The sequence below is a fragment of the Sminthopsis crassicaudata genome, chromosome 1 (assembly GCF_048593235.1).
Source record: "Sminthopsis crassicaudata isolate SCR6 chromosome 1, ASM4859323v1, whole genome shotgun sequence".
Taxonomy (NCBI): Eukaryota; Metazoa; Chordata; class Mammalia; order Dasyuromorphia; family Dasyuridae; genus Sminthopsis; species Sminthopsis crassicaudata.
Genome location: NC_133617.1, coordinates 300,985,315 through 301,129,493, shown reverse-complemented (window position 1 = coordinate 301,129,493; position 144,179 = coordinate 300,985,315). Strand labels below are relative to the sequence as shown.

Here is a 144,179-nt window from a genome sequence, read left to right as displayed (position 1 = left end):
AAGTGCTAGCTAGAATAATGAGGCAAAAAAAAAAGAAAGAAATTGGAGGAATACAACGATCCAAGGATTTGTGATGAAAAAATGCTATCCACATCCAGAGAAAGAACTGATGGATTATGAATGCAGATTGAAGCATACTTTCACTTTATTTTTTATGGCTTTTTTTGTCTGTTTCTTCTTTTACAACATGACTAATATGGAAATATGTTTTATATGATTAAGTGTGGATAACCCACATCAAATTATTTACTGTCTCAAGGAGGAAAGGAAAGAATTCGGAGCTCAATTTTTTTAAATTTTTTTTTGCTGAAGCAATTGAGGTTAAGTGATTTGCCCAGAGTCATACAGCTAAGACATGTTACGTGTCTGAGGCCAGATTTAAACTCAGGTCCTCCTGAATTCAGGGCTGGTTCTCTATCCACTGCACTGCCTAGCTGCCTGAAGCTCAAAATTTTGAAAAATGAATGTTAAAAATTGATTTTATATATAATTGGGAAAATTATTTTTAAATGATGCAGATGAAACTTAAAAGTGTGTTGTGCATATTTTTTCTCTCAAGAGAGCCAGAAATTAAACATTTGACAGTATATCCTTGGCTACAAGTGACTAAGATTCTACAAGGAAAAGCTTCCCATTAAAGTGTAACTTTATTTTCCAATATCTCTGTGGAGAGCTCCCTGTTTTCCCCCTTTCTAATCCTTTAATTAATCTTTCTTTCTTTAAGTTGATGTACTATGCATTTAGAAGTAAGGAATCAGCCCTAAACATTGATAGAAAATATTGTGAATCTGTTTTTCCAAAATTCCTGGAAATCTACCAAGAGAGAAAGAAGCTCATCTCTGACACGAGAGGTGTCCATAGTACTCAGAAAGACTGAGATCATAGTCCTCAGCAAGCAGTTTGGTTTTTTCCCTTTGGAGTACTTGACAACATGCTAGTGTCTCTCTAGAATCCCCTGTCCATCATCTGCCACTATGAATAGAAACAATTAAGAGTAGGGTTGACTGAGTAAATCAATCAAATCACTCCATCTCATTTAAAATGAGTGATAAGATACTCAAATACATCAAAGATGTGAGAACAAGTCTTAATCTACCAACCAGTGAAGTGCAAAAATTGAGTGCAAGTCCTAGAATGAACAGGAGTGACTTTGACAGGAAAAGTGTTCAGACTGGCAGAGGGCACAGTCATGGCCTGCAGATCAACTATAAAATAGAATACTAGTTTAGAACCCAGGTTATTTAAGCCCCTGCTGGAAGAAATAGATAATTGAGGGAGCAAAGAGGAGAGTAGGGGCAGAAAGAAAGCATTTTTGCTTCAGCCTTGATCTCCAACCCTGCACCAATGGCCAAAGAAAACCCTTGAGGATTTTGGACTTCCCATCTTCCCGTGAATATTCTACCATCTTTTCCTGGGACAGAAATAGCAGATAGGCAGTGTCTGCATCAAGAGTCAAGGATAGCCTGGGTACAGATTTATAGTTCTACAAAGCTATACATTATACACTATATACTATACACTATACACTATACTATACATTATACACTCTATATACTATACACCACATCTGCAACAGAATTTTGGTATCTATCCTTGCTTTATATTTATAATGTCTTAACAACCAACAGTATGAATCTTATGAACAATATGTCCTATCTGAAAAGTCCTCAAGTTCAGACTACAATTTCTATGTTACAAATTATTTCCTCATTTTCTAATTTCTGTAAGTTGAAGTTTTATTTTGGGGTTCCGTTAAAATAAGAAAAGCCATCATGACTATTTCCTTGAGGCCCAATTCCTTTCTTCTATTTCTTAGGCAGAATTTTTCTGTGGCAAGCATCTACTCTCTGCCCAAATTAGTTCAAGGTTGTTTTTTTTGGGGGGGGAGGGAAGAGGAGGAGCAAGATATCTAAAAGGAGGAAATTTGACCTAATTATCTAACCAGATGTTTCAATATTAAAAATATGCATTTGGAATTTTAATTAAAGCAATTTGTTAGAATTTCTTTAAAAAATATTTAGTAAGTGTCAAAACACTAAACTTGCAAACTTCACACATGGCTAGGTGCTAATTAAGAAATTTCATTATTTTAGTTAATATTTATAATAATTCCAAATATCTGGAAAGCCTGAGGAATTGGCATTTTTAGTGGGTATTGAATGTGTGTTCAGACATAACATGTACAGTATATGATGAATTACTCTCCTCTATCTGAATGATAGGTTTTCTTTTAATTCAACCTGATTCTTTGATCCTAGGAATAAAAAGCAAGATTACCAGAAACCTGCAGAGAATTCATCTTCCTACCATGTAGGCAATGTATATGTGGTGGTTGGGGGTGGATATCAAAGGAGAATTTTGTTTCCTCTGCTGTTTCAAAAACTACATTATTGTTCTCTCCAAAATCATAAAGAAAACTAGATAACTTAATTCTTTTTTTTTTCATTTTTGCAATAAAAAGCTTTAAAAAATAAAAAGGAATCTTGGAAATGGAGTGGGAATCACTGCTGAATCAAGTAGAGGGTCTGCTGCATGATACAACTCCAGTCTTTTACTAGGATTGTGAAAGAAGGGACTAGAGAGGGATACCTCCTTGACAAACTGACTCTGAAGATTTGCACTGCCAGAGACTGATTATTTTGTGAGTTAGTTACATCCTCTGCTGGCACAGCAGAGAATTTTAATGAGTTCAAATCCCTTGGGACCTGACCACCAGATTCTCAGAGACCATTAGATACCCACAACCTCCAGAAGCTAGATGTCCTGGGGATGTGTGCCTGAAGATTAGGAACTACCAAGAAGCCAAAGCCATATGCATAATTCTGGGTCTGGCTCACCATTCACCACTTTAATATCACACTAGGCACAAGTGTTGAGCATGAGTTCTATTTAGCTCTGGGAACCAATATTCACCATCCCAGAAATCTATCCTGAACTTTCTGTTGAAGGGGAGGAGGAAGAAGAAGGAAAGTCCACTTGACTCTAAAATGGGGAAGGAGAAGGGGAAGGGAAAAAAGAAGGGAAGGGAAGGGAAGGGAAGGGAAGGGAAGGGAAGGGAAGGGAAGGGAAGGGAAGGGGAAAGAAGAGAAAGGAAAGGAAGGGAAGAAAAAGAGGAGAGGGGAGGAACAGGGGGAGAGGGAAGGGGAAAAGGAAAGGGAAGGGGGAAAAGAAGGGGAGAAAAAGGAGAGGGAAGAGAAAGGAAAAGAAAAGGAAAGGAAAGAGAAGGGAGAAGGGAAAGGGGAATGTAAAGGAGAAAGGGAGGGAAGAAAGAAGGGAAAAGGAAGGGAAGGAAAAGGAAAGGGAGAAAAGGGAAGGGAAAGGAAGGGGAGGAAAGTGAGAGGGAAGGGGAAAGAGGTGAATTATCTATAAAATAAAACTTGGACTCTGCGGATAACAATAAGTTTCCTCCCAGCTCAATGATTCTATGAATGGAAATTATGTGCATGGCAATCCTAATGTACCATAGCTTTACAAAGTAAATAGCTTCCCTAACTACCCAAGATTTACTCAGTTCAGTGCATTTGGTGGTACAAGAAAACTGATGATCATCTGAGCCTGTGGAGAACAGGAATAAAACCACAGTATAATAAACATTGTCTCATACTTTACAATGTTACCTTTTAGTGATGATATATTTGATACATGATCTAACCAAATGTATCTCATAATATATTCAATCAGAAAGTTTGTATGAAAAAAGATCTGGAGGTTTCAGTGGATTGATTGTAATCACAATATCAGTCAGCAATGTGATGCTTCTTGTTCAGTTATTTTTAGTTGTGTCTGATTCTCCATTTTCTTGGCAAAGATACTGGAGTAATTTGTCATTTCCTTCTCTAGATCACTATACAGATGAGGAAACTGGAGCATACACTAAGTGACTTGCCCAGGGTCACACAGCTAATAAGAATCTGTGACCAGATTTTAATTCAGGAAGGTGAATCTTCTTGACTCCAGGCCTGAAACTCTATCCATTGAGTCACCTAGCACTATGATAACAAAACAAAACAAAACAAAAGCTAAAGAAATTGTGGACTATTACCTTAAGAGCAGCAGAGTATCTAGAATGAGGGAGGTGACAGACCCACTGGACTTTGTTCTAGCCAAATTACATCTAAAATATTGGGTTCAATTCTGGATGCCACATTTTATGAGAGATTGACAATGAGAAGTTGTGTCCCGATAAAGACAACCAGAATCATATTAGAATTCAAAACAATGCAGTGCAAGGATCAGTTGAAAAAAGAACCGTATGAATGTTTATTTGTCTGTAGAAGAGACTTAAGGCAATAAAAACAATCTTCAAATATTTGGAGAATAGTCAAAATTCAATCAATAAACAAAATATTTATTAAACAAATATTTATTAATATTTATTGGCACTCTACTAAGTGTTGGAGTTAAAAATGAAGACAAAAACATGATCTCTAAGTATCCTCTAGACACTCACATTTAATGAGGAAGACAATATGAAAATAACCCTCTATTGTAGACACACTGTGGAAATCACTATATATAATCTAAGAGGAAGATAATTTGAGAAATTCTAGCCTGGGAGATTGGGAAAGACCTCCTACAGAAAGTAGAATTCCAGATTTGAAGAAGACCAACCAAGACAACTAAGAAGCCAAGATGAGAAGGAAGAGTTTTCCAGTCAAGGGAGATTTATAAGGTATTAGATTTACTCTTACAAAGCAAAAATAAGAAAAATGAGTGATAATATCATGGAAGTATTCTCTGGATCAATATAAGGGGAAAAAATTCTTAACAATTAGAGCTGTCCTAAAATGGAATGGACTGCCTTGGGAACAATGAACTCCCCATAAACAGAAGTTTTCTAGCAGTGACTGGTTGCCTGCTTGTCAGAGAGGTTATAAACAGGATTCATGCTTTAGTTGGGAGTTGAACAAATAAAGCCAGGAGTCTCTTCCAATTCTGTAATTGTATCATTCTACAATTCAGTGAGAGCATCTATTGAGTCTTGAATCCCCATGGAATATTGGCAAAATTAAAACACTTTTCTGCCCATGTAGAGGCCAGCTTGACAGGGAGAGAAGAGCAAACAGTCTTTGACAAAAAGCTCTCAGAAATAGTGATCTTAGAGCTCTGTGACTTCTTGTTTCTCCTGTGTGAGTAACAATGACAGGCAAAAAGGGATTTGAGCATACTGGAATTTTAAGAGGTAAAAAAGAAAAATAAGGTAGAGCCTTATGGAGCAACTTAAAAATGGATTTCTGTGACCTGTTTTTTGTTTTTGTTTTTGTTTTTTTATATTTTTCCTAACATTTGTATCAATACTCATTTATAGAAAAGAAAATAGGATAGCCCCAGGTATGAGGTATGATAAATTTGGATAGACCCCCCCCTAGAAAAAGTACAGAAGTCAAGTGGGGCTCAACAGAGCCCCAACTTGCATATTTTCCCACACAAAAATATGTAATTTTCCGTAAACTTATATTTATGAGGAAATTTACAACATCCATTTTGGGCATGTATTAGTTCTTCAACTATTTCCTACTGAAAATATTTTTTTTTTGCATGACTATAAATGGGTAGCAAGCAACAAAGAAGGATCCAAAATGTTGGTGGTTTTGTTTTTTTGTTTTTTTTTCCCCGGGGAATCCAAGAGCTTTATCGTAATCAATGACCACCTTACTCTCTTTTCTCTTCACAAGGCACAAAAGCAGACCTTTTAAGGTCACACATTTTGCCAAGAAATTTTTTTTTAAAAAGTCCTCACTTAGAGAACAAAATTATATCTATCTTCAGTATATGTCAGAAAGATCTGACAACAATCTTTTCTTGCTTTGTCTGCTTGTGATTCATTGGATCCCCATGATATGGGGAGCGGGGAGGGGAGAAATCACAGAAAGAGGAACTAGGAGATCTAGTTTCAAATCCTAGATTTACCTTTTAAGTATTTGTGTGATATGAACAAATCGCTGATTCTCAGGCCCTATTTTCCTCATGTATTAAAGGAGAGGGCTGAATTGTTTTCCCATCCAGCTTAGTCTCAAAAGAAACTTCCCTCATCATAACAGATTATACTTTAAAAAAATAATATTATTTAATTTAAGCAAGTTAATACATATAACAGAAAGACCAAATATGGATTATTTTTGTCTCCTGAACATCCTCGTTATAATGAATGTTTCTGTGTGGTCTAAAAACTGGAGAGATGTTAAAGAATTCAGTTTTTACTACATTAGCACATTATATCAGTGAATTATCACTTGGAAATTAGGGAAAGTCTTGCCCTAAGAGGGATGATGTATGAAGAGTAAGGGAAAGAAAGGAAGACTAGGACAGCAACAAGCATTGGCAGAATGGGGGAAAGTTTGTAAAATGGGAGTATAATCTAAGTGTCAGTGTAGGCTCCTAAACTCAAATCTTGAATGGTCAGATTGGATTATACCTTGGGCATTCTTTAAAGAAATTAATCTCTTTGGCTAATGCCTTCATCTCAAATCCCTCTCTGAGAAAAAATGATCATAATCCACCTAATTTTGACTTATCCCTAGGAGTATTTATCTCTATTTCCACAAACAACTAAGATTTTCAAGGTTTGGGTTTTTTTTTTTTTAAATATAGGCAATTTCTTTAGGATAGTAACAAGCACAGCAAAAATTACTTGAAAGCATATGTAGGATATAGCAGGGGATAACATACTAAATCACCTTGAGAAATGTAATAATGATCAGTAATAAGTCATCAGTCTCCATTAAAACTACTGTCCATCCTACCTCCCCCACGCATTCATTCTCAGTCTCCAAATCTCAAACTCAAAGAGGGAGTCCAACACACACAGGCCAGGTATATTGGAATCACTACCATGCTATTCATTCTTTGTTTTCTTCCTTCTTCCTCCCAGTGATCATTTCTCCCTAGAACTCCTTTCTCAGTGTTTACCAACTTGTGCTTTCAGCTCACAACACTCTGGAAAAGCTAGTTTGTTTATTTTTCTACAAGTAACCTTTCTGTTTCTGTATATTCTTAAGCAGCTGTTGCTCTCTCTTTCTAAAAAGGTAGAAAGAAGTTGGAGAAAGGGTAGGAAAATCAGACACATCTTCTCCATGAACTAAAGAAGAACTGGAGTGAGGGTGGGGAATAGTATACACTCTGAGCTTTGTGTAATAAAAATGAAGAGGGAGGGAAGATTAAATATTATCAGTCTGACCACCACTCACACCTACAAGGCTTTGCCCATTCATGAGATGAGTCACTCCATATACATCTATCTAAGCATTGTCCTGGAGCATCATTTCTAATTACAGTCAGTCTTTGAACAATAGATTATAATGTAGAAAAATGAGCTCCAGGGTGAGCTCCTGAGACATTTTGCTGTACCATTGATAGTGTCTCTCTCTATCCAAAGTGTAAAAATGCTCATTGTCACCTGGAGATGAGGGTGCCTTTGTGAGGACAGTGATGATGTTTCTGTACTGGTAGTGCAAACAGCCCTTTTAGCACTACATTTGAGAATTTGTTGGGTCACAAACAGTCATATGCTTTGGATTTTATTTTATAAGGGGAAAACGAGGATGCTAATAGAGGTAGAGAGTCATAGCTGAGGCACCCAGAGAGAAACCATTACAGAATTATAGACTGTGGTTTCCAAAAGGGACCTGAAAAGGGGAAGGAAGCACATGATTCCAGAAGTGGCAGTAGTGTCATGCAATTAAAATATGGGTGAATTAATAAGGAATTCTTGGGTTAAATCAGAAAGAAGGGAGGCAGCAGAAGTGGATCAGCTGTGGTAGATAGTTTCTGGAAAAGTTAAGGAATTCTGGGATGAAGTATTTTAGATATAAGAGTTACTGTTGTTCAAGTCCCTGGTCCAAATGGAAGAGTTCTGGGACCACATAGAAACTAGAGAAAGGGGAGGAATGGAGCCTTATTGTGAAGGAGCAATCCTTGATCTTGCCCTTCACAAAATACTGAGAATCCAGTGTACTCACAGGTCTAAAAAGTGGGGTAGGAATCAACTCTCTAGAAAGAGAGAGAGCTAGATTCTCTATTGATACCACCTCCTTTCCTTTTCCAAGGAAGTTAGGAGAGCAATAAGAAGGGCCTTGGGGAAGCTAGTTGATAGAGTGCTGATCTTGGAGTCAAAAAGTCTCATCTTCCTGATATGTAATCTGGCCTCAGACACTTATTGGGTGTGTGACTCTGAGCAAGTCATTTTACTGTTTGCCTCAGTTTCTTCATTTGTAAAATGAGCTGGAGAAGGAAATGACAAAGCACTCCAATATCTTTGCCAACAAAACCCTACATTGGATCACAGAGAGTTAGACAATACTGAAAAAAATGACTAAATAAAAAGATGGGCCTTCTATGTAATCTAGTGTTTAAGGTCTAAAAGATTTTATCAGTCCCACATGAGGGTAGGGTCCCACCAAAGAAGAGAGGAGAATTCTCTTGATTATTTTATAGACTTATGTGTGTCATTTTTGTTTTGTTTTTTTTTCTTATGTTAAATAAAGTCATTCTGTATTTTATGTATTGTTAGATTTGACTATTGAGTGCTTAGAAGGGAGTCAAGGATCCTTTTACTATTTTTCTTGAGACCTAGATATGAACCAAGAGAAACTCTGGGTAGAGGCAAATTCATTAAATTCTGATGTTCTTGGGTTGAGGGATGAGTCAAAAGACAATTTATAAGAGATCTCTAAAACTGAACCCATAGTCTTTGATTCCATTCCATGGGTTATACTTCATTTTTACTGAAAGGACTACAGGTACTTAAAGGCTTATATTTGTTTTAATAGCAATCAGTAACCTGAGTCAAATCTAATGGTCTAAGAATCTATCATGAATAAATTCTGTGATCTCAGATCTTCTTTTTGAGAAAGGACATGGATATTTCCCTGGAACTCACAGAATTATCCACAGGATGAATATTGTCTATTATTTTTTTTTATATTCCTATTACTACTATTACTTTCCTTTTTTAGCTTGGGCCTCATTAAGTTCTTCCTGGACCATATACATCCTGAGTCTGCTAAACAAGATAAGATGGGGGAGGCTCTCTTAGTCCTCTGTTGCCCACAAAGGAGGAAAAGAAAGAAGCATTATCTCATTTAATCTTCATAACAATTCTTCATGGTCAGTATTTCTATTATCCCAACTTTATAGTTGAGGAAACTGAGGCAAGCAGAGGTTAAATGACTCACTCAGGATCATAACTTAAGTGTCTTAAGTCAGATTTGAAGTCAGGTCTTCCTCACCTTCCTAGTGAGCTGCCTCTCAAAGGTAGTACACTTTGAGTAGGACTCAAGGGCAGTCAAAATTATCAATCAGGTGAGAATACTTTTCAGAAAGCCCAGCCTCCCAGTTCTGCATTTTTTTCCCCTTTCTCTTCTCTCTCACCTTTATCTACCTCTTCTCCTTTTCTATCAAAATCTGCTTTTAGAAAAGAAAGGATCATTCATATTAAAATGTAAACAAGGATTTATAGATTAAGGTGTTAACTCAAAGAATGAAGCTCCTATCTGTCATTTCAGTTATCACTGAAAAGACAGGAAAGATATTTGGAAAGGGAATAGAATATTGGATCCCATTAATATCATATCATAGACCCTGGAGCTCATTCATCATATTAGGATCTGTTGTTCAAAGACTGACCAAAGTTAGAAAAATATTACTGGTACTGAAGAGTAACAATGGTAAGTTCTAAAGAGCATCGAGACTATAGTGTGATGAAATTTTGTTAGCACTGAAACATTTCTCATTACACTTAATCTTCAGGAATTTCCTCTACCTTTTAATTGGCTCGAAAATTTTCAGCTCTTTTATCTTTTCCCCTCAGTACATTGCCTAGCTTTATAACCAGACTTTTTTTTTCTCCTTTAACAGACTCAAGGTGTACAATTTTGCATCTAAAAAGATCACAGAATCCCAAGTTCAGTTTTTAAGGAAGTGGTTCTTATAAGCCATCTGGACAACTACTCCTTAGGTCTATTCAAAATGACGCTTGGTGGATCATCTCCAGGAAACAAAGAAAACAAGAGAAAAGAAATCTTGATTCTGTTTATATAATTATCCCTCAGGCATTGACCTGGAAAATAAGATTCCAGCACTTGGAGGTTCTTGATAGCATTTCTGCTTTCCTGTACTTCATGCCTTTTGAATTATAACCATCTGTTTTATAAGCAACTAGAATCCTGGGTCCTGACTCCATCTACATTAATAACCTAGGAACTCAGAACTTTTCATTTCAAATACTTTAAGTAGCATATGCTTATTTTTACAATGCTCCTGAAAAGTGGGTTATAGTAGTATTTCTGTGCAAGAAGGAGAAAATTGTGGCAGCCAGGACAAGAGGTATCTAGAGCTGTGAAGATAAATGTATAATTTCTATGAGAAAACTCAGTCTACATTGCAGATGTTTTATAGTTTTTTCATTTGTAATATCTTCATTGTTTGGATCCATATGTATGTATGGGTGTATATGTGCGTGCGTGTGTGGGGGGGTATCTGTGTACATGTAGGGCAAAGTGAGAAAAGCATTAAATTTGCAATAGGTGGAGCTGTATTTGCATAGCAGCTCTGATTTCACTTTACCTGGATTATTTTTGTCATCACTTAATCTCACCTGGGATGGAATTTCCTGACCTACAAAATTCAGGAGTTGAAAAAGAGATCAAATAAAAAGGGAAAGGATCCATGTAATACAAATATATATATATATATATATATATATATATATATATATATATATATATATATATAAACTTTTTGTCATTGCAAAGAACTGGAAGATGGTAGTCATTAATGGGAGGATGACTAGACAAATTGTGGTATATAAATGTAATAGAATACTATTATATCATAAGAAACTGTCAAAACAACAATTTCAGAGAAATCTTGGAAGATTTATATGAATTAATGCAAAGTGAAATGAACAGAACCAGAACAATTAATACAATGACAACAATATTGTAAAAATGAATAACTTTGAAGGCTTAAAAACTCTCATCAGTGAAATTCCAAGGGACTAGCAATGTTTCTGACTTTTTTACAGAAGAATAATGGATTTCAAGTACAAAATGAGTCACATATTTTTGGACATGGCCAATATGGGAATTTGTTTTACATATTTGTTATAAGAATTTTCTTTTTCTTTCCTTTTTCAGCCAAAGAGAGGAAATGGCAAGTAGAGAAAATACCTTTTTGTTCATTGAAAAAGATAAAACTTCAATATAAATTTAAAAAATAAAATGGAGTGGAGAGAAAGTAGCTAAACTTTAAGAACCTTTATAGCTCTGGATCTGTGATTCTAAAGACTAAAATAAAAGTCCACTAGAAAGGGAAGGAAGGGAAAGGAAAGGGGAGGAAAGGAGAAGGGGGGAAAATGGAAGGGAAGGGAAGGAAAGGGAAAGGGAAGAGAAGGAAAGGAAATAAATAGAAAAAAGAAAAGAGAAAGAGGAAGAGGAAGGGGAATGGGAAATGAAAATAGAAAGGAAAATGGAAAGGGGAAGGGGAAGAAGAAAGAAGGGGAAGAAAAATGGAAGAAAGGAGAAGGGGAAGGGAAGAGAAAGGGAGGGAAGAAAAAGAAAAAGGGAAGGGAAGAGAAAAGAAGGGAAGGGAAAGGAAGAAGAAAGGGAAGGAAAGGGGAGAGAAAATGTATTAAGCACTTAATATGCTAAGAATCATCATATCATAGATTTAAAGCTTGAAAGAACCTCAAAAGTCATCTATTTCCACCTTCTCAGGAATTTGGTTATATTTCAGGTATATATGTATATTCTATATTCCCTGAGAATCTACTGTGTAATCTATTTTTCTCACTCTGACATAGAAAGGCTGCAATGCAAGTGCTATACCTGCTTTCAGTTACCAACATCAGAAATGGTCCTACTCATATCTGATGCTGTTGCTACTAATGGTGGCCATGGTGGTGATGGTGAGAATTTGCATTCCCTTTAGAAAGAGACTATGATACATCTTGTTCCAAGAAGCAAATCTTTATGTTTATTTTAAAACATTATTGGTTCAAAAATACCCCAAAGATTGGTTAGTATTTGAAAAGACACCATATTTGATATTTAGCTTGATTTACTTTTGTATTTATGGTCAATAAGTCTGAATCGCCCTCCCCCAGCCTTCAGAAATGAATAGCCACACTGCATGACATCATCTGGGAAGAGTGCTGTCCTGTCTCTCTATCTGCCTCCCACCCACCCCCCTCTTCCCTCAGGTCTATATTCTGTACTACGTCTCTTTCCAATATGCTCAGAATAAAACATCACGTATCTAGCTGTTTAAAATAACTTTTTTTTTTTTTTCTCACAGCACAGAGAGTATGGAAAGCTCCATTTGATTTTCATGCTAATTCCCTATCTTCTCCTTTCACAGACTTTCTTGATTATTTCCTCAAAGAAATTTCTTCTTTCTTTTTATTGTTGGGAGTGCTTTGTAAAGGAAAAAATCTGCTACTTAGTCCCAGAATGTCAGAGTTGAAACAAACCTTGGAAATCATCGAGTTACACCTCCCATTACAGATTCTCTTTTCCAACATAAAAATAATTGCAGCAATAATAGTAATGACGATAACAAACATTTATGTGGCACTTTCAAGTTATAGTTTACATATGTTGTCTTTTAAATGCTTTAAATGTTTTCATCTTTCCATCTAATTATTCTGCCTTCTTATATTATCAGAAATCTTTAAATTTTATTTTATCACACATGTTTTGAAATTGAGCTTATGCTTTTTGGAGTTTCCCACAAGGTATGGATTTAAAGCTAAAGAATCTAGGTTTAAATTTCATTTCTGCTACTTATTTCCTGTGTGATCTTGGACAAGTCATTTAACTTTCATGAGCCTGAGTTTCCTCAAGAATAAAATGAAGGGACTGAATTAGATTATAAGGTCATTTCCACTTCTCAATCCCTTGTTGCTGTTACCCTCAGTGTCTGGTTCTTTGTCTGTTTACTACTGTATGGCTTACCCTCCCTGCTTTGGGTCTCCTCCGTCTTAGAGAAGACCTCAGAAGACCCCAGCACATGTATCTAGTTTCCCTCCTCCAATGGAATAAAGGTTTTCTGCTTATACTTTCTGTGAACTCTCTGGTTTTATTTTATTTTATTTTTCTGAGTTAACAATTGGTATATAACCTCTGTGAGTTCTTTGGTAGTTTCAGAATTGTCAGTTGGTATAATAATCTATGTGGCTCTTTAGTTATTTATTTTCAGATTTTGACAGCACTTACTATGTGTTGGGTACATAGTTCTGAGGATACAAAGAAAAGCAAAAATATGGTTCCTGTCCTCATTCTTGTGGAGGAGACAGCACACAAACAGAAGCATACAGAATATATATTTTGTATAACATCATAGGGAAGTCAGTAGTTGGGGGTAGGAAGAGAAGGACTAGGAAAGAATTTTTGATGAAGGTGGGCTCTTAGCTGAGTTTTGAAAAGAGCTAGTGTAGACAGGAAGCAGAAACTGTTAAGATGAACACTCTAGACATGGAGGATGACCAGTAAAAAAGAACAGAATAGGGAAATGAAATGACTTGTACAATGAATAACAAATTAATATCACTAGATTCTAGTGTCTAGATGAATAGGGTTTAAAAAAAAAAAAAGGAAAGGAGAATGCATTTATTAAGTATCTGTTTTCTGGGAAAAACCCAGAGGATTTTATATTTGATCCTGGAGGTGGTAAGGTACAATGCAGCAGAGGTGGGGGGGAGGGTCAAAAGAGCCTAGAAACTGCTTCAGTCAGGAAATATCCTTTAAAAGCAAAGATATCTGATAGCCAAATCTGATAGATTTGTATATAAAATCTTGCAGAGGAGGAGAATAGAAGATTATGAGCAATACTACCTCATAAAATTTTTATTTTTATTTACTTCATAAAACAAAAGCAGCCAGGTGGCTCAGTAGATAGTGTGTTGGGCATGGAATCAGGAAGACCTGAATTCAAATAAGACCTCAAACACTTTCTGTGTGACCCTACACAAGTCATTTAACTGTTTACCTTAATCCACTGGAGAAAGAAATGGCCAACCACTCCAATATCTTTGGAAAATCTCATAGACAGTATGGCCCATGGAGTCACAAAGAGCTTCCAGGTGAAGCTGTTATATAGGTGTTATATAATTTTGTGGATATTGAAGGTACTTTTAAGATATCTGCAAAATACCAAATGTTAGGGAGGGAGAATCATAAATATTACTACAGAAAACAGATGATAAAACTAACAACAAGTATTGATGCATTTGACTATTTTCCCATCTCTATACAATTTTATGAGAGTAATATGCACATAGTAGCAATTCTTGATGAAGTCATGAAAACAGGCAATTTCTTTAAATGATATTCTACAACAAATGACATCTTTATAGTCAATGATTGACTGGAATATTCAGAAAATATAAGCTCCCACTGTGCCTTTTATTTGTTAACTATAAAAATTATTTGATTTAGTAGAAGCAAATATTACCCAAATGTTCTGCTACAGTAAGGCATCTCTTACATGTGAGTAAAAATGATACACAGTTAACTCTGCTTGGTGACACTCTGATAATTAATATCAAGTAAGGCATAAAAGTGTGTATGCCATTGTAATGGAGGATGTTTAAATATACATTCATGCTTTGCACCCAAATGGAAGAGGGATTCCATAGAGATGATGAAGTCCTCTGTGGGAGCCTGATGTTGGAATAATTGTATAACCCCTAAAATGCTGCAGAGCCTCCTGACCATGATGGGTAGGATCATATTACTAAAACTGGAAGGGCCTTGAGAGGTAACCTTTGGCCCAGAGAGATTAAAGGACTGCCTTGGCAGAGCTGAGATTATGATTTAGTTCTTCAGATGCCAAATCTAGTTTTCCGTCAACTATCTCGTATTGTTTCATTTCAAGAGAGTTCAGGCTTAACAAGACACACAGAAAAACCAAATAGATAAAATGTCCATTATTCATATTAGAATAGGCAGCTAGATGGACAACGTATAGAATTGATCTATTGTATATGTAACTTAGAAATTGCCATGAACTGGAACCCAAAATTGATTAGGATAAAGAGAACAGTTCTATTTGGGAAAATATTACAATGCTAAAAATAACTTCAAATTCCTGACTAAAGCAAAGGTCCATCTTCCAACATTTCTATTCTTATAGCAATGCCATATGGTTACAAATCATGAGAAGCTATTATTTCTGAAAAAAACTAGCTATAACTTATTATCTACAAAAATTGTGCAATAGAAAGAATGCTCCAGATATTATCCAAAAGAATTACAAGCAAAAAAAAAAAAAAAAGACATTGTACCGTTCATTGCAGCAAAAGCAAGGAATAAAAGGTGGATGAATAAAAGGTACCTAATCAGTTTCAGGAGTTGTAGAGGAAGGTCCCAACTGTGATGGTTGTACCTCCTGTGGGGGATGGATTATGAACAATGTTTGTTGATTATAGGAAACCATTGATGGGTTTTTGGATCATAAGAATGAGATCCCAGATTCGTTAAAATATCAATATGTGATCACTCATCATGGCAGAGAGGAGAATTTGGCTTTTCAAAGACTGTGTCAGTGCAATATAAGCCCAGAGAGTTCCTACTAAATTCAGATACTTTCAAAGTCATCCTGACAATAGACTATATGCTAGATATGTGGTTTAATCTAGCTAAGTCTAGAGAAGCTTGTCACCGTGAATTAGTTACCAAATCTGATCATGAATGCAAAGTAATTAACTAGATACCAACCACTGTCATAAGTACTGGGGACATGAGTAGAAAAAGTGACAGTTCCTGCTCTGAAGGAGATCACAATCCACTTAGGGGAAGGAAATTCAACTTTAGGGCAGATGGAAAGTCCTGGAAATAAAGAAATCTCCAAGGTAGATTTAAAGATCCAGAAGTCCTCTAGTTAGTAGGGATCTAGAAGGCATGGAGGAAGGATGTATGATAAAAATTGGAGGACATTAAGAGGCAATGGCAGGGTAAATGGCAAGGACTGGTTTCTTCAACTCACTAGAAGGAACAGAGTTAGTGATTCCCATCTCTTCTAAGTCATATGAGCAATCAAGCAAGCCAAAGGTGTTCTGGTCTGCACCCAGAGAAAAAGACAGAAAATAAAGGGCACTCTTGGTGATAATGGAAGTTTGCTATCCTGTTGCCATCCCAGATAGGACAGAATGTTTTGGGCCACAGTAACTATGAAGTATCATCCACAAAAGTGTGGGTGGGCTACCAACTATCTGTGCGAGGGAACCTTTAGAAATATTAAAGTTTACAAGATGAAATTAAAGAACTTAATTAACTAACCATTTGCATAATCAACTACAGAAGGACCTATGTCTTCTGCAAACTTTTCATCATCTCTGAAAGAGGGGTTTGATATAAATGGCACCTAAGGGTCAGATTCAGCTTTAAAATGTAATTTTTATTATGCCTTTTCCAAGATAAGAAGAGAACAGTGAGTGTACCTGATCTAAAGCTATATTATATAGCAGCAGTCACCAAAACCATTTGGTATTGGCTAAGAAATAGACCGGTAGATCAGTGGAACAGATTAGATACAGAGGACAAAAAAGGGTACATCTATAGCAATCTAATCTTTGACAAACCCAAAGATTCCAACATTAGGGATAAAAATTCATTATTCGGAAAAAACTGTTGGGAAAACTGGAAATTAGTATGGCAGAAATTAGATATGGATCCACACTTAACACCATATACCAAGATAAGATCAAAATGGATCCATGATTTAGGCATAAAGAGGGAGATAATAAATAGATTAGAGGAACAGAGGATAATCTACCTCTCAGACTTGTGGAGGAGGAAGGAATTTATGACCAGAGGAGAACTAGAGATCATTATTGATCACAAAATAGAAGATTTTGATTACATCAAACTAAAAAGTTTCTGTACAAATAATACTAATGCAAACAAGATTAGAAGGGAAGTAACAAATTGGGAAAATATTTTTAAAAACAAAGGTTCTGACAAAGGTCTCATATCCAAAATATATAGAGAACTGACCATAATTTATAAGAAACCGAACCATTCTCCAATTGATAAATGGTCAAGGGATATGAACAGACAATTCTCAGAGGGAGAAATTGAAACTATATCCACTCACATGAAAGAGTGTTCCAAATCACTACTGATCAGAGAAATGCAAATTAAGACCACTCTGAGATACCATTACACACCTGTTAGATTGGCTAAGATGACAGGAACAAATAATGATAAATGTTGGAGGGGATGTGGGGAAATTGGGACACTAATACATTGCTGGTGGAGTTGCGAAAGAATCCAGCCATTCTGGAGAGCAATCTGGAATTATGCCCAAAAAGTTATCAAACTGTGCATACCCTTTGACCCAGCAGCGCTACTACTGGGATTATATCCCAAAGAAATACTAAAGAGCGGAAAGAGTCATATATGTGCCAAAATGTTTGTGGCAGCTCTTTTTGTTGTAGCTAGAAACTGGAAGATGAATGGATGTCCATCAGTTGGAGAATGGTTGGGTAAATTGTGGTATATGAAGGTTATGGAATATTATTGCTCTGTAAGAAATGACCAGCAGGAGGAATACAGAGAGGCCTGGAGAGACTTAAATCAACTGATGCTGAGTAAAATGAGCAGAACCAGAAGATCACTGTACACTTCAACAACAATACTGTATGAGGATGTACTCTGATGGAAGTGGAAATCTTCAACATAAAGAAGATCCAACTCACTTCCAGTTGATCAATGATGGACAGAGGTAGCTACATCCAGAGAAGAAACACTGGGAAGTGAATGTAAATTGTTAGCACTAATATCTGTCTGCCCAGGTTGCATGTACCTTCGGATTCTAATGTTTATTGTGCAACAAGAAAATGATATTCATACACATGTATTGTACCTAGACTATATTGTAACACATGTAAAATGTATGGGATTGCCTGTCATCGGGGGGAGGGAATAGAGGGAGGGGGGGTAATTTGGAAAAATGAATACAAAAAAAAAAATAAAAAAAAAATAAAAAAAGAGAAGAGAACAGTGATCTGCTGCCCCTAGAAACTCTTTCTACTGGGCTTAAAACCTGGGAATTTGCCTAGCTTGCTTTGTCTTAAGTCACTTCACTTCAAAATGCAAGACAACTTCTCTATCATAGCAATTCCTATTCAAACCAGTCCTTTACCTTATCTTTCATTAGCCTCATTGTCAAAAAGCTTAAAACGATCTTTACCAACTTTCCTTTTGAAAGCATTGCCTTTACGTGACATGAATTAGCATGGGAGTTATGGTTCATGTTGTTACAGAGCCATGATTTACCCTCTAGCTCACAGCTCAAGGGAGCTAAAGACACTTAACAAAAGATTCATGATTTCCAAATTGCACCAAATAATAGAATTCAGCACGTGCAGGGACATTTGTTCAGTCATGTCTGACTCTTCGTGATCCCATTTGGAGTTTTCTTGGCAGAGATATTAGAATGGTTTGTATTTCCTTCTCTAGTTCATTTTACCAATGAGAAAACTGAGACAAACAGAATTAAGTGACTTGCCCAGGGACATATAGCTAATTAATGGTAAGTCCATATTTGAAATTAGGAGGAAGAATCTCCTGATGTCATCCCCAGCACTCTATCCACTATACTACCTTAGCTTCAGTGACACAATACTACCTATTCACTAACATGATGAGCACCATATGGTGATAAGGATATACTTAGAAAAAGAATGGGGAAATTAGGAGAATAGCTAAGTTTTTAATTATAGCTGCCTGAGGAACAGGGAGATAGGGAAATAGTTTCCTTAGGTTTTGCTTCTTTCCTTTCCCCCAGGAGAAATGTTAATGGCATTAATCATGAACATTAATTGAACACTTCATTTTATGCTTTTAAATGAGATTGGGATGATTTGGGTTTGCTGAGGCTATTATTTTTCTCTCTCTAATGTGCCTGAAAAGTATTTGTTCATACTACATTTATTTGCTTCTACAAATAATGTCCTTTCCATTAAAATTGACATTTATTGAAAGTAGTCTCAGCTTCAAAATAGACTTCTATGTAGTTATTGAAATTGAATTCTGGAGACCTACAAGTGACTTTCATTGAACTTATCATTGAGCCTACTTGTTGGATGGCTGATGGATTAGTAATCTGTGTGCCCCGAATTCTTTTTCTCAATTCAAAGAGATGCAGCATAGAAGAGGATTGACTGAGTCAAGAAGACTTAGTTTTAAATCTTGACACACACTTACTATCTGTGTGACCCCTAAGAAGTCAATTAGCCGGGGCTTTAATTTTCTCATCTATAAATAGTGATAATAATAGCGTCTACCTCATAGAATAGAGATGAGAATCAAATGAAATGATCTAGTTAAAATATTTAGCAAATCTTAATACTCTATGTAAATATGATCTGTTATTATAAATATAGATTTCTGATCACAATTCTGCTGTGTCATATCTAGCTGCCTACAGTGAATAGGGAAGGGTCAAGCACTATTTTACTGATATTTTACTGTGTGGCCCACATGTTGCCAAAGATTCAGGAAAATGCTGTCTGAGCAAACAAGGAAAATGCAAAACATGCATGCTATCTTGGCAAGTACTGTAGAGGGAGGGAGCACAGGAGCTACAGGCCTCCCACTGGTTTTGATCCACAGGCTTGCCACTTGCCAGTTTGGAAGTCTGAGCAAGTCACTTAATTTCTCTAGGTCTGTTTCCTCTTTTATAAAATAGGAAGGTTGGACTAGACAGATTCTCATTGTAGAATCCATGAATTTGTTTTTAAATATTCTGAAAACACATTTTAATCTAATTAGCTTCCTTTGTTTCTTTATTTCAATCATTTTAAAACATTTCTCAGAGAAGAGGTCTATAGGTTTCACTGGTGTGTACCCAAAAAGTTCATGACCCACAAAAAAATAATGTTAAGAATTGGATTGGATGTCTCTCGATTCCCTGTCTCTCAATCTATATTTCTATGATTTCCTTTAGACATAATCAATGACAATTCATTCATAAAAATAAGACAATAATGATTTTAAAGCATCTAAAACATTACTATTTTGTGGTGAGACACTATAGAAAGCGCAAGGGAAAGTATATATAGGGAAAGTACATATATATATATATATATATATATATATATATATATATATATATATATATATACTGTGTGCCATGCATTGTGCTAAGTGCTTTTTACGAATATTATCTCATTTGATATCAAAATAACCCTGGAAGGTAGATGCTATCTATTATCATTTTATTTTAAAGTTGAGGAAATCAAGGAAAATAGAAATAAGGTCACTTAGCTAATAAGTGTCTGAGATCAAAATTGAATCCATACCCTAACTCCAGGCATCACCAGCTGCCTTAGAAGTAATCCAATTTTGTATCCATAGAATCAAATTCAGTAAATATATATTAAACACCTGCTATGGCCAAGATATTACCATAGGTTTAGTTCAAGATTACAGTGAAAGAAATTATTCATAGCTAAGAGACCCTGAGCAAGTCCTTTAACTCCTGTAAGATTTCACATCTGTGAAATTAGAATAATCCTACTCACCCTGTCTATTTCACCATTGTGAAAATGAGATAATATATATCCTGAGTGCTTCATACCCATAAATTTGTTATTATTGTCAGGATATCAGAATTATCCGAAACTTGGGGAAAGGAAGGAAAGAATATCCTTTTAAAAAAGAGAGATAAAATACAAAAACTTCATACCATAAAAAGAAAAGGAGCTAATAAAGAAAAAATATATATTTTTAAACTATGAGCTGGTTGAAAATTCAATGTAGAAACATATTTGTAACCAGTAGATTTAAAAAATCTACTAGGAATGGCAATGCACTTAATGAATTGGTTGTTTCTTTTTAAAGCTTGCTAATACATGGCCTGTGTGGTATAATTTACATTTAATGACAAGTCAGGGTTACCTGAAATGAGGTTCTGAAACATATCTGGCCTATTGGCATCTCCATGGGGTTGATTGCAGGACCATTCCCCTGGCCTGACCATGGGTGGTGGAGAGGAGACAACAACAGTAGAACTCTCTCAATCTCTACCCAAGCTACTTCTTCATGACAAATTGACAAAAAGTAGCCAAAAGCAGATTAATCAAAAAAATCTACCCTCCCCAGTGTGGTGCTATGGAAGTGAGTTAGAAACCCAAGGTTTAAATAATAGCTTTGAAAATTACTAATTACATGACCTTGAGTCATATAATTACCTTTTATCCTATGGCCTTGGATTCTTCATCTAAAGAAATAAACAGAATGCTGTATAGTTTTTGACAGCAGTGTCACACTCAAAGAGAAATGGAGGCTACTAAACCACACATAAGTATCCTCAGAGTCACAGATTGATTAGCTTTTAAATGTAATGTTGTCTGACTCATATGGAAATATGCACAATCTATATAAGATTGCTTGCTAAGGGAGTGGAAATATAAGGGAGGGAAGAAAAAAAATGGATCTCAAAATATTCCAAAAAATGAAAGGTGAAAAAAAAATTTTACATGTTATTAGAAAATAATATGCTATTAAAATAATTTTATTATTGTGTTTTATTATATTTTTATGTATCTTATTAAATATTTCCAATTACTTTTTTTTTCCCAGAGGCTGGGGTTAAGTGACTTGCCCAGGGTCACACAGCTAGGAAGTATTAAGTGTCTGAGACTAGATTTGAACTCAGGTCCTCCTGAATTCAGGGCTTGTGCTCTATCCACTGCGCGCCACCTAGCTGCCCCCTCCAATTATATTTTGATCTAGTTCTGGCCACACTGGGAAACTTGCTTGACGCTTCTGGTCTGTATCATTTCCAAGATGACATCTAGCATTGGCATTCTATAACATGGTAAAATACAATTTCACATCATATTGGTTTAAGATTTTATAGTTTTGTTCAGTCAGGTTCAACTCTTCGTGACCCCATTTGGAATTTTTCTTAGCAGAAATACTGAAATGGTTGGCCATTTTCTTCTCCATGAAGGAAACAGGTAGTGAGTGCCTAAGGTCATATTTGAATTCATGTAGATTATTCTTCTTGCCACTCTATTCACTATGCCACTTAGTTGCCCATTTTATATATATATATATATATATATATATATATATATATATATATATATATATATATATATAAAATCCATACAATTTCAAATAGTAATAGGTCATAGAACTTTAGAGTTCCTAAATACTATTCATTATTTCACTTGATCTTCACAATTGCTCTAAGAAATAGAAAGGGCAAGCAATAGCATCCTCACTTTTCAGAGAAAGAAACCAAAATTTAGAGAGGTTAACTTTCTTGGCCAATATCACGCCATACAACTAGCAAGAAGCAGAGCAAAGTCTTAAACCAAGGGCCTCTGATTCCATGTAGTATATTATTTCTAATATATCAGATGACCTCAATGATTCTCCTCCTTCCAGTAAGACAGAATTGAGCAAAACTGTGAAATAAAGATAGGAGATAGCATACACTGCTCAGAAAATCACATTATTCACTTTAATTAAATTAAGCTATAAAATACTTTTCCTGAGCCCAACTACTGTAGAAACTATTGTCTAGAGAGACAAGCCAACAGATGGAATTTACCCTTTTGCAGCAATGCATGGGTCTTTTCAGACACTTTCACCAAGATTGCAACAGCATCATTCTCAAGCATTACATATCTAAAATATAGGAATATTAAATTAGTCTAACAAATAAACACTGAGTTCTTACAATCTAATCCAATAAACATTTATTAAGCACTTACTATGTGCTGGGTACTGTGCTAAGAACTAGGGATACAATTAATAAAAAGACAGTGCCTGCCCTCAAAGCACTTACAATCTAAAGAGGGAGATAACAGACCTAGGGAGGCAGAGTCACAACACATCAGTTGGTATCTTCTTCCTTGGCATTGAATCAGGCAAAGCAGCAGTGCAAGGTGGAACAATACATAATAATAATGTGGGGAATTATAAGAGGCAAGGTCAGGCAATCCAGGGAAAACAAATTTAATTAAATTCAAAATATTTAAGTGCAAATAAGCACAAGCAAATAATAGGCAACTAGTATAGTGATGAGAAAGCTGACCTCAGAACAGGAAGATCTGAGTATAAAGTCTTGTCCTGACAAGTCAGTATGCCTCCGAGAAGGCAAACCTGGGAAAATACTGGAAACTATCATCTTAGATATATCAGCTCTTGGAAGCCTAGACTTCAAAAATTATAATTACAAAGCAGGTCCCAGGAGGCATTGATAGAGGGAATTTCCTTTCTGAGAGTTCTATATATCAATCAAACCACAGAATCAATATTTTTTTAAAAGGTCCTAATCATTTGCGGTACAGTGAGAAAAAGTACTGAATTTGGAGACAGATAATCTGCTTTTATTTCCCAACTCAAAATTGATTTCCTGTGTGCTTTTGGGCAAGACTTTTAACTTCTCTGAGCCTCGTTTTTTTCCCTTTCTTTTAATACTATTTCATTTTTCCAAATACATATAAAGAGACCTTCAACATTCATTTTTATAAAATTTTGCACTCCAAATTTTTCTCCCTCCTTTTCTTATGTTCTCCCCTTCCCAATACAGCAAACAATCTGATATAGTTTAAATATGTACAATCATTTTAAAACACCTTTCCATATTTGCATATTTGTCAGTTCAGTTTCTTATTTGTCATATTTGCAAGAAAATAAGATCAAAAGGGAAAAAATGAGAAAGAAAACAAAACAAGCAAACAAAGAACAACAAAAATGTGAAAATACTGTGTTTTTTTGATCCACATTCAGTCCCTATAGTTCTTTCTCTGGACATGGAATTTTCCATCCCAAGTCTGTTGAAATTGCCTTGAATCACCACATTGTTGAGAAGGACCAAGTCTATCACATGTGATCATTACATATTCTTGTTGTTACCGTGTACAATGTTTTCTTGGTTCTGCTTGCTTCAGTCAGCATCAGTTCATGTAAGTAATTTCCAGGATTTTCTGAACTTAGCCTGCTGATCATTTTTTATAGAACAATAATATTCCATTACATTCATATACCATAAATATTCAGCCATTCCCCAACTATGAGTCTCATTTCCTTATCTATAAAATGAAATGTTTAGTCTTCCAGATTTATGGTTCTAGAGAATGTGCTAAACTCTGGGATTCCAAAGAAAAAAATGAAGCATTCTCTGTCCTTGAGGACCATAAGTGGTGTACTGAGGTTATTGAAAATAGGTATATACAGATTTGAGAAAGAAGAGATTGTTAACAACTTGGGGGAAGAAGGGGACCAGGAAAGCTGGAGTAAGTAACACCTGAGCTGAAAAAGATAACAATTCTGAAAGGCAGAAAATGGAACATGGACTTCAGGGCAGGTAGTCTGCAACAGAGTGTATTCAAGCAGAGTAATCTGAAATAATACTGAAAAGCTTCATTGGAGCTAGACTGTTGGCAATTTTAAAACCCAGGCTGAGGAGTTTTAGCTTGTCCTAGTAGAAATAGAAAACCATTGAAAGTGTTTGTGTGAAGGAATGACAAGTTAGACCTAAGCTTTAGGAAGATTTAGGAAGAGAGGGAGATGAAACTGGAGGCTGCTGTTTTCCTCCATCCTCCAAGATGATCATGACATTAGAGAGGTGATCGCATGATATGCAAGTGAGTAATATTGGAGTAAGGGCTGGACAAAGTCACCGGGCTCACTTTCTCCTCTAGTTATCTTAGTTATCCTATAGATCAGGATGACTGAAGATGGCCATGGATGCAGTGGGAGTTCTTGGCCTTCTAAAGCTAAAGTCCTTTACACATCTCAGTTTGACTGAGGCAAAGTCCATTCAGTGATTAAGCCTAGGTAAGAAATGAGACTGACAATGAGCTCTTTTACTGAGAGACAGAAAGAGAGAGAGGGAAGGAGGGAGGGAGGGAGGGAAAGAAACAGAGACAGACAGTGAGACACAAAGAGAGAGTCAGAGAGAGTGAAAGCAAGAGCAAGAGGAAGGAGAGACAAAGATAGAAAGAGACAGAGACAAAAAGAGAGAGACAGAGAGAGTGAGAGCAAGAGCGAGAGGAAGGAGAGGGAGACAGAGACAGAAAGACATAGACAGAGACAGAGACTGACAGACAGAGAACAAGAAGGAAGCTATTACCTAGGAGAAAGGAGTTGAAAAACTGAACTATGGTTTTGTTAGTGTGAGTAGAGAAAGGGAGATGTTGGACAGATGATAGAGATATTGTAAAGATGTTTGGCAAGATTTGGAAATTAATTGGATATGTGAGTTTAGGGAGTGGGAAAAGTGAGAGGAAGGCTCAGGATATGAGAGGTGATAGAAAGGGAAATTCATAGGAACCTAGAATTAAAATTGGAAGAGACCTTCTGAAGTCATCTTAGTCCTATCCCCTTGTTTTACAGATGAGTAAATTTGGATCTTGTCGAGTTTAAATGATTTTTCCATACCACAAGACTCAGCTTTCAGACCTGGCTTGGGTAATAAGTCACAGTCTCTGCCCTGTTGATGATTTAATAAGGAGGATAAGACACATTCAAATTAGAATATAAATTAGAACATAAAGTGCATAAGAGAGGAGCTAAAAAAAGTGATATAAAAGACCTGAAGGATGAGAAGAAGAGAGAGACCATTAAGTGTTCGAACTACAGAAACCAGAGGCGGCAAGTAGCACCTGAGTTAAGCCTTGAAGAATAGAATAGGAAAGACTTCAGGAAGCAGAAATAGGGAGAATGTATTCCAGATGTAAAAGGAGATATAAAGTTGTTATTATTTATCCTTTGTTCTGAAAGAGGACCAATGACATTAGGAAGGCGATGTCTTGGTGAATTGGATTTAAGTGAAGCAGAGTTACACAAAGAGGCACAAGACAAAAAGAAGAAAGGCAAGTTTGGAAACTAAGAGTAATCTAGTCTGACTAAAACGTGTCCCCGATTTATTGGAAACATTATATTCACTTGTAAATCCGCCCTCTAGAATTTGGAACACATTTCCCGATAGAGACAATGTTGAAAATGACAATGGGCTCCCAGGCTGCCCTAGAAAAGCCCATTTAAACTCACAATGTAACTGAAATAAAATACTTCCTAGAACAACTTTCCAGTTTTTCATTGTTACTTTTATTGTTTCACTGTTACTTCCCAGTTGGGAAATCTGAAAGCAAGGGAAGGTGTCTTTTCCTATTGGGATCCCATCCTCTATAAGAGAATCTTCCCCCTTTCTGTTTCTGCAGTGAGCCTCATTTCTTCCCTGGTCTGTCCTAATTGCAAAGGAAATAGCTGCCTAATTAAATTCTGCTTATTACACTTGGGATGAAAATATGAAAGAGTGAATGAATAAAAGTGAAAGAATGAATGAATGAAAGTTAAGATGTCAGTCACTTCAACAGTAAACATTTATTAGTGCCTATTATGTGCCAGATACTGTGCTAATGATACTAAAAGAGATAAAAGACAATTCCTGACCTCCAGAAGCATACAATCTAATAGGTGTGCTTATAAATATTTAAAAACCAGCTCTTTGGGGGCAGGTAATGCACATAGCAAACATTTTAAAGTTTAATCTAAATTAATGATGAATAAAATGTATCATTTTTTTAAAGTCTAGAAATCAATAAAAAATATGTCAAGTCCTAATTTTGTGGCATTTTTTATTTCTAAGGCATAAATGTTCACAGTGGGAATTTAACAATCAGCTCATTTGAAACTGGTTTCGGCATGCCCTGAACTAAAGGCCATATACTTGGCATAAACTTTGAGTTCTGTAGGAGTTCTGAAGAGTAAGATATTTTCTTCTAAAGAAAAGCTTTATAGGAGAGGTGACTTGAGCTAGGCTTTGATTGAGAGATGGTATAGATACAGAAGGGAAGCAAAGAGGAAATGAGACAAAAGATAAAATTAATAGCTTAATTACAGGGGACTGTGAAGAACGTGAATAAATGAATAAATAAATAAGTCAATAGTCAAAAAACATTTATTAAGTGCCAACTATATGCCAGGCATTGTGCTAAGCTCTCCAAACTCAAAAACAAAAACAAGACATTTCCTGTCCTCAAAGAGTTTGCAATATAATGAGGAAAGATAATAAGAAAACTGAAGGGAATTTATGGGTGGAAGAGGTGCTTGGTTTAGGAAAATGATAGAGAAGCCAAAGAAATCCAAAATGACTATATCCAGTTTAGAAAGAAGGAAATATTTGTCCTGTCCTCTCTACAGGAATTTATTGAATTTATTGTTCCACCCTGTACTCAGAAGAGCAGAGAACACTCATGAGGTATGAGTCACAAGGATGATTGGATCTTGCAAGATAATGAGAAGTACCAATGATAAATTTACTTCAGAAGTCCAAAATGAATGCAGGTGGGAAATGAGATGATCATATCTGTCTTGTCCCCTTTCCTTGAAGGGAGAAGTTTATGACTCTACTCTGCAAATAGACTGAGAACAGACTTTCTGTGTTGGAGAACACTAGCCCTCTCATTTGCTGCTTGTGTAACCTAACTGGACATTTAAAATTCTGAGTCTCAGTTTCCTTTTCTGTAAAATGAGCACAATGGACTAGATATCCCTTCTAACTCTGAATCTAGAGTACCATGCATGATGAGATGAAATAACTATGGCTAAATAAGGCCTAGTCAGAAGATAGAAGAACTTGAAATCCAGACAGAAAAATTATGTAATGTTTATTCTAAAAGGGATCATAGTAATCATTGATTTTCAGACAGTGAGGTGGCACAGTTATTTCCCATTTATCCTTTATATAGATAGCTTGCTAGAATGCTAGACTTGGAAGAACTAAATTCAATTCCTCCATCTAATGCTTATTGGTCATGAGACCCTGAGCAAATTACTTGATGTGTCTCAGCCTCAGTTTCTCCATCTACAAAATGGAGATTAAAAGTAGCCCCAATCTCATGGGGAGGCTGTGAAGACCAAGTAAAATGATCAGTCAATTAGTCAGTAAATATTTAGCACTTATTCTGTGCAGGAACTTTACTAAGTGCTGGAATAACAAAGAAAGGCAAAAGACATTTCCTGTATTCAGAGAGCTTACAATCTAATGTTCAAACAGCTATGTATAAACAAGCTATCTATATAAAGGATAAATGGGAAATAACTAAAAGAGGGAAGGCATTAAGATTAAGGGGAATCAGAAAAGGTTTAGTGTAGAAGGTAGAACTTTAGCTAGGAACTGAGGGGAGCCAGGGAAACCAGGAGATGGTGATGAGAAAGAAGAACATTCCAAGTACAGAGAACAGAGGTGGCTGCTGGGCGGGTAGGATACCATGTGTTGGCTGGGAGGGCTCCTGTGAAGAGGGAGCTTCCGGCTCACCTCTTTTACACCTACAAGATGATGGGCGGTACCCTAAGTTCTCGGTGGGCTTTTCAGTTAGCTCAGATCTGGTGAGGGCTGGGGAAGCTGAGCTGATAGTGGGGCTGGGCCCGGATATTCAAAGAGTGCCTTTGACCAGGATTTATGAATCAAGGTCAGCCATAGGTTGGGCAATTAGAAAGGCATCTTAAAGGGACCTCAACCCTCATCATCTTGAATATAATGAAGAAGAGGGAAAGATTATATAAAAGCTTCCATCCTGAAAGCCTTAAAGACTGCAAAAGCCTTCAGAATTTGCTAATGTAAAGAGGGTTTCTATATATCAAAAAAAGGTCAAAATGACTAAAATATTTAGACATAAAGGATGATGTCATAGATAAATTAAGGAAGCATGGAAAAATTTACTTGTCAAATGTATGGATAAGAGAAGAATTTATGACTGAATGATATATTGAGAGAATTTTAGGAAGCAAAAAAAGATTATTTTGATTACATGGAATTAAAAAGATTTTCCACAAACAAAACCAGTGCAGTCAAAATTAGAAGGAAAGCAGAAAACTTGGGGGGAGGGGAAAGAATAAAGAGAACTGCATGATGAATCCTGCATGCAGATTAAAACTTAATTTTTTTCATTTTACTTTCCTGACTTTTTTAATAATATGGTTAATATGGAAATATGTTTTGTATGAGTTAACATTTATAATTAATATCATCTTGCTTGCCTTCTCAAGGAGTGGAGGAGGGGCAAGAAGGATGGAAAGAATTTGGAACCCAAAATTTTAAAAAATGAATGTTATAAATAAGGGAGAGAGACAGAGACATTGGGGAGAGAAGGGAAGGGGGAGAGAAAAGGTAAACATAAAAGTAGTGGGAAACCTACCTATAAGAGAAGGAAAATATTGGAATTATATAAAATATTGTGTCTACCTTGAGGGCCAGTAAAGGATAAAATATTTAGGCTGTGATATTGACAAAGAGACAGCATTTCATTACAAAAACATGTGTGGTTGCTAATGAATGAGATCGTAAAACTCATTAAAGGAGTAGGCTGCCCTTGCACAATTTTTATGAGACAATCTATTTGTTGCATTTTAAAAATCATCAGAATAGATTTTTTATGATAGACTATGGCTTCTGTGTTTACTTATAAATTTAAAATATTTTCAGTTTCAACATCTCTTTTTCTTTTCTTTTTCCTAATCTCTCCCTCAAAAAAAATATATGATTCATTGATCTATAAAGTAAGAATAACTAAAAGACAAGAATTCACCAAATGACAGAAATGGAATTCAAAAAAAATCTTAACAAGTTGGGACAATGGGCCAACTCTTATAAGATTTTTTTTGTTTATTTAATTTTTATTTTATTTTATAATTATAACTTTTTTTGACAGTACATATGCCTGGGTAATTTTTTACAACATTATCCCTTGCACTTACTTCTGTTCAGATTTTTTCCCTTCCTCACCCAACCCCCTCCCCCAGATGGCAGGCAGTCTTATACAAGTTAAATATATTACAATATATTCTAGATACAATATATGTGTGCAGAACCGAATTTCTTGTTGCACAGGAAGAATTGGATTCAAAATACCAGTTTACACTCATTTCTCAGTGTTCTTTTTCTGGATGTAGCTGACTCTGTCCATCATTAATCAATTGGAATTGGATTAGCTCTTCTCTATGTTGAAGATATTCACTTCCATCAGAATACATCCTCATACAGTATCATTGTTGAAGTGTATAATGATCTTCTGGTTCTGCTCATTTCACTTAGCATCAGTTGATGTAAGTCTCTCCAAGCCTCTCTGTATTTCTCCTGTTGGTCATTTCTTACGGAACAATAATATTTCATAACATTCATATACCATAATTTACCCAACCATTCTCCAATTGATGGACATCCATTCATTTTCCAGCTTCTAGCCACTATGAAAAGGGCTGCCACAAACATTTTGGCACATACAGGTCCCTTTCCCTTCTTTAGTATTTCCTTGGGGTATAAGCCCAGTAGTAGTATGGCTGGGTCAAAGGGTATGCACATTTTGATAACTTTTTGGGCATAATTCCAGATTGCTCTCCAGAATGGTTGGATTCTTTCACAACTCCACCAACAATGCATGTGTCCCAGTTTTCCCACAGCCCCTCCAACATTCATTGTTATTTGTTCCTGTCATCTTAGCCAATCTGACAGGTGTGTAATGATATCTCAGCAACTCTTATAAGATTAAAAAGGATAGGTAAAGTCCTACAATTGTGTTTAACAAAAAAAAAAAAACTGTGCACATAAAAGATGAAGACAGAACTAAAAAAGCAATTCATGTGGAACTGCTTTTTGTGGATTGCTGAGTGTTAAGACAGCCAAGAAGACTAAATTCAGAGAAGTAGAGTATCCAGAAGAAAGTAAATGTTTATCCTATTGTATTTTTTGTGGATCATATTCCATCTAGACTACTGTGTCTATTTTATTCATGACAAATATCAACAAGCTAGAGAATGACCCCCCATGACAAGTCTACAGGGAAGGCTCAAAGCCTAGATATGCAAGGATTAAAGAATCAGGTTAACCTAGAGAAGTGAATGACTGAAGGCAGGTGTAAAGAATGTTAAAGGAAGTTGGTGATGGTGATGGTGATGATGGAGATGTCAATGTTGTTATTGTTGGATTTTTGTTAATCCTTCTCAAAGAGCATCAGTCACACCAGGAGGAGGATGTCTTGACTTGCATGTGAATTGGATTTTTTCTTTTTGCTGAGGCATTTGGGGTTAAATGACTTGCCCAAGGTCACACAGCTAGGAAGTGTTAAGTGTCTGAGGTTTGATTTGATTTGAACTCAGGTCCTCCTGACTTCAGGGCTGATGCTCTATCCACTACGCCAGCTAGCTGCCCTGAATGAATTGGATTTAAGTGAAGTTGGACTATGCAGGGGTCATTAATCGTGCACTCTCCTTCAGAGTCATCAGGATCTAATGATAAGATATAGGTCAAGACAACTAGGGATGGCCCCTGAAAGGTGGAAAGAGTACCAAGTTAAGAATTAGAGGATCTGACTTCAAATTTCACTGAGCCTCTGAGCCTGTTTCCTCATTTGTAAAATGAAAGAGTCTATTGTATGAAATATCCAGACCCTATGACATGGTAGCCATTTTCATGCATTTTAAGGGTTGCTATGTGGAAGAATGACTAGATGGATTCTGCTTGGCCCAAGAGGTCAGGAACAAAGGAGGAAATGAGGGAAAAGGACATTTTCTAATGATTTGAACCATTCTTTTCTTAGATTGTTAATTTCCCATTCAAAGAAGTCTTCAAATGACATTAGATGAAAACTTCTCCAAGGTGTTGTAGGGGAAATATTAGACTAAAGGATTTATAGAATCCTGTCTTACTGAGCTCCCAGAATAATATTGCTCTCTGGAGGGAATACAGACAGGAAGACCTGGAATCAGATTTACCTCCAATATTGCAATATGTGACCCAGGGAAGACCCTTAAGTTACCCTTGATGTTTTCTAAGCAAATCCATAGGACTTCATTAGTAAATCATATAAAGTCAGACAGACATATCCTGGTGGAAGTAATCCCCTCTGCTGCTGAAATTACAAATATTTCATGTATTCATGGATGACTATGATGACTGTGTATGTGTGTTTTGTGTAAATGCAGCAAGAATTTCCTCCCTACACCTAGGAAATCACAGGTCAGATTAAGAAAGGAAACAAGCATTTATTAAGCACCAAATACATTTCAGATACTGTGCCAAGTGCTTTACAAATATTATCTCATTCGATCCTCACAACAATCCTGAGATATTGATGCTATTCCCATTTGAGGAAACTAAGGCAAACCAAGGTTTAATAATTTCCCCATAGATATACATATATATAATAAGTGTCTTAGGCTGGATTTGAACTTAGATTTTTCCTGACCTCAGGCCCATCACTCTATCCATTGTGCCACTTTGCAAAAGGAAAACATGTATTAATAGCAGGGAATCAAGGGATTATTTGATGAAATCAAGGTTTCCACTCAAACCTAGTGACATAGTTACTCAAAGCAGTTTAGGGAAGAATATCCTGGCACAGAGAATTTCAATTTGTAGACAATTCCAGCAACAGGGGTGGAGACTTCTTGTATATCCATTATTGCATAAATCTGCAGTTGTTCAAACTGGCCACTGTATTCTGTAGCAACGAGGTGTTTCGTCTGTCTTTGAATGTGAGAAAACAGGGATGTGTCATCCTAAGAAGTTAGCCATTACAAATTTTTGCTTAAGTCAGTTCAATGTCTTCTTGAAGAATTCGGTCAGCTTCAGTAGGCACTCAGAGACAGTGTCTGCTTCTCTATCAACTGTGAAGAGTAGTTACTGGGGCCTGTCATGGATTTTTTCTCTCTGGGGCTACAAAAGCCTTTGACATAGGCAGTGGGACACTGCTAGCCACTAAATTAACTATGATGTAGCATACTCATGTGTTTGAGAGGTAGTCCTAATATGAACACACCTAATTTGAGGAATCTCTCAGAGCAGTAGTAGATACTTCTGATCTCTTTCTCCTATCTCTCTCAGTCTCTCTGTCTACCTGTCTCTCTATCTACCTCTCTTCTCTTTCTCTCTTTCTCTCTTCTCTCTGTGTGTCTCTGTCTGTCTCCTTCCTCTCTGTGTCTCTTCTCTTCTCTGTCTCTCTGTCTATCTGTCTCTCTATCTGCCTCTCTTCTCTGTCTCTCTTCTCTCTGTGTATGCCTGTCTCTGTCTCTGTCTCTGTCTCTGTCTCTGTCTCTGTCTCTGTCTCTCTCTCTCTCTGTCTCTCTCTCTCTCTCTCTCTCTTTCTCTCTCTCTCTCTCTCTCTCTCTCTCTCTCTCTCTCTCTCTCTCTCTCTCTCTCTCTCTCTCCCTCTCTCTCTCTTTCTCTCTCTCTCTTTCTCTCTCACACGCGCACACACACACACACACACACACACACACACACGGAAAATCTGCTTCAACAATCTGAAAATTGTCAGGAAAAAACATTGTTTTGATTGTTCTCAATTACTTGTTAAAACAATCTTCCCAGTCCCATAAGATTAACTTTGTCAGGCTTCTATACAAGAACTTTCAGAAATTCCCTATTGCCTATGAGACAAAATACAAGCTGCTTAGCTTACTATTTAAAACCCTTCACAATCAGGCCCTGGCCTATCTTTCCAGATTTATTTCACTTTATTCCCCTTTATGCAATCTAGGTTCCAGTCAGACTGAGACTTAGTATTCCCTGAATTTGATATTCCATTTCCTACCTTCATGGCTTTGCACAGGATGTACTCCTTTGACCACTTTCTGCTGATCTTCCTTTTAAGTTTACCTCATGTGATATTCTATATGGTCCCCTGGTCCCCAACTCAGTCTCAGTTGTTAACAGGGTCATCTCCACCAAATAATCATTCATTTTACAAGTATAACATGAGCTTTTGAGAGCAGGTTCTATCATATTTTTAGTTTTGCTTTATATACTCGATATTGGCCCAGCACAGTGCTTTGTATGAAACAAGTGTTTAATATTTTTTTTTGGTTTGGATTACCTAGTTGCCTCAGTTTTGCATACACTCTGTTAATGTACTGGGTGCTTAAAAAGAGACATAGTTGACTACAGACTTAGCTTTATTAGGGGAAAAAAAAGAGCTACATAAGAAATAGGTATTCAATTTTGGATAATTATCTAATGAAAAAAAATTCCTTAAGATATTAAATGATAATGATGCTTTCTACATATAACCCATCTTTCATTTGAGAAGCTCACTATTCTAATAAATGATTTGAAATCTATTACCTCTTTAAATCTCATTTCAGAAGCAGATAAGTCTATGGAATATCAGCATGATGAGAAAGTCAATAATATGTTTTGTTTGGAGATATTTTTGTTTAATTATGTTTTTTGCTAAAGGAATTTTACAAATACTATAAAAGTAACTCTGCTACCATACATGCTGGGATCCTTTAGTCTTTGGCAGGTTCTTCCCTCTGGAAGCTTCCTTCAGGCATCTGATTTCAGCTAGACAGCAGTATAACAGCAGCCAATGATTTGGAAAGGCTGTGTGTTTAATCATTATGTCTATGTAAACACAATTTACTCTCTCCAATAAGACTAGAATTCTGCTTTAGAATTTTTATCTGAGAAGATAATAGTCCTCATATTTCTAACAGATTTCCCCTATCTAAAAGTGACATATGATATTTTGAAGAATTTAAATAGTATGGAAACAAATATAATAAAAATGAATAAGTCGTATGTTTTTATTATAGTCACAATTCTTTAATTGATCACTAAAATGTTTATTATGAGAATATTTACTCAGCATCTTTGCAACAAATAGTTTACTTAGATATTTCTAGTACCTTTATAATTATCCAGAGGACAATTATAGTTACCTTTATTTTATAGAGGGAGTTTCAATTGAGTAAATAGGAATAAACAAGGGAGAAAAAGAAAGTTAGAGTTTGAATTTTAAATATTATTTTTTAATTAATGTTCACTGAGGAGTCACAGAAAAAAACCAGGTACTAATAATGTAATTTCTGACAGAAACATTTTGATTATAACAGGCTTTCAAAGATTTTTAGGCATCATTAATCTTAAAAAAAAAATTCTATATTGACCATAAAATACACAATTGTCCTCACCACATTAAGCATGCAATAAACATTTATTAATCATCTCCTACATTCCAGGCTATTACATTCTTCAATTCATAAAAACATGAAATCTTAGGCTGTAAGGAGTTTTTGAGGGCATCCAGTATAGCCTACAATGGACTTATGGGATCATAGTCCTGTAGTCAAATGAGACCTCAGAGTCCAACTAGTCCAACTCTCTCACCTTACCAATAAGGAAATAGATGCAGAAATATTTTATGACTTGCATAGGGAGATACCAACAGTAGGATTCAGTCTCCGCTCAGCGAAATAATTGCTTTTACAATATCTCTGATAAATAATCACTTGTTTAATCATAGGAAGTTAACTAGAGGATCTCAGAGGTAGTTTTTTCTTGTTATGGTGACCAAGCCCAGTATGACAGAGGTGACTTAATGACATGGAAAGCCCCCCAGCTATTTGTGTCATCCCTTGGTTCCTTGTTATTCCCTCTAATGCCCAACGTGGGGAGATGACCACTAGCACATAATCAATGTTGCCAGCCTTTGGCCTGCCTTTTACCAGCCCGTGGGCATGCTCATCTGTTTGGTTATTGCTTGCCTTCATTTTTAAAGAGGTCTATAACATTGGGAGGGGATGCCATGACAAGCAAGTGAATTAGATTTAAGTAAAGGAGGGCTGTGCAAAGTCTCCTTCAGAACCAGCAGGGCCCAGTGGCCAGATAAAGATCAGGATAGTGAAGATGGCCCTGGACACAAAGGGAGGGAGATTTTGGCTTTTTTAAGCTAAGGTTTTTAATAGGCAAAGCCCTTTCATTGATTAAGACTGATAAGAAATGAGGCTGAAAATGTCCTTTTTTAATTAGTCAAAAAGAAAAATAACTATCTTGGAGGGGAGAACTCTGAGTATGTGGACAAAATAGAAACAATTGCTATTTACATTCACTCTGAGGCAATCAGGGCCCAAATAAAAACCAAATGGTGTTTTGTGCAAGACCTTTTTATTGATCAATTGATGAGAGCCAGAGTGGGTATCCTTCTGAAAGCTCGAGAAAGATCTGTTCAGGTCTGTCCATTAGACTGTTTGTCAACCAATGAGAGTCAGTATTTTGTGGATGGACTCGGGTCAAGGACAAGGTTTAATCCACCAATCAGACTGTATATTTTTGGACTGTTTCACTTGTATTGTCCAGGTACCAAGCACTATAAAACTAAGGCCCTGAAGGAAAGGGCATCTTAGATCATAAGAAAAATCTCAAGTCCACTTCATTTAAGATCTTAGACCTTTACATAAAGTGCCATTGGCTCAGAGGTTTCTCTTGGTTGTTTTTCTTTCAGACTGGACAATTTTGAAAAAATTTCCATATTATATTGAGTTACAAAATACACACACACATACACCTGTTGGTATATGGCTCCAACTTTTGCTTGCTTTTGCTCTGTGGAGAAATAGAGACTAAAGCTACTTCATCTTCTATCTGATAGCTGTTTGTAAACAGAAGGACCACTACTCTTTCCTATCCATTTTTTTCTGTTTTCCAGACTAAACATCTTGAGTTGTTTCAACTAATCCTCAGCTCCAAGCAATTGGGTTTCCAACTTCATCCCCTTCTCCTGCATTGACTACTCAACATTTCTCAATAATCAACATAGAGTACCAAGAATTGATACAACACTCACAATATTTTCTAACCATTGGAGAATTACATGAGATCATTGCTTCTTGGACCTGCATTTCTTCAATATGACATCCCTATTAATGCAGCTTGATTTTTCCTTAATTTTTTGTTAGTAGTTTTGATGCTCCTTTGATTCCTAAGCACTTTGAGGTCACCTAAAAATGTAGTCTTTTTTTTTTCTTCACACGGACTAATCTGAAGCCAAGCTGACAAGCAGAAAAAGTACTGGAGTTGCAGCCAGGAAATGTGGGTTCAAATCTCACCCATTCAGTCATTTTTTTCAGTTTTAATGGATCACAAAGAGTCAGACAACTGGAAAAAAATGACTGAACAGCAACAAATAAAAAAAAATACTATTAACTTCTATGTAATTAATTTTTTTGAAGTTGAATGTAGGATTTAATTTTTTAAAAGTACTGAACAGATTCTAGCCCTAAATTTTTTTTTTTACAAATTTGATAGATAATTAGAAAGAATTCTTTTTCTCTGGGCTTTGTTTTCCAAAAATGAGGAATTTCAATTGTTTTCATCCCAGTATTTCCAATTGGACAAGATCATTTAATTTCTTATTCTCTTTTCCCTTGTGCTAGCAGTGCTTTCCAGATCTGTGTCATCTTCAGGTTTGGTAAATGTGACCTCTGTATCTTCATTATTGTTGTTGTTGTTCAACTATTACAGTCATGTCAGACTCTTCATGACCTCATTTGGTATTTTCTTGGCAAAGATTCTGGAGTGCCATTTCCTTCTCCAGCTCATTTTACAGTTGGGAAAACAGAGACAGACAGGGTTAAGGGACTTGCCCAGGGTCATAGAAAATATAAATAAAATGTTGGAAAAGACAAGGTCAACAGTCTTACCACACAGTACTGAAGATTTCTCCTCAAAATGAAATCAAGCAACCAATCTTTGGTTACAAATGCCTCTCCAGTTACTAATCTTAGAGTACAAATTTTCAACCATTTACTAGTCTACCTTGCTGTACTGTCATTCAATGTATGCTTTTTTTCCATCTTGCTCATAAGGATAACATGAAAAGCTTTGTAAATCCCTGGCTGAAATAAAAATGGCTTTGTCATTTCCTTGATATAAAAGTCTCTTAACCATATCAAAAAGGGAAATTAGATTAGTTTGACATGATTTGTTGTTAGCGAACACATGCTGGCTTTTAGCGAACATCATTTTCTTTTTTTAAGTGCTCACGAACCATCTGCTTAATAATCTGTTTCGCATTTTTTGTCAGAGATAAAGCTTACCAGGTTATAGATGTCAGAATCTATTTTTTTCCCTTTTCTGGAAATCAAGATATTTGCCTGTATCTAGCCATTGGCATCTTTTTCATTCTCCTTGATTTCTTAGACTGTGGTCCTCCAATAATATGGGCAAATTCTATGCCCAGAGATTTGAACTCGTTTAAAATTTCCATGTGTTCTCTTGCTATCTCTTCACCAATCTTAGGCTTCAGTTTCTTCTTTACTATGTTTTCTCTCTCCTTTCTAGTTTGAAGATAATTCACCTTTAAAAAAAAAAAGATAAAAGCAAAAGAGGAGTTGATTGTTTCAGTTTGTTTTGGTTTTGGTTTTGGTTGTTTTTTTTTGTCAGTTAACTCCTCATCATTTTCTCTGAGGTGTGACCTCATCTTTTCCTTATCTTTTTTGTTCCAACCCACCTAAATATGCTTTTTATTGTTTGTAGAATTTTTAAAAGTAAGATTCACAACAGAAACTAGAACATGTTATAGGCTGTCAATAAATTCTTATTGATTGATTGATTGCTGATTGATTCTAGGCCTTACATTTCCTAACATCATTCTTATAGATTTATGCCCCTCCTCTATATTTTGTCCTTGGTTCATCTCCAGTCCCAGATCCTACAAATCCTTTTAAAACTATGGTCCAGAATTAAAATTAGTTTTACATAGATAAGATTTGTTTTGTGAGGAATCTCAAAAATCACTCTTTTGTTGCCACCTTTGAATAATTGGAATTTGGTTCATTTTGCTCCTCATCCTGCATATACCTTGGGAACAGCAGAATATACTTCATATTTAGGACTCTAGAGAAAAAGAAAAGGACCTTCAGATTCCATGTAAGCATTTGAGTTAACATTGTGATGAATATAGAAAAGATTTCATTTCACTCACTGTAAGAAAATGCACATAGAATTTGTCTTTGAGTCCATGAATAGTTAAAACAACTCTTCTTTCTTCTCTGCTGGGTCTTTACCTTCCCTAGGGACCTATATAATCCATCAGATTTGTAGTATGAACCCTGTTCAAGGGCTCTCTGTAGAGGAAAGTGTCTGTCTGGAATTGATAAAGAATTGACCCCTTTCTCCACTCCTGAGGATCATCCTAACTAAAAGTACCATTCTGGAGTAGACCCCTCACTAAAAGAAAAGTAATTGGGGTTGCAAAAGAATCAATTCTTTTATCCCAAACCTACATAGTCTATATAACTCACAATATGAGTGATTTGGGTTTGCTCTTTTTAATCATGATATTATTCCTTATTTTCCTTAGTCCTGATTTCCTCAAATTCTTCTGTTTGGTCTAAGAACGAAGCATCATCCAGACACTCCTTCCTGTTGCCCTGGAAGGTTTTGTCCAAGAACACAGCACCATTCAGGAACTCCTTACTACTTGCAATGGTTGGTCCCAGAACGCCTTCTCTGGCCCAGGAACTCCTCTGTTAATCGTCTCTGATCTACTGCTGCTGGCTTGAGTTCTGTGGCTGTTGGCTTGGTCCAGTGACTCCTTGTAACTCTGTCTAGCCAGTGCCGCCTCTGGGATCACATTGAACTTCCTCACTGAGGGCTACATGACTTATTGGTCTCACAGATGTACAGGCTCCCACCACAGTGAACCAAATCCAAATCTTTGTGTGTCAACCAATTTTTGTCTACAATCCTTGGATAACTTCTCATTGTCATTTTATATAGTATTGGCTCTCCCTAATAGCAGCCAAATTCAAAGAAATACTCAGATATATGGGTAGCTTTGAGACTCAACTAATTTATTTCAAATGTTATATTAATAAATTATATTTACACTTTGTATAGGGAGACATTGTAATTGGCATAACAGGAACAATAAGAACCCATCACAATGTCTGTACACATATCCCCTACTCCTGAATTAATTAGCAAGCTGAATATAAAGCCACATTTGTCTTGTAAAGTATCTCCATTTTCCTTCTTCCTGGACTTACTCAAAAATAATTCTTTTGGATTATTAAAAATTCCTTTTTTTAAAGAAACTTCTAGCTATCCTGAGCTACATTAACTTTTGTAGTCTGCGAATATGGTATCAACCTATATTTTCAAGGGATAGTTTTTTATTTGCTTTTTTTTTAAGTCAAGGGGATATTTCTCAGTTGTACATCACCAACTGTTTCTTCCTTGTTGGTCATAATTAAGTCAAAAATAACAATTCATCTTGCTGCTTTCTCTGTCTTCTAAGAGATAAAATTATAAACAAGACAAAATAAAAAATTTGGCATATACTGTGCTTTATCAGAATTAGAGTTCCAGTAGATATCTACTTGGTTTAAAATTCCTCATCACTACTATATTATACTTTTGTTTATTTGTAACCTATATTAAGATGTCATTCTTCCTATAATTTATTGAGTCAGATATGCATATATATATAGAGAGAGTGAGTTTATTTCTACAACATCACTTTTCTCCTGTCTTTCTCATTCAAATGCTCTCCAAGATACTTTTTCTCTCAAGTTTGTAAATTCCTATATAAATGTCCATCATCTTAAAGTACCCTGATACTTTCCTTTTGTTGTATATTTCCTCTGAACAAGGTATGACATTTCACTCTGTCCTAGTCTAGTCTATCAGATGGGGTACCTTCTCTCCCCACTCCCTTTTGTGTGCTATCTTCTCCCATTAGATAGTAAGTTCCTTAAAGATAGAGGATACCTTTGTTTTTTTGAATATGTATCTCCAGTGCTTAAGCACAATATCTGACACATAGAAGTGTTTATTGATTGACTAGTTGAGTGAAAATACCCTAAATGACAATGACTAGCATCATCCCCTGCATCCTGGGTCATTGCCAGCTATCTTGACTTATGCCTTGCTACTGGACTTCCATGACTGGAGGAGAGAATGAGACCAACAACTTTGCATAACTCTGTCTAACTTAAATCCAATTCATACACAAGTCAAGAAATCACCCTTGTGATAATACTCGTCCTCCTCAAGAATGATGGATGAACAATGACATCTGAAGGATCCCAAATTTATTTTCACTCATGGACCTTCATTTTTCTCCCTGTTTATATCAGAAAATACCTGGAAGTCATTCACAAACAAAATACAACATATTCAATGCCTGTTAAGTCCACTGCCTGATTGTCATTTTTATGTGACTTCCTTTAGTTCTGTTCTGATTTATTTTAGATCCTGAACACATGGAGCTATGTTTATTTTCATTCCTAAATTAAAATAAATGACATTGTGAGGTCAGCCTAACTTTCTAGTATTAAGTCAAATAGGGATGTTAGTTGATAGTGTTCTTAGAATGTGCTAATATTAAGCCAGAGAATGGAAGATTTTTTAAGATCTAGTACCTCAAGCATATAGTTATAGCTATAGATTTTAACCATCCAGAACCCACAGGAGATGAGGTAAAAGGAAGAAATAAGCATTTATTAAGTACCTAGTATGTGGCATAAACTTCCTAACAATTAGGGTTATTTTGAAGTTATTCCCATCTCTAATGTTCTATAATTCCATGAACTTTATAGGGAAGATATTTGATTGGGAGATAGAGAACCTATTTGTCAGGGATATTGGAATACTGAAAGGGAATTCCTTTGCCTTAAGTAGGAATTGAGACTGGGTTAATTTAGAAGTCCCTTCAGATCTGAGATTGTATTATAAATATTGTGCCAGAAATACTAGTAATTTATAAGATCCAAGTGTAATGAGTTTCGTTGTTATTTTTCCACACTCTTGGCTCGTAATCCTCAACAGCATTACAAAATCTGGGAAAATTTATGCACAGTTCTCCCCAGAATACTCAATAAGTCAATTGATACAAATTTATTAAGCACCTACTATGTGCTGGCACTGTGCAAAGAGCTGCTAAGGGTTGAGAATGCAAAAAGAGACAAATCATTCCTACCCTCAGAAAGCTCACCATCCAATCGGGAAGATAAGATGCAAACATATACAAACAAGCTATGTACAAGATAATATTAATAATCGATAGAAAGACGGTATTAGAATTAAGAGAGGTTGGTAAAAGCTTCCAGTAAAGGTTGCGATTCTAGATGTGACTTAGAGGAAGTCAGGGAAGTCAGTAGTTTTAGTGTAGAAGAGAAAGCATTACAGGCAGGGGGACAGTCAGAAAAAATGCCCACCAAGAGATGACATTTCTTGTTCATGGAACAGCAAGGGCAGGGGCAGGATAAAAGTGTACACAGCAGTGAGTAAAATACAAAAAGACTGCAAAGATAGAAGGGAGCTAGGTCATGAAGGGCTTTGAATTCCAAAGAAAGGATTTTTTATTTGATCATGGGGGTGTTAGGGAGCTACTGAGTTTATTGAGCTGAGAAGGTGGGGAGTATGTGACATGATTAAACCTGCTCTTTAGAAAAATCACTTTAGTGACTGGAGGATGAATTGGAATGGGGAGAGACTAGAGTCAGGGAAACCCAGGTGTGAGGTGACAAGGGCCTTCACTAAAGTGATAGTGGGATCAGAGGAAAGATGGGGACATTGAGAGAGAGGGATATTGACAAAGTAAAGTCATGTAACCATGTTCAACCATCAATAGAACAACCAAGTTCATTGATTCAGTTCTCTTTTGGTTAATCAATCTTTCTTTGTTTATTTTCTTGGAAGGAAAAAAAGAAGGAAATAAATTTTTATGTTCCATACAGTGTGCCGAGTAGCTCACAAAAATTATTTCATTTGCTCCTCACAACTGTTCTGCAAGGTAGATGCTATTATTATCCATGCTTTACAAATGAGAAAATTAAGGCAGACAGAGGTCAAGTGACTTTTTCAGCATCACACAGCAACTACATGTCTATGGCTAAATTTGAATTCAGGCTTTCCAGACTTTAGGTCCAGCATTTTTTTTTAATATGGTTACTTAGCCTGTCCCAACACAACAGCGCCTGGAAAATTTGACAACTTCCTAAGAGAAATCTTGCCTGGCAAATATAAAACCAAAATTGTCTTTTAGAAATTTTAAGTCTCAAATAGATAAACTTTATAACAAATCAATTAAGAAGGTGCTCCATAAAATAAACATTGAGAATGTAAAGAGAAAATGCTCCAAGTTGCCAAAAAGTCAGTGTAGTAACCAGTTGAGTGTCTCAAATTTCTAATGTGAAGCATTTAGAGTTAATTTCTTACCAATAAAACTCTAAAACCACATACCATCTCTATTATGGTTTTTCTCCACATTGTAATTAATTGTAAAAAAAATCTTTCTTATTCTTGAAATTTAAATGAGATTTTCTAAGTGGATTAGGGAGCATTTGGATCTGGCAATCTAGAAACAAGCTATATTGCTTTCTACTGTGGGCCTGAGATAAATCTAGTCTAGGCCTTTAAGACCTAAAAGTCATTATTATACCTTGACCTGCTGTATACTGGAAACCAAAATCAGTGCCCCTCATTGTTAAAGAAGAACAATCTGATATTTTATGAATTGTACAGTGGAAATAGTCAGTTCTGCCTTTGTTCTGCTTCAGACTTTCATACATTTAGTGTTTGGATTAATGCCTAGCATTGTGCTCAATGTCATCCTTATAAAAGAGCAACTGATCTTTGCCTCTCCCATTTTTTCTGAGCTATGTCACATTTGCTGGAAGTAAAGGGTGAACAAGGGCTGGCTCAGGCTTTCCTGGTGTCTGTCAGTCTGCTTTTTTTCCCCTTCACATACTTTAGTAAACGATTTGGTTTTTCTCACATCAAAGGAAAAAAACAATGTGCTGACACCCTACTGAGTCATTATCATGTAGTGTTACAACTATTCCACTGTCCCCACTCCCTAAAATAACAAAAAGTGAGACAGAAAAAGGCTGGTTCAAAAATAAGGATAATTTGAGAGCTTAGGGAAAGTTTGCTATATATATTGATGTAGTCTCCAATTTCTTTGTTGTAAAGTAGGTTCTTTCAGCTTCCTATACTATCATTCCTTTCCTAGTTCTCTCCCAATTCCAATAATTCAACTCCACAGAGTGATCTTAAATCTACTTTAGCTCTCAGATTACCAGGCTGAATTAATTTTTTTTTTACCTTAAAAGGAAATACAGATTTCCTTGGGACAGGAATCCTGTCCATGAAATCCTAGAGTCATCTATCTATTATCTCTAGCTATGGATACATGATTGGACCATCTCCATTTTGATCATATATTTCTGGTGTATTATCTTTTAATATATACTACTTTTTATAGACAAATCAATATTCATAATGTTCTATAGCCTGTTTATGGTACCTTAATTCTCTCCATTCCCTCAAGGGTTGCAATTTTTATTTTTCAGAATTTTTAAGCACTGAGAGGATATTAGCATTAAAAAAAGATGAAGTTTGTGTCAGGAAGCAGCTTTTATATCAAGACTCAGCTTATGATAATTAAAATCATTTGCCATGTTCCAGATTCCTACTCTTTTCTTCCTTTTCAAATTTGAGTCCCAGATCATTGGCCATCTGACATGGCTGTCCAAGATATATATAGTAGTAGATTAATTCAATGAAACTCAAAACTTTCAAAACCTGCATTCTTCATCCACTTGACTCTTTCTAAATAAATCTGGGTTTAAGTGCCAGATTCAATACTGTAGATTTATCAATAATTAATACTATCTCTTGCTCATTTACCCCTAATACCCATTCCCAGCAAGAATTTCTCTTGGGAAACTTGGAATTTGGCACAATTTTAGCTCTCATTGATAGCCAAGGACCCAATTCCAGCCAAGAAATACAGAAACTAGAACTATGAACCAATGGGACACAAAGCCAGGATAAAGCAAAAAACAAAAACAAAAACAAAAACAAAACAAAACAAAAAAACTCCAGATAGATATCCATATCTTCCTTGTCTCTGTTACTGTGATTTGTACAAATTATGTGAATTTGGGAGGGTGGGCAGAACTGACTCTAACAATCTAAAAATCTTTTGATTGGGGAAACAAATCCAAGATGGCCTGGTAAGTATGTTGTTATTGTATAGGCCTTATGACTTCATGCATTGTAAGCACTAATTCAAAATAACATAGAAGTCAAGTCAACAAGCATTTACTAAGTGTTTACTATAGGCCAGACACTGTGCAAAATCATGGGGATACAAATACAAACACAAAGACAGTCCCCAACTTCAAAGAGCTTATATTCTTTTTTATTTTTATTTATCTTATTCTGAAGTTAAGAAATACAACAGGAATTTCCATAACTTAGTAGAATAGAAAAAAAGATGATCGTACATGAAACTGAAAATCTTGCTAAAATCTGCAAAACTTGCTATTCTATTTTAAATATATAATAAAATTATTATCTTTTTCCCTTCTTTTTCCATCCCCCATCATCCAAAATTACTACCATTAGACATAAATATTGCATATGTGTATACATATTTGTGTGCATATATACATGTACAAATAAATATATATGAAGTCATTGTATATATACTTATACTTATTTTTTCTCTGTATTTAGATCATGTCTTCCTTCATAGTTAATTTGGGTATTTATAATAATCAAAATAACTTAATCACTCAAAGTTGTTCTAAAAACAATATTGCCATTATTGTATATAGTATATTCTTGGTTCTGCTCATTTCACTTCATTATTTTATGTAAGTCTTCTTATAGCTCAATAGTATTCCGTCATGATCATATATCATATGTTCAGCCTTTCCCCAACTGATGGGCAAACCCCACAATTTCCAGTTCTTCTCACGAGAGAGCTGCTATAAATATTTTAAAACAAATAGATCATAGACTTTCTCCCTGATCATCTTGGGAAACAAATTCAGTAACGGTGTTGTTGTTGAGTCAAAGAACTTAAATTCTAATGGAAGAAGGCAATACATAAAAGTGAGGATTGAGGGAAAAGTAGCCTAAGAGGATCATGGTGGTAAAAATACAGAGTCAGAAGCAAAGCCAATAGAAAAATGATGGGTTCTGGATCTGTACTCAGAATGGAAGTCCCATGAATAAATCACCAATGGGAGGAGGACACTATAGGGGAGAAGATATGTCCCAGAGTAAGAAGTCTAGAAAAACGTATATGAGTTATGGTGTGAAGCCTGAAGAGTCATATGCAAAGAGGGGAAAGAAAGGAAACATAGAATAAAATTTATTATGCATAAAATTGCAAGTTTTATATAGATATATGTGTGTGTTACATATTATGTTACAATATTATAATTATCATGGTATATTGTACTATATGTAATAGACATACATTATACATGTACTACATGTACACACACATATCATGGATAACTTAAACATGTTATTGCATATTGTACAGCATTATGCATATCATATATTATATGTAATTATCTATTGCATGTACATATTACACATGAATTATAGATTTTACACATTAAACACACAGCATATTATTATACATTTTAGCATATTATATTAGATGTGTTATATATTACATATACTGTCTTAATGGGGCTGGATGTGGGGATAAGGGAGAAAATCTGGAACTCAAAAAGTTTTTAAAACAAATTAAAAGTGAATTATACATATTATTACATATTATATGCATTATATGTCATACATATATTACACATAATTATATTTATTATTACACTATATATTGTATGTTATATATTATAAATGAATTATATATATCATTACATATTATATGCATTATATTATCATACATTACTTATTTTATTATAATTGTGTTATGTCATGCATTACAATATATTAAACATATATTACACATTATTATAATTATACAATAATTATAATATTATACATTATGGTATACTATATTGTGTGTTATATATTATACATATTATACACATTATATGTGTATTGTACATTACATATTATTGCATTATTACAATTATATTATCATATTATAGTATATTTTATTATACATATTATATGTCACACATACATATTATATATCAACTCTACATAAAAATAAGTATGAAAGGAACTTGTATCCCAGCCCATAGAAAGCCAATAAAATTTCCCCCTTTGGTTGCCCTCCCTCTCCCAGAGTGTCACTGCAGACCTGTAACACCATCCTAGTGTTGACCATCCAACCCAGCCCCACAAGTAGGAAAACCTTGAAGTTTCTATAAAATAAAGCAATCCATGCCTACAGTGAACTCCATCTGCCCATGGTCTACATAGTCACATTAGACACATAGCCCCACCTTGGGAACTGAGGCTCTCCAAACCAAGAAAGAATTTGGAACTGATGGACGCGGAGTTCATCCTATCCCCCAATTCTACAGTCAACATGAATCACAATAAAAGAGAAGAGCAAGAAAGATCTGGTTTTGTTCTACCTCATCCCGAAGCTGTGCCATGTTAGCTATCAGTTCTAGCCTCTGTGGTTCTGGCTTGAATTATATCTTTGGCTTAGTCTGGAACGTGTATATTGTAGAAAATTAGGTGGTACAGAGTATAAAGTGCTGGACCTGGAGTCAGGAAGATCTGAGCTCAAATTCAGTCTTAGACATTTAGCAGCTGTGTGGTGCTAAGAAAGTCATTTAACTTCTCTCTGCCTCAGTTTCCTCAACTGTAAAATGAGCATAACAATAGCACCTATCTCCCAGGCTTGTTGTGAAAATAAAATGAGGTGATATTTATAAAGCACTTAGCAGAGTATTTGGTGTATAGTAGAGTCTATATAAATTGTAGCTATAGCTCTTCTATTTTGCTTAGTCCAGGAATTCATAGAAGAATGATTTCCACTCAATCCAGTATTCATGGCCTCCATCTGCTCCCCATAGCCATCTGCTTCCCATTGCCTACTGGTTCAGCTTCCTCTTGCAATAACACAATTCTTTTTAGCAAAAATCAACCCCTTTAAGTGAAAGATGAGAAAAGGCAGCTCCCTCATTTCTTTCCTAAGGTAAGGAACTCTAGGTTTGAAATATTTTTTATACCATCAGATTCATTTGATATATTACTTAGTTTTACATAGTGATTTTTTTCTCTTTTAAAATTTTTATTAGGGTATAACACTGAATAAGGAATATGGGAGGGATGCATTTTGAAATTAAAAATGTAATAATAAAAAACAAAGTTAAGTGAAGCAGTGAAGGACCATATGCCTCAAGACTTATCATTATATTTCTAGTTCTTTCTTGAGTCAATTGCTCTTATCCTAGTGCAAAAGAGCCTTATTAGTTATTATATTTCCTAAAGACCTGCTGATTCACATTATCTAACTAATGTCTCCAGCCCTCACTCCTAGACAAGTTAGGAGAAGTGGGTTCCATTTAATGTTCCCTCCTTCACTCAGGGTACAGAATGCATGTCTCTAATATGGTCATTATTTCCCACTGAGTCTTTGTGAGATTGGAGGGAGACACCTCTATGAATTTCCATTCACCATATGGTTAACACTAAACTAGGAAGCCTCCATATGGCATATGGAAAGCAGTAGGTAAGGAGAAAAGCACCCATAGCCACTGTCAGGAATCCTGCAACAATGATGTATTCATATATTACATTCATATTTTTGTGCATAAATATTAATATTGCTGTTCTTGTCCAATAACACAATGTTGATTTGAAATTTTATTGGTTAGATTATCAACAAGAGAGTAGAGATAAAAGGCAAAAATAAAGTCTTTGAGTTTAAAGGGAAACAGACAGCATCTCATCCATCCTTTGACTTTCTTACTCTCTTCCAGAATGAAGAATGAACAAACAATATATGCTCCTTATGATTCATTTTTCCTTTCCCACTTATTCAATTCAATTAATTTAATTCAAGACTTTAACTTTTAAAAATGCATAGAACTTGACTCACAAAAAAAAAGGGAAGGACCCCTGATGAAAGTGAAGTTGTCTTCAAATTTCTCAATTGTTTGTTAAACTTCTTAGCCCTGGTTTATTCTCTTCTCTAGCATAGTTACATATGCACTTGCTCTTCCTCATATTTGATTGTATGTGATTTTAAAGAAGAGTTATCCCAAATGCTTAGCATCAAATCATTGTTTCATAAGTCATGATAATGGTCATAGCTGAAATCTTCTGGCAGTTTTCATCTTTGCAATGTTGATCAAATGCTAAGCTGCTCCTCTTTTGTTTACAGATCTCAAAGGCTACAAATATTTTTAGCAAATAGGACCACCCCTTCCAAATGTGACTAATTTAATTTGCCAGACTTCTGAGATGCAAACTGTAGTATGATTTACCTGTAATAAATTTCAAATGGGCTTTTTAAATAAAAAAATTAGAAATCTCACACTTTTAAAAAAGCATACATTTGTTTCTTAAAAAATAAATATATATTTTCTAAGACAAATTTTTAAAAATATTTATGTGCTTCATCTAGTGTCTCCTACATGAGATGATGAGATGTATTTAAGGTAGATAAATATAATGTATGTAATGTACTCTACATTCCATTTAAAAGGAAAATAATTCCCAGGTATCATAAGGAAATCACTTGGACTTGCACAAATTCTAATGTTTAACTTCTAACCAGATTTAGCTTAAATAGGAAATTATCTTTTTTTTAACTTTCTAGCACTAAGACCATATCTACTTAGGAATCACTGTTGGTTAAGGTAACAAAAGCTATCAATGCATACAGGGGAGCCAGATCAAAGCAGCACAGAAACTGAATTCATAAAAAGCTGGTATCTAAAGAGGAATGACTTAGGAAGTAGAAGAAATGCAGGAAACAAAGTTATCAAGTTTGTTCTTTGAGAATTAACTATCCCCAGCAAACTCTTAGTTTAGCTAGTCTGTGTGGAGGCAAATAAGCAGGGAACAAAAACTGGAAGAGATAGCTTGCACAATGGGTGATAGAATTCACAAAAGCATCTATAGGCTAAGAATGCTGGCTGAATTTAGGAAGATGATATTTAGTAGTATTCATTATAAAATCCTTAAAGCTGGGCTAAAAAAAATGTCATCAAGATAAAGTAGAAGAGGCATGATTAGGCAATTGTTCATTTGAAAAAACTCTGGGTGAAATCTCAATAAATCTTAGACCAAATTAAGAGAATCCTAGGATTATATATTTAAAACCTTCAGTAAGCATCATAGATAATGGGGATAAACTGGAACCTTTCCCAGTAAGATCAGGAGTGAAACAAGGTTGCCCACTATCACCATTACCATTCAATATTGTATTAGAAATGCTAGCCTCGGCAATGAGTCGAGAAAGAGATTAAAGGAATTAGAGTAGGTAATGAGGAAATCAAACTATCACTCTTTGCAGATGATATGATGGTATACTTAGAGAACTCCAGAGATTCTAATAAAAAGTTATTGGAAATAATTCACATCTTTAGCAAAGTTGCTGGATACAAAATAAATACACATAAATACTCAGCATTTTTATACATCACCAACAAAATCCAACAGTAAGAAATACTAAGAGAAATTCCATTCAAAACAAATGTTGAGAGTATAAAATATTTGGGAATCCATCTACCAAAGAAAAGTCAGGAATTATATGAGCAAAATTACAAAACACTTGCCACAAAAATAAAGTCAGATTTAAATAATTGGAAAGACATTAAGTGCTCTTGGATAAGCTGAGCGAATATAATAAAGATGGCCTACTCCCTAAACTAATCTATTTATTTAGTACTATACCAATCAGACTCCAAAGAAACTATTTTAATGATCTAGAAAAAATAACAACAAAAATTCATATGGAAGAACAAAAGGTCAGGAATTTCAAGGGAATTAATGAAAAAAAAATCAAATGAAGGTGGCCTTGCTGTACTTGATCTAAAACTATATTATAAAGCAGCAGTCACCAAAACCATTTGGTAATGGCTAAGAAATAGACTAGTTGATCAGTGGAATAGGTTAGGTTCACAGGACAAAATAGTGAACAACTATATCAATCTAGTGTTTGACAAACCCAAAGATCCCAACTTTTGGGATAAGAATTCATTATTTGACAAAAACTGTTGGGAAAACTGGAAATTAGTATGGCAGAAATTAGATATGGACCCACACTTAACACCATATACCAAGATAAGATCAAAATGGGTCTATGATTTAGGCATAAAGAATGAGATCATAAATAGACTAGAGGAACATAGGATAGTTTACCTCTCAGACTTGTGGAGGAGGAAGGAATTTGTGACCAAAGGAGAACTAGAGATCATTATTGATCACAAAATAGAAAATTTTGATTACATCAAATTAAAAGGCTTTTGTACAAACAAAACTAATGCAAACAAGATTAGAAGGGAAGTAACAAATTGGAAAAATATTTTTACAGTTAAAGTTTCTGATGACTGACTCTAATTTATAAGAAATCAAACCGTTCTCCAATTGATAAATGGTCAAAAGATATGAACAGACAATTTTCAGATGATGAAATTGAAATTATTTCCACTCCTGTGAAAGTGTTCCAAATCACTATTGATCAGAGAAATGCAAATTAAGACAACTCTGAGATACCACTATACACCTGTCAGATTGTCTAAGAAGACAGGGAAAAATAATGATGAATGTTGGAGGGGCTGTGGGAAGACTGGGGACACTGATGTATTGCTGGTGGAGTTGTGAAAGAATTCAACCATTCTGGAGAACAATTTGGAACTATGCCCAAAAAGTTATCAAACTGTGCATACCCTTTGATCCAGCAGTGCTACTACTGGGCTTATATCCCAAAGAAATACTACAGAAGGGAAAGGGACATATATGTGCCAACATGTTTGTGGCAGCCCTTTTTGTAGTGGCTAAAAACTGGAAAAATGAATGGACACTCATCAATTGGAGAATGGTTGGGTAAATTATGGTATATGAATGTTATGGAATATTATTGCTCTGTAAGAAATAAGCAGCAGGATGAACACAGAGAGGCTTGGAGAGACTTACATGAACTGATGCTGAGTGAAATGAGCAGAACCAGGAGATCATTATTCACTTCAACTACGACACTGTATGAAGATGTATTCTGATTGAAGTGGATATCTTCAACATAGAGAAGATCTAATTCAGTTCCAATTGATCAATTATGGACAGAATCAGCTACACCCAGAGATGGAACACTGGGAATTGATTGTAAAGTGTTTGCACAATACATTGTCTTTCTACCCAGGTTACTTTTACCTTCTGAATCCAATTCTTATTGTGCAACAAGAAATTCAGTTTTGCACACATATATTATATCTAGGATATACTGTAACACATTTAAAATGTATGGGATTGCCTGTCATCTAGGGGAGGGGGTAGAGGAGGGAAGGGAAAATTCGGAAAAGAAGTGAGTACAAGGGATAATGTTGTAAACAAAATTACCCATACATATGTATTGTCAAAAAAATTATAATTATAAAATTAATTTTTAAAAAAAAAGGGAATCCTAGGGTGCAGGATTGCAGAGGTAGTAAGCGTGCTATATTTTGTCCTAGCTAGATCATATCTAGAATGTGTACATGTTAGAAAAGATACTTGGCAAGCTGGAAAGAGTCCAAAAGGGAGCAATTAGAATGGCAAAGGGCCTTAAAATAAAGCCATATGTCGTTGTTCTTTTTCTTTGTCTTTAATTCTCCAACAGAACCATGCCATCTGGAAAGTCATACTATGACATGCAAGTGAATTGGATTTAAGTGAGGAATGGCTGTGCAAAGTCACAAACCTCACTTTCTTCTCTAGAGCCACTTGGGTCTAGGAACAAGATATAGATCAGGATGATTGGAGATGGGAAAAGGGAAACTTTTTTAAACTAAAGTCTTTAATGGGTCTCAGTTTGCCCACTTAGTGAGATTCTGTGATTCTGAAAAATTAAAGAGGGACAATGATTTGGACCTAGGGTAAAAAGGGATAATGAGAAAATTGATTCAGTCCTTGTCACTTAGCCATGGCCTTCTTTGCTCAATTTCTTTCAGATAGAAGTCACTAGCACAATCAAGTTTCAATAGATGATTAAGTTTGTAGCTTATCTTTGGACCCCATTTCTCCCCCACCCTTTTGCTATCTTTTAACTGTTTCATTGTTCTGTAAAAGTAAAAGCTGAACAGAGAAAAAAGAAGAACAAAACCAAATCCAAATAGGCAAATTTGTCATCTGCTTATTATTAGTAAGTCTAATTTTTAAAAATTAAAAGCTAAAACTGATTTAAATAAGATTTTTTAACTTTGGGTAAATTGTATTCCCTCACTCATAAAGATAATTGTGTCTATTTCTTTCAACTCCAACATGACCAAGAAGACCCTTTTTTGATAAACACTACAAGTTTCTAAAACATATGCTTTTTCCCATTTAAATCTCAGACTTGTAAATAATTTTGTAGTATTTATCTGTAATCCATAATCTATTAGGTTAAAAGTGGATTTTTGGCATTTTAAAAAAGTATTGATGAGAACTACAATGAGGTAGCAACAGTTAATTTCAATTATCATTTATATATTTCTGACCCATTCTCAAAAGAAAAAAATAATTTTCAATGAATACAAAGTTATTAGTACAGACAGCTATTTTAATAATGTGACTGAAGAATACTTAACCTTGAGTTCAGTTTTTTTGGAACAGGGGTTCTTGACCTGGAGTTCATGAACTAATTTTACATATTTGAAATTAACTTCATTTGAACATAACTGGTTTCTTTTTGTAATCTTGATTTTTATTTAATGAATTTTAAAACATTATTCTGAGGAGTACCCAGGCTTCACCAGATTGCTAAAGCACTCTGTGACAGAAAAAAAAAAGTTGAGAATTTTCTTTGGAGAAAAAAAAAAGCAATACAAAACATTAACATTTTAAAAATTTATATTTCTATTATTGCCCTTTATTGACACATTCCAATAACAACTATGTGCATTTCAGGGTTTTGTTTTGTTTTTTTTTTTCTTTTATTGACAATCTTATGAGAGGACTTTTTTTTTTTTAAGTGCTTTGTAAAATCTTGAGCGTTATATAAATTTGAGCTAGTATTGTTATTATTGTTAACCTTTACTGGTTTCTGAGATGGATATTTTGAGGTACCATCTTCTGAAGTATTGACAGTATAAGATAAAACTATGGTTCTTTAAAAGGTTTGACCACAGCCAGGGGTGGAGGGAAATATTTGGGTCCTGGTTTTGAAATTTTTATCCTGTTCCATATGAAAATTACATCCTCTGGGTTGTCTATCCACTGGAGTTTTCACATTTTCATCATAACACAAGGAATTTGCTTTATCATAAAATCAATATCTATGTGTCATCAAGAGCAGAATTTTCTGGTATTAAAAAAGTATGCATTTACACAAAGTAATTTTCCTAGGTGTCTTTCATTGCTCCTTCCTTTGTGTCATCTCCATCCCAAGTACTTCCTAGTTCCAGGATCAAGTTTCATTTATACATATGGAATCAACTTATTCACTCAGCTAAGAACCAGTTTTAGGTGGCTGTATGTCCATTCATACATATATATGTACATATATGTTTAAGATCCTTTATCCAACATTCTGTTTAGCAGAAGAGATTCTGTCTAAATGAACCTTTTTCCTTGCAGAAATATTTGTATATTAACAAATTATCTCTGACAATTCTTTAGCTTTTTGAAAAAAAACTTCTGTCTATACTTTTCAACAAACAATTCTATTTAACTTAGTTAATAGCAGAATAAATGTGTTGACTACAGTTTTTACACCTGCTATCATGAGTTTCTCTCACATATCATATAATAATAGCATTTTTTCCCTTAAAAAGTTCTTGTTTACACTCATAAAATAGTATGATCCTTTGCAACTGACTAATGGTATTATTAATAGTAATAATAGCCAGCATTTATAGTGTAACACACACACACACACACACACACACACACACACACACACACACGCAAATTTAATTATTACAACTTTGAAGTAGGTACTATTATTATCCTCATTATACAGATGAGGAAACTGAGGCTAAGATAGTTTAAGTTACTGACTCAGTCAGGGTACATAGCTCATAAGGGTTTGAGCTTTTGAACTCATTTTTTCCTGGATCCAAGTCCAGCCCTCTATCAACTAACTACACCAAGCTGCTATATAGTAGAACCTGAGTAGAGTGTAGGAGAAAATGACAATCCTCATACCTTTTTCCTGTTGGTCACTGCTGTGACTTTTGTTGCTTTAAGTGAAAAAACATTTATGAAGCACTAACCATATAGCAATTACAGTGCTGAGCATACAAAAGCAAAAGTAAGACAATCCCTGACTTTAAGAAGCTAAAAATTTAAGGATGTAGTCACACACACACTCACACACACACACACACACACACACACACACACACACACACACACACACACAAACTAAAAAGCCTTCAGGTATTTTTTCAACTATTGAGCATGACAAACTGATGAGTTTTTGTTCAAGCTCATATTTTTCCTTTGACTATCCCTTTCTCCTATTTTGCTGATCTAACTATCAATCCTCCTGACTTCTCCCTAGGGTATTACAGATTCCTTAATGTTATCATGAAGTACAGATATGTCCTCTTTGCCTTTGGTTCTTTCTGGACTCTGACATCTAGGACTTTGATCACATCTACTAAGAATTCATATAACTTGCCTTTCTGTCTGTTCTTGCTCAGGAAGTTAGACTATTTCACTACTGATGTACCTTTGCTTCTAGTCTCAGTCTGGTATCCCATAATATCACATTCCAAAAGATGTTTTCAAGCTTCAAGTTACCTGGCTGCCCCATGTCTCAGATTCATTCCTGTGGTCCATCTAGAATAATGGGGAGGGTAGTGGGACAGAATCTAGCTTGACCAAGGATTCTAATACTCCAATAATATATATAGGTCATAGAATGGGCTTCATTGCTCTTATAGTAAACGCTACTTTGAGGCAGGCATGAGGAGCAATATTATGAATGATGGTTATATTCCCAGGACAACCCACAGTATTCTACTTATGTGTAGATATTGTTACATCTGCTGAAATGTAGATATTGTTACAGAGCTTAACTTGAATTCTAAGTTGCAGTTTAGAATGCTAGGAAGACTCCTTTCTCCATTCTCCCAGAAGAGTGGGAGATTTTTTCTTACTTCTACCCCACTACTGGCAAGTAGAAATAGAACCACTCTTATTCTTACAATTGTTGATATAGTTGATGGCTAACTGACACCAGAGAGGGTAGGGATTGTGAGGATAAAAAAAAATCCTCCTAAATGGAACTTCTAAAATCTCTGATGAAGAGAGGGGAAGTTTGTACATCAGGGAAAGGAATTCTACAATAGTGATAGACACTGCTGGTTTAAAGGGAAGATCTGGAAATGAAGCCCCTAGTGGGAGACAGATTTTAGAAGTCAACTTGAGAGTTGGGGTTCTGAGAAAAAGAAGGTAGAAATTCTAAGGGAAGATGCAAGATTATATACTTGTGAGTCAATTGAAAATAAAATATTCTTTAAAAGTGGGATCTCTCTTTGAATCTGACAGTTTAATGCACAGAAGCAAGGTTGGACCTCCTATACAGTGCTTTTTTTTGTCCTCTGTTTATTGAATAAGAGTACAAGAAATAATGTGCACCTTACTGTTTATCATTTTATATCAAAGACAAACCAAAAGAAGAAAAGTTTGAATAAGGTAATCATTCTATTGTATCTATCGTTTTGTACTGAGCTCTTCGTGCTCCTCTACCATACTCTTCTACCAATGAAAATATATGGGAAAGTTTTACTTTCATTTCATCTTCTGCCACTTAGGTTTCAGTTCTGTTTTCCTAAATTTGGTTCAGTTTCTAGAGCTCTAGTTTGTTTCTGCTTGCTTTCATTGTCCTTTGTACTTTTCTCTGTTCTTCAATTTTTGCTTTAACTTCATTTTTCCCACTACTATTTAATTTAATTTTTATTTTATGGATTGTTTTATCTATTATCATATTTAAATAAAAACTATGATTGGGAGGAATAGATACTTGTAAGGTAGGATAGCTAATTCTTAAATGGACTTTTAATTAAACATCTATAAGGCTTAATGCAATTAGATTTGCTACTTCATACTAAAACAAAATTCTTCTAGCTACTTAGTATGATAAATATCCTTAGCAGTTTGCAGCAATACAACCAAACACTGCTTAACCTTACTCTGCACTTGTGAAACAATGACCTGAGCTAACAAAAATCACTGACAATCTCTAAAAGCTTCCTAAATCCTCTATTTCATATGTTGCAAGGGAAAGATTTAATATCTAGTATTTCCTCCACTAATTAACATTTTGACTCTTCTGAGAAAAACTGGGCTGGGTGCTTCCTTTTCCCTTTTCAATGGAGTCTATTTTATTCCTTATTCTTGTTCCTGACATAGAGATTACAGATTGATTGTCAGAAAGTCCCACACTTGTATAATAAAATGCTTGAAATAGTTGCCCCATGACTAAAACAAGTGACCAGTCAATTAGATCACTGTGTGGGTTGGACAACAGTAATTGCAAGGACATTTGGCCACTTTAAGTAGTTACACAGATTGTAGAGCACAACTTATGGATGAGCAATTTAAACTTTAAAGAATTTAAGCTTAAGATGTAGATGTCTCCATACTTGACTTAATGAGTATATTGAAATGATAGGGGAGGTTGTAGTTAGCCATATAAAACTGTATTTTGATAACTACTTAGAGTAGGGAAGAAGGGAAACAGAGTGTTGGAAAGGGAAATAGATCCAAGTTCAAATTCTCACCACATAACATTAACTATATGACTTTAGGGAAGTCTTTTAACCTCTAGGACTTTAATTTTCTCATATGTAAAGTGAATAGAATAGATGAAATATTTTTTTTAAAGTATCACACTTAAAATCCTTGTAATCATAGAAGAAAACTGACTGGTTTCTTCTCATATATATTCTATTATTTTATATTTGAATCCTAAACTTAAGTCTCTAAAATAATTTTTTGGATGCCTAAGGATCCCAGGTTTTGAGTTTACAATTAGGTACCAGTTAATTAACTATTTATTGTGTACATATTTGGATTTGAGAATATTCATCCCATTTAAGAATGAACTCCAGGGGCAAATCCCTCACCTTGCCTGAGTCACATAAAATTTTACATACCCCATAACTATTTCTGAAGTCCCATTTGTCCATTATTCCTATATACAGTCTTGAACATATTCTATGCCTATGGAGTGTTTAAGAGAAGTATGTAAAACTTGAGTTCTTACCCACACACACACACACACACACACACACTATTACTCTGGAGAATAAAATCAGCTAGAGAAGGCAAGGATTACACACAAGGACAATTAGACAATGAAACAAGACAGTGCATTATCAAGTGCCAAATGAGTGGTCCATACCACCACTATAATAATCTCATCACAGAAGAGCTATGCATAGCTAATGAATCAAACAAAACTGAAAACTAAATTAGATCTTTTAAAAGCTTGGTATTTTCATCATAGGTTAAAATCAGATGACTCCACAAAGAAAAAATATTAGGATTAGCGAAAAGAATCAAACTCTTCTTTGGGTTTGCATATACAATAGCAAACCAGGTCATAATTGAAAATTCCAACAGAGGCATTCCATAGTGTAGCCAGTTTAATGGTAATCAAAGGAATTGTCCAGCTTGAGAGGAGGGTTAAGTAATTCTCTCTCTTTCCCATTTCCACTGCTAATGACCAGAGAACAACGTTGGTATCAGTATTCCCCAAACTAGCATTGGCTAATGTCAGCACCTTCACTGGGGCAGAGAAGACAACCGGAGGACAGATGAGACCCATCAAGGAAATGCATGTCCAGGTGTCTACAAGGACACTGACTTTCAGAGCCTTGTAGAAAATTACACCTAGGAAAAGTTAATGAGGATTCCAAGAAGGAAAACAAAATTGCTTCCCTAATCAAGAATTATGAATTATCCTTTTAAACATGCTTTCAAGTCCCAGAGAACCTGGGTGTAATTGTGAGAGAGTAATTCCCAGACTTATGGAGAAATGATTTTTCAGTAGGAAAAACCTAAGCTTCTCAGGGATATCTCTAGAATCCTGAAGAGCAAAGTAGGCAACCACTCTCTGGAATTCCAGCCTGCCATTATGAGTAGAATTTGGAGAATTAGCCTCAGAAAAGGAGCTATACAAGTACTAACTTGCGTGATAAGTATAATAAATATTAAAAGAATTTTGAGGAAAGAAAAATTAGTTCTGATTTATGAAAAGGCAAGGGAAAAACACATTTCTTGGAAGAAGTACAATTTGACCCTCAAGAAAAAGGTAGGTTAAAAAGAGAGAAGAGGTCTGGTCAGGCAAGGGCACAGCATAGGGAAAGACATGGAGGGTAAGAATGATTACACCAAGTGTGGATCACAAGCACATGTAAAGCAGTATAAATTGTACATCCCTCCCTCCTATATGTCTATATCACAGGGTTACTGTGAGCAAAGATATATTACTACTACTACAAAATTACTGCTACTATTACTACTATTGTCACCAGCCCTATCCCTACCACCATCACTACCACTACCATTACTATCATTATTGTTATTACTATTACAACCAAAGTCCCATTTTCCAGTTCAGGTAAAACCACATTCAAGTCAGCAACATGTGAATTAATCCCTGTTATATCACCAAGATGACTTTTCTATTGTCATGTCTCCCTTGTTCCCATCTTAATTTCTCCAAAGATTCTGTTACAAAGTCTATAAGAGAAATTGACAACTGTGGCAAAGATCAGAATGATCAAAAGACCTTTGATAGCATGTAACTATTTATAAGTAACATAAAAATACTATCTGTATCTAAAGATTAAATGGTATTTACTGCTTTTGACAATGTTTTCCTTATACCCTATTTCATTTAAGATTCTTTAAATGGACTTTACAAATATAATTATATCAATTTATAAATATTTGTGGAGCTCATTGGATGTTGATGAATATAAGGAAATATAAGAGGCATTCTCTGTTCTCAATGACTTTAGAAATTAAGGATAAAATATTTGCCTACAAACACTCCCATGAAGCACAGGAGATAGAACACTGAGCCTGGAGTCAGTATAGACTTGATTCAAATCTAACCTCCACACTTGATCTTTATTCTTTTGTTTTATAAAGCATCCACTCAGGTTACAATTCCTTGCCATTACAAAAAGGACTGCTACAAACATTTTTGCATATGTGGGTCCTTTTCCATTTTTCATTATCTCTTTGAGATATAGATCAAAGGGTATATGCACAGTTTGATAGCCCTTTGGACTTAGTTCTATATTGTTCTACAGAATGATTGGATCAGTTCATAATTCCATCAACAATGTATTAGTGTCCAGTTTTCCCACATCCCTTCCAACATTCATTATTATCTTTTTCTATTATCTCACCCAATCTGAGAGGTGTGTAGTGGTACCTAAGAATGTTTTAATTTGCATTTCTCTGATCAATAGTGACTGAGAGCATTTTTTTCATTTGACTAGAAACAATTTTAATCTCTTCATCTGAAAATTGTCCATTCATACTTTGACCATTTATCAATTGGAGAATGGCTTGAATTCTTATAAATTTGAGTCAATTCTCTATATATTTTAGAAATGAGGCCTTTATCAGAATCCTTGGATGCAAAATTTTTTTCCCAGTTTACTGCTTCCCTTCAAAATATTGATTTTGTTTGTACAAATACTTTTTTAAACTTAATATAATCAAAATTATCTATTTCACATTCCAAAATGTACTCTAGTTCTTCTTTGACCACAAATTTCTTCCTTCTCCTCAGATCTGAGAATCTATCCTTTGTTCTTCTAACATTGAGACTGTACTTTAAAAGTTACAAAACATCTTCCTTTGAACAATTCAATCATATAGGTAGCGCAGATATATCTTTTCTGATGATTTACAAATTTATAGACCAGAAAAAAATGCCATAGTGACATAGCAAGGACTTAAACCCAAGTCTCCTAAGTCCAGGTCCATTGCACCTTCCATTCTAATTGCAATCTGCTACTACCCACTTTGAGTTTGGTATCAACTCAAAGTCATTATATTAGGACATACATATAATCACTAAATTACCAATAAGATTCTTGAGTGTTTCTCTTTTTTTACTTAAAACTAGTGCTCCTTTATCTCCATCACACTTGATAGAGCTATGAACTTGTGAAATCATTTTGGAAAACGATTTCAGACTTACATGAACTGAAGCTAAGTGAAATAAGCAGAACCAGGAAAATATTGTACACGGGAACAAGAAGATTATGTGGTGATCAACTATGATGGGCTTGGTTCTCAGCAATTCAGTGACTCAAGGCAATTCCAATAAGCTTTGGGTGGAAAATGCTATCTTCATCCAGAGAGAAACCTATGGAGACTGAATGTGGATCAAAACATTATATTTACCTTTCCCACTCCCCCCCCCTTTTCTCATGGTTCTTCCTTTTGTTTTGATTTTTCTCTCCTAACTTTACTCACATGGAAAAATATAAGAGAGTAATGTACATGTATGACCTAAAAAGGGGAAAAAAAAAAAGAATTAGAAGAGACTTGGGATTATTTAATGCAGTCAAATTATCTGAGAAAAAAAAAAGTACTAATGATATTAAGTTACATGGCCAAGGTTAAACAATAAGTAATAAAGTAATAAAGTCATCTTCAACTTTGAGAGCTAGTAGAGGAAAGAGTAATTAAATCTCTAGTCCAGGTCTTTTCATTCCAAAATTCAGTGTTCTATCTAAGGAATTCTAAGTGGAAATTGCTGGTCTAGAATTTCTCTCTTTTGTCTCTTCTAGAACATATCAAATCTTCAAAAGTCCCTAACATACATATTTATCCTAGAGTTGGAAGGGATCTCAAAGACTTTATAACACATCCAAACTAGAAGCTTAATTTATTTTTTCTCCATTCAAATCTTTCCCATCAAAATCTTGATTTTGATTCAAATAATTAAGAGTGCTAACTAATTAAAGAGGTTTAAAGAAAACAGAATCCCTTCTACAACATTTCAGAGCTACAATTACTTAGGCTTTATTTAGAAACATATTAAGGGAGTAACCTATTACTTCTGGAACTAGCTCATAACACTTTGAGATAGCTTGCTTAGGAAGTTTTTGTTTTTTCTACATTTACTCTAAATCTATTTTTTTGTAACTTTACCTGTTGCTTCTAGTCTTACCCTTTGGGTTAAAGAGAACAAATGTAATTACTTTCATATATTAGCTCTTAAAGGATTTGAAATTGACTTTAACATGATCCCTAGAAGTATTCTCTTCTTTAACCTAAACATCCTCAGACCTTTAATCAGTTCTCATACCTTTATCATCCAGCTCATCCTCCTTCAAGCACTATTTAGTTTATCAGTATCCTTCCTAAAATGTTGAGCTGAACACTGAACACAATTCTGAAAATGTAGATAGAATCTTTTGTTTCTTTTGAGTAAATTACAGAAATGCTTCACAAATAGTGTGGGTTCAGTTCTAGACTACCACAAAAAAATGAATGTTGTAATAAAATGAGTCACAAAATTTTTTTTCAATTTCCTAGTGCTTCTAAAAAGTATGTTTATACTATGCTATAGTCTGTAAGTTTGTGATAGTAGTATTATGGCTTAAAAAGTAGACATACCATAATTAAAATACTTTATTGCTTAAAAAAATTCTAATCATCATCTAAACATTCAGTGAGTCATGATTTTTTTGCTGATGGAGAGTCTTGCCTTCAATTGATGGCTCCTGACTGATCATAATAGTTGTTGATGAAGGTTAGGGTGGCTAAGACAATTTATTATAATAAGACAACAATGAAACTTGTCCCATCAATTGATGTTATTCTTTTTTTCTTGGAGGCAATTGGGGTTCAGTGACTTGCCCAGGGTCACACGGTTAGAAAGTGTTAAGTGGAGGCCACATTTGAGCTCAGGTCCTCATGACTTCGGGACTGGTGCTCTATCCACTTTGCCACATAGCTATCTCCCCCATCAATTGACTTTTACTTGAATACTCAGAAACCACTATTGGGTTATTATTGGCCTACTTTTAATATTGTTGTGTCTCAGAGAATAGGGAATCCAGAGGAGAGGGAGAGAAGTGGGGAATGAGAGAGGTCCACAGAGCAGTCAGAACATACATTTATCAATTAAGCTCCTCTTCTTCTACAAGTATCATTCAAGGTGTCCCAAAACAGCATCAAAAACTACTGATCATAGATCACCATAACATCATAATAAAAAAAGTTTGAAAGACTGTGAGAAAATTACCACAGGAACATGATGTGAGCACATGCTGTTGGGAAAAATGGTGCTGATAGACTTGCTTGACACAGTTGCCACAAACCAACTTGTAAAACAAACAAACCCAGAAATATCTGTGACTTGCAATAAAGCAAAGCACAAGTTATACCCGTACTCAATTTCAGAATAACATTTCAGAAAGGAGTCCCATTCCATTCCATTTCAGTGATAGTCAAATTTGCCTCATTCCATTAGGACCTTTATTTCTCTTTTTTACTTTACACATTTGTAAATAAACTTCTAAAGACATATGCGTTTTATTTTTTTTTTTTTACTCCTTTTTTGGGTATTGTCATCTGTAAATTTCCAGGCATCTCTATTACTGTTTTCTTACACCATAGGTATTCATTATGGCATGCAATTTGGTAGATAATTTTTTCCCTTTCTGCTTTTCTTTTCCTTGTTAATTTAATGCCTTCTGGATATATTGGTAGGAATGCAGGAAAATATATTTGTTAGCCTTTGTTAGGTGTACTCCACATTCCATTGTATTTATAGTTTTAGGCTAGATCCAGAAATCCAAATCCCATTACAAGACACTATCTTAGATTCCTTTCTGGCAGAATCATTTGTGTTCACCCATGTTGCCAGAAATGTGCAAGAGTTATTAATAGGTTTGATAAGTCTTGGAAGATTCTGTCATATCCTGAATATTTATTTGCCCCACAAGGATAGAAGTCTTTTGTTAATGTCAGGTCAATGAATAGCTATCTCAGTCCCCCTTCAATACATGGTCATTGATCAGCACTTTTACTCTTTTTTTTTCCCCTCTATTATTGTAATTTCATTGATGAAATCATCATCCTCAGGAGATCCAGTTCCCTCCTTTCAAGAAGTTCCATGTTTTATTAGTTAGTTCTTATAGTCCCATGGTCCTCTTTTTCTCTTCTGTAACATTCTTCTTTCAATCTTCTGACGTAATCGGGATTCCTTTTTGCCTCTTCACGCCTTTTTTTCTTCTTTTTACATTAAATTACATTTTTTACATTGAAACTTTTCTTCCATGTTTAAATAGTTTATGTCTATTAAAACCTAATGGGTAGAGAGTTGTTTCTTAAACCTAAATCCTTTTATCATCTCTTCTAGTTGATAGAACAGCATTAACTTTGAATATAGATAGCAATTATATGGTTACTACAAGAAAAAAAAAAAAACAAATATGCATATGTTACATACGTTTTTACAAATTTACCCTGCTTTCCCTACCCGGTAGATGTGAAATCTTCAGCCCATGTTCCCGCTACAATTTTTTTTTCAGTTTGTAAATGTTGTCTCTGGGGTTGGGATTAGATCAGACTGTATATCTCTTTTAATAGTTGAGCAGAAGCCATACCTTTTCAGGGCTTATGAGGTCTGCAGTCTCTATCAGGGCAAACAGAAAGAGCTACTTTGCAAAGTACTTTCCAGTTCCTTAATGTGACCCTGAAACCAAAATAAAGGGAAGAAGAAGGTTCTACAGCTATCTCAGGAGATTCAATTTAATTCTGAAAATTGATGGGAAGTATGGATCTACTCATGAGAGACACATGGGAAAATGAAATTGGTTTAATTCAGTGTAGTGCTTCTAACAAAGGAAACAAAATCCATGAAACTAATTCAACTTTCTTGAAGGTTCCAAAATAACTATTATATAACTAGACCAGATTTTTAGGCAGATTTCTTTACCTTCCTGATCAACTACATATCCCAGTATCTGGAATATCTGAAATAAAATCAGTTCATAAAATGTTGACACTACTGATAACTTTATTCTTTCTTCAAGCCTGTTTTATAAAGTAGGGTATTTTTCAAAACTTTTTTTCTAATTGCATTTGTCTTTTTCTTCAGTGCAAAGCTCTTGCACTTATTTGATCAAATCATTTTTACTGCAACTGAACATTCAGTAAAACAAAACTTTTTGCTTTAAAGTCACGATAGCATTATGACTAGAAATGGTTTTAATTTCTGCATCTGAAAATTATCTGTATCCTTTGACCATTTATCAGTTGGAGGATAGTTTGTACTAAATTTGAGTCAATTCTCTATATACTTTAGAAATTAAGCCTTAATCAGAACCCTTGGATATAAAAATTTTCCCCAGTTTTCTGCTTCTTGTTTGCTTTGGTTGTTTGTATAAAAAGTTTTTAATTTAATCAAAATTATCCATTTTGCATTTTATGTTTTCTAATTCTTCTTTGGCCATAAATTCTTTCCTTCTCCACAGATCTGAGAGGTAGACTATCCCTTCTTCTCCTAAATATGATAGCATTATATTCTATTTCAAATCTTAATAGACTTCCTAGATTCATTTTCAAAATTTAATATTTGAAGCCAAAAGCATACTAAATGTCTGAAATAAAGATAAATTACTTATGGAAGAATGGATGAATAACAACATTGGATCGGTAATCAAGAGACCTGACTGGCTACCACTTTATGACTTGGAACAAATTATAATTTCTTCAAGGTCTGAGGCCTTCATCTGTAGAATGAGAGGAATAGACTAGATGATCTCTAAGGTTCTTTCCAACTTTAAAACCTGTGAAAGTATTTGTTACTCTTAGACACATACACAGAATACACAGAAATAAAATGCAATTAGGAAAATAAAAATAATCCAGTAATATTTTTCAAGCCTTTTCACTGTAGGGAGAGAATATTGAGATATCCTACCAAAGAAGAAGAGCTAGCATAACAAAATGACCAAAATGAACCAGAATAGGTATTTCAAAAGGGCAAAGAGGTAGGTAAGCCCAGGATTAAATAGGAGGACATGGGGATGGACACTATGAGAGATTTCAAAGCAGTTTCACTTATTCCAAAATATTTTCCATTCTAAAAGCTAAAAAGGATTATAGATTTTTATAGATCATTTAGATCACTTTTCGAGCATTATAGATCACTTAGGAGAAAACTTTCGGTCATCATATATTTACCTTTTCTTATGATGTGAATCATAGCACACCGCAACAACAGAAATGGAAAAAAAAATCCTGGTGATACAAAAGGCAGTGGAAAGTCCTTTTCTATATGATGGTCATAGATGGGACATATCATATACCAACAATGACTAAATCTGAAGTACCATAGAAGATACTATGGATCACACATAAAGAGAAAAGGAAATGGGCTTGTGTATATCTGGAAATGGGCAGGCTGTACTTTTGCTCACGAAATATCAAAACAACAAAGGAAATATCTCCAGAATATTAGGTAGATCCTCTAGGGGTGATTCATATAAAGATAAGAGTCCCATAGTATGACAGAAAATATACATGAGTTGGAGGGGAGGTGCTATCCATATTGATTTCATAAAGTATGCAATTTAAATGAAGTTTCTTTAAAAAGTTTTTTATGTTTTTATTAAAGTTTAAAAGCTTTTAAAATTTCAAATTTTATTTGAATTAAAATTATTTGAATTAAAAATTCAAATATGCATCAATAATTTTTCAACATTAATTTTTAGAAAAACTTGTGTTCCAATTTTCCCCCACCTTCCTCCCCATTCCCTCCCCTAGATGGCAAGTAATCCAATATGTATGTTAAACATGGTAAATATATATATGTTAAATCCAATATATGCATACATATTTATACAATTATCTTGCTGCACGAGAAAAATCAAATCAAAAAGAAAAAAATGAGAAGAAAATAAAATCCAAGAAAACAACAAAAAGAGTGAAAATGCTTTGCTGTGATCCACACTCAGTTCTCACAATCCTCTATCTGGGTATAGATGGCTCTCTTCATCATAAGGTCTTTGGAAGTGGCTTGGATCATCTTGTTATTGAAAAGAACCATGTCCATCAAAAGTTTCTTTTTAAAAAGAAATTAGCTGAACAGGATGAATCATCTGATGACTAAAATGCTGTCATGTCATGCCATGGTATGAATGAAATGTTGAAGAAAGTCCATATCAAATGTTTTGTAGTTTATACAACAGGAATTTTAGAAGTCCCTTTTCCCTCACCATCACTGAATAAATGTATGAAAATATCCAGGGCAGTTAAGTGGATAGAGGGGATAGAGCCTGGAGTCAGGAAGACCTCAGTAGGAATACGACCTCAGACACTAGCTGTGTGACCCTGGACAAATCACTTAATCCTGACTGACTCAGTTCCTCATCTATAAAATAACCTGGAGAAAGAAATGGCAAGCCACTCTAATATCTTTAGGAAGAAAACCCCAAATGAGGCCATGAAAAATCATCAACAAAACAACAACATGAAAGTCTCTCAGTTTCACACTTAAGCAGGCTATGCTGATAGAAAAAAATGACCTGGTAATTACTTATATGACTTGCAAAATCTCTAGTTATATTATTCTTGATGAATCAAAGTGCTCATAGAGAGTAAAGGAGATTTTACATAAAGGGTTAAACACTTCTATTTTTTAAACACAGAGAAGGAGATGGAATTTTGAAGGCAAAATGTTCCATACTGTTGAGGTTGTCAGTTAGCTGACCAGGAATTGAGAGGCCTAGGCTAGATCCTTGCAGAGAAGCATACACCAAACAATGTTTTTTATAAAAAGTTAACTTCTTTCTTGATCCCTAATGATTCTCAACTAGTTTGTGCATGAAGAATAAGTAAAAGACAAAAGATAATAGAAAACATCATTTTCTGAACATCTCATATCATATACAGGGTTTCTTGAGTGCTGAAGTTCTAGTTAGACCAACCCTAGGAATTGCTCTGGCTTTCCAAATTGGTTTCTTAGGGTTTAAAGTTAATGAGATGAATAAGCCGGAGGCTTCACACTCCCATAAAGAATCATCTTTCACAGAATCATCTTTCATAATGTGATTTTTATTTTTCTACATACAGTATTCCTAAATATCTCTTGCTTGTTTCTTTATCCTGACAAAAATATTCCCTCTTCAGCAAAGTAGTGAGCTGTATCTTATTAACAAAAATTTCCAAAGTGGATAAAAATCATCTATTACAAGGAAAGAACCTAAAATATTTTATTAACCTTCAACCAGTCCTGCGGGCTATAGAATGCTGACTATCCTTATATTTTTAAAAGAACATAAGTTTTTGGTTGTTGAATTTTTCAAATTCAAAAATATTAAAAGAGCTAAACGTAGGCCTAATTTGTATGGTATATGATAACTTGTATATGCTATATACAAGATATGATAACTTGCAAAATTCTTGAAACATAGTAACCTCTTCCGAGGGCCGAGTGCTGCAATGACATAAATAGCCCTGAAATACATTCAACAGATGAAACAACTGACAAAGAATAGAAGCCCTGGGGGCTCCATTCTAACTGGAGTTGAAATGATTTCCCAACTATGTAACATTACAGACCAAAGCAAACTATCAATTTGATAATTTGATAATCTCTATTCCAATGGCATTATCTCTTAGTCTAGGAACTGTTATATTTAGTATTTAGTCCACAACTCAAGCATTATTAGACCATTTTGACTCTTGCATATACTTCTTTTATTTAGAAGTTTTTTTTTTAAAGTCTGCCCCAGCCAAAAAAAAAAAAAAAAGTCATTAGGGCAAATAATAATAATAAATAAAAAAAGAGGAAAGTTTTTGAATCTTCCTCTCAGCACAAACTAGTCAATCTCTTTGAGACTTTTGTTAGCTGTATGTGGATGTTGAGAGCTTGGGAGCCCCGGAGCAGGGGAAAGCGCGGGAGCACACCCTGAGGTTAATGTTCCTGCAGAAAAGAGGAAACCCTTTCTCTAGCCATACGCTGGAGGCTGGGGATGCGCTCTAAACGTATCCCAGTCGCGGCGGTTCCCAAAAACGGAGGTGGCTGGGGAAGCCCAGGAGGAGCAGGAAAGGTGCAGAAGCAACAAGGAAATGAGGGGAACAAGTAGAAATTTCCCGGCTTTTCTGAGACCAACCACAGCTTGGAGAAATGAGACGCAACGGGGACTTGCGTGGAAGGCACCAGACAACAGGCCAGACGGCCAGAGGAGTGAAACTCCCTACCTCTTACATAACGAGTCACACACCCGCACATACACAAATACACATAACCTCCGTCACACAAATACATTCACACCTTTCTCCCATCCCCTACCCCCCCACTTCCGTCTTTCCCCCCGACCCCCCCTCCAGCACTCCTTCCTTCTCCTTGGAACCTAAGACATTTAGGACCGCGCGGAAGCCTCAAAGTGGGGGTCGAGGAAGACGACAGAGGAGTAAGGAGGGGGCGGGGCCTTCGGAAGCAGGAGGCTCCAGAGGCCGATGGGTGTGACGCACCGCGGCCTCGGCCTCCAGCCCCGGCCGTTGATTGGCCAGAGAGCCAGTGCGTGGATGCCGGCGGCGTCCATCGCTCCCTCCCGCCCCCTCTACCCCGCCCCGCCCCTCCCTTCCCCTCCTTTCCCTCCAGCCCAGTCCTCGCCCGCCTGTGGGGGAAGCCGCTTGTTCGTCGCCGCCGCCGCCGCCACCGCCACCGCCTCGGCTCTGTGTGTGTGCGGGAGGGAGCGCGCGAGACACACACACGTACGGAGACACGGAGCCCGAGAGGGGAGGACACCGCCGCCCGCCCAGCAGCCGGGAACACCCCGCCCTCTCGCCCCGGGGGGAGCCGACGACGACACAGCCGCCTGGGACTGCCACCCCTCCCGGCTGCCAAAGCCGCCTCCTGCGAGCCGCTGGGAGACCCGCCCCCGGCCTCCCCCTCGACCCCTCCCCCACCCCGGACCCCGGAGACGGCGGCATGGAGGGGCTCGACTCCTGACTCTCTGGCGATCTTCGTTCTCGGCTCCCGCGCGCTTGCCACTGCCCCGCCGCCGTCTCCCGTCCCCCGCCTGCCTGTTCTCTGGCCGCCGCCTCCCCCCGCGCACGCTCCCCTCCGCCTCCGCCTGCATGTCCGCGCCGCCTTAGCCGAGGATGCTGAAGATGAAACTGCCCCTGAAGCAGACGCACCCCAAGGAGCAGCAGCAGCAACTGGAGGCTGAGGAACTGGAGGCGGCGGCGGCGGCGGCGGCGGCGGAGGCGGACGGGCGGATGGGCGTGAAGGACCCGCTTCACCGGCGCGACTGTCACCTCCCGCTGCACCCGGTGGTGCGCCCGCCGCTGCCGCCGGCGCCGCTGGGCCCCGGGGGGCGCTGCCTCCGGGAGCGGCCGGGCCCGCTGCGCGGCTTGCTGCTACCGCCGGGGCCGCCTGTTGCTGGCGGGGCGGCGGCTGTGGCGGCAGCGGCCGGGGAGGGCATGTCTCTGCAGGGCGGCTGCGGCCCCGCCTCGCTGCTCCGGGACCAGGAGCGGGTGTACGAGTGGTTCGGGCTGGTACTGGGCTCGGCACAGCGCCTCGAGTTCATGTGCGGGCTCCTGGACCTGTGTAACCCTCTGGAGCTGCGCTTCCTGGGCTCGTGCTTAGAGGACCTTGCTCGCAAGGACTACCACTACCTGCGGGACTCGGAGGCCAAGGCCAACGGCCTCACAGACCCGGGGCAGCTTGGAGACTTCCGAGACCCTGCCGTCCGCTCCCGCCTCATCGTCTACCTGGCGTTGTTGGGGTCGGAAAACCGCGAAGCGGCCGGGCGTCTGCACCGCCTCCTCCCGCAGGTGGACTCGGTGCTCAAGAGCTTCAGTTCCGTCGTTTCCTGCGGTGCCAACAGCCGCCCAGCCCCGGCCCGCAGCGACCCCGAGCCCGGCGAGGAGAAAGGGGACAGATCGGAGGAGCGGGGCCCGGAAGGGAATGGTGCGGCGCCTCGAGCGGACGGGCTGGGGTTTGGGGCCCAGGAAGAGCTGCTGCTGCTGTTCACCATGGCCTCCCTGCACCCGGCTTTCTCCTTCCACCAACGGGTCACCCTGAGGGAGCATCTGGAGCGGCTTCGGACGGCCCTCCGAGGGGACCAAGAGGACGGAGATGGGGAAGAGTGCAACTTCACAGCCCTGAGGGCCCAGGTAAACCTTTCTTGGGAGGGTGTGGGGAATACAGCCTCTGGTCCAGGTACTTAGTGTCCTTAGAAACATCTTTACCAATCTGCATCTCCTAGACCTCAGGATTCTTCCCACTCTTCAAATGGGGATTTTAGTCGTAGTCTTGCTTTTCATGTATTAGACCACTTTCACCCCTCACACGCCATAATGAGAAAGCTCCAGAAATCATCCCCATTGATAGAATAGTCGCGGAGAAAATGAGGATCCCGATTTAGGCCCCCCGCTTTTTCTTTTAGAGGTTCCGTTGCCTTTTTTTTTTTTTTTCTTGGTCTTTTGAACCTTCCCAAAGGTGCCGTGAGAGCCGTCTCTGGAGACTTGACTTCCCTACGCAATTCCTTTCAAGTAGATTTAACTTTTTATAGTACAAGTTTAAAAGCTCTATCAGATCCTACACCAGTGACTTTTTAATGAGATCTGGCGTATCCATTCCACAGAATGAAGGTGTTGCTTGCATTGGAGTAGGGCTGATTTTTTGCATAAAAACTTCCTTTGAACTGAGTCTGATGACCTTCTAAAGAATTTAGTAATCTAAAAAGAAAATCTAATCTAATTTTATTAATTTTGAATAGAAACAGCTGTATATCCTCTCAAAAAGTAGGCAATTTAATTCAAGAAGTACTAGTTATTCCCCTTCACTTTTGCAAAACCTGGAACATTGACAGGTTTTGGTTAGGTTAGTATCCATCACCACTGGGTCTGTCACTGTATGCTGGTATTTTGCCATATAGGCACAAATGTTATTTTCTTAAGGATCTTATTGAGCAAACCAAGTGTGATTGGGGAGAATGCATTTGAGGCAATTTTAAACTTTCTGATTTTAAAATTGGATTTACATATGACTTTATATATAGTTTTATAATCTATTTACAATTCAGTTGACTTGTTTCACTACTTAATACAACTCATTTATTGAACTACATATGCTTCCTCCACCTCTTTCATTCCTTTAAATTTGGAATTGTACCTTCTCCTACAGAAAGGCCAAGTGGTCTGAGAAAGGATTTTCAAAGTTTTGTGCTTTTACTGTGGCTTTGTAAAGAGACTTTTCTTGTTCACCCCCGGAAGTTTAGAGATAATGTGCAGGAACTTTATAAAACCATTTAACTCTTAAAAAACAAACAAACAACAAAAAAAAACCTAAAATCATTTGATATGTAGATTTAATTCTCAGAAGTTCCTTAATATTTTTAAATAAGAATATGAGATCATTGAAAAAGCAATATTTTGCTTTCCATGAGTTGCTAAGTAATTTTGTCCTGGGAAATAGAAGTGCCTAAGTTTTTTCCCTTAAAAATGTCAATTCCTTTCAGACATTTAATATATATGTACACATATATTATAGGACAGCTATTTAGAATTTAGTCTGTATGGAAAATGAAAGTATGGTAAATTTAGAAAGTATGGGCAAGTCCAGTTGTAATTTTGAGGAAAGAGATACAGATGATGACAAAGTCATTTTAAATATCCCCCATCACTTAAAAAATAGTTTCAGTGTTTGGAGCTTTACTTGGTGGAGAAATGCCCAATCACATCAGCAATCTTTAAGCAGCTGGAGCCTGTGGTCAGAGACAGTTGAAATAAAACCTGGTCCCTCCCTTCAAGGAGCTTACATTCTAATAAGGAATTGGCTTGATTTGTCCATAGAATTGATACGAATGTATTTAATCTTGATTTTTTTTTTCCTTTTACTGTAAAGTTTACTTGGAAAAGAATTGTTGGGAGTTTAGTGAATGAAAGAAAGAAAAGCTGTATAAAAGTAAACTTTTTGAAGACTCCCCAGGGCATTTCCTGGCAACCTAGAGAAGATTGGATGGATTCTGTATTGGACATCCTGCCATTAATTTCAGAAAGTCATTACAATTTTCAAGAAGTATCATTCATGCTATGTTGGTGTGAAAAGTCAACTTAAATATTTAGTATTACAGGTGATCATTTTTAGAAGGTGGCTTTCAAACCACACCAAAATAAATGTGCCTCCACATTTATTATTACTTATACTATGTTTAGGTCCTAGCATTTACTTCTCTCATCTGATCAAGAGTTCAGTCACATCCACTTCTCTAATCACGTTCTCATTGCGCTACACTGTTGTATTCTGCTGAGGAAGAGCCCAGAGGGTACTCATTCTTGGTCCTGTGACTCCAAGTCCATACTCCTGTCACTTAATTCCTCTTGGGAAGGGGTTGATTGGCCACCAAGTCCATACAGCTGTTCCTTTACCGCTCCTGCCAGATGGATGAGGGCAAGAGAGAAGGGAGCTGCCTGGGTCAGTGAGGAAAGGGAAGGGATGGGAGGCGCTATTTGGCAGTCTGGGAGGAAAAACCTTAAGCCTCATGGATTTCTGCCCTGAGGGGCTTGAAATCTGTCCCAGACTGCGAAGTGCCTTAGGCGGAGAGGATGGAGCGGGTGTGCCCAGGTCACGTGTTACCGTGGCACTTTCTGAGTGGGAGGTGGATGGAGTTTAGCTCTGGGTCTCCAAGCGGGGCTTCTCCCATTCCCCCCTCAAGATGGCGGCGGGGGCCTCTCCCGTCACGTGATAGGACTTGTTGGGTCCCGCCCCCTTTCGGGTTGGCTGGGAGTGAGCTGGGGGCTGAGAGCGTCAGTCTTTATGTAAGCTCTGCTCTTCCCTTCTGTTCTGGGGGGGGGTGGGGAGAAGGCGGACCCAGTGGAGGGGCAGAACTGGGGCTGGGAGGGGCGGGGCACACGCCGCGGCTGAGGGGCCAATGGGAACCTGGGGCGGCGCTGGGGGCCTAGCATCCCTCTCTGCTTGACGTTGGCGAGTTCCTGGGCCGCTTTCTCCTTTGGTGAGGACCTGGAGGAGTTTGGATCAAGACGCTGGAGTTTGGAGATTTAAGTAGAAGGGTTTCCGTTCCCAGCTCAGTCCAGAAAGCTTTAAGAAGTGGGTTGATGAAATGCCGACCCAAATTCCAAAATAGTTCTACAGGTGTTCGTTGCTAGCCACAAACTGTAGTTTTGTTTGTTTTCTCAAGACGTTTTTAGTGAGTGGACCAGTGCACCGACAAAATAACTAGAAAAGAACATAGCCTACCTACAGCTTTGATGTCAATCTGGCCATAGAAAGTTGATGAAACAAGCTGAATTTATAACTTATATAACAATTTAATATATAATATTTTAATATACTAAATAAACATACTGAATTCCCAAAAGAGGTATGATTTCAATTGTATGAATGTTGAGTTGTACTACTGTAAAAAGCAACCATGTCCTCCCAATTCCTCAGGCTCAAAACCTAGGAGTCATCTGTAATTGTTCACAGTCTCTCACCTTCCTTCCCCCACATGCATTCTGCTGCCATAGCCCATCAGTTTCACCTTCCCAATATCTCTCACCTACACCCCCTTCTCTCCTCTGACACTACTACCACTTTAGCGCAGGCCTTCATCATCTCACATTTGAAGTATTGCAACATCTTGCTGGTGGATCTGTTTGCCTTTAATCTCCTCCTCCCTTCAATCCTTTCTTCATTCACTTCCTAAAATGATTTTTCAGTCATATCACCCTCCTTTCCCAACTTTGATAAAGCCAAGTGGCTCCCTATCATTTCCAAGATCAAACATAAAATGCCAAAACATTAAAAACTGTTTATAACCTACCTTCCTCCTGCCTTTTTAGTCTTTTTATACCTTACTCCCTACATGTACTCTTCCATCCAGTGACACTGACCTCCTGGCTGTTCAGGCAGTACAGAAAAATGAGATGAGAAAAAATTGTCCATTGTGAGGACCAACAAGTGGGACAGATTTGCTTGATCTTAAAGTGCATAGAAAGAAATAGATGGTTAGAATATGGGAAAAGTAGAAAGAACCCCAATTGTAAAGAACTTTAAATGCTAGACAAATTACTTTGATCTTGGAGGTAGCAATAAAGAGCTACTGGAGTTTTGAGTAGGAGACTAATATAGTTAGACATAAGATTTTAGCAAAACTACACCAGTGGGAAGCTACAGATGTAGAGATATCTATTGAGAAGTTTTTGCAACACTCTAGATGATGATAGCCTGAAATATAAGGTGTTGGCTGTGTGAGAGGAGAAAAGTGGGATGTTGCAAGGCTAGCAAGGACAGCATTTAACAATTGGTTGGTATATATAGGGTAAGTGAAAGTGAGAAGTTGAAGATGACAGTCCGCTTTTGTATCTGAATGACTGGGAAGCAACAGCAATGCCCTTCCTGATAAAATAAAGTTGAAAGGCATATGGGGATTTATTTTCTGGACATGTTGAGTTTAAAATGACTGGAATAATTCAGTTTGAGATGCTCAAAAGGCATTACAGTTTATGATAGTGGATGGGAGCCCAGGATAGAGACTAGTTCTGATTTTATCAATCTGAGAATCATCTGCATAGAAATAATAATTGAACATATAAAAATTGGTGATGTCACCAAAGGAAGTAGTAATTAGTCAAAAAAGTAATTATTAAACACCTACTATATAGCAGGTACTAAGCACAAAAGATATAAAGAAAGGCAGATTAGAGATAAATAAAGGGAAGCCACTTGAATTAAGAAGAATTGGAAAAGGCGATTTTATCTGGGACTTGGAGTAGAACTGAGAAGGGAGGAAAAGAGAAGATGGCCCAAAACAGACCTATGAAGATGTGGGGGAGAGGAAGATGACTAGTGGGCATAAAAGGGATGCATGATTGAAAGACCAGCAAAAGATACTGATAAGGGACTGTCAGACTGGTAAGTGGAAAATGAAGAAAAAGCAGTATCAGGAAAACTAGGACAGGAAAGAATATCCAGGGTAGAGAGAGTTATTAGCTATGCCCAGTACTGCAGAGAGATCAGGAAGGGTAAAGATTGAGAAAAGGCAGCTAGATATGGCTATTAATAGGTTATCATTCACTGTTTATTTTCAGTTTTAACTTGAAACAGCATCTCAATTACTTTTGAATTTTTCTCTTTTTTTAAGGTATCCCAGGCCTAACACAGTATCCCAAATAAATACACCAATAGAGCTGAGAACTAAGCAGAAGAAAAGGATCTAAAGAAAGAGAGATATATACATTATACTTGGCCCATTAGTTTTTAGGGTATTGCTATTTATGTTTCATTAGAGAACTTGGGCATTACCTCCTAGAAGCTGAAAAAAAAAATCATTATTCCAGTTATAATAACAATACCAAATATATAGAAGTTTTCAGATGCTTGTTTATCATTTGCTGTCATGGGATTTTAATGATGAATATTTTGAGTTATTAGATTTGGCTATACTTTAAAAGTTGGCATGTTTATTTTTTAACACAAGATTTATAAGTAAAGCATGTAATTTTAACTCTTTGTTTATTGTACTATCACTTCTATGTAGCATTTATGTAATTAAGAGATATAATATCCCAGGGCAATCAGAAACCATGTCATGCTGGGAAGGTTGACGGAACTAGAACTCTAGTCTGAGAAGAGAGAACTTCAGGGGAACATTTTGGTTATCTTCAAATTACCAAAGGAATTTTAAGGATTGATATATGCAAGAGGGATTAGTTAATAAGTGAAAATTGTAGAGAGGTACATTTTCAATTAAATAAAAAGATGTTCTGACTAATGATGATGTTTTATTTTTAATTGCCTGACTTTTCATGCCCCCATTGGGATTTCCTGGTCAGATCTACTGAAGTGATTTTCCATTACCTTCTCCAGCTCAATTTTCATTCCCCCCCCCCCCCCAGGCTGGGGTTAAGTGACTTGCCCAGGGTCACACAGCTAGGAAGTGTTAAGTGTCTGAGATTAGATTTGAACTCAGGACCTCCTGAATTCAAGGTTGGTGCTCAATCCACTGCGCCACCTAGCTGCCCCTCCAGCTCAATTTTCAAATGAGAAAACTAAGGCAAACAGGAATAAGTGACTTGCCCAAAGTCACACTGCTAGTAAGTAGCTGAGGCCTGATTTGAGCTCTGGGGAAATTCATCTTCTTAAATCCTAGCTTTCTAACTTTGGCCATTGCCCTGAGATGGAATGTGCTGCTTTTTTGAGATAGTAAACTCCCCATCACTGAAGATTCAAGAGGAGCAGTTACTAACAGTGTGACCCTGGTCAAGTTATTTAATCCTGTTTGTTTCAGCTCCTCATCTGGAGAAGGATATGGCAAACTATTCTAGTATCTTTGCCAAGAAAATCCCAAATAGGAGCACAAAGAATCACTCATAATGGAAAACAACTTAACAACAAGAAGATTCAAACAAGAGAAATTGAATAACCACTTATCAAAGATACTGTAAATTAAATTCATGATTTGAGTAGGAGTTGTATTGACCCTGAAGTTAATTTCAATCTCACCATTTTTGAATGCAAAACTAGGCCAGTATTGCTATTGCTAAATGTAGTAAGTTCTGTGATTTAAGAACATTTTCCAACATCCAGTATTCCTTTTGAAATCAGTATTTGTTGAGACGAAGTTTCCAATGATGTTGCTCAGAATGCAAAACCTAGTTATTTCCAAAGCCTGATTCCACACCTAAGGGGCATGGAAACTTTGATCTGCTCCATTTCAAACCTGAGCTAGTTAGTCCCTCATCATTTAGGACTTGGGGGGGGCGGGGGGGAGTTGTTATAATAGTGCTAGGCTTGGTACAGCCAGCCAGTCAACTGTAGGCCTACTATATCTCAGAATTCTTCAACTTAAGTATTCTTCCAATTATAGCCTCCTCAGGATCAGGAATTAGAGACATCATCACCATACCCATCAGGTGTATTAATTGCCAAGAATTAAATATCTCTGGATCTGGAGAGACCATATAGATTTGTATACACCAGTGGTCCTCAAACTTTTTAAATAGGGGGCCAGTTCACTGTCCCTCAGACTGTTGGGGTGCTGGACTATAGTAAAAACAAAAGCTCACATTTTGTCTCCACCCCTTAGCCCATTTGCCATAACCTGGTGAACAGCATAAATGTCCGTGGGCCGTAGTTTGAGAACCCCTGGTATACTTTCCCCTCCATCTATCCTTTGGCTGTGCTTAGTAAATCATTCCACTGAACACTTTTTCACAAGTGCTATGGGATTTCCCTTTATTTGACCTTGATGTCCGAAGACAATTAGGTAGTATGTTAGGGGTCATGCCTTTCATGGTAGAATGGATTGGAATGGGGAGAGACCCAAGGCAGGCTGACTCTCCAGGAGCCTACACTAGAAGAAAGAAAACTGATAGACTTTGGCACAGCTTGGATGTGGGGAGGAAAAGGAAAGCATGAGAAGTTCTGGAAACTCCCAGGTGTCAGACCTGGTGGGTGCCTCTGTTGGCAGGACTGGGTTCAATTGCAGTCAGAATGGTCATTGCGTTTTCTTTGTCTTTGTTGAGCGTGAGGGAGCGAAGGCAGTTCATGGTGGGAACTCTGTCAGCAAATGTAAAGGAGGGTAGCGACTTGAGAGGGCTGGGTAGAGTTGAATTGGTTGTACAAGGGGTCAAGATGGGGAAAAGGAGAGAAAGTAGCCGTGCAAGAATTGTGGCCTGGGAAAGACTGAAGAATCACAGTGCAGAGAGACTAGTGTTTTGTAAGGGATGGCTGAAAGAAAAGCAACAAGCCAGTAGATTACAGGCAGTAAGAGGATTTAGAATTCTTAAACATAGAGATGGCTCATTTTTGGTTGATAATGACCAATGTGACTATCTTTGTCTATGGTTGAAATCATGAGAAGTGAGTGGATGAGGAACTAAGTAGTTACAAATTTGAAAGAGAGTCAGTAAGCATGTTAATGGCTCCTAGTGAGGACAGGAGTTAGGAAGGAGAGAAAAAGTATAAATGAGGTACTAAGCTCATTGAGAAAGAAAGGAGAGTGACTTTAAGGTCAGTGAACAATAGCTGTCAGGACTTGGATTGAGTAGTAGATACATATAGCATGAACCTCAAAGGAAGAGAAGTTATTGTGGAAATTAAAACTATCCCACCTACAATAAAAGAGACTGAGGCAAAGCTCTGAGTCAATAGCACTTTATTAAAAGGTCCTTGATATCTTCTAATGAAGTGGATCTCAGATCTTCCTTGCAATCTGAGAGGCCTCCTCCTTCTAGATCCCTATTTTTATGGGACTAGGTGTTCAGTTATTCCTATATAACTAATAACTAATACAGCTATAACTAATACAGGATATTTCCATTGATTGACTTGTGACACATAAGCTAAAATAAGTAAAATAATATGTCAGCAGAAGGGTTTGGGGAGGAGGAAATGGTACAAGCTATCATAAATTGGATGTCTTGAGTGGTCATAAGATGGACAAATGATTGGCTTGGAAGTACAGAAATATTTAGGGGGCTTTCCACATGGTTGTGATCTCTGCCACACTGAGTTTGGTCACCAGACAAGGCAAAATAAGGGTGGAGGGCCTTTAGTCAACTTCCTATTTAGTTAAACAAGTTTGCTTAGAATCTGCAGCTCACAGCTTTAGGGCCTTACATACAGAACTTTGATATGACTATCAAATTGGTTAATACTGGTTGGAATAGAGTAAGGCTCCAAATAAATCATCTCTCCCATTACTAAGTGATCCTGAAGGGATCTTGGGGAATAAGGGTAAGTTGGCTTGACCAGTAAGCTGAGGAGGAGGGAAAGTACAGTAAGAAAAGGGTGTCTAGGGAGGCTACATTGTCAGTGGAAAGCAAGAATTCAGTAATCACTTACAGATATGGAAGAAGTGGGAAGGAAAAAAGATTTAAGATTAAAGGTTTGTTGCCTGTGGAACAAGCATTTCAGAGGACATAGTGGGAAAAGTGGGTGATTGATACAAAGGTATGACCAGGTGTGAGAATTCATAGAGTGGAGAGTCTCACTTTCTTCCCAATAGATGTTTGAGATGAGACTGAATGCAAGTGCAAAATGAAAGGGTAAGCACTGTAAGAGAAGAGTGAATAGATAATTATTTAGTAAATAGATTATTGGTATCATTTGCTAATTAAGCTTTTCTCACCTGGTATGTAGTTGGCATTCAATAAATGTTTGGCAATTAACTAAAATGATGTATTAGAGATAAGTTAGTATTGTGGTTTGAATTTTTATTTGCCCCAAGCAGCTAGATTGATATTTATAGCTTAGATTGATGTTCAGTCATTTTCAATTGTGTCCAACTCTTTGTGATCCCTTTTGAAGTTTTCTTGGTAAAGCTACTAGAGTGGTTTGCCATTTCCTTCTCCAGTTTATTTCACAGATAAGGAAACAGAAGTAAACAGGATTAAGTGACTTGCCCAAGTTCACACAGCTAGTAGATTTCTGAGGCCAGATTTGAACTGCAGTCTTCTAGACTCCCAAGCTCACAGCCCTATTCACTGTGCCAGCTAGGTGCCCCTTATGTATGATTATTTGATTTTGTGAAGACCAACTAGGATAGTAGTTTTTGTTCATAGAAAGACTAAAAATTTATTTTTGATTGGTGAAATGCATAATTTTATATATTAGAAATATATGTATTATATATTAGAAGCATTTCCATTATAAATTTAATGTGGGGTTTAATTCTTGCATAACAGTTCATTTTGATTTAATATCATGCCATGTATGTATCTATTGACTTTCATCAAATTACATACAAAGTGTGACAAGAATGTTATATATGAAGTTTTGGCATTGTGGCTACGGAAAACAGTTTTTCAGGTAGAAGTTAATCTTTTAGAAACTCTGTTTTGAAAATACTTTCACTTTGGATTGTGAACTGGGAAATAATGAGTTTGAAGAGATAGTTTTGAGGAGAATGTGGGTGAGGACATTAATGTCTCAGGAACAGAAGGCCAATAATTCTCAAGAGAAATCCTAAAACTTTGAAGAGAATCACAGGATGAAAATTTCATATTCCTATTATCTTAAAACCAACTCTGTTCTTTTTTTGTTGTATCTTGGTGGGGAAATTTTCAGTTTCTGACTAAGTTGTTCACCACTGTCATGAGAATCCCCTTAAATAAGGTATCCAAATGAATAGGAGATTTACTGTATTTGATGAGGTTCTCCAAAAGTATATTTTTCTTGCAGATGATTTTGTGCTGATGGCCTCATCCCCCAAACATGATAGAACCTTCTCCTTGATAAGATCATGATTATTAGTTTTGAGAATCTTTAAATTCAGTATAGAAAAAACTGGATGGATGTATAATGTATTTGGGCGACCAGTAGTGCATTATTAGTCATATTAATACATACACATATATATTATGTATGTATGTAGATAGGTAGGTACAGGTTTTGCAGTTAGATAGTGAGATAATTCCAGATTTGAATAGAAGAGAGCAGCCTGGATTACATTGGAAAAATTACAGTATGTTTTTTTTTAATTTCAAAGCTCCCTCATACAAAATAATTCACTGATTATCTTAGAGGACTTTATCAAGTTCTTTATAGAATTTTGTGTATATTTGGAGGCATAAACACAGGGATCATGGTGATCTATTTGATTATATCAATCATGAACTCTTAAACATGAGGTGACCAGAGAAGTAGTATGGATACGTGATAAATTTCTTGGTCTTGTAGTCTAGAAGATCTGAATTCATATCCTGCTTAGATGGACAGGTATAACATAAGTAAAACATTTTAAAAAGCTAAAATTTCTATGAAAATGTTGTCACATATTATGATCATGCTTCAGGAAGTGATAATTCTTACTGCTTTAGGGCACCTGACAAAATAACTTTTTCCAATTCCTTAATGTTCTTCTCCAAAGAGAAACTGCTAGCTGTTCTACATAGTTTTCTGATTTGGTAATCCAAATGATAATGTGGATATAGTTCAATTACTCTAGTAGAGATTTGGTTAATTAATTCATTAGATAAAGATCACAAGTTTAGTGTTAGAGGAGTTAAGGGGATGAAGGATAATGCGGAAGCACAGGTATTTAGAAGAATCATCAACATGAAGTTAGCAGAGTTAATGGCTGAAGTTGGAGATGAACCAAAGAAGACTATCAGCCAAATGGGAATGTCATTGAAGAAAGTAGGATTGTATCCTGGATATGGGTACATAAATGAATGGCTCTAAAAAGCATGGATTTGAAGGAACTTGAAAGAAGATTGTTAGTAATTAATTGCAAAGCAAGTTTCTGGAATGAAAATTTAGTTTTGAAGTCTTTTTTTTTTTTTTTTGGACATTGAAAAAGTCACTTAACCTCTTTAAACCTCACTAGATTTTATTTATATATATATATGAAGGACTATATCTTTAAGGGGTCCCTTGTAGTTCTGAATTGTATGATCCTATAAGTAATACTGGAAAACTAAAAGTAATTGGAGTAAGCTAATTTCTTTCTAGCTCTGTAAAACTAAAAAGAAGATGGTGCCTGAGAGCCGAGGAGGGACCAGAAAATGACCATCAATTTGACTTTCTCAAGGCATAGTTTCATTTATTGTAGAAGTAAAACAAGAAATATAGTGTTGCAGTTTAGCTGCAGAGTAATGCAGTTTAGCTATTAAAGCTTAACATTTTCCTCTTTTCTTCCACTGTTGGGTGTTCCAGAAGTCTTAGTGCTGTTTAATAAGATTGAAGAGGAGTTTAACAGTTAAATAATAAATTCTAAGGGCACAATAGAAGTCTTGAACAGAAGCATAGGGGCTAGAGCAGGGATGAGTTAAGTTGCATGGGTATCAGAGGGAATGAGTGGCAAGGAAAGAGAGTTTGCCACCTAGATGTATTGTTTCATGACAAGAATTAAGGATGAGGGGGCAATTTGGAAGAACTCTCAGCAATAACAGAATATAAAGTAAAATCAGCCCTAAGGTTGCTATGGTTGTAAAAAGGAGTCTTGTTCAAGGCCAACCCACCAAAATTAAATCAAAAGTGAGATGAGGAACACAGTAAAAACTCAGATTGGTCTAGAACTGAACTTTCGATTTACTGAACTAGTTGAGTTAGTCTATCAAGTCAGTTGGTGTGTGTTGTAACACCTGCTTCTGTCACATACTTGATACCATCTCCAAATTTATAGTTGAACCAGATATTTGGGTTAGGCTGTAGAAAGTGTGTGTGAAAGGGAGTAGTGACTGGAAGTCTTGTTTCTTCTCTGAACTTTAAACATGCAACATATACATTTATCTCTTAATTTCTTTCATTGTCTTTCTCTCAGTAGCAAAAATAGATTAGCCTTCTAAAGCTGAAAGGTAATTGACTCAGCATTAAATAGTTACTCAAATTATTGTTCAAACAGCTGGACATGTTACTATTATTGGATGACAGTTTACATTATTTAAAACCTATGGCCTCTAGCAGTATGAAAAGTAAATTTTGTTAATTTTTTTTAAATAATCATGATGAAGAAAGGCTCATTGGCCTGTCTAGTTTAAACTTTACAGCATATCATTATAACTATAAATAGAATCATTCAAAAAGAAAAAATTTTAAGCTTACAAGCATTTAAAAATAGAATGCTTATTTTAGACATTCTTTAAAGTTTTATAAAAGTCTGAAAAAGCTTGTACTGTGAAATTACTTTTAATTTTAGTAAAAATCTTTACCTTTAGATCAAGAAAGGAGAACTGCCTTATTATGCTTGTGTTTTGTTTTACTTAAAGAATTCTTTTAATTTAAATCCTAATTGAAAGAACCAGGAGAAACATTTAAGATTGTGTAATGTTAAATCAGAATTGAACTTTTATTATTAAAAATTAAGTTTGACGAACACATATCTGTTTTCATTGAATCTTTTATAGTGAAGAGATGCTCTCTAGGACTGGGTCCATACATGAACTAAAATAGTTTTTAAAATTGGAGTATAATATTTCATGAACCTGCATGCAATCTGTTCTTATTATCACAGTATCATTTTTTGCTTATGAGAGGAGTTAAAGTTATTTTATTTTTTGTAAAAGTAATTTGAAATTGAATATTTAGGTTTTTTGCATTTTGAAATCTGGAAAATGGCAAACAGACAACATCCTAGGAAAGAGAATCCCTTGAACACATTAACTTAATAGCAGAAAGTTCAAAAAGCACAAAATGTTACAATGTTTTCATATATATTCTTGATCACCTAGACTGAACCTCAGTGTACTCTTAAATTTTTGTTTCTTTCTGACTTCTTCATATTCAATCAGTAAGTTAATTCTTTACATTGTCTCTAACATCATTTCCTTCCTTTTCATACCCTGTGCCACTGTCAATTAAGTTCCATATTACTCCAGGGATTGTTGGGTCATAGATTTAGAGCTAGATGAATCCTTAGAGTTGGTTGGCCAGTTCCCTTCAAGATAAAGAAACTGAGGCACAGAGAGGTTAAGTGATTTTACTAAGATCACACAGCTATTAAGTGACTTAAGGCAAAGCTGGAACTCAATTTTCTGGCTATGTCAGCTATTCTATGCACTGTGGTTCTTAAGCTATCTCAGTAGGCTGGAAATTGGCCGTTTTTCCTCTGTTATTAGTATCCTGAATACACTGCATCCTTGCCATCACATTAATCATAAAACCTTGGACTGACACATTCATGACTCTGAAATTTCTGCATTTCCATCTTTTCCTTATCCTTGCATTCCAGAAACCCTGTTCTTCCTTGTTAGTTCATTCTTTGGTCTCTCTACCCCTCAGTTCTTTTCCAGGCCATCATCCCCAGTACAGATTTCATTTTCTTCTCTTTGCCATCTTTTTGGTGAACAGCTCTAGACTGTTCTTCTCTTCTTTTCCCTTGTCTTCTTATCCTGTTGCCTGTCTTCTCCTTCCAGACCTTAGCCTTAGATTACTTTTACTTTCTGCTGCTTTCTTCCCTAAGTACATGTGTTACTGAAGGAAGCTGGAGAAAATCAGAAAACTGTTCTGTCTAATCCACTACAGATTTATGTTGCATAGTTTAAGTTAGGGCCTTCTTGTGGCAGTCTTTTCACTTCCCTTAATATTTCCCTTAATTTTTTCACTATTCTACTTAACCATAGCACTCTCCCAAACCTCAATAATCAAAGGAACATGGAAACAATAATCATTATAAGGCTGGTTTTCATATAAGACATATGGATTGCTTGAGATTTATAATTGTGAGAAAACTTGTATCGTCTTCAGATCTGACCAGGTTTCTGGTCAGCATAACCTTGGACCTTAGTTGAGGGGTCTTTAAACAGAAGAAAAAGGTGGTCCAGTTTTCTAGCCATGAAAGGCTAGTTTCAAACAGTGCAACAAAGTCCTCTCACAATTCCTACAATTGAATAAAAGTTTTCTCACAAGACAGAAATTAAACTAGACCCATAATTGAATAGAAAGAAAAGTAAGCTAGCTCCAGAATTGAGTCACAGGATGGAGTCAGTGTGGTTCATTCAATTCCCACTACCACTTGGTATTCTAATCTCCTCAATTTCCTCACTCTGTAGTTGCTACTAATTTCTTAATTGCTAAATCTGATGATTTTTTCCTCTATTCTAATGTTTCTTGATTCCCTGCAGCCTTTGAAACTTAACATTCACCCTCTTCTCCTTAGTACTCTTTTCTTTAGGTTTTCCTAACATTGCTCTTTAACTTGCATCATAATTGCTTGGGTACTGAGAAGCTAAATGACTTGCTAAAGATCTTTTGGGTAGTATAGACAAGAGGTAAAATTTGAACCTAAGTCTTCTAGACTTAGTCCTAGGCTAACTTTCAGCCTCTATTTACCCTGCCTTTATTGAACAAATATTGAAAATATTGAATAATGAAGTGGCCTTTTGCCAAGGCAAACTCCTCTATTTGTACTGGTGATCTTGCTCCATTCTGTCTTCTCCAGTAAATTCTTTTCAGTTATCCCTACTTTTTTCACTTATACGTTTAATCCCTCCATGTCTATTCCTGCTTACATGCACTTATCTTCTTCATCCTCAAAAAAACCCTTACTTGAACTATCCTTCTTCACTAACTTTAATCCTATGTTTTGTTTTGTTTTTGTTTTTGTTTTTTTTTTTTTTTGACTAAATTTGAGAAGGCTGTATACAATTCACTTTTCATTTAATTTTCTACAATCTGGCTTCCAACTCTATCATGCACAGAAAACTGCCTTCTCTAAAGTTACTAATAATCTCTAAATTGCCAGATCTAGTGGTCTTTTCTCAGTCTTCATCTTTCTAGACTTTTTTTCCTTTGAAACTATCAATTGCTTTCTTTTCCTTGATACTCTCTCCTCTGTAGGTTTTTTGAATCCTTCCCTGTTTCTGCTCCCTACCTATCTGATTGCTCTTTTGAGTTTACTTTACTGGATCTTCAGCCACAGCATGCCCACTAAGAGTATTTTCCAGAATTCTATCCTGGATCTTTTTTTTTCCTCTATGCTTTTTCACCTGATAACCTTCCTGCTGACCTCCAATTTGTTATCTCCAATTATTTCTCATCTTGAATTTGATATCCTGTAGTCATCTTCAACTCAATGTATCCAGAATGGAACTCCTTATCCTTCCCTCCCCTTCATTTTAATCCCTTTGTTACTGTGGAGGGGTAGCATCAACTTTCTAGTCACCAGCTCACAACCTAGCAGTGATCCTCAACTTCTCATTCTCTCTCATCCCTCATATACACTCCATTATCAACTCCTGTCACTTTTACCTTTGCAACATCTAGTGCATACGCCTCATTTCATGCTGCCACCCCCCTGATACAGATTCTCATCACCCCAGCTTCTATGTCCTATGACTACCCATTGAAATCTATCCTCCTCTCAGCTATCAAGAGTGGTTTTCTCTAAGGCTCAGGTCTAATGATGTCTTTTTTCTCCCATCAACCCCATTCAATAAACTCCAGTAGTCCCCATCACTTCCAAAATCAAATAAAAATCTTCTGGTATGCAAAATCTTTTATTACTTATCCTTTTCCCCCTTCCCAAGCTGCTTATACCACCTTATCACCCCCAAAGTCCATGACACTAATCTTTTTGCTGTTCCTGGCAAAAGACACTTCTTCATCTCCTGACTGGAGATTTTCATAAGTTGCTATTCACACTTGAAATACTTAGCTTTTTCATCTCTACCTCCTGACTTCATTCAAGTCCCAGCTAAATGCCACCTTCCAGAGGAGATCTTGTCCAAGTTTCTTTAATTATAAGGCCTTCCCTCTGTTCATTATTAACAATTATCTTGTGTATAGTTCATTATTTATTTATTTGCAAGTTTGTTTTGCTGAGGCAATTGGGGTTAAGTGACTTGCCCCAGGCTCACCCAGCTAGGGGGTGTTAAGTGTCTGAGGTCAAATTTGAACTCAGTCCTCCTGACTTCAGTATTGGTGCTGTCCACTGCGCCACCTAGCTGCTCCATGTATAGTTCATTTGTACAGAGTTATTTTAAGCCTAGGGCAGTTTGGGTAGCACAGTGGATAGAGTCAGGCCTGGAATCAATAAAACCTGAGTTCAAATGTGGTCTCAAACACTTAACTAGCTGTGTGACCCTGGGAAAGTTACTTACTCCTGTTTACCTCTGTTTCCTAATCTTTAAAATAAGAAGTAGAAGGAAATGGCCAACCACTCCAGTACCTTTATCAAGGAAAACCCCAAATGGGATCATGAAGAGTTATACACAGCTTGAAACAATGAGCATTTTAAGCATATTGAATCCTCCATTAGATTGTTAGGTTCTTAAACAGAAATACCTCCAGCTCTATGGGCCTAGCACATAGTAAAAGTTTAATAAACATTTGTTGTCTTGACATTTGATATTGATGATACTTTTTTTGAATTGACACACAGCCACTATAATGGGCTTCAACCCAGATCATTTAGATTCTGAAACTGGATCTAATCATCATGCCTTACTGCCTCTGTATATAAATGCAGGCCATCCTAATAAAGATTATTTTGCAAATGTGAGAAAGTGCAATTTAAATGTTTGTAGTCAGATATTTTGACTGGCATGTTTTATGTTTATTTTTGTTATCTGGGGGCAGTTTTTTCTTGTTTTGGAATTTTTTCCTCTTCAAGGTCTTGAAAATTGATCCCACAATACCTTAAAAATGTTTTTTCTCAAAATATTTTAGCCTGCAACATGTCTCCTTTACCATCTTAGTCCGCTAAAAGGAACTCATACTTAACACAATTTCACCTCCAAGTACACTTCCAAATGAGGCCTGGCTGATGAGTGGGTGAGTGCCTTTCTGCCAAATACTGATCTAGTTAGGACAGGTTCTTGCTCTTCATAGTTGGGCTGCTAGCCAGTTTTTGGACTTTGCTCCTAAATTTCCTAGTATCTAACTCTTTTGACCTTTCAGACCTCACAGTGATGTCAAGTTCTCCAGTATCTTTCATCTGAAAACAGAAAAGAGAATATGTCACGAGCATAGAAGTCATTTTGAGGCCCTTCTTCTGCTTGGGAGGCCCAAACCAGCTCATCCTGGTCCTCTTCAAAAATGAAGGACAAGGGTCAGCTATATAGTGCAGTGAATAGAGCATCAGCCCTGAAGTCAGAAGGATCTGAGTTCAAATTTGGCCTCAGATAATTCTTAACACTTGTTAGCTGTGTGACCCTGGGCAAATCACTTAACCCCAATTATCTCCCAAAAAGTCACTTAAGAAGGACAAACAACAATAACATCTAGCCTTATTCTCTCTCCTGAATTCTTCAACTGGAGATCTCAGACATTTCAAACTCAACCTGTCTAAAATAACTCCTCTTTTCCCCTAAATCCCTTTTTTGAACTTCATTGTTTCTGTTGAGCTAACTGCTGTTCTTCTAGTAATTCAGATATCATCTATGACTTTTCTTTCTTACTCTGTGAATCCAAGTCTCATAAGTTGTACTGACATAGCATCTCTGTTATCTATCACTTTTTTCCTACTGAAACACTCATCAGTATTAATTCACAGCCTCTTTATCACTTACTGAATTATTGCAGTAGACTCCCAATTATTCTCCTTGATTCATTTTTCTCCTCTCATACCTATCTTCCAAACAGTGATCAAAGGGATATTTCAAAAGCCACAGGTCTTGACCATATCTGCCTGTCCTGCTTATTAATAAATTCATGGTTTCCTAATGCCTATAGGATGAAATAGAAACCCTTTTACTTGGCTTGCAAAATACTTAACAACCTGGCTCCAATCTACTTTTCTAATATTACTGTGTTATTACTACCTTTAAAGTACTCAACAAAAAAACAAGACTTTGCACTGGCTGCCCCCTGTCAGGTAGATATGCTGTCGCTTTACTCTTGCTTTTTACAATCTTTGATTTCCTTAAAAACTCACCTGAAGAGCCATATTCTACATGAAGCCTTCCCCCTATCTCCACAAACTGTGGCTTTAATCCTCACAAGAATTATTATGGATTTTTTTTTGTATTTATTTTAAATGTACATATAGTCTCTTCTCCATAAAATGTCAGCTCCTTAAAGGCAAGGAATGTTTCTTTTTTTGTTTTTATCCTCTGTGCCTCATATACTGCCTGGCACTAGTAGATTCTTGATAAAGGTTTGTCTGATTTTTTTTATGAAATGGCATTGCTATAATATTAACCTTTTTAGGAATATTTGTAAAATTAGTGTGGTCATTGGATTTCTTGTCTTGTTTATCAAGGAAATCAAGTGTTTCTATTGGCTAACAGTTTTTGGGGTGCTTTTGATGACTTCCTTGGTGTTCTGATTGTTATAAGTCAGCTAAACTTGTGAGATTTAAAAAATTAAAATCAATAATTTCAGTTTTATTCATACCGATTTTTTAGAATCAATAGCTTAATTTTTATCTTTTTGTTCTAGTGATTTAATTTTTACTTGCTTTAACCAACTATTCTTATGAAATGATCCCCTAATCAGTAAACCATCATTAACCATTAAAATGTAATCTAACTTTTTTTTAAGGGGAGGGGGACTAAGGTAATTGGGGCTAAGTGACTTGCCCAGAGTCACACAGCTAGGAAATGTTAAGTGTCTGAAGGCAGATTTGAACTCGGGTCCTCCTGACTTCAGGGCTGGTGCTCTATCCATTGCATCACCTAGCTGCCCCAATCTAACTCTTTAAAGAAATCATTTGCACTGTATGGTTGTAAGGCTTCAGTAGCCTTTAGTTTCTTTTATTTCTTAATCCTGAGCCTAATTTTCTATCACATTCTTCACTTTCATTTTGAATTCATCAAGTGTTAAGTCATACTTTGTTGACTTGGTCTAGAAGATCTTGTCAAATTCTTCATACTTTTTTCTTCTATTTTTATCCTCTGCAACAGATATTAGTACATAAGCTACAATTATCTTCAAGATTTCTTCATTGCCTGTGCTTAACATGAGCATTACAAGTTAAGAAGTGATCCTCCTTGTTGCCTAAATTGTAAGATCTAGAATTATAGATAATTTGTTGGATTGGGGAGTTTTCTCACGGGGAAATTATTATACCAAGAAAATAAATCCAACATCAAAATAAAAAATAAAAAAAAAAGAAGGAGAGTATTTAATGGAAATTTGGAAGAAGAGAGGAAATGTAGGGACAGGTGCTTTCTTGGAGTTAAGTACATCCCTTATGCACCTTAGTGTGGCTCAATTAGGATATTAGTGCAAAAAAAAAAAATGCTTGTAAAATACTTAACATGTTTGAAAACTATAGACAAAAGTGGAATTTTGCCTCCTGGTGTTTGATGTCTTTTGAAATTATTTTTTTAAATTCCTTCATTCTTGCTTCAGTTAGAATTACTGATAGTCTGTCAATTTTGATGGTTTTTTTAAACAATATTTTCTTTTTTTCCAAATACATACAAATTTTCAGCATTCACCTTTGCAAATCCTTGTGTTCCAGATTTTTTCTTCCCCCTCCCCAAGACTGCAAGCAAACTGATATAGGTTAAACATACATAGTTCTTCTAAATATATTTACATATTCATAGTGCTGCACAAGAAAAATCAAATCAAAAGGGGAAAAAATGAGAAAAAAAATCAAGCTACCTCCACCAAAAACAAAAAGTAAAAATACTATGCTTTGAACCGCATTCAGTCTCCATAATTCTTTCTCTGGGTGCAGATGGCATTTTCCATCAGAAGTCTATTGGATATGCCTTGAATCACTTCACATTGTTGAAAAGAGCCAAGTTCATTATAATTGATCACATAATCTTTTTGCTGTTCTCTTGATGTTCTCTTGATACTGCTCACTTCATTCAGCATTAGTTCATATAAGTCTCTCCAGGCTTTTCTGAAATCATACCATAACTTATTCAGCCATTTCCCAACTGATGGGTATCCATTCAGTTTACAGTTTCTTGCCACTACAAACATTTTGCACATGTGTTTCCTTTTCACTCTTTTATGATCTCTTTGGGATCTAGTAGACACACTGCTGGATCAAAGGATATGAACAGTTTGATAGCCCTTTGGGCATAGTTTCAAATTGCTCGCTAGAATCTTTGGCTCAGTTCACAAATCACCAACAATGTATTAGTGTCCCAGTTTTCCCATATTCCCTCCAACATTTTTCATCCTTTCCTTGTCATCTTAGCCAATCTGAGAGGGATGAGGTAGTACCTCTGAATTGTTTTAATTTGCATTTTTCTAATCAATAGTGATTTAGAGCATTTTTTTTTCATCTGACTAGAAATAGCTTTTAACTTGTTTGCCTGAAAACTGTCCGTCCTTTTGATCATTTAAATTTTGGTGTATTTTTTTCTGTTGATCTAAATATCTGTATTGACCTTTAGTAGATATCTTGTTTTGAAACTATTTTATAATAGCATTTTTCTTGGTTTGGGGATTAAAGTTACCAGTCTGTAATTTTTTCATATGTTGATGCTTGCATTTCTAATAGATTTATACCTATTACACAACTGATTTTTTTATTTAGTCATGGTTAACCCCATTTGGACTAGTAACTTCTTGTTATTTTATATCATTTAAGTCAGGTCAGAAGCTAGAAAGAAAATTAATCACATTTTTCTTTTTAAATTCCTTCTTATATTTTCACAGAAACATGGTAGTTGTATGCCTATGCACTATAAGCTGCTAGTTTTCAAATTTTATTTATTAGTATTATAAAATTTAAATCTGTAAGGGGACCTTAAGTCTGAGTAGATATGTGAGTATAGGTTTGTCCTATTGTTCTGTCAACATCATTTTAAAATAACATGATAAATTATAACTAGTCTTTCTCATTTTTATTAATCTTTATAACTATGAACTTTATAATTATAAAACTTTTTTCTAGCATTTGATCCAACATCCTATTTTGGAATTTTACCCAAATTTTAGTGTTAGGTAGAGTATATTCTCTGCAACCTGGTAGTTTTAAACTTTTATTTCATAGAATTATTATTTTAAAATTTGGGAAGGGAACACTCAGAAAACTAGTTGAACCCACTTCTTTTATAGATTAGGAAACTGAGAATGAAATAAAGTGATGGTTTTTTTTCAGGTCATAGGTTACATAGCAGAGATCAGATTCAATTCTAAATCCTCTCATTTCAGAGATTTTCTCCCACTATAATAAGATCTAGAGCAGGGGTTCTCAAACTACGGCTCGTGGACCAGATGCAGCCCGCTGAGGACGTTTATACAGCCCGCTGGGTTATAGCAAATAGGCTGAAGGGTGGAGAGACAGTGTGAGTTTTTGTTTTTACTATAGTCCGGCCCTCCAACAGTCTTAAGGGACAGTAAACTGACCCCCTATTTAAAAAGTTTGAGGACCCCTGATCTAGAGCCTGTGGCTATTAAGATATTAGGATAGCTTATTCAGGATGAATTTGGTATGACAGGAATTTTCTTGGAAGTGAAACTTCAAGGATGAAGAATCATAACTATAAGTCATAAACCAAAACTATTCATCAGTATTCACAGTAGTTAACTGGTAACTTATATCGTTTCTCTGATGATAAATGATTTTTAAATCAAAATGTGAAGTTTTTTATTAAAAAGTAGCTAGATAATACTTGAGCACCTTTATATTGATCACAAAAATAGAATTAGGTGTGTTTTTAGGGCTTTTCAATGAAATTAAGTATAGTTCAGATTAAGTAACATGAGTCTAAGAATATCTTTAAAAACAAACAAAAAACACATACAAAAAAAAGTGTTCAGCCTTTGGATTTCCCAGGTAATGAGGTTGGGAGAGGGAGACAACTTCTTTTGTTTTAATTAGCATGTTGTTAAAGTATGCCCCCAAATTTAAATCATTCTAAACTTAGAATGAATAATGCCATTTATTTTCATCATTGACATCTTATGAACTGTCACTTTTGTTGGGGAATGTGAATTATGCAATTGGAATGTACATAGATAATCTGTTTAATAATTGGTTGAGTAATCCTGGAGGCATCCCAAAGTTTGATCATTTGAATCTTGTTTAGCAATCAATTCAATAATTTATTAAATGTTTATAAATTTAAGGTATTATGCTATTAGGCATAGAAAGACAAAAAGAATAGTTTCTCCACTCAAGAAACTTACTTTCTATCTAAATAGATAAATAGAAGAAAGATAGGAAAAAGGAGAAATTTTCTCATATTGTGAAATAGGCACCAAATTTGGAACCCAGACTTTTTATTTGAATCATAGATAGGCTACTACCATCCATGTGACTGCAGGCAAGTAAGCTACTTTTTTGTATCTCAAGAGCATCTTCATCTTCAGTATGAAGGCGTTAGACTAAGTGATCTTTAAAGTTCCTTTCAACTCTTAGGTCTTTTACTTTCTCATTATACTGCATTCCCAGGTTCTACCAAAGCATCTTATTAGAACCATATTACTTTTGGGAGATGGCAAATAACAAAAAGAGGAATGCAGAAAATTACAAAGGAATAAATTTAAGTTGCTACATTTGAGAATTGGATTTGTTAATAGGAGTTCTTAACCTGAACTTTTTAAAAATATTTTATAACAATTTTAATATAGTTTGTTTCCTCATGATCAAATATATTTCTTTTCATGACTTTAAAAACATTATATTGGGAAGGATCATTAGTCTGCCAAAGGGGTCTATAACAACAACAACAAAAGTTTAAGGACTGATCTAAAGGACTAAGATTGTCCCTCAGAGATTGCTTCTTTATTGAGTATACTGTAATGAACTGAAGTCATTCAACAAATATTTATGCCACCATATGCTACATGTTGGAAGTAGAAAGACAAAAGTGAAACAGTTCTTGACCTCAAGGAGTTTGCATTTTATTGGGAAGTTAAATTATATATATTAAAAGGGGAAGGCATTAATCACCGGAAGAGGGGAAGGTCAGGAAAAGATGTCATAAGATAACATTTGAACTGAGTTTTGAAGGAAATGGGATTCTAAGAAGTAGAGGTGAGGAGAAAATGTATTCTACGTGTGGAGAACTGCCAGTATAGTTACCAAGATCAGAGTTAGATAATTGTTTATACAATAATAAGTTAGAGATGTTCTAGATCTTGGGATCCACTAAATTATAAAAGAAGTATTACAATCCCAAAAGGATTACAGGATTAAGAATTCTATAATTTTACTTATAACTTTAAAAAAAAAAAAAGACTTCTTTTGACATTCTTTTTCTGCCTTCTTTTAACTAATCTCAAGTACCCTTAAAGTTGCTGGTAAAACCATTGTAAATATAACAAAAGTATTAAACTTTGAAGTTGTTACAGAGGAATTTGTTATCCTTATTAAGGATGATATAATGTGAATTAATGCAATCTTCTTTTTCATCTAGAATGATACTTCCCATGGTGATTATATTCGAAATAATGAAACCAGTTTAATGGAACAAGCTCCTATACTTCATGATGGACTTACCATGGCCTCTCATAGATCTCAGCGAGAAGGTATGAAGATATTTTAAGGAAGTTTACTGTTGGCTTCAGTATTTCTTAAATTATGCTAGGAAAAAATGTATATATTATGGAAATTCACTCAAAATATTATAGTCTTTATTTCATGTACTTTGTTTTTAGATAAAGTAATAGGAAAAGGAAATGAAAGGAATCTTTTTCTTCTGCAAAGAAATAGTAGGCTGACACTATGGAAGAGAGACAAGTTATTTTCTCCTTTTTGCGTTCAGTCAGTGCCTTTCCCTGTATAGATTGGAGAATCACATGGGGTGGAGGGGAGGAAGTAATTATAAGTAATGTCTGTTAACCTGGATTTCTGAAGCAACGTAAAATATTTTCATTTTAAAATTAACATATCTAAAGAATAATTAATTTTACCTTGCTTTTTTGTTAAGATTTGATGCTTTTCAAAGCACTAAAGGAGCAGTTACTTGGCTCAGTGAATAGAGCCCTGGGCCTGGAGTTAAGAAGACCTAGTTTAAATTGAGCCTTATTAGCTATATGGCCCCCTACAAGTTCTTTAGCCTCCATTTCTTTCAGTTTCCTCATCTGGAAAAAAAGAATAATAATACGACCTACTTCCTTAATTTTGTAGATGAAGATACTGTTGAAGTACAAAAAGTAGCTTAACTTGCCTGTAGTCACATGGATGGTAGTAGCCTATCTATAATTCAAACACAAAAGTCTGGGTTCCAAATTTGGTACCTTTTTCACCATATGAGAAATTTTCTTTTTTTTTTTTTTCCTCTCTATCTTTCTTTTTATTTGTTTAATTAGGTAGAAAGTAAACTCCTTCAGCTGAGAAACTATTCTTTTTGTTTTTCTGTGCCTAGTAGCACAGTACCTTAAATTTTATAAACACTTAATAAATTATTATTGAATTGATTGCTAAAGTAGATTCAAATGACTAAACTTGAGCATGCCTCCAGGATCATTCAACCAATTATTAAAGTTAAAATATCAAAAGAGATAATTGTAAATTGTTTAGCACAGCATCTGAGACTAGTAAGCACTATATTAATGTTGCCTATTATTATTATGCTTTTTAAAATTGTAGCATAATATCCATTTAAATAACCATAAATAGATTATGCTGTTTGCTTTATCCAACCCTTTTAAAATCATCATATCCTACTTTCCATTTATACTTTGAATGCCCAACTTTTTTTTTTTAAATTTCTCTTTTAGCAGATAAACTTTTTCTGTTGCTTTCGAGATTTAATTCCTTAATCAGTATTTGTAATAAATGTTTAGAATCAATAGTTTTGGAATTTTCTTGTTTACAGTTAATTATTTTAACTGTTTCAAATGAGAATGACCATTAGCACATCAGTGATACTGCTATCCCCAGCTATATTTTTAAGGCATCTTAAATTTAAGTTTAAAGTGAATATTTCATTATGTCCCAAATTTATTTTTTGTGGCAAGAAAGATTTTTCTATTGATGCATAGAAGTTAAAAATGTCAAATTTATGTGAAGTATAATTTTAAAATTCTCAGTTATATAGTTGGACAAAATGTTGCTGCATTTTTAGCAAACTGTTTGTAGTCAAAATGTGTTAGTCTTTTAAAAATAGTGAAACCTACTGACCAGTTCCCAATTCTAGTGAATAACCAGAGGACAAATAATTCCTCTGGAAAGCTGTAAGGTTTAAAGAAACACATGGCCAAAAAATAATATTAAGACATTTAGGGCTATAGATAGTATTTCTTCATCATTACTTCTGATTAAGATTAAGGATTCAGAAGAGAAGCAAACTTTGGAAGTGAGCAACCAGTGAAAGGATTGAAATGGAATTTGGATTTCTAAAATAGAAAAAATAGAGTTTGGGCCAGGGGTGAAGAAGTGTTCCTAAGAAAGAACTATTAAAACATATTAAATACAAATCTATTTAAGAGGAATTTAAACTGAAAAGAAAGGTAGAAAACTACTCATAGAAATCTGTGACAGACCTGACTTCTCATAGCATGGTGGATAAAGCACTAGCCCTAGAATCAGGAGGACCTGAGTTCAAATTTGGTCTCAGACCTGTGTGACCCAGCTGTGTGACTCTGGGCAAGTCACTTAACCCCAACTGCCTCAAAAAAAAAAAAAGGCAAAAAAAACTTTTTTTAATTAAAAAAATAATAACAAGTAATAGAAGACAAATAGCAGATGATTTCTCATTCACTCACTTCTTGGCCATATCTTCTCCAGCCTCTGCAGCTTGCATGTCTGGTCCAACCCTTTTATGCCTGAGATCCTGCAGCTCTGCCTAACTGGTTGGTGGTTATCCCATTTGCTCATTATGTCTAGGCCTAGATTGAAGACATTCTTCATTTCACTCTCTTGTCATTTCCTCGGGAGCCAGATGTTGCCACACATACTCCCCGACCCTCTGCCCCACATTCAATCCCTCCACTGCCTTCTCTGACTACTCACCATTCTATAACTTTATGAACTAAAGTCCCTTCCCTGGTCACTCCTCTGAAATATATTGTCTCCTCCTCTATTCTCCTCAATGGCAAATTAGACTGTCTTTGCTTTTGCAAAATACTTAATACAATGTTTGGCATCTAGTAAGTACTTAATAACTACTTTTCATTGAGTCATTCATGGGAAATAATTTCCAAGAAATGAGCTTGTGGGGAGGCAGATTTTATTTCATAGTTATCAGTTGAGACTTTTGTAGCATAAGAATCATGATTAGAATGTGACTTTAGAAGAGTATGTCTTATTCAAAAAGAAAAGAATAGATGTGCAGAGGGGGGGAGGTGGTGGTTGTTTGTCCTTCCTTCTGGAAGAGGACCATGACAGTGGAGAGGAGATGCCATGAAGTAAGAGTGGATGGGATTTCAGTGAGGGAGGGCTGGGCAAGATCACCTCCTCACCTTCCCATCCTGAGCTATCTGGGTCCAGTGGTGACCAGGCAGAGGACTCAGCCTTATGCCCCAACCAGTCTGATTCTAACTAGCCACCTAGGTACCAGGCCAAACCCCATTTGGTCATTGTTTGAGTCTTGATTGACTCAGATTGAATGTAAATGGCAATCAATTCTGCTTTGGCCAGACCCTGAGGGTCTTTCTCTCCTAGATTCATTCACTCATTCATTTATTTATTTAGACTTTTTTTTTTTTGGACCAGGTGAAAGAGGAGCTTCTTGGCCTCAATTGTTACCTAGTCTTAATCACTGGATGGGTGTGGCCTCAATCAAACTGTGACCTTAGCTTAAAAATGCCCAGATCTCCCATGGCATCCAGGGGGCAGAAGAGAATAGTATATGAAAAGATATTTGAGAAAATCCAGAGATCTGAGAAAGAAGCAGATTTGAGATCATTTGTATAAAATTATAAGTGGGGAAAGACAGAAATAGCATTGTGGCAGACACACATCTTAGTTTTATAATAAAGGAGAGATTGGGAAACCAGCATGGCACATTGGAAAGAATGCTGACTATGGAGTCTTAGCCCTGAATTTCAGTTATGTTTATGTCCTTCAGCTGGTTATGAAGCCTGTTGGCCTCAGTTTCCTTAACTGTAAATTAAGGGAATTGGACTAGATAAACCTTTAAGGACTTTTCTCGCCTCACTTGAATGGTAGTCTTATTTATATGTACCATAGGTTTTTAGAGAAGCAGCTTTTAGGAGAAAGGTTAGCTAAGATTCAGCAGTCTAATATTTTGAAGGAAATGTCAACAATCCAAGAAGAAATTCTAAAAAATGAAATAAAATATGCAAGTAGAAGTTATTTTGGTGAAGAGGAAAAAGGGGACTACTTTTTAAAAAAAGTTTTATAATGTGTAAGTATTATAAACTTATTAATTTAGTTTGGGTTTTGTTTTTGTTTTGAGACAGAAGATAGAAGTAAAGACTGAGAATGAATATAAAAGTAAAACTAAGTCATTATCTTTGTTTTCAGCTGTACACATTGAGAAAATAATATTGAAAGGAGTGCAAAGAAAAAGGGCTGACAAACACTGGGAATACACCTTCAAAGTAAGTTAATATATTAAAATATTTATAGCATTAAGATAGTAACTGACATTTGGGGGAAAAATCTTGTAATTTTAGTTGTGTTGTTATATGATCAAGTATTTGCATTCATAAACTATTTTGAAGTTTCCATTTTCAGAAATTGGAATGAACAAAGTATAACATTAAAATGATACTGAACATATTTTAATCTTGGATTAAATGAACTACATTTGTAGAATTGTAGATTGAAGGATCCAAAGAGGTAATCAAAAGTTAATCATCCTCTTTCTTTATATAGAACAGGAAACTAAGGCTTAGTTTAACTTAAACAGGTTTAAGTGAATCATTATTGACAGAATTTATTACAAAAAGAAAATGGTGTATTTAATTTTCAACTGAGATATTTGTGTTTGATGCCCAGAAATTTGTTTTTGACAAAATGAATGAGAAAAATTGTGCGTTCAAAAAAAAATTTTTGAAGGGATTGCCTATAATGAATACTTTTGCCCTGTTGACTCTTGAGAATATTTACTGATGATTACTTTTAAAGATAAATTAAAAGAAGGGAAGAGGTGTTTTTGTTTTTGTTGGTGGTGGTGGTGTTGTTTCTTTGTTTTTAACTTCTTTTTGGTAGAATGCTAAGGAAAATCCCCTAGGATTATTTTTTAAGTGAAAAGGTAGCAGTTGTAGCTTCTGGCTTCTTTCAAATCCTCAGCTAATGTTTTACCTTTTATAAGAAGCTTTTGCCAGATCTTAATGATGGGCCTTCCTTCTGAAATTTAACTTCATTTTTATCCCTTCTATATCTTGTTGGTGCACAGTTGATTGAGCTACTTGAAATCAGGGACTGACTTTTGTTTTGTCCTTTCAAAAACCTTCAATCCTGACATCTCAAAAAACACCATTTGTTGGTAGTTGTGTGATTTAACTGAATTTAAAATTCCAATAAAATAGAAGATAGTATTTTTCATGTCATTTCCTTATATGACAGATTTGAGAAATTTTTCTGCTGAGCAATTTTGAGGAGATTATGCAAAACTTGTTACTTTAAAAGATTTGATTCGTTGATAGACTCAATAATATTTTTTATGTGCTTGCTTCTTTTTGTATACAAAACTTTCAAAAATTTCTGATTCAGGAAGTAAACATGAAATTTATGTTTGTTTTTTTCTCTATCAGGTAAACTGGTCTGATCTTTCTGTAACAACTGTAACAAAAACACACCAAGAACTACAAGAATTCCTACTAAAGGTATGTATTTTGAATAAGACTATATAATAATGGCCTGCTCTATTTTAATAAAAGCCTTAGATATAGGCAACAAAATCATAATATAAGGATACCAAAGAGGCATCTTCTTTTATTTCTTGGTGTTAACTGGGACACTTTCCAAAAGTTACTTTTAAAAAATAGCCTCTTATTTTCAAAATATATACAAAGATAATTTTCAAGAGTGAATGTTTGCATATGTAGATCCTTTTCCCTCTTTTATGGTCTTTAGGATATAGACCCAATAGAAATACTGCTGGATCAAAGGATTTGCAGTTTGATAGCTGTTTAGGCATAGTTCCAAATTGCTCTCCAGAATGGTTGAATCAATTTCTCTAACAATGTAGTAGTGTCTCAGTCTAATACTTTAAGCAATGATAATTAAGAGTTCTTCCACTTTTAAATTTGCTGGCTAAGAAGTGTTTCAACTTTTTCTCAATAATGAAAATTGTGAAATTTTTACTCTTATGCCAAACTAAATCTAACTCCATATTTCTTCCTGAAAATTTTGTGCTGTCAATTTAGGGAATTGTGAGAAAAATGGTTTCCAGGAAATTAAGTCAATTTAATTTCTATAAAACATTTCACAAGCTTTAAAAAAAAAAAAAAAAAAAGGTGTGTGGGGGGGGGACATTTATAAGACTTTCTACTCCCATCTTTTCATATCTCCAACTAAAAATTTTGATGGGCTTTCTAAGCCATTAAGCAGGAGATAGTGATAAATAGTTTATTTTGTCTTTTACATTCATAGGTAAAGTTGTATGTAGCTTGTTATGGGGTGGACAATATGAAAATAAAGCATTGGTTGAATCATTCTGGAAAATAGATGGTAGTCAGATATGCTCACTAGGCACATTTTGCCTGTTTTCAAGTCTATACTCAAAGTCATTTTCTAGAATTCTGCTACCTTTTCACTTTCAATTCAACAAACATTTGACTACCTCCCCTGTGCAAGACCGTGACCTATTATTTTAATAGTTATTTTTTAAAAGTTGGATAATTGAAAGAACAAAAAAGTTGAAGAATGGTAAAAATGTCTTTACTGTTTCACATGTAATAAACACACATGCAAGCACAGTTGTACACATGTACATGTACAGAGTTATTCCTTAACATTCAAAAATATTGGGTATGCAAGACCACTGGGAATGATGATGGGCTCTAATCCAAACCTTTATTTTTAATAATTCTAATTATATTTAATACACAAAACAAGTAAAATAGTACACTGCACTCATAAAAAAAAGTTGCAGTTTCTATACAAGGCTTGCATGAGTTTTTGCGGCTACAGATAGTTTCATCAGCTGCTTCATAGGTTCTTTAGTGCACTGAAATTTTTTTTTTAACATAACTATTGGTAAGTTTTTGTATACTTAGGGTAGTAAATGATAAAGTAGATCAATAATATACAATGTTTTATGCATTTATGACTTAGCAAATTTTGTTTTTAAAGTTTTCTTTACACATGCTCATTATATGAAATTTTTCACAGTACACTGCAGATCTCCAAAAATTCTTATTTGATTATTGATGTCCAACCCAGAATAATCAAAACCACAAATATTGAGGGATAACTGTGAATTATATTCCAATAATGACATGGCATTTTTGCTTCTTATGTTCCTATATTCTATTTTGCTTTATAGTAAATTACATGTTATTACACATATGTCTCAATCTTTTCCTTTCCCCAACTAGATTGTAAGCTTCATGAGGACAGGGACCACATTATCTTTTTCTCTCAACACACCTGACACAGAACCTTAGAACCATACAATCCTTTAGAGATAGTACTCATATAATAGATAGTGATTTAATGAATGCATTTGTAAATAAAATGGTATTTAAAAACAACCTTAGTTGAAAATAATGGAAATTTTAAGTGGAATGGTTTTTAAATTGTCTCCTTACAAATTTGGGGAAAATTTCAAATTTATAAAAGTTTAATTACCAATAAACTAAATATTTGGGAAATTAAGGGAAGGAGGCAAGAAATAGTCAAAATATTACTAATAATTTTTGCCTACTTTGGGTATGCCTTATATCTCATCTCATCCTTGTAAGTTAATAATTAACCGTTTGCCAGGTTTTTTGAGTAAAATGCATCTTTTGAATAAACAAACTTTTATGAATATAAACTAAGTACTTTAGGGAGGATCAATTCCTAAACAAATAAAAAGAAATGTAGTGTGTTTAATCTTTGATCCTTCAGAATAGTGGATCATTGGATAACTGTTAAGTCTTTCAAAGTTATTTTCTTTATAAATTATTGCTATTTTTTCCTTTTTTCTGTTGTTGGCCTGTATTTTGTTTTCTTTCTTTTTTTTTCCTTTTTGATCTGATTTTTCTTGTTCAGAAAGATAATTATATAAATTATGTATACATATATTGAATTTAATCTATGTTTTTAACATAGATTATTTGACATCTAGAGGAGGGATAATGGGGGAAGGAAGGGAAATTTGGAACGCAAGGTTTTTGCAAGGATCAGTGTTAAAAAATTATCCATGTATATGTTTTGAAAATAAAAAGCTTTAATAAAAAAATTAAATTATATTGTTGCTATTATATAAATTGTTATCCTGGTTCTGCCTGGTTCATTCTATCTCTCTCACAAATATTTTCCCAGCTTTTTCTGAAGCCATTTCTTATTTCTGAGGGAAATGTATCATTTCATATGAAACAATAAAAAATAGTATTACATTATATATTTTTGCATATTATAATTTGTTGATCCATTTGTTAATGGGTGGACTCAAGTTTCACTTTTTGTTGTTACAAAAAGAGCTGTAATAAATATTTTTGTACATATGGATCTTTTTTCTCTTAACTTATACTTTAACATATTTAACATGTATTGGTCAACCTGCCATCTGGGGTGGGGGGGGAGGGGAAAAATTGGAACAAAAGGTTTGGTAATTGTCAATGCTGTAAAATTACCCATGCAAATATCTGGTAAATAAAAACTATTAATAAAAAAATATCTGTGCCTTAGTAGATGGACTTCCAGATATATCATGTGCTTTCACAACCTAATTAAGCATTGGAGTTTGTTGTCTCTGTTTCTGTTTCATTTATTTCCTTCTCAGTGAATGTATGTGTGTGTGTATGTATTTTATTTCTTTATTTTTATTCCTTCTAGTTTAATTATATTCTCTTATATTTATATAATATCCTTTTAAAAAGCATTCCTTTAAATATCATGACATAAATTCCTTTTTTTGCTATTATAAATACTGCCCTTAAGAATATTTTCATACAGATATGTCGTCTTGTAATTTGTCTTGGAATATAATCCTAATAGACAAGTCACTGAATCAGAATGAATCAATCACCAGGCATTTATTTATCACTTACATGGATTGAAGAAGGGACTTTTCCTAAAGATATGAATAACTTCATAATTTTTCTAAAGAGATTCCTGATGTTTTCCTAGACAAGTTTACAAGCTTAGCCAGCACTGCATTTTTGTGTCTTATTTTCTTGCATATCTCCCAGGACTAATTTTTTTTAATTATAGTTTTTATTTACCAGATATATGCATGGATAATTTTACAGCATTGACAATTACCAAACCTTTTGTTCCAATTTTTCCCGTCCTCCCCCTCCACCCCAGATGGCAGGTTGACCAATACATGTTAAATATGTTAAAGTATAAGTTAAATACAATATATGTATACATGTCCAAACGGTTATTTTGCTGTACAAAAAGAAACCGACTTTGAAATAGCTTGTGAAGGAAATCAGAAATGCAGGCAGACAAAAATAAAGGGATTGGGAATTCTATGTAGTGGTTCATAGTCATCTCCCAGAGTTCTTTCACTCGATGTAGCTGGTTCAGTTCATTACTGCTCTATTGGAACTGATTTGGTTCATCTCATTGTTGAAGATAGCCATGTCCATCAGAATTGATCATCATACAGTATTGTTATTGAAGTATATAATGATCTCTTGGTCCTGCTCATTTCATTCAGCATCAGTTCATGTAAGTCTCTCCAGGACTAATTTTTTTAAAACACAATAACCATAATCATAACTAGCATTTATATAATGCTTTAAGACTAAGATGCAAAGTGCTTTACAAAAATCCCATTTTATCCTAACAACATTCATGTGAGGTAAGTGCTGTTGTTATTCTCATTTCACAAATGAGAAAACTAAGACAGATAGTTTGTGATTTGCCTAAGATCACAAACTCCTAAGTGTGTCTCACACTGGATTTTGACTCCAGGTCCAGCACTTCTCCACACTATGCCACCTAACCTGCTTTTTATTATCTTTGCCAAGTGAATGGAACTGAGTAATAACTCAACAGTTGTTTTATTTTTTTTTTTCTGATTTTTAGTTGATTTTGCCTTAGATAGCTATCTAAAGAATATTTTACATTTCTTCTTCTACTATTTCAGGGACTATTTTTGCTCCTTTCAATTTGTTTGGTTGTTTTCTCCTTCCTTATCAAAATTTGTAATTATTTACAAAAGTTGAAGTTTAAAATGAGACACTATCTCCCTCTTTTCTTCCCAAATCTTCTGAATAATTCTAGTTGTGCTAAGGTTAAGCTGTTTATCAACTTTCCTTTTGTCCTGAATATGTCATATTTTACTTATTCAGTCTTGCAAATTTCTAAACTCTGAAGTGCTTCTAAAAAATGTTACATGTTTCCAAAGTATATTATATAATGCACTGAGACACCTAACATGTCTCTTCTGGAAGTTCCCTAGTGAAAGCCTTTTTTGGTTAAAATTGGAGGTTTAAATAATTTTAAATAAAGTAGAATTCCTAAACACTTCATTTATAGATTACAACTGAGTAAACAAAAAGCAAAGGTTTTAATAGCCTAAATGAAGATGATATCCTGAATGATGATTGGATCAAAGGATAACTTGCAAATAATAATTGTGAAAAATATTAGTAACAATGTGACACCTCAACAATAATTTTTAGGATATAGCTAAAGCAGTTATCAGAAAAATTTTATCCAGAAATTTTAAAGAGAGAATTTAATATTGCAGTTTGAAAAATGAAATGGATTCACAAATAAAACCACAGTAAGCAAAAAAAAATCTTGGAAATTAGAGATATTAAAAATGAAAAATAAAATTTCTGTGGAAATGACTAACAAAAACAAAAGCCTAGGTCTTCAAAAAGAATAATAAAATTGATAAACCTTTAGCTACATGAGGGAAAAGGGAGGAGAATCAAATTGCTTTTTTAAAAAGATATCATTATAGCTAACATTTATGTACCAGGTATTGTACCAATTATTTTAACAATTACTAATTTTTTTTGATCCTCACAGTAGTTCTGGGATATGAGTACTATTATTATCCTCATCATACCTATGAGAAAATTGAGACAATTAAATGCCTTGTCTTGCATCAATGTCTGAGATTGGATTTGAACTTGGGATTTTCCTGATTTCAAGCCCAGCATTCTATCGATTATACTTCCTATCTCACTGTACTCAATAGGAATACTCAATAGGAAGAATTCTCAGAATATACATACTTATATGCCAATCATATTGAGAATTTGAAATAAATTTAGTATTACTTGCCATAATTAGAAATACCCAAATTACTAAAACATGTAACCAGAAATATGGCTTCATTCTCAATTTTAAAAAAAAAAAAAAAAAGGAAAAGGAAAAGGAAACAAGCATAAAGGGAATGAAGAAGATGAATGGTATAACTTGGCTATTTTGAGCATTTTGTGGAAGCAAATACACACACACACACACACACACACACACACACACACACACACAAATCTAGCCTGTATACAGAATTCTACTGTATTACTACTACTATGAACTGATAACAAAGTGAAGTGAGCATAACTGGGATATCATATACTGTAATAAGAATAGTAATGATGAACAACTCAACCACTTTAGCTGTTCTGATCAATACAGTAATCTAAGACAATTCTGAAAGATTTAGGATGAAAATTAGTATCCATCTCCAGAAAGAGAACAAGTGAAATCTGAGCACAGATTGAAGCATATTTGGGGTTTTTTCCACTTTATTTTTCTTGCCTTTTTTTTGGGGGGGGGAAGCAATATGACTAATGGAAATGTTTTGCATGATTTCACATGTATAATTAATCTCACATTGTTTAACTTCTCAATGGGTAGAGGGAAGAAAGAGAGAATTAAGAATTCGATTTAAGGAAAAAATGTTAAAGTTATTTTTTAAAAAAAAAGACTCTTCTGAATCACTTTTGCACTTGGAGTCCTAAAATATTCTTATTATGTTGAGTATATCATCAACTGAATATTTAAGGAAATGGTTTTTTTTTCCCACATTCATATATGTCCACAAAATGCAAAAATCTGGTTACATATTACCTCAAAATAGTAAATATATGTATATATATATATTTATTTACATATGTATACACATTATGCCAGTTGTTTATTGTTTACTATGTCAGTTAAGAATAATTAAAAATTGCATTTAAATGAATCAAGGACAGGAATGGTTTTTCTTGATATTTAGTGTTTTACAAAAAGCCTTATCTTTTTTTTTTTTTAACATGTGAAACATTTATTATTTATTCAACTAGCTTCCAAAGGAACTGTCTTCAGAAACTTTTGACAAGACAATTTTGCGAGCATTAAATCAGGGGTCTCAGAAGAGGGAAGAACGGCGACATCCTGACCTAGAGCCAATCCTAAGGTAAGCAATAAGCTACCTGAACTAGCTCTGTTAAAAGAATTGTTACTCAAGGTAAAATTATCATGATAAACACTGTGACTGATTTCTAAAACAAACTGTTTCTTTGCAGCTTCTTAAATAGGCTGTTTGTGGTTTGAATTTTTTTTAGATATATTCTTCTCTGGGTTAAAAGAAAAAAAAATCTCTTTTCATTATATTTAACATGCTGATTCTGAACAAACTACCAATCTAAATATATAAAGGTTTTTAAATAAAATATTTTATATTTTCCTATGTGAAATACTTATTCTGAGGGGAAGTTTCCATATTTTTAGATCCTTGATTATGTCACAACTGATTAAAAAATTATATTCAGGATATTTGGATATGTAAAATTTTTGTTACACATTGCCATGTTTAAATGTTTATCCCACTTTTGTAAATGGAATAGTACATCTTTCCTGCAATGAATGCTAAGTTATTAATTCAGTTGTTTTTCGTGTCATTATGAAATTTCATTACCTTTATTTCATTTAAAAAAAAAAAAAACTTTTGGTCAGGAAATTCCACTTTTTATTATGTCTTTATTCATATTGCAGCAAGACAAATTTCATGCAATTTTGAAAACTTGAAGCCTCTAGTGACCAATAACACAGGAAAAATAATTTCAAAGGCAGAGAACATAGTTGGTAAAATAATGTACTCCTCACTGCTCAGATAAGGTTTCCAATTCTTTACTTTCCTGCATAGGCTTTATTTTTCAATTATTCTCTTTTGTTTGCTTATTATGCATACCACTTTAGTTTTAGCGGCTGCAGCTTTAGGGTTACACAGTGATGAAATTATTAATTTATATTCTTTATATAAATGTTTGCACAATCCAGTGTAAGAATGAATAGCTTATACAGTGATGAAATTATTAATTTATATTCTTTATATAAATGTTTGCACAATCCAGTGTAAGAATGAACTGATAATTTATGCATGTGATCCATTATTACATTAAGATGTTTTTTAGTCATTTTTGTAAATTATCATTTTTCTTCTTTAGCATCATTTCTGATATGTAAAAATACCAAACTAAAATTTATTGCCAAATTTTACAAGAAAATTTAAAACTTTATGTGTATCATAAAAACTTCCAAGTTAGGGCTGACCTCATTAAGAGCAGGTATCTGGTTCTAGGACTGCTTTAGTGTTTGTATAATAAATACAAATTTATGATTTTATATAAGATTTTATTCTAAAGAGGTGATCATGTAATCTCTTGTACACAAAGTAATTTCATTCTGTTCTCTTTGTATGCAGGCAGCTATTTTCAGCTTCATCGCAAGCTTTTCTACAGAGTCAGAAAGTACAAAACTTCTTTCAATCTATATCATCAGAATCTTTGCACAGTCTCAGTAAGAATTTTTGCTTTTGATTATGTTTCCTTTTAAAGTTTTCATCTTGTCATTTTACTTTATTTCACATTCTCATCACATTTACAAAGTTACACATTATAGTGTAATCGAGTATTGGTAACAATACCATTATTACATTTATATATATACATATATAGAGATATATAAAACATTAAAGTGTTTTTAATCACAAAATAAATTATAATTAGTAGTAAGGTTTTGTTTCCATTTCTGCTAATACTTTATACTAGCATTTAATATTATTTTTTTTTATCATAGCTTTTTATTTACAAGATAAATGCATGGGTAACTTTTCAGCATTGACAATTGCAAAACATTTTGTTCCAATTTTTCCCCTACTTCCCTCCACCCTCTCCCCCAGGTGGTAGGTAGACCAATACATGTTAAATATGTTAAAGTATATGTTGAATACAATATATTTATACATGTCCATATAGTTATTTTAGCATTTAGTTTTAGCAGCTAATATAAAGCGTGATGTAATTATTCCTCAAACCTTAGTGCATAGTCCTAATTCTTAAAGTGTTAACTTAAAATGAAAAAAAAAATTTTTTTTTTACATTTGAACAACATTTTTTTCTTGGGTAAGACTTTTTCATTGTAATAGTAATTATAATCTGTTATCCCATTGAATTTTCTTCCCTTCTGTTTATATTAATATTAAATTGTATGGTGATGCATTACTGGTTAATTTTATGACTTCAAAGAAGAGCAAAATCTATTCTCACTTGATTTTGTTATGTTTTCTCATTTATAGATTGTCTTTGATGATGTTGTATCTGTTGATGTAATTTGCTTCTTCTATACTGTTTTTTCTGTGTAATGGATATGTTTTAACAGCCATTTTATCATAAAGTAGGGTCAAAAACAAAGATGACTACTGTGAAGATGACTGCTATTGGCTTTAAACATTGCTCCCATAGAAGGGGACATGATTTTTTATCTTGGCTAAATGCATTACTTTAAGTATAGTCATTCACTCACCTTTAAATATTCTTACCCAACCCTTAGTTTTTGCTTTTATCGACCAAAATTTCCTAGAAGTTATGAGAAGATACATATTGTCCCAAAATTTGGCATCAAGGACTAGTAATAAAATTAATTGGAAGCTGTTTTTTTGTGTATGTGGAAAATTGATACTGAACTTAATATATAAAACTTTTACAAATATCCCAGCCCATCTTCAGTTTTAAATAATTTGTGCATTCATAAACAGCCTTTTAATGTTAGATTTAGTCATTTAATTGAATTGCACTAGCACTAGTAAGGCACTTTTTTCCAAAGTGAACTACTTATAGTGCCATATATATTTTCAGTTTTTAGGATTTAGAGTTTAAAGGGTCAGTCTACTCCTCTCATTTTACAGACTATGGTAGTGGCTCAGAAATTAAGTAAATTGCTTTGCTTTATTCCCTGTTCCCTGTACTTGAAACTCCCTCCACCATGGCTCCCCAACCAAAATAATATAGTAGCCATTTACTAAATTACACCTGTTTACTGAGTCTTTAACTAAGTACTAGGGGCACAGGCTGAGAAGGGCATCTGAGACCAAATTAGAGAACTACAATATACACTAATAATTAAGTACAAAAAGTTATAAGAGCTGCCCCCTCCCCCCAAGTGGTCAGAAAAGAAAGTAACATTTGGAGAATGCAAAAACACTAGAGCTGAAAAGTATTTCAGACTTAGGAAACAACGTAATCAGAGTACAGTGACGTGAGTGGAAAGTGTTCAGGGAAAAATTGTTGTCATATTTGACTAAGGCAAGATAGTATAGGACTAAATTGTAGGGGTTCTAGAATCCTAGATAGGATACTTTCAACTTAATTTAAAAGCAGTAGGGAGCTACTGAAGGTTTTTGAGCCAAGCACATTGAAATATGGTTGGTTACCCCTGTTATGAAGGTATTGTAGCGAGAGGAAAAAGGAACATGTATGTCTAAACCATATAGTAGTATTTAGAATAAAGAGGAAATCCCATCAAGAGTTGTTGTAGAGACAGGATCCATAGTATTTAAAGAAGTTCATGTTTGGAAGAAAATATAAACTTGCATTTGGATCTATTTAGTTTAAAGTACAGTTCAAATGTTACCTTCTCCAGAAAGCCTCTGATTCCTTCTTCCCCATCTCTTCTATCCACTGTTAAGCTTATATGAATTGTGATTTTATCCGCCCATTCTTCCCTCTACTAATGTAGACTCTCATTTTCTTTTTACTTTAATAGAAAGGCTTTGGATTCATTATGATCGAAAAAAAAAATTCTTAGTGACCCATCCCTTTAGTGATGAGTCTTTTTGAATATGAGTAGGTCTTTAAATGAGTCTATTCGAGATTTTTACAGTCCCTCCTGGGCTCCTTATTGAACTACAATACACTCTAATAATTAAGTATAAAAAGTTATAAGAGTTGCCCCCTCTCCCCAAGTAGTCAGAGAAGAAGGTAACAAACAAATATTGAAACTTCTGTAGCTTCTGCTAGAACTTGCACAATACTCATCTCACTTTCAGGACTCAAGGTCCACCTCCATATTATCATGAAGAGTCAGAAAAAGATTTGAGTAGAACAAAAACAGTATGTAAAGAAATTTTATATTTATGTATGAATGACACAATCTTTCTTTTGAACTTAGATCAATAACATCTTACCCATTTTAACATGAAGTTTGGGATTCTTGGTTTCATTGTTTCCCAAATGAATGTCAGTTTATCAGAGCCATATCCTATTCGTTTGTAGGATTAATGTATTTTGACCATTAATATTAGCCCTTTGTAACTGTTGAATAATCATGTATATGAGGCCACAACTAACACTAGAACCCCCAGTCTAATACCAGCTCCTTTTATCTTTTCTTTTTCTTTGTATCCAAGAAAGGAGTATTCGAATCCCAGCCCTTCTCTGGTACTGCTATGCTTGTCTCTGACTTCAGTTGAGGGCATCTATGGTGAGCTACCTCCTTCTTTCCTACCATCCTCTGTTTCAGTTTCTAAGGAAGATGAGTTCCTTCTGGCCAAATCATTTCTTCTACTTGTGCTCTTGACTTGATCACCTTCAGAAAGCCTGTCCTCATCATTGACTAGCCATTTTCAACAGTTGCACCCTCTGATCTTTGGATTTTTCATTATGAATTTGTTTCTTCTCTGTTGCTTATCCTTTCTATATAAGCAAAGAGCTCCTCTGTTCTTAAAACAAGTTTCCTTCAAATTCTTTTATTCTCTTCCTCCTTCCATAGGCAAACTGATAGAAAAGATTATGTTCTACTTCTGCTTCACAGTTATCCTTTTCACAGTATTCAGCAAACATTCCTTACTACACAACTGCCTAATCCAGACATACTGGCCTAATTGTTATTCCTGACAGAATGTTCCATCTCCTAATTCTCTGCCTTTGTACTGTCCATCTCCTCTGGCTAGAGGCTACCTGCCTTTGAGTTTTTCTATTTAACCTTCTATAGGAGACTTTTCCTTCTAGGATTATCTCCTTTTTACTCTATTTAAATCCTAAACTCATGCTTCTTGCCTGGCAGACTTCTATTTTGTCCCCATTTTTTCCCCTTTGTCAGAAATGGTGTTCTCCCCGCTCTTCCTCCCTTGCCAGTCTTCTGTCTGTCTCTCCCTTTCCACTTATATCCTTATTTATTTTATGTTATGGTTATTGATATTTGTCACATCTCCCTAGGAAAAAAAAATTGAAGGCAGCTTAAGATTTTTTCCCCCTAGTTGTTAGCAAAGCACTTGGGTTTATAGGCATTTAAATAAATGTTTGTTGAATATATAAAATCACTCATAATAAAAGAAATGGACATTTTTTTTTAAAGTTGCTAAGTGCTTAATTGTTAGGATTACAAGGTGAGAACTCAGGTTGACTTGACAGTTCTCTGGCTCAGACCTTTGGTTCGGGCCTTTAAAGGGAGTTTACACCTTAGGAATTCTAAGAGGAGCAAGTTCATGGTTGAAGTATTTTCTCCCACAAGCCCTCATTCAGTTCCCAAAGGCCTCTCTGGGTGTATATGGATCTCTTCACCACAAGATCATTGGAACTGGCCTCAATCATCTCATTGTTGAAAAGAGCCATATCAGGACAATTTTCTTGAATTATTTCTTGCATTATTGTATCAAGGTTCCTTTTTTTTTTTTTTTTTTTTTTTTTTTTGATCACAGCTTTTTGTAAAGTTCTGTTGTCTCCAGAGACTGCCGATTGCTCTCTGGGAGATCTGCTGTCTCAACTCAATCTCCTGGCCAGACTCTGACCTAGAGTAGATTTCTCTCTTGCTCAATGGTGTCTTCTTTTATCCTCCCAGAGAATGGGTGTATGAGAACGCAAGGGCTTCTGGGAAAAAAATACTTCAACCAATGAACTTGCTCTTCCTAAGCATGTAAGTTCCTCCCCAGGAGTTCACAGGGGTAAAACTCCCCTAAAGACCAGAACTAGAGAATTGTTAAGAACCTAATATCTCATTATCTCATTAGCACTTAGTAAGAATCTAACATCTCCCCTTTTCTTTTGATGTAGCAAAACAAATCAGTATATTGGTAACTGAAAATCTGCTTCTGAAAATGTAATTCTCATTCTATGTTTCTGTTCCATCAATTTTCTAGAAAGGGGTAGAAAACATGCTGCTACTCACTGTATTCATTGTCCTCCTTATTTTACTCTTTTTTACTATGTATCAGTTACTTTAAATATTTCCAGATTTTTCTGAATCCTTATTAGCATTTCTTAGAGAAAGTGCTCCCATCTGTCACTTCAGTATAGAGAATCCCTTGGTGGGAAAATTTCCTCTGCTAGTATAAATCAGCATCTCTTCTGCCTTAAAAGAATCTTTCCTAGAGTTTCCTAGAGTATCGAGAGGTTAATTAAGTGTTGTGCTCCTGGATTCATGCTTAGTCTGTGTCAGTTGACACCTGACCACGTCTATCTGAGGTGGATGCCACACCTCTTGTCTACTGTTCTTCATGACTTTGTCATTTTTATAGCATAATAATATTCTACACTATTCATCTGCTAATTTTGTCCAGCTATTCCCACCCCCCTTGGTGGGCATTCATTTTGTTTCTGATTATTTGCTAAAACAAAAGGTTTTGCAATAAATATTTTTGTATGTATAGGTTCTTTCTTTTTGAACTTTTTACTCATTTAGTCCCCAGTGATATCATTGAGACAGTGCATGAAGGAAGGCCCTGAGGCTCAGAGTTCAAGTGACTTAATACTTGCACAGCAAGTGAGTGTGTCAGGCAAAGTTTAGACCTATCTCCTGACTCCTTATACAGAATTTTAATTATCATGCCCCACTCCTTAAATTACTATCAAATTAATTTTGCTTCTGAAATTATTGTGTTTTGTTTTAGTTGGGGGGAGAATCAATATGTATATAATATTAAACTCCAAGATAACCCACATCCATTTTCAAATGACTATTATTTCTAGTAGAATTTTTTTATCTTTTTATTTATTCTACTTCTGTGTATCTGTCCCCTATGAATAATTTCTAGTTTTCTATGTCTAAAGAAACCTAATTTCTTTAAATTTCTAATTTTCTTAAAACATTTCATGGAATTGGTTATTTCCTTAGGTAATTTGCAGTCTTCTTTAAAATCATCTAAAATACCAGAACACTTAAAGGAGGATAGTTCTGAAGCTTCAAGTCAGGAGGAAGGTAGGTGAAGAAAAAAGAAGTCTTTTTTTATTGGCAGAAATTGACTCTGGTCCACAAGTCATATCTTTTTTTAAGTGACCAACATAAATTTAATGTCTCTGATTCAAAAGATTGATTGCTAAAGGAAATTAATTAGTTTGAGCATTGAATTTAGGTTAGCAGAGGAGAATATGAAGAAAAGCAAAAAAAAAAAAAAAAAAAAAAAAGCTAATAGCTGACATTGATATAGGGTTTTAGGGTTGCAGTCTGCTGTTCATGTTATCCTGTTTGATGCTTAAAACAAGTATAGTTAAGAGCTGTGTGTAGTATTATTCTTATTTTACAGAGGAAGAAACTGAAGCTGAATTTGTTCAATTGTCACCTGGCTAAGGGTCAAAGGCAAGATTTGAACACAAATCTTTTCTTGATTGGCCCTTTTTCCATTAGAAATCCTCAATGATCTCCTCACAACATATCTATCTTTTGTTATTTTTAAGTTGGGTTCAGAGTATATGAATGCTAGCTTTTCCCAGAAATTTTTAACTTAGAAATGTCCAGTGTTTAGGTATATTGAATATAATAAATAGATCATAATGGAGTTGCTCTTGCCCTTTTGACTATGCAACTGATATAATCTTTGTTTCTTCTTCGAAATCACCAATCATCTTCTTCCAATCACCAGTCATATGTTAGGCTACTGATGACCTTTTTGGTTTTTTCCCATAGATGTTTTACAACACACAACAATCCACAAGAAACATACTGGAAAGGGTCCTGTAATGAAGTAAGTACTTAAATTTTTAAAAATATGGTATATGGTTTTTCCATGTACTTCTAATCGATACTCTAGTGGTTTTAAATGTGTTGATTTAATCATTATTAATAGCATTATTTTGTTTGGAGCAAAAAGATTTCTTTTCCATTAATAATATTTTTAGAATTCTAAAAAGCTTTATTTAGGTATATCCTTTCTTAGGACTATGATACTATGAACTTTTTTCCCCTAATAGTTAAATTTGTGGCAAAATCATTTCTAAATTTAAATGCACTCCAATTTGCATGACTATCTTCTTAATTTTGTGGTAGTTGAAAAATCTAGTTTTCAGTTACTTTCTTATTTGACAATTCAAAAGCCTGAAGATTAGGCAGTTATTTATATAGAGTCATGCAATCTTTAGAGCTGGCTAAGATCCAGAACACTTCCAATGAAGAAACAATCATAGCAGGTAATTGACTATCTAAGATCATACAGCCAGTTAGTGATCAAAGATCTTAGATGTATCCTGACTCCAAATTCAGTATTTTATTCATTAAGAGCTGGCTGTGGACTTAGGAGACCTGGTTTGAGTCATGCTTGTTTCAGAGACTAACTAGAGACATCACTTATTCTCTTCATGTCCCAGTTAACTTTAAAAATATTAAATTGCAGATCTATACAAGTAACAAGGAGCTTATTTAGAGAGTACTTTCAATGAAGTCATTGGTCCTGAGAGAACATTAGAATTAGATGTTCTGAAAAACTCAGCATTTGTTCATTTATATAGTATTTTAGATTATTTTAGTCTTGTTATACTTTAAAAGAGGAAAAAATCATATAAATATAAGCTATCAAGTATGGGACTATGATTTGACTTCATTAAATTCTCTTTTTACTTAAGGTTTTTAGATATAGCTATTAAAGTGAGGAGAATAAGTGAAATTTATCTTTTTATCTATTGTTTTTCTTCACTTCCCATCCCTCTACCTTTCCCCAGCCAATATCACTACTATGTGTAATGTATTGTCATCAGTGTTGGTCTTCATTACAATAGAGGCTTTTGTGAAACTGAGCCTCTTTGGGAGATAGGAAATGCAATACATGCTTATGTTTCATTCAGGAATAACCAGTTAATTGACTTCATAATCCTATTCTACTTTATCTTTTATTCCCCTTTTTTAGCCCAAATTTTTTTTTGGAGACAAATGATAATATAGTGTTCTTAATATCTATTTTATACATGTCCATACTTCCACTTTTTTCTCATGTGTACAAAAAGAAATCAAACTTTATTATAATAATTTGAGTATAATTTCCATTAAAAGAAATCTTTAAAATATCCATTTACCCCTCGAACAAGTATAATTTATGAAAAGCAAGTAGTAATATTTACCTGCTTTTCTTTAAAAATAAGCTTTCCACATGAATGAATTTTCAAGATTAACACAAGATTACTCCTCACCCTTATTTGGGCAACCATTTTTTATAAGGTTTTTCTAAAATGTATTACATGCTTCATTGCGATACTGAAGCATGAATTCTGTATAAGTAAAAGCATAATCTTGAAAAAGCTAATCTTATATTGACCTTTGTAGTTATTAAGGTAAAATAGATAGGCTTTTTAAAATAATTGCAAACTATCACTGATTTTTGTATACTGATAGAGTGTGTATGTATGTACACACACACACACACACACACACACACACACACACACACTTTTAAATTAATGTTTTTGTTTTAACTAAAGACCTATAAATTTTTAAACCTTCCATAAAAAAGAGTTGAAAGACATCTCAGAACTCTAGTCTAACTCTTTGTTGAGCCTGTCTCTAAAAAGTTATTATTCAACCTCACTCTGAAAGCAAACCATCTCACAATAATTGGAATTGTTAAGTTTTTTCTTAGCACATTGTTCCTAGTTTTGCCCTTTGGAGTGAAGTAAAAACCATCATTCCTTTTCACATGCTATATTCCCTAAAACTTATTCAAGACCACTATTCTGTTACTTTTGTCTATTCATTCCAGATTTTAAATGATATTGTAATTGATCCTCATAGACGGGTTTATAGGATTCCTTCACTCTCCCAGCTGCCTCCTAGAAACATTGTATTTTCAAAAACATTCCTAGGGGTGAACTTTTAGAAAAAGTTCTAAATAGTTCATAATCTAACATTACTAACAAGTAAGATTTCCCTTATTCTAAACATAATTCTTTTTTTAAAAATTTAATAGAAAATTTGGTGCCTTTAAAAAAAATCATCTTCATTTCTGAATATCTCTTTACCCCCACCATTCTTCCCATGTTTTAAAAAAAAAAAAAAAAAATCAAAATTTGAGATTTGGAAGAGACCTCAGTAGAGTCTGGTTCAGACCTTTCAGAGGATTGCAGCTATTCAGATAAATGCTCATAAGTCAGTTCAGTTCACTTGTAACAGCTCTAGTTGTCACAAAGTTGCTCTCCTCCCTTCTCTCCTTCCTCCCCCCAACATCAAGCCTCAGTTGGCTCCTTTGCCACTTCTGTTATTCCTGTTACTGCTTTCTGAGGCCAAACATAAGTTTTTAAATATTACTTCTACATAATAGTAGTCTATAGGTAGTTGAAGGCTGCTGTCATGGTCCCCATGCTAACAGTCTTAGTTCTTTCAGTGATTGTCATGTGACATGGACTCAAAAGTTCTGGTTATCCTCCAAGATGCACTTTGTAAAGTGTGCTTTGTAAATTGTGGTTCTAGAACTGAACACTGAACTTCAGATTGGACTTGATATGGGCAAAGTACTGTAACTGTCACCTGCAGTTTCCTAGTCTTTCCCTTTTCATTCATCCCAAGAGTACATTAGCTTTTTTGACTTAACATCACAGAGCAGATTCATTCAACTTGCGGTCCTTCAAAAATTCCAGTTGTTTTTAAATTTAGATATCATTCTATCATTTTTGAGTTTATATTGCTTTTCTCAGGCTCTTATTAACTATGAGGACTATTCTATCTCTTCTAAGGAATTCTTACCCACAGTAGTATTATGTAATAATCACCTGAATTAAATTTACCCATTTCTCTTGATTTAAGTTCTCTGATACTTTTTAATTTTTTAATCATATCTAGCTTACCTTGGTTCATAGATCTTACATTTCAGGTTCCTAGACAATATTGATCTCTACAGCATTTAACTTTTCTTTCATTACCACAGCAGAGCTTCTTTTCGGCTTTGACCCAGCTGCTTCATTCTTTCAGGAGCTACTTTTAGTTATCTAATGCTCTTCCCCAGGAATATGCTGAAAACCATCTGACCTAAGGGGCTCATCTTATGGGGTCGAATTTTTTTTCTAATTTATCATTTTCATACCGTCCATAGGGTTTTTCTTGGCAAAGATATTGGAGGGATGTGTCATTTCCTTCTCCAATGGATTACCTTTTGTCAGAACTCTGTACTATGACCTCTTTGTTTTAGGTGACCTTGCACAATATAGGTCATAGTTTCATTGAGCTACACAACCCCACCTCCTCCCCATTATAACGTGGCAGTATTCCAAGAGGGAAATCTTTTATTAATGCAACCAATATCTGTGTTTGTTTTTGAGGGTTATTTAGTCACATTGTTGACTTAAAGCTTGCTCCATTCTAAAATCTGTACTTTTTTTTTCCTAACAAATTGTCTAAATTTTCTCTTCTGTGTTTATTTTTAAGAAGGAAAAATAGAACTTTAGTCTTCTAAAATTCTTATTAGATTTGACTCATCTTTCAGATTTTGATTTTGTCATCTAAAACATTAGGTTTCTTTCTTATCTTTGTATCATTTACAGATTTACTAAATGTGCTTTCATCTAAGTTATTGATATTTTAACATAATACCAGACCAGAGTTGGTCATGTGGCATTCTTTTAGTTGCCACTGGTCTAGTAATCTTGAGATCTGGTTATTAAACCAGCTCTTAGTCCAGTTGACTATACTATATTATCCAATCAATATCTCCCCATTTTTTTTTTTTACAAGGATATAATGAGAGAATTTGCCAAGGGCCTTGCTGAAATCCAGATTTACTATATCTACAGTATTCCTCTGGTCTACCAGTCTAGTAACCCTGTCAAAAAAGGAAATAAGGTTAGTTTGGCATGATTTGTTCTTAGTGAACCCATGCTGGTTCACAGTGACTGCCATTTGACATTCTAAATTCTCACTAGCCATTCCTTTGATGGACTTAGATAACTCATATAGCAAATAGTTTGGCTTCCTAATCTGTTCTAGTGTGCTTATTTATTCTGTCCCCCTCATTCCTGCTCTTTTCTCAGGACGGCCAAGGACATTCCAAATAAAAATAGAGGATTATTTATAAGAAACTATGCATTTTTCACTCTCCTTACTTGCTGCTGTGTACAGTTCTTTCTACATGTAGCAGAGCACAATGGTAGATGGTGTAGTAAATGCTAAATACTTAATAAATAATATGGTTTATGAGGTAATTACATATTTTTGTTTTATAAAATAAAACTCCATAAAAACATAAAATTATGTGAGAAAAAATATGCATTCACCTATCTTATGGGATATGTACCTAAAGGAAGTCAAAGACAAATAAATCCCATATATACGTCAAATATCCAGAGTAATACTTTTTGTAGCAGTAAAAAATTAAAAACAAAATAGGTGTCCATTGATTAAGGAATGACTGAACAAATTATATTATGTAAATATAATAGAATTTATTATATAGTTATTCAATCATCAAGCATTTTTAGCCATGCTCTTTAAGATGCAATAAAAAAACAAAATCCACCCCTGCTTTTAATAGTTTACATTCCAGTGGAAGAAAACCACATATGTAAATTAGAGCATAGAAAATCAATAGGCAGTAAATAGGAGATAGCTTTAAGAAAGGAATGTATTAGCCACTGGATAGACCTAAAAGGGCCTCCTGTAGTAAGGGGGGATTTGGATTTTGTGTTAAAGCCAGGCATCTAAATGTTATATGCAAGGAGAGAATAACATTAGAGACATATTGCAGATAGGTGGTGCTGAGACCTGGAGACAGAAGATGGAACAGTGTGTGTGAGGAGCAAGTAGATATAGATTGTAAATTGCATGGATAAATGTGTTAAAGTATAGGAAAGATTAAAAGGTACCACATTGTGATGAGCTTTAAATGCCAAGCAAGTCCATATTTAACCTTCAAGGTAATAAGAAATCATTGGAGTTTATGAAATGGGTTGACATATTCAGATGTGCAATTGAGGAAAATCAAAATGTGGAGAATAGATTGGAGTGGAAAGAGACCTTTTAGACAGAAAGTCCCACTGAGATATGATGAGTTCCTGAACTACAGTGGCAGCTTTGTGAGTAAAAGTGGAGGTGATAGGGAGAAAATGTTAAAAATTTATAGAGAAAGAAATGAGAAGATTTGGGAACTGACTAGATATGTATGATGAACAAAAAGTCTGAACTTGGATGATTAAAATAGTGATGTCCTTGACAGTATAGGAAAGTTCAGAACTGAAATGGGTTTGCAGGGGAAGATCATTAAAAGTTTCATTTTGGAGACACTTGACATGCCTAAGGGAGACTGTTTAAAATTTTCATTCAATAGGTAATATTACCACATATCAAACACACACACACACACACACACACACACACACACACACACACACACACACAAGAAAGGAAAGCCTTCTAGCCTCCTTGGGCCAGTTATTCCATTGCCTTCTTTCTGTCCTCTATGATACTTTGAGATAATTCCATCCCCAAATCAGACCTCTAGAGATGATGATAATCTAACTAAACTTGTTTCTTAGTGATTAATACCCCTTTATATCCTCATCCCAGGGATTCTGCACCCTCAGTTTAAATTGAAATGGTTCTTTCCTAGTTAATAGTGGTCTATTAATTGCTAAATCTATGGCCTTTTCTGTTCTCTTCCTTTTTTTTTTTTTTTTTTTTAACTTTGAAAGCTTTTGACACTATCAGTCACTTTCTCCTTAACATTCTCTTCTCTCTAGGTTTTCATGGCACTGCTCTCTCCCAGTTTTCCTTCTACCTGTTGATCATGATTTCTCAGTATCCTTTGTTGGATCTTCGTTCAAACCATTCTCACTAACTGAAGCTTTAGCCTGGAACCTCTTCTCCCTATATCATTAATATTTTGATTAATGATATCATTTATTCCCATGAATTGAACTTATATGTGATTGTTAGATTTATTTGGCCAAATTTAATTTCTCTCCTGATCTTCAGTCTCACATCTCCAATTGCCTATTGGATATCTTGAATTTGGATGGCATGTACAAACTTAAACTCAACATCTCCAAAACTAAATTCCCTTAACTTTGTCCCAAAGCCTTACCCTCTTAATATTACCACTGAGAGTACCATCTTCCTTCTGGTTGTCTCTTAGATTTACAACCTCAGTGATATCCTTGACTCCTTATTTTGACTCTTATCCAGTCTCTCACCAAATCCTATTGATTCTGTCTTCAGAAGCCTTCTAGTATATGACCCCTTTTCTCCTGTAGCAGTACTACCCCAGTGCCGATCCTCATCACCTCAGATTTGGATTTCTAGTTGGGCTCTGTTCTCACTTCATCCATCTTCCATTCTTCTGTCTAATTAATCTTTCTAAAGCTCAGGTCTGACCATGCCGCATACCTACCAACTTCCCAGAAATAAACTCTGGTGGTTCCTTATTAACCTCAAGCACATAATATCACCTCAAGATTCCTTTAAAAAGCCTCACCAGCTTGGACTGTCCTCTGCACCACACAATCTCAATCTCATCCCTTTCTGCAATAGAATCTGTAGGGGAAAAAATCTATTTTGTTGCATGTTTATATCCTAAAACAGGCAGCTGGGTGCTGCAGTGGATCATCTGGCCCCATATATTCACTAGCTGTGTCATCTTGACAAATCACTTAACCCTGTTTGCCTCAATTTCCTTATCAGTAAAAGGAGCTGGCGAAGGAAATGACAAATTACTCCAGTATCCTTGCCAAGAAAACCCTAATTCAGATCACAGAGTATTGGATATTATTGAAACAATTGAACAACAAATCCTAAAACGTTTAAATTTTGACAAGATAAAATTGTCTTTTTTACAATACCTCTCACAATATATACGTATTCAAGCTTTATAGTATTACTGATGTTCTTTTCTCTTCCCAGAGGTTGTAAGTCAGGAAAATGTGACTGATGAACATGTTTATCCCAAAAGGCTAGAGCAATAGAGTATGTGTGTACACACTTTTGAAAAATGCATTTTTACACACTTAAAAGTTCTTCAAAGAACTTTTAATTCAGTAAGCATCTTATTTTATAGAGGAACAAATTTTATTCCTTTTTCTTTTGGATATCTGTGGTTGACAAAAAAGAAAACTGGGAGCCTCAGTAACACTTATAGGAACTTGTTTCAAAAGAATATATAGCAATAACCTTTGTTCATCCTAAAACTTTTGAGGAATGAACTTTGGACTCAGAGAAGAAAATAAATGTATGGACTCCCTTCTTGATGAAATTTTAAAGCATTTTATAAATGTGTGTGTGTGTGAGTGTGTGTGTGTGCACGTGCGCATATATGGACTCAGACATTTGTGTATACCCAAAGGTAAATTGTGTGTACCTCTGTGTATATGTATAGATCATGCATATGTATATACATCAGAAGGTAGTACTTTTAACACTTATCTTTCCAGATTTGAAGTCAGCTCTCCATCTACTATGCTATGCTTCCTCTCTCAGAATATTAAGTGGAAATTATTTTTGCAACTTTTATATATGAGTAATGTGATTATATAATGAGAAAGTAGCATAGTCTAGTAGAAAGCCAAGGTTCCAGTCATCTGTGGAGTCATATGTACATCTTTTAATGTCTCGCAGTACCTCAGCAGTATTCTTAAGACTAAAATTGCCTTTAAATGTTAAGTAACAGATTTTTTGATATTGTCACCAGTCAAATCACAGGTCTCAGTCCACTAGCCCTTTCTTCCCCCAAAAAGTAAACATCCAAATGATGTTTTGTTGTCACAGATTTAACATTCCAGACATTTATACAGTTTTTAAAGTTGTAGATAATTTTTAGAGGTCTTTAATGAATGAATAAACTTGATATATTTCCTTATAGGTAAACATTCTAATAAAATGTGAATTGTTAAAATTTAAGTGCAAACTGTGGGTATGGAAATATAATGAATAATTATGCTTATTGCTATTTTGGAGGTTGGGATTTTTAAGTGGTCAAGTAATTTTTGTTCAAAAAAAACAAGGTATAAATTTCTTTCAGGATGGAATCATATAATTTCTTCCCTTTATGAAAAATAATTTTAAAAAGTTAAGAACTTTACCACTTCTCTCTTCTTCTGACAGCACTGTGGGTACAAGTTGTTCCTCATTGGATGGTCTTGCTCTACAACATTCTGAACCAAATGGAATGGTCATGGACTGGAGAAAGAAAGGTTGTGTTCTACAGCACCCGGAGCACTGCACAGCATTAGTAGACCAGGTATATACAACCTTCCTTTCTGAAATTTGTTAACTCAAGATACACATTATAGGATGTCTATATATGGAAAGAAAATAAAACTGAAGTGACTTTTTTAATCAGACATTTTAACTTGAAAAAGGAAAATTAAAGCTCTGATTTTATATAGGAGAATGCAGGTCAGGCTTTATAATAATTACTATACAGAGTTATGTAGTGAGAGTGGGGGACAGCCATAAAAATAGTTCATGCAAATTGTGTATGGTCATTCTTACCATATTCATTAACATGAATACACTCCCTCTGCTGCTATAGATAGAAGCTTCTTTATGCCTTTTCCCTGATATGCAAACTGTCTTTCATGGAGGAATCCCCCAAATACCTCAGAAGCCTTTATTGAGTGGTTTTAATATCTCCTTTGTATCGCTATCAATTGATGACAAGAGTTTTGAAGTTTATTTGAAAAAGGATATTTATTAGTACTTAACTATAGTTTATTAATACCATTTAATCTTCATAAAATAAAGAATGTGAATGTAGAGACAACCATGGTGTATTGTAACTGATCCCAGAGTCAGAAAGACCTGGTTTCAAGTCTTGCTTTTGACATATATTGTCAGGGTAACCCCCAGGCAAGTCAACATGCTAAGTAACTTTCTAGGGCTGTACATTACAGGTGAGGCACCAACATACATTTTGGTGGGAGGTTTTCTCCCCAACAAAAAGTCCTCATCTTCTAAAATGTCAGGTAAAACAACTACTTGGAGTCAGCTGTATAATGAGTTCAATTTTCAGGAATGACAATAGGAAGGCCTTTAACAATTGAAAGGAAGATATGAAACATTACTTTTCTCCACTTGAAAACAGTTTTTTCTAGTGCTACTCCATATACATTTCATTGTATATTTAAAAACCAAAATAGAAGAATATCAAATTTATTGGATAATTTTAAATTCAATAATGTGGATTAAACTCCATTTATTCAAGGGGACAGTGATCTGTGCTTAGAAAATAGGATAATTTTTCCTTTGTTTTAGATACTATCATTTGCACGTTTTCTTCTGAATGCAGTCAACAAAAATCTTTGTACTTCTCTTAGACCAGCCTTAACCTACATGTTATTACTATTTTATTTTTTATTTTTAGAAATGGGATTTTTAGGGGAAAGTAAGTAGAACTGATTCAAGAAGGTAGAAGATGGTTGGGGCACGATTAAGAATTAGACAAAAATGTTTTGCCATTATAAGCTAGATTATTCATAGTTTTCTGATTATGATTAATCTTTTCTTTTCTGATGTATTGTCTCATTATTCTTCTAGCATGCAGCAGATAAATGGAGCTTATCTTCATTAAGTAAAAAGAAAGGAAAACCTCAAATAGAAAAGTAAGTTGACTTTGTTATTATCTGTAGTGATTACAAATTGTATCTCTTAACTGATTGGTAGAAAGTGAAGCTCATGGATTGCAATAAAATTAATATTCCTTAGTTGAAGTTCTAAATATTCTAATTTGTCATTTAAAGGTATCATTAAGATAATGGTATAGGGAAATGTATAAAGCAGTAGTCCCTCAAATAATTTCAGTAATATACAGAGATAATTTTCCATTTGGTAGTTAGAGGTTGTGTGTTTGTTTGCTAGTTAGTTTTTTGTGCATAGCATTAATAGTCATTAAGAAATATTTATAATGTGTATGAACTTTAATTTAGGGAGAAAATTAAGAAGACAGACAGTAGATTGAACAGTAGAACTAACGGTGTTAGTGTTTCCACACCCCAGCATGTCCATGGAGGCACAGTGAAAGGTAAGTGAGGTTTTGTTTGTTTGTTTGTTTGTTTGTTTAATACAAGGTATTAACAAAAATATTTGTAGTGACAGAAATAAAGCCAAATTTGTATATGACTTTCCTATAATTGACTGATTAGTCCTTTTTAAGAAACTAAACACATATCCATGATTTTATCTAAAAATTTAAAGGTCTATATATTTGTGCGGTTTTTGTTTTTGTCATACAGTTAGCCTTTTAACTAACTACCGGTTTTCTGTTGAGTACGTTGCTCCCTCTGCTGGTATCTTTTATCTTAGAATTTTTGTTTTAAAGTAAATCACTAATAGTCTTCTACATATATAGACCTTAAAAAAATTTTTTTTTGTATTGTCTAGATCTTTAACAAAGATTGATCTCATAAATAGATGTTTTTATTCTGCAGTTGATTTAGTTTGATTGGCAATAGATATTTTTTAATATAATATGAATGATTAGCATTTAGGGGAGTTAAATACTAAGAAATGTCAAAAAATTTTTCCATTTTAAAAAGAGACTAATAATGCAGACTAGCTTTGGAGATAGCCATGTCCATTCTAAGTTTTTCTTAACAGCTATTTTAGCCCTTGTAATGACCCTAGGATTCCTTATCCCACCTTTCATTTCTCAGAAGACAGGTAAGTTATAGTATTTTTCTTCATATCAATGTCGTTTTTATGTCATCTCATTTCCAATTGAGAATAAGAGAGAGGAAAAGAACAGTTGAACAACATTAACCAACATAGCAAAGCATATATGGCATATAAAACCATAGTCCCCCATTTCTTCAAAGAAAAAAGATCCATTTTCTCATTTTTTTTCAGGTAGTTGTCATATTTACACAGTATCCCATTTTTGTTGTTATTGTTCTTTCCATTTATGTAGTCATTGTGTATATTATATTCCTGGTTCTGTTCATTTTACTTTGCATAAGTTCATACAAATCTTCCCATGGTCTCAGTATTCATATTCCTCTTTTCTTATGACACAATAACATTCCATAAAGCTAAATGTTTTCTGATAGAACAAATATCTGGTGGAAAACTTGAGGATTTCCTGAGACTTCCTTGTATATCTTTTTATAGTATAGGTTAAATGGTCCTCTGCAAAAGTCATAAGTACTCGTCTATCTCTTCTTGATGTGAAAGTGACCTGGGATTCTCAAAGACTGAGCCAGGGGAACACAAACTTCTGGCAGGTCCTACCAAGCTGGAAAGGATTAGAGTACAGGACCAGTGACTGACTATTCCAAGAGCCAACCTGTTTAAGTAAAGAGAAACTCAAAATCAGAAGACTGGTCAAAAAAAATAAAACAAAACAAAACTCTCAGTAGTGTTTCCTCAATGTGACAGTGGTGGAAAATGAGCCAGAGGATGCTAAGAATCAACCTTCCTTGTTGCTCGACGATTTGCCTGAACATGTTGACCTATTACTAGAGATACTAAAGCAAGCTCCTATTGACATTTTCACTATTAATGAAATCAGAAGCCATGAAGAATTTGAAACTGAGACAATTCAAAGAGTTTCATCAGAGGTGGGAAAAAGGGCAGAGTGGGTGATCATCCTGCACTAAAGGCATAAAGAGTGTGATTTCATGGAATATTTAGTCATCATGCCCCTACATTGCTGTGGTCAACTTCTGCAAATAAATAATGTAGATCATTGAGACTTGTCTAACCATCTGTTTCAAAGATTAAAAAAAAAAAAGGAAAGTTTATGAAGTATTTACTTAAAAGTATTTTTCAGAATATCTTGATGTTTATACGGTGACTTCCATACAAATATGAGGATGATGAAAACTTGGAAAAACCAGTTTGGGATTTTAAATTAAAAAAAAAAAATACACAAAAGGTTTATAGGCTGTTTAGAAACCACTCTTTATAATCACTGTTATTTTGTTTACAAAGAGAAAAAATTGGTCTTCAGAGAACTTGGTGTGAGATTTAACCAAGCCAGATAATCCTAAAAGCATTTATGGATAAAATTGGAAAGACAAGAAATTGATTTGAAATGAAAGAGAAATTTACTTATGTTTCTTTAGTGATGATATTTTCCTGGGCAGTGAAGCTGTTTAAGGAGTAATGTCACTTCTGAAGTCCAAAAGAGCAGTTGGAACTGACCAAAAACATAAAAATATAAATAAAAATAAACCTATGCTTAGAGACTATGCATTTTTAGAGACATTCAAGGACTACTGACCTACTTTATCATCTTTTGAAGTCTTCATGGAAAATATTCATACATTGAGAATATCTTTAATCAGAACATGACAAATGGAATAGAAATAGCCTTTTGCTAATAATTGTAGCCCACAGATTAAGATATAGCTAACAGAGGGGTATAAATGATTTCATTTTCTTTTATTTGATCATTTCAAGAGGATTTGACTTGTTTGGAACTAAATTATAATTTTAAATAACCCTCTTCAAAAAAGATTTTTCACCTGTTAATATGATTCTGTTCGACATGAACACAGAGATAGTTTTATTCAACTTAGATGACTGATTATCATCATCAAGTAAAGCATAAAACAAGGAAAGAGACCTATATTTACACATTTTCCAATAGAGCAGAATCTAAAAAGGATTCTATATTCTTTATTAAATTTTTAAAATTGAATTCTTTATTGATGGCAAGTTTCTCCAAATGTTCCCATTAATAGTTAAAAGTCATATTCTTGTTGTTCATCATCAGCACATGTTTATTAAGCACAGATTTATGAATAGGCAGCATTTTAGATACAAAAATGAAAGAGCCCAATCTCTCAAGAAGCTTACATTTTATGGGGGGAGGCATGTTCATAGATGAATAAGTGAAGATTATAGAATACAAAGTAATTTGGAGGACAGTACATACTGGAGGGAATCAAGAAAGTTTTTCTTGAAGAAGATTGCACTTGATTTGAAAAAACAAGGAGGGGTTTCATGTGGGATCCAAGGCATAATAGACATATAGGGACAGCATGGATAAACAGAATATCTTTTATAGGCAGCATAGCATGCAGATTATTCTACTTATCATTTAGAAAATGAGGTGGGAATAAGAAGTAGACAAAGAAAAGTGAATAATCAGTCTAGAAAGGTACTTTGGAGCAATATTTTGGAGGTATTTAAATGCCAAGCAAAAGATGTGTATTTTATTCCAGAAGCACTAGAGAACCACTGAAGCTTCTTGATGGGGGAGTAATATAATCACACTTGCTCTTTAAGAATATGAATTTGGCAGCTGTTTAGAAAATAGAAAGAATGGACATAGAATGACCAATTAGGAGACCATTGCAGTAGTCCAGGCCTTGCAAGAGATGATGGTGACCAGACTTAGGGTATTTTTTTGTATAGAAAGGAGACTTGGTTTAAGAATGAGTCAGAAGGCATAAAATCTCCTAATTGATTAGATATGTAAAGGAGATTCAAATGGGGAATGTGGAGTGTGGATGAAACTTCAAATCTCATTTACTAAAAGAATGGTGGCACCCTTGATGTACAGAATTTAGGAACAAGTGTTTGTTTAGATAAAAAGAAATAAAAGTGAATTTAGACATAGGTGTTTTAAGATGTCTGTAGGGTATCCAAATGAATTGTCCATCAGAAGAGTATTGGAGTTTGGGGGATTCTTAGGGGCTGCCTGTATAAAATTTTCACAGAAATGAACAAAACTATCTCTGTGATGTCATCTCTACCCATAGATAGATCATGAAGAGCTTGGAAGAAAAAGTAATAATTATATGCTGTTCCAGATCAAAGCCTCTTCAATAAAATCTATAGTCATATTGCTAAAACATTTGCACAAAACAATCAATATTCAAGAAAAAGCACATTGTTTAGGTTATATAATAAGCAACACACTAGTCAATTAGTCTTTGATGTAAATATCTTGGATGGTAAACTGGACTATGAAATGGGTCATGACAGCTGGATCATGTTTGGAGAATTGTGCAGTGCCTTCAGTGATCCTAAGTTTCTTGTTGCATCGTTCAGCAAGCATTTAGCTTTTTCTGTTTCTTTGGTGTAAGCAGCTTTAATAGATAACATTTCTGTGCCTAGATAAGTAGGCCTGAGTTCAAATCCAACTAATTAGCCGTATGACCTGGGCTAGCTAGTAATCCCCTGCCTCAGTTTCCTCAATTGTAAAAAATAAAACTGTAGTGAAAAACTTTTACATTCTAGGATTGTTATCAAATGAGATATTTGTAAAGTCCTAAGTACAATTCCTGATTAAGATGCTTAGTAAATACATGTTTCCTTCTAAGCTCCAAAAACAAGAAAGGGAACAAATAATCTTTCATGGAGCTTACATTCTATCAAAATCCTAATTTCTTTTTTTTTTTTTCTTTAATACCAGTCTTCTGGTGATGCAATATAGTTATAAATACAATTACTTCATATCACTCAGTGTTGTAAGTGATTTAAAAGACATGAAAAGCTATAAGGGAATAGATAGAAATAGGTTTATCATACAAACATTTTTTTTTAAAAAAACATGAAATATAACTCAGGCCATGAATGTGCACATGTGCCCAAGATTGTTGGCCTGAATAGAGGCAGGCAACCCATTTTCCATAATCTATTCCAATGAAAATAATCAATAAAATGAATAAGAGACTGCAGAAAGTTGTTTTAGCTATACCAGAATTGGACAAAAAATTATCTAGAAGCCCACAACTTGGGCCGGGGGTGGGGGTGGTGAGAGGGGGTAGAGAGTAGGGGTGGGACAGAAAACTAGTGTTAAACAAATGACTTGAAAGCTTCTCACTGTGTGACTATAGATTGGGCCAGACAAGCAAAGAGGAAAGGTTAGAAAGAGTTGAGGGAAAACTGATGTTGCCAAAACACCAGCCCAGGAAAAAAAAACAAGAACTCCACCCCAGTTAAAGGCAGAGCCTTAAAGAAAAAACACAGCATGGCTACAAGATCAGTTACAATTCTTAAAAGCAATGAAGCAAGAAAAGGCCTTTAAAATAATTGAAATGAAAGCTTTGGAGTAAAGACTGAAAGAAAAATAACAGCTTAGTTCAAGAGATACAGGACCTTCCCATCTTAAATCTTGAAAATTAGGATAAACTGTGTAAAAATTATTTCACTAAACAAAAAGAATAATAAAACGAAACCAGAACAATAGAAGAAAATATAACATGTCAAAAATAATTGACCTAGAAAACAGATTAAGAATAATTTAAGACTTATTGGGACTACCAAAAAGCCATAACCCCCTTCAAAAAGAGGAGCTTGGCTAGCAAAGAAAAATATACTGTGCAAGAGTTTAAAGTTCAAAGAAACTAATCAGGAATATTCATTATTTAGCAGCTACCATGTTAGAGGCATAGAGCTCATGGCTCAGTAATCCACAAGGCCAAAGAAGAGGTTTACACCAAAAATTCAGTTAAAACACCTACCATGTGCCCTGTGCTAAATACAAGTAGAAAGGGGACAAGGAATTGATCTTTAATGAAGTGAGGACTTGAGGAATTCCTGATGAAAAGACAAGATGAATAGAAATTTTGAAACATAAATATGGGAATAAGTGTAACATAAAAAGGTAATACAAGTGAGAAATTGAAAAGGACTGTTTAGTTTCTAATTTGAAGAGACATCATCATGGGTCAAAGATCCCTCAATTAAAAGGAATAGAGAGTGCTTCTGATAGATTTTGGTAATAAAAGAAAAGAAAGAGGGAAGATATTCTCAAGGAGAGGGATAGAGGGAATATTATGGAAGTATTACCCCACATAATTGTAGGATATATACAAAAGAAAAAAGAGTGGATATCACTGGAATTTCTTAATTGATGGATAGAACATACACAAACATATACCAAGCAAAGAGTTAGATATACAAATTAGATTAAACATAAGAAAACAGAAAGGGAGAAATAAGAAAGTAGGTTTCGGGAGGCTTTAGTCATAAGCATAATAATACCTAACCTCAAATTGGGGATTGAGAAGAATAGTTTAAAGAAATTTTAAGGAATTAAAAGGGTAAGAATTTGTGATTGGAGATATGGGTAAGAGAAACAGAAGATCCATAAGGGGGCAGGAGCTTGTCATAGAGCATTGGTATGAAACATACTTGTTTCACTTTACTAGTCTTTTCTTTATAAAGAGCTACGAAGCAAAGAAAAGAAAAAATGTCAGGATAAGAAGGGAGGAAAACACATAATTAATGACCATAAATGAGAATGAGGCAAATGTTTCCCAGGACAGAAGGCAATAAACAGTGTGGATAAGAAAAAAATTCTACAATTTGCTATGTATAAAAAACACATGTGTAAACATTAAAATTTTTTTATAAAGGCTTGGAAGAAAATCTTATTATGCTTTAATTGAAATGGATGGGTGGGGTGGAGGTGGGATAGAAGGGGAATTGCAATCATAATCTCAAAAAAAAAAAAACCCAGGAAAAATTGACTTAATTGAGGAATAGTAAAACTACATTTTGCTGAAAAATATATAGAATTGAAAATTGATATCCCACTTTATTTTGTATTACTTTGTCAAGTCTTAATCAGTTTATTATGTATTAACGATCAAGTTGCTTTGTATTATTCTCTCTTAAATGTTAACTTGAATTCTTTCTGAACTCCTGTTTCTTTAAACTCCTATTAATCTCCTGTTTTGTAACACAAACTACCCTCTACCCAGTACGTTCTATTTCTCAGGAGTTTCCAGCCACAATGTCCTCATTTATATCCTAATCTGTTAGAATTTGCTAGCATGTAACCTGTACGTGTGCTGTTCTCCCTCAGCAATTGCCAACCATGGGAACTTCCCAAAGGGTGTTAGTCTACTTGGTAATAAATTGAAGTAAATTGTGGTTAATTGACCTTAGCACTGACCAGTCAGAAGTAAGATATGCCTCTGTTGTGCCAGATTGATGTCACTGTCTGTTTTCTTCTGTATAACTATAAAGGAACTGCCTTGATTGTCAGATGGATCCTTGGTTATTGAGAAGCCTTGGATCCCATTTGTTGGCAATTGCTAGCTTTGCTAATAAATTGATCTTGCTTAGAACTCTGTGCCTCGGTTTCTCTTTATCACAGATTTTTATTGCAACAGATACCATAGACCATGAATTAATCTACAGTAATTAGTATAAATACTTAAAGGAAATACTGAAGAGAGTTACAAGGAGAAATAGATAATAAAACTAGAATGGAATGGAATGGAATCTTACTGTGCCATGTTCAGAACTAAGTAAATCTAGACAGAAAGTTACTGGAAAAGATGTTAAGTCTGTGAATAGAATTTTAGAAAAATTAGTTATAGACTTCTGATGGTTATTAAGTGGGAACAAGAAGGAGATAACATATTTTTCACTATTCACTTAAATAAAATGATTCTGAATTAGGCCATTAAAAAACCATGTGGAAATATTAAAAGCATTCTGTAGTCAGTAAAGAACCATTGAAGAAAGAATTACAAATTAATTGAAGACTAAATAACATCATCTTAAATGGTATAGGAATGGTATCTTAAGAGCAAAGTACAGAAATGGCAAATCATTTCATTAAACATGATCGTAAGACAAGATAGCAAAATTGCCAGGGATATCAAAGCAGTCCTTAAGGGAAAATTTACATTTCTATAAATATTTTTGACAAAGGGAATAGAAAACCACTAAATTGGTGTGCATTTAAAAAATAAACTAGAAAACATTTTAAAATCTTAAACACCAAAGCAATAATTGTAAAAACAAAAGAGATTAACAATAACAGCATTGAAAGTTTTAAAAATTGAATTAATAAAAACTAGGAGCTCCTTTTTTTTTTTGGAGGGGGGAAAACAAAACATTGATTAACTATTAGCCTAGTTTTTTTTTTAATAGAAAGAGGAAAACCAAATTACAAGTAACAAAATAAAAAATCAAGTGAAAACAAAATAGAGGATATTAGAAATTTTTTATAGAAAACTATATGTAAAAACTCCAATAAATGAAATAGATGATCATTTACAAAAATATAAAATATCCATATTAAACAATTTAGCCTCAGAAAAAGGTGTTGAAAAACCCAAAAAATAAATTCTCCCCCCAAAAAAACCTTGAGACCAAGTGTCTTTACAAAGAAAACAATTTTTTTTTAAAGAATCAAAGAACAATTCCAGTAATTCATTTGGAACATTTATAGTATTTTCTAATCTTGCAAACAGATTACAAAATAAGTAATCTTACCAAATTCCTTCAGTGACACAAATATAATCTTGTTAAGCCGAGAAAAAAGGCTAAATCAAAATCATTAATAAACAATGCTGTAAAAATTCCAAATAAAATATTTTCAAAGAGACTACAGTTTTATATCAAGAAAAATTATACATGATACTCAAATTAAATTTAAACCAAAAAGACAGGAAAGACAAAAAAATAGGAAAAGTAGAAATAACTTATCATATGTTAATAACAAGAACAACAAAAATCATTTTGTCAATAGATGCTGAAATGGCTTTTGGCAAACTACAACATCTATATATCTGATTTGTAGGGGCGTGTGTGTGTGTGTGTGTGTGTGTGTGTGTGTGTGTGTGTGTGTTTTTAAAGAAAACATTAGGAAATACACAGACTTTTCCTTAATATAGTAAGTTATAGATATTCTGTGCCAATATCTAGCATTATGTAATGAGGGATGTTAATGAGTAAGATCAGGGCCAAAGCAAGAATATGCCCTTTACTATTTGATATAGTGTTAAAAGGACTATAGCATTAAGAAAAGAAGCACAAATTGGGGAAATAAGCATAAGCAAGAAATAAGCAGAGAATATTATAGTGTAATTAGAAAACCTCCTAAAAAGACAACTTAAATTTAATTGAAACAAATTATAAATAATATTGCAGAATTTCCCCCAAGAAGAAAAATCCAAACCCACCCATATAAATATTTAGCAATTTTGTATGTTATAACAATACTCATCAAAATGAAAAAAGGAGCATTTGGATTTAAAATAAATACAGAATATAAAAAATATATATATACTTGAGTCCTCTTACTAATATTTACATGGGAAATAGCAAGTAGTTTTTGCTACTTTACAGAAAAAGACCTAAAAATATAGATAAATTATTCACTGTTTATAGTTTATCCCAAACCAGTACATCAAAAATTATAAAAATAATAATAATAATAAATAAACACCTAATTTTAGGGAGAAAATTAACTGCCTAAGTTAATTTGCTTAGTCAGTGTCATACTATTAGACTCTCAAGTGATTATGGAACTAGAAAAAGTAGTGGCAAACATTTTTTGGAATTTTATTGTAAAGCAGTAATCATCAAAAACCATTTGGCACTGGTTAAGAAAATAGAGAAATTGATTAACAAAATAAACACATAATTATAATAAGAACATAAAGACAAACAACCATAGTAGTATAGATAATCACAAAAACCCAGGTTCTGCAATAAGGACTTTAATTCAGCAAAAACTTTTAGGAAAACTGGAAACCAGTCAGGCAAAAACTAGTTATAGACCAATATCTCACCATATACCAAGTCAGGGTACGAATGTTTACATAACTTACATAAGCAGAAAAAAATCTAGACTTCACATCTATGAGAAGAGTTAATGGCCAGAAGAAAGGATGAAAAGGATCAAAAAAGATAAGAGGAAATTTCGGATTATGTAAAATTTAAGTCTTTTACTGAAACAAAATCCATGCAGCTATCATTAGAAAGGAAATAGCTATCTTGGGAGATGAAGGGAACTTTTATAGCAAGTTTTGCTGTTAAGGAATCCATTCTCAAGATAGATGAACAACTGTTTTCAAATCTGTAAGAATCAGCAATTCCCCAGTTGGTAAATAATGAAATATATGAGCAGGCTGGGTTTTTTGTTTTTTTTTTTTTTTTCTTTTGCAGGGGGGGAGTGACATTTTAATCATTTTATTAACAAGGCCAACAGATTATTAAATTAAAAAGGATGGTCATTTGGGCATCTCTTTTAGACCAAAGACAAACACTTCATCAAGGTTTTCTTATAAGGCAAGACAATGTGAAAGGAAAAATTGATGATGCTTAACAAAAATCAAAGGGGAAAAGTAGGTGTCTCCCTTCCTCTAGAAACATCTGATCTAGTCTTTTGGCTCTGGTGTGGTCTGTTTTTCTTCACCTCAAGTCATTTTAAAATTTCCTACAAAACTAGTCCCAAACAAACAAATTTATTTGAACAGGCCTTTTTGCATTTCAGTAGTCTTATTGAAATGTTACTTTCTTAATACTAGAACATAAGGGTACTTTGTTAGGTTACTTCAATCAACTTAAGTTTACACTGATTAATTAGAAAGGAAATTCTTCAATGAATCAGGTATTTAGGAGTAACTGAAAAGTGCACTGCAAAGTGCTTTACAAAATGAAGTTTAAGACATGAGACTGTTTCTTTGGTTTATCTTTAAAGGGAAACACTTTGGTTTTGTTTTGGAGTTTGAGGGAGTTTGGATTTTGATTTGTTTTCTACAACATGATGTCAAAGGGAAATTTGAACCAGTTACAGCTATTGTGGAAGTTGTTATATATTGCACTGATGATATACTTTCCCAACCCTATACATATGTCAGTTTAGATTCACGACTAGCTAACCTTAAATGCTCCAATTACCACATAATTAATTAAATTGCTACTTAACTTGAATCTGTATAGTAGACAACTCATTTTGATCTAAGTTGAGTTGTTACAGGAACATTACCCCATAGGTATTGCTTTTAATTTAAATACAAAGGACTACTAACATCCAGTTTCATACCAACAGTAATCCTTATTTAAAAGTTGAGCAAGCCATTTACAAAGGAAGAAATGCAATATACTAAAAGTTGTATGGGAGAAAAAAGTTCCAAATCACAAATAGAGAAGTGTACATTAAGACAACTCTGAGGTTTCACGCCCATCAGTTCAGAAAAGTTAACCCCAAAATGGAAAATAATAAATGCTGAAGGGGTTGTAAAAAAAAAAAATAGATACTTAATAAATTGATATTGAAACTGTGACTCAGTTCAGCTGTTCAAGAAAGCATTTTAGAACAGTGCCTCAAAAGTTAATATTTTATACATACCCTCTCACTCAATAATGCCACTACTAAGCCTAACCTCAGAAATACTAACTAGAGCAAGATCCCCATTAAATTGGGTGAGTTTTAAAAAATCAGATATTAACAATAGTAAATGAACAAATTTCTCCAGAATAAGACATGAATAGTTGCATTCTGCTCTAATAAAGGGTGTACTTATTCTACTGGGGTTAATGGTTCTCCCAGTCTCCCAGTTCTTCCACCTCTTGTCATTTTGGCCAACTCTGGTAGTGTGTGGGACTCATTTTCCTCATTTGTCAAATGAGGTAGTTGTGTTCAATAATTATTGAAGTCTTTTCCTGCCACAGGATGAATATGACATGCAAGTCCTTTGCTCAATGCCAGGATGTAGCACAAGTAGTAAAGGAAGCAGCATGTGCACTTGGTCCCAAGAGCACAGGGATGCCCACCATCTCATTTACCCACAAACTTAGCCATTTTTCCATATGCACTTGAGAGGCGAATTGAACATTTTCTCGAATGAATTCATAAACATTTTTACATATATTTCTTTTTTGAAGATATAAACTTGCCACATCTCACCTTTCATTTTTTCCCTCTACTGTATACAGCTGCAAATTCCCAACATAAAAGTGAAAATGAGGTTACTAATAAAATTGGGAGAATTCTTCAAGTTGAACACATTAAATATGTGAATGTTGAAAATGGACTATATTTTATTCTTTAAAACTTGGTCAGTATGTGGCAGCTCTTGATTAACAAGACTATTTCCTAGTATGTTGTCTTGTATTTAATGGTTATTTTTTGATTGAATTAATTTGATTGAATTTGGTTAATCAAAATATTTTTGATCTCCTATATAAAGGCAAGTTTATTGTTACTTCTTGGGTAGTAACAAGTATAATGATGTTAACTTTATATGTATCATATTACCTTTTTTAATGTTAAAGAAAAGTAATGTCCCCTGTACATTTAGATATTTCACTATATCTTTGTCTATAGATATCTTCTTAAATAATTCATCAAAATGTTAATGTAAACTTATCTAAACTAGAATTCCCTGATATCTAATCAATTATTCTTTTGTGGAATCTTAAGAATTGATATTTGTTAAACTTTGTTTTAAGCTTTGCTTGCCCTGTAGTTTCAACATGGGGATTGATTCTTTTCTGGGTAAAAAGCCAGTTTTTTAAGTTTGTTAACTATGTTATCTTATTTAAGAATCCAGATAGGAAAGTGGTTTCAGATCCTTATCATATGATAAGAAAAGATATTGTCTTTATTTTTAGATCCCAACTTGGATATTGGATCTGGACATGATACCTGTGGAGAAACATCTTCAGAGAGTTACAGTTCTCCTTCTAGCCCACGGCATGATGGAAGGGAAAGCTTTGAAAGTGAAGAAGAAAAAGACAGAGGTTGGATTTGTGGCATGTGTGTCTTGTCTCTTAAAACAGAAACCTGATTGGACATGTAAATAAAAGTTATGGGTTTGTTTTTCTTACTTTTTTTTTTTAAACAGTCTGCAGCTCTTGGAAGAAGTGGATATAGTCTGAAAGTAACTGCTTCTATCAAAACTGGACTTAGTTTAAACTGATTAGTCAATATCTGAGAGTCTAAAACATTCTGAAGCACTTATATTTTCCTAAGAATGTCTTTACTTATCTTTAGTTTAATTGATTCATTGAACCTAATAACTTTCTCCCCTAGTTGTAGACCCTCTTTGAACATAATGCTTTCAACAGATAGTACTAAAGTTGATGATTTTATAATCTTGTATATAATCTTTAAAATCTTACTGATTTTAGAATCTTATATACATTTGTATGCGTGATGAAGATGAACAGGAAGAAAGGGTTGCCACAAAAGGTAGTGTCAGAAAATATATGAGTAAATGTGAGAGAATGTGTAATTAATTATTCTCATAACTTGATTAATATTGGATTAGTTGCATCAACCAGATGTACCCATTTTCTGTGGATTCAGAATCTCCTATAAAAAATATTCACCTTCATATAGATACAGTGAAATCTACATTTCAGCTCTCAAGTGAGATGATTTTTTGAGATCCAACCTAAAATTTTTCAGTACTTAAATTTTCTACATTATAATAATGACAAAGCAGTGAGACCGATTTCATATATTTACCCCGGCACAACTAAGATCCTTCTAACTTATCAAAACAAATACTAAACATTATAATAATTTTTATAGAACATATAATAGTTTTGACTAATAGCGATTGCCTGTCAGTGTCTTTAGTCTTAAGGTTCTACCACATAGATATTAACTCTTGTTATTAGATATTAACTCTGTGTTGGCAGACAGAATTTTAGTAGAGGGAAGACAGATCAAAAGAAACTAACCCACAGTCAGCATCCATGAGTCATGTGATGGGTGAGTTTGAATGAGGGTAGGTAAACAGTATAAACAGTTAAATCAAGAGAGTTCTGTGATTCAGCTGCCTATTTAAAATGTTTCTCCCCCTACCCCACTTTAAGTTAAACTCAGGCTTAATATAATGATGACTGACACAATTTATTGCTCTTTAAGGATTAAAAAGTACTTTAATACATTCTCTTTTCAATCTCATGAGAATCCTATGAAGTAGTTAATACAGCTATTATCCCCATTTTACAGGCAAGGCAACTAAGTTGTTAACTTGTGCATGGTTACTCAACTAGGAATTTTTGGAGATAGAATTTGAACCTATGTCTTTTGACTCTGTATTGCCACCACTTCAACAGTCAGTGATTTCATAAGTATAGATATTTCCTTTACAGGTGTAGATTGAGACTTTAACAGAATACAGATATAGCCTCAAAAAATCCTCTTGTATTATGTATTCTGTAGGTATCAAGCTATTGGATCTTTTTTTTCCCCCTCCAAAATTAAGCAAGAAAGAATTTGTAACCAAATCAACCAGGGAATATTTTTCCTTTGCAATATTTTTACCTGTGGTATTGTGTTGAATACTATTTTATCTTTCACATAAGATGATCATTTCTAGTTGATAGAGCTTCACTAATTTGAAAGGCATAAAGCTTCACTATACCAGATAACTACTGATTTTACAATTATCATAAAAATTTTTAAATTCAAGATACCTATATCCCAACTTATATTTATGCAGAAAAAATTCTGTAAAGTAATCATTATACAAGTGATCTGTATGCACAAGTCTATATATAATATATAATATAAAGGAAATAATTTGAGGAAATGGGTTTTTAAAGTCTAAATCAGATTTCAGTCTTTCTTTCCATTGAACAATGAAGTCTAGGAACCAAGTGACAGAATGTCAGTATCAGCATTTTAAATGTCCTAATGTGTTCCAAATAGAGAAAATTTAGATCTGATGAATGTATTATTATATTTTTGGTTCTCTTGGACCATAGAAATACATTGTAATTTACTCTGGTACTTACATACTAATTAACTTCTGTTTTCATTTTAAAAGTAAAAAAGACAATTTCCTCTGTTTCAATTGATATTTTAAGTGTGAGAAACATTCCATCTCAAAATACAATCTCTTGTCCCTACTTCTCAAATTTTGAGCCAATATTTTAATAATAATTTATGTTTTAAATGTAATCTGAGGTAAATATGACTAGCACTTAGCAATGCAAGATGGAAATCAAGTGGAATTTTTATATGTTAAGTACTTAAATAATTTTGAGCCTTTATATAAAGTATTTTGCTAGCAGATTTTTTATTTTATGATATTTATTCTTGGTATGGTTGCTGGTTGGCCTGAGTTTTTACCTCTTCTCTATTTTCAAAACACTATTCTTTGATGTGACAGGAGGGGGAAATAGGTTGGAAGAAGGGATCATTTCTTTCACAGTTCAAAACTCAATTGTTTATAACATTCTAAACTAATATTTAAAATGAGACATGAAAGTAATGCTTATATTTTAACCTTCACTTATTTATTTCCATTAGACACAGACAGCAATTCTGAGGATTCAGGGAATCCAACTACAACCAGGTTTACAGGTTATGGCACTGTCAACCCATCTACTGTCAATATCAAACCATCTGCTCAAATTTCTTCATTAGGAAATGAGAATGGAAATATTTCAGAGGATCCTTTAAACCCTTCTAAATATCAACACATTTCATTTATGCCTGCCTTACACTGTGTTATGCACAATGGTGCACAGAAGTCTGAAGTTGTTGTCCCTTCACCCAAAACTGCTGATGGCAAAGCTGTGGGGATGCTTGTTACTAGTCCAGTTGCTATTTCTGCAATACGAGAATCTACAAATTCAACACCAGTTGGAATATTAGGACCAACAGCTGCTTCTGGAGAATCAGAAAAACATCTTGAGCTCTTGGCTTCCCCTTTACCTGTACCATCCCCTTTCCTTCCACATACTGTCCAGCCTGGTAGTCCAGCTTTGCACTTGGCAATACACAGGCTAAAAATACCATCTCCACAGGGACCTTCAGAGAGTTGCACAGTAAATGTTCCTCAGCAGCCCACGGGAAACTTGAGCATTGGATCACCAAACACTGCCTTTATTCCAGTCCACAACCCAGGTAGTTTTCCAGGATCTCCAGTTGCTACCACAGATCCCATCACAAAGTCTGCATCCCAAGTGGTAGGACTGAATCAAATGGTGCCTCAAGTTGAGGGAAATACAGGAACAATCCCTCAGCCTACCAATGTAAAGGTAGTTCTTCCATCTGCTGGCCTCTCTGCAGCAGCACAGCCACCAGCTTCCTACACTCTACCAGGCTCTCCCCTTTCTGCTAGTGTGTTACCTAACCAGAATACAAATGTGCTAAATACAGCAGCAACATCAACTCAGTCAGCTAGTACAGGGGTCAGTCAGGTCCAGTCTTCTATTCCTCCTGCAGTTCCTACCCATACACCAGGCCCTGCTCCTAGCCCAAGCCCTGCTTTAACACACAGTACTGCACAGAGTGACAGCACATCTTACATAAATGCTGTGGGAAATACTAACACTAATGGGACACTATTACCTCCCCAGCAAGTAGGGTCAGGGCCATGTGGTTCCTGTGGACGAAGGTGCAGCTGTGGGACCAATGGAAACCTTCAAATAAATAGTTACTTTTATCCTAATCCAATGCCTGGACCAATGTATAGAGTTCCATCGTTCTTTACTCTGCCATCTCTTTGCAATGGCAGCTACCTCAACCAAGCACATCAGAACAATGGAACCCAACTTCCCTTTTTTCTGCCTCAGACTCCATACGCGAATGGACTGATGCATGACCCAGTAATGGGGAACCAAGCCAACTACGGCATGCAGCAGATGGCAGGATTTGGGAGATTCTACCCTGTATATCCAGCACCTAATGTAGTTGCCAACTCAAATGGATCGGGGCCCAAGAAGAATGGGAATGTTTCATGTTACAATTGTGGTGTAAGCGGACACTATGCGCAGGACTGTAAGCAGTCATCAATGGAGGCCAATCAACAAGGTAATCATGATAACTCCCAAAGGACTTGTTTTTGAGCTTACCAGTCTACCTTGATCATGGTGATTCTGTTATGGCAAAAAGATGTGTCTGTGTGTCTTTGTGTATGTTGTGTATTAGTGGTGAAGTATAAAATGAACATTTCAGAATAGCTCATTTAATTAATTATCCAGGCAGGTTACATAGAACACAGTGAGGTTCATAGAGACTTAGTTTGCAGATGAAGAATGGAATATCAGGGTTTTTAAGCAAAAGCCTTGTATGTTTTCATAGCATTCATAAAAAAGAGTGAAATTATTCATTCTGGAATGTAAGGTCTCATCACAATACCTTTTTTTGTTTTTTGAACAAGGTCTTGTAAATTATGTTTTTCTTAAATAGTAAGCAAAAATTTTAAATATTGAAGAATTCGATAATAGTCTAGCCATCCAATTATGTTTATAAAATAACTATTTAGGATATCTATGCACAACCAGCCAGCCTCATTCATCAACTCCCAGCAAATCTAAAGTGGATTCATCTCCAAAGTTCTACTAAATTTGTAGAAACAAAATATTAGAGCAGTGACTTGGGGATGAGTGAATGTGAATTAAATTTAATACAACCAAAGGGAGCAAAAAAATAAAAATAAAATTATATGAGCGGGACATTGGATGCAATGTTCTCAAACTCTTGTCAACACTACACTCACATTGGCCTTTGTCATTTTGCCAAACCTTAACAGGAAAGACCAGTCTTGATATTTGGTATTTATTTTAGCCTTTCTTTTTTTCAGAAGATGAAATTCTACATCATTTTAGATTGGACTTAAAGCACAAACTACATGTTAATGGATTTCTTAAGTAGTTTTATTTACCATTTTGGAACTTAACTAGTGCTGAAGAAAGTGCCTTCTGAAGAGCATGTCCATTTGATATCTTGTAGTGATTTGTAATCCATTTAATTGTAAGCAGTGACTTAGCAGTTCTGTCTTTCCTGTTTTAGGCACTTACAGACTGAGATACGCACCTCCCCCTCCCCCTTCTAATGATACGTTGGATTCTGCAGACTGAAACAAGTAAACATTGCCTCTTAATACACTGAAGCTTGGGGAAAGTGGGAGTGGGAGGGTGAGGAGGGGAAGGAAAGTTTTTTTTGTCTTGCCTTTATATTTCCCCGGATTTCTATGCAGTTGGGATTTTTCATTTCTCTTGCAACAATGTTCCAAAACAAAAGAAGAATACTTTTGAGCCTCTGGTCTCCTGGTTCAACAACAGGCTTGTATGATACATGTAATTAAACACACACCCAAACTATCAAAGGAAAGCATTGAAGCGTACTTTTTACACTGAAGACTTGACATGTGCAATGTTTACTGCATCTTTTAAAATGTCATATTTAACCTTTGACAGCACTGGTAAAGTAGTCATATGGTTAAGAACAAAGCTTGGTCCTATTCCACACTCTTTTCCCCAAACATACCCTTCCGATTTGTCCCTGTATTGCTGCTTTTCCCTCTCCCATCCTCACTTTATCCACATGCTACATTGGCCTGCATGAGTAATCTGCAGTTTATACTTGTCCACACTTTTGTAAATTGCTCTGCTCATAAATTGAGGGTAAATTGTTTCATCTTACTCTTAGGAGAGAAATCAGATTCTCACAATAGTGTATGTATATATGTAACAAATCGTATAATATACATATATGCAGCACTTAATGTGTCCCAAGCAAATTAAAATATGTGAAAGAAATGGGAGGAGATGAAAACCCATATGAACTTGTTCCAAAAAAAAAAAAAAAAAAAATGGACAAGAGCTTTCTTTTTAAATGGGGGAAAAAAAACTTTTTTATTTCCAATAAACACTTTTAGCCTGTTGATTCAGAGAGACACAAAGTGAACAAAATGGTGTGAATGTTGTATTCCTGTGTGTTTGCATTTGTAATGAAAGATGACAGCCTGTTTTCTTTTTTGAAGTTAGTCTACTTCCGTGTCATACTAAAATGGACACGTTACTTGAGTAAAAAATTTTTCCTCTACATACTGTTACAGTGTTACCTTGTATTTAGAATGTAAGTGGTTTATTTCAATCTGAACAGAAGCTATGGTTTTCTACAGAAGTCAGGTATTAGTACTATAACCTGTCTCTAGTAGCAAAGTCACTATTTTATAACAGTTTACCACTATGCGTGATTATAATGTGAAAGACTGAATTTTGAGTGTAAGATGGTATTAATCATGTCAGTGTCATGTCACTAAGTTTAATGCTGCTGTTTTTTTTAAAGCCAATCTATGTACTAAATTGCTTCCAGGTATTTTTTGATTTCCTAAAGTGCACTGAGGTTATCTGGAAGATTTGAGTGTATTTTGATAACTGCTGCATTCAACAGCAATGAACAACTACCACTGTATATTCATAGGTTTTTTTTGTTTGTTTTTTCAATTCCTCAGTTGATAGCAGGAATAAGAGGTTTTCTTTTAAGGAGTGTGATATCAGAATGCAGCAGAGGAACTTAAATGTTTGGTCTTGAGTCAGACGCCTAACAAATTGCTAAACACAAGGAAAAACTTGAAGAAGAAAAAAAATAAGAAGCTTAATTTAATGCTTCATAGGTAGCATCTATATTTATAGCACCAGTGTACATTTTGAAACTTTCTTTCAAGGGTGGGAGGGCAGGGAAAGGGAGTGGGTGGGCACAAAGGGTAGATGAAAGCTTTAATTTAAAAATTAAAAAAAAAAGTTTTAGTAAAGGAAATTATTTTGATTAAAAATATTTTATTTGATCTGGGTATTTTTGGACCACATTATTAAATGAATTGCTAAACTGCGGTTGAGTTGTTCAAGTGAGAGTTTTGATAAGCACCACATGGACCTGCATTGTGAATTACCTGCCAGTTGTACTTTATGGAGCTTATTTTATGATTTAAAATACAGTGTACTGTAAATAGGAGGTACGTTACCTTCTCTTTATTTGTATGTTTACCATATACTTTGATATTTGAAATGTTATGTACTGGAAAGGTCACTTATATTTCTAGAACAGATTGAATTTTATGCAATCTTTTTTCCTTGAATTAACAGCAATAAAAAATGAAAAACTATTTCTCTTAAGTATTTTTGCTTTATTATTAATTATACTGAAAGTCCTAAGTAAGATAGAATACCATTTATGATATTCTGGGCTTTTCTAAGTCAAGAACCCACATGCCTAATGTTGGAGATAATTTTCAATGATACCTATCATTACAACCATTCATCTAACTGGCTTTTTCAGTTCCTGTTTCTTACCAATTTTATTTTCTTGGACTTTATTGGGTGAAT

General features: G+C 34.9%; 1 protein-coding gene across 1 annotated transcript; it reads left to right on the top strand.

The window, feature by feature from the left end:
- The first annotated feature begins 69,306 nt into the window (after window positions 1-69,306).
- On the top strand, window positions 69,307-143,959 carry ZCCHC2 (zinc finger CCHC-type containing 2). Its single transcript, XM_074279032.1, has 14 exons — window positions 69,307-70,794; window positions 94,345-94,456; window positions 98,361-98,437; window positions 99,596-99,667; window positions 106,253-106,365; window positions 107,653-107,747; window positions 113,337-113,420; window positions 114,126-114,183; window positions 122,505-122,640; window positions 123,939-124,003; window positions 124,328-124,422; window positions 136,716-136,844; window positions 139,372-140,880; window positions 141,862-143,959. The coding sequence occupies exons 1-14, from the start codon at window positions 69,778-69,780 to the stop codon at window positions 141,927-141,929; spliced, it is 3,630 nt and encodes a 1,209-aa protein (XP_074135133.1). The 5' UTR covers window positions 69,307-69,777; the 3' UTR covers window positions 141,930-143,959.
- The last annotated feature ends 220 nt before the right edge of the window (window positions 143,960-144,179 follow it).

Coding starts and splice junctions, on each gene's coding strand:
- ZCCHC2 (XM_074279032.1), top strand. CDS start 69,778: ATGCTGAAGATGAAACTGCCCCTGAAGCAGACGCACCCCAAGGAGCAG. Junction 94,457..98,360: donor TCATAGATCTCAGCGAGAAG/GTATGAAGATAT, acceptor CTTTGTTTTCAG/CTGTACACATTGAGAAAATA. Junction 114,184..122,504: donor GGAAAGGGTCCTGTAATGAA/GTAAGTACTTAA, acceptor TTCTTCTGACAG/CACTGTGGGTACAAGTTGTT.